The 142,774-nt window shown below is 50.0% G+C and overlaps 2 protein-coding genes across 2 annotated transcripts in view; one reads left to right on the top strand and one right to left on the bottom strand.

Moving 5' to 3' along the window:
• Positions 1-46,816, top strand: part of Spmip9 (sperm microtubule inner protein 9) — a 48,117-nt gene extending 1,301 nt beyond the window's left edge. The window contains exons 3-5 of the mRNA XM_027948890.2: positions 44,039-44,075; positions 44,712-44,804; positions 46,382-46,816. Of these exons, the coding sequence (XP_027804691.2) occupies positions 44,039-44,075; positions 44,712-44,804; positions 46,382-46,816 (565 nt within the window). The remainder of the gene's footprint in view (positions 1-44,038; positions 44,076-44,711; positions 44,805-46,381) is intronic.
• Positions 46,817-62,541: 15,725 nt separating this feature from the next.
• On the bottom strand, positions 62,542-115,530 carry Eif2ak3 (eukaryotic translation initiation factor 2 alpha kinase 3). Its single transcript, XM_027948850.2, has 17 exons — positions 115,232-115,530; positions 103,650-103,779; positions 89,331-89,525; positions 88,681-88,814; positions 87,063-87,297; positions 86,704-86,866; positions 84,432-84,572; positions 83,533-83,655; positions 82,652-82,872; positions 80,483-80,595; positions 77,881-78,003; positions 75,873-76,022; positions 74,138-74,918; positions 70,948-71,115; positions 66,110-66,211; positions 64,857-64,919; positions 62,542-63,601 (listed from the first exon to the last, which is right to left on the bottom strand). Exons 1-17 carry the CDS (start codon positions 115,513-115,515, stop codon positions 63,425-63,427), a joined length of 3,303 nt encoding a protein of 1,100 aa, XP_027804651.2. The 5' UTR covers positions 115,516-115,530; the 3' UTR covers positions 62,542-63,424.
• Positions 115,531-142,774: the final 27,244 nt, after the last annotated feature.

Below are 142,774 nucleotides of genomic sequence, written 5' to 3'. Positions count from 1 at the left end.
AGAATGTTAATCTCACTTCAAATGTAACTAGTCATCTTTTTGGAACCAGAAACAATTTCTTTAAATCTCCTACCAAATACTGTGGAAAGGAATAAAAGGAATAGTGTTTGTCTACATCATATTTTGATTTAGATTTAAGGATCTAAATGTTTTCTTTCTTTTTTTAAAAAATATATTTTTTAGTTGTAGATAGACACAATAACTTTATTTTTATATGGTGCTGAGGATGGAACCCAGTGCCTCACACATGCAAGGTATGTGCTCTACCACTGAGCCACAATTCCAGCCCCTAAATGTTTTCTTAATGTAGATAAACAAATTTGTTGGATTTTGAGATTTCTCTCCTGGGGTGTTAATAGTTAATAGTAAAACCATTTCCAAGAAATTGGAAAGAAATCCTTGATGTTATTATAATGCCCCAATTTAATATCTGTTCTTAAATTGTAAAGTTCAAAGCTAAAAAGAGGAGGTCCAAAAGAAAAGTTGGCTGGATGGCAGAACATTACTAAAGTTTGAAGCCATCTCCCCTTTAGTAATTGGTGCCTTTAAGAATACAATATCTTTCTTTTCAGCAAATTCATCACCCATACAGAAAGCAGTTTTGAAGGTTTCCTTTAGGGTCTAATTCTTCACCCAGTAGCTCCAAATTATTCTGAATGAGGGACCATGTTGGAGATTATAGTTTATTGTTTTGATTAAAGGTTCTACTGAGTAACGATACTTTGTTTCCTAACTGTAACCTTTGCAGACTTTAGTCTTTATTTATTTATTTTTTATTTAAAAAGGACAGAGCCACCTAGCGACTCTTTGTTTCTATTACAGCACACACCTGTAAGAGATGGGTGGGGGCACCCCCTCTAGGGAATTGGAAGTTACATTTCAATATTTTCAATTACATTTTAATTATATAAACATAAAACTAGTTTGGGTCATGGCCTGAGTTATTTAATGTCAACATTAAAATAATGCTTTTGGCCAGGCGTGCCAGGTGCCTGTAATCCTAGCTACTCAAGAGACTGAGGAAAGAGGGTGGTAAATTTGAGAGTAGGCAAGGCAATTCAGCAAGAACCTATCTCAAAATAAAAAAGGCTAGAGATGTAGCTCCAAGGTAGAGTGCTTTCCTAGCCTGTGCAAAGTGAATCCCTGGGCTCAACCCTTAGCACCACATTAATAAATAGATAAATAAATCCCCATTTTAAAAAAATGAACAAACTTTTAAAAAAAAGTTTTTTAGTTCTTGATGGACCTTTGTATTTATGTTGTTTATTCATATGTGGTGTTGAGAATTGAACCCAGTGCCTCACACATGCCAGGCAAGCGCTCTCAGGCCCCCAATAAACAAACTTAAAAAGCATTTGAGATACTTAAAAAAAAAAAAGATTAAAAAAAGTGCTTCAAATGCAAGTTCCCTGAAAGAATCTTTTGTTCAGTTTTGTTCCATTGCTTTTCACAAGATATATAATCAAGAAAATTGATGCATTTATATCAGTGAAAAATATGGACAGGCTGTTACATGTTTGCATCACTGGAAAATAATTATTTAACCCACAGAAAACATCTCACTGATTTTCTGCTGCCATTGGGTCACATTCTAGCTGCATCTTTGAAATTGCTGAACAACAATAAATTTAAAGGAATGTGGTAATTTTGAACAGACACTGTAATGGAATGTAAAATTGATCACACTTGTTAATCTGCAGTATCACAGAAAAGTCAGCATGTTAGGGTTTGCTAGCATTTCCCCGTATTTGCACAGCCGGATCCTTCCCAGCTCAGCATGGTGGTTTACCTCACAGCACCTAGGAAAACCCAGGAGCAAGAGGAAACCCACCCACCCATGTTTCCTCCCTGGTCTTCTTGGCACTACAGTTAGTGTGCTGATCCTACCTCTTTAGACTCACTGAAGAGGAGTCTGTGCAGAATTAATTATGTCTTTTGTTTTCCCTCCCTCCCTCCCTCTCCCCCTCCCCCCCTTCCTTGAACCAGGGGACCTTAGTCACTGAGCCACATCCCAGCCCTTTTTATTCTCATTTAGAGATAGGGTCTCACCAAGTTGCTGAGACTAGCCTTTAATTTGTGATCCTACTTAGCCTCCCGAGTTGCTGGGATTGTAGGCTTCCACCACACCCAGCCCAAACACCCCTTTTTAAAAACATCCGTGTCTATGGCATCAGTGAACGACTACTTACTAATGCCACATTGGGACAAGAACAAACCCACTCTAGGGTGTGTAAATACATGTACATACAAAATAAGCAAAAACCCAGATGGGACTTGGGGAAAATTTCTAAAGCAAAAAAGAGTTGAAGCATTCCCCAGATTGGGGTGGAGGGAGCCCGACCCTGACAATACATTACAGACGCATCATGGAAGAGAGGCTTTGGACAATTTCTAAGTGTTTTGTAAGAGGTAAGGGAGTGTGGCATTTATGAAATAAGAAGCCAGAAGAGGAAGAGAATCAGGCGAACTCTGTCCCAAGTAGGGATGGGAAGGAGGCGAGCAGAGAACCTCAGGTCACTGTCATCTTAGAATCCAGCGTCAAGATCAAGTGGCCCTGACACACTCAGCTTTGTGTAAGTGGCACCCGAGGACAGAGGGGGCCGAGGCAGGGATGGACACATCCTGACCTGCTCCAGGTTCTTCCAGCTCTGCCCACGTGGCTGGTTCTCACTTCAGGCACCTCACCTGCTGTGACTCACAGACAGAACTCAGAGGACCTTTCCTTTGCTCCTTAACAAACACTGATGGCTTCACTCAGCACTGAGGGAAGCGGGGGCAGCCCCTCTCCTGGGGACAGCTAGCTCCCCACCAGTGTGGGATTCGTCTTCTGTTCCAGGAATCCCTTTCCCTTCTGGGCCTCATGCTGACTGCAGCTGGTGCACTGGCAGACCCAAGACCAGTCCCCTCCTTCCCCTTTAGTCAGGCCAGAAAGTCTAGCAAAAGGGCGCATCTAAAGGACATTAGAAGTCTAAAGCATCTGAGGACCCCACGGAAGTTTCAGGTACTTAACCCAGAAAAATAAGAAGTGATCAGTGCCAGAGGGTGGTGCTCCAGCACCTCCTCAACTGAGCCCCGCCTGAACTCCCAGCCCCTTCCTACCCATGGTGCACCCCTCCCCGCCTGTGGAACGCTCCCTGGCCAGGCCCTAGCCCAAGCCCTTTCTCTCCCTCCTGGGAGGGAACCCAGGGGGCTCTACCACTGAGCCCCATCCCCAGCCCTTTTTATTTTTTATTCAGAGAGAGGGTCTTGCTAAGTCACTTAGGGTCTCATTATATTGCTGTGTCTGGTCTTGAACTTTTGATTCTCCTGCCCCCACCTCCACAGTTGCTGGTATTGCAGGCATGGCTGCCAGGCATGGCTGATTAGCCCCATTCTTGAGCTTTCTCAGCTAATTTCTCACACTTTTTTTTTGCTGCTGCAGATGAGCCTCCCAGCCTCCCTGTGTGTCCATAGCTCGCCTGGGAAGATTGCCTGCAGGGACTCCCTGTCCAAGGTAGGTCCTGGCCCAGGAGTCTCCCCTGTGCCTTCCTGAGGGGTCTCACCAAAGGCTGGGTCATCCCCTGACTCCTCCCAGCTCAGGCTGGGGGGCTGCTGTCCTCCTGGCTCACCATCCATCCCCTGCCTGGGCATCTTCCTCCTCCCTCTTACTTTATTTGTTATTGTTGTGTGTGGTGCTGGGGCAGCCCAGAGCCTTGTGCTGCTAAGCACCCATTCCACCAGGAACCCTGCCCAGCCCTTCTCCCTCTCTGGGGAGTGCTCCTCAGGTCCTCCGCAGTTGGCCTCCCTTCCTGCTTCCTCTTCCTCAGCCTTCGTCCTCTGTCCATGGTCTTCTTGTCCCTCAAGCCTGCCATTTTGCTGAATGGCCACCATCCACCTGATGCAGACCCTGGCCCCGTGGTTCGGCAACTCCTCTCAGGTCCAGCCACCCACTGCACCGCTTTCTCCAGGAAAGGGCAATGTCACTTTGAAAGCTGGCAGTTTATGAGGCGTGCGAACCCCTGGCCCTGAGCACAGCACCCCACATGCGTCCTCCTACCACCTTCTCAGCAGTCTGCAGCAGAGGAAGTGAGATTCCACGTACCACAAACAGAGCAGCAGGCCCCGGGAGGCCAAGTCACTTAACTGTCCCTAACCTGTGAGGGTGCACTGGGTTCCAGCGCAGGTGTCTGGCTGGCGAACCCAGGCTGGGGCCCAGCTGTCCATGCCTTTGCTGTTATTCCCAGGACCTGGACAATGCTGAACCCTAGTGAGTGCCCAACTCTTGGTTGTTTCCAGAATAAATTAAAAAGCATTAAATGGTATGAAACGAAACAAGGTGTCTCCTACCCCTTCTGTACCCCAGTCCCTCTCAGTAGCGGCCACTTGTCACCCATTTCTGGTGCTTTCTTGCAGACAGTGTTTTTCAGGTACATATCTGCACACAGTTACAAGCATCGAAAATGTACAAGATGAGCCAGGTGCTATGACGCACACCTGTAATCCTAGCTATTCAGGAGGCTGAGGCAAGTTTAAGACCAGCCTGCCTCAAACTAAAATAAAAAGGCCTGGGAGGTGGCTCAGTGGTTGAGCCCTTGTCTGGACTGCTCAGGTCCTGGGTTCAATCTCCAGTCCTGCAAACAAAATTTAAAAACATACAGGAAGAGTTACAAACTGCTCACCTGGCTCCATACTTCTCACTTTCTTGGATGTATTCTGGAGGGTTTTCAGAACAGCTTGAAGTCTGCCTCCTTTCCCCCCCCCCCCCCCCCCAACCCTGTGTTCCTTCTCATGGACTACCCTGGGAACCTGCTTGTGTGGCCACTTGCGGGTGGTTTGTAGCCAGTGGTGGAGTGCTCCTGAGTTCAAGCTCTACTACCCTCCAAAAAGGTGGGGGGGGGGATTGGAATGTAGATCAGTGGTTAAGCACCTCTGGGTTCAATACCCAATAACAAAAAAAAATCTTTAAATGAACACAATAAAGATTACTTGCCATAAATAGAAAGCAAAGCAACTTAAATGGATGATAATATGGATCATCATTTATTACTGATAAAATTGTTTCTTTATGTAATGATGGTGAATATTAATCCCACCTCCCAACCCTGCATGTGGTTCTGGGTCCTGGGGATGGAATCCAAGGGCTCTCCTGAACTAGCAGGTGCTGTTGCATGGGGCTACTTCCCTGTCCCCAGACTTTATTTTATTTTGAGACAGGGTCTAATTACATTGCCCTGGGGGTGCTGGAACTTATGATCCTCCTGCCTCAGTCTCCCAAGTAGCTCAGCTGGTTTTTAAAGGATAAGTAACATATTGCAGGTAATAGCAGACTCAGTTAACAAAGAACCAAACCGGAAAATAGCTTTTCCCTAGTGATGTTCAGTTCTATGGTGCTTATTTTCAAATAAAGATTAAATTCCACTTTAGTAAAATAAATTCAGGGGTTTTTTTGTGTGTGTGCTTTTTTAAACCAGCATAAAGATTTGTAGCTCCTAAGTGTCTACATGGGAATAGAAAAAAGTTCGGTTGTCCCCTTTGATGGTTTGGCTTTTGTCCAATCCATCTTTGCTTCAAGAAGCCATCTGAAGAGATCCTTGGGATCTGTTAGAAACTTAATCCAAGGTAATATACAGAAGGGATGGAGGAAGGACCTCTTGTTCCTGGTCTATGGAGAGCGATGACACTTATGCAAACCTATTGATTCTGTGAGTATTGTTCAGGCTCCGTGAAACATTCCCAGCACATATTTCAGGTGAGTTTGCAACCAGGGGTTGACTTGTTCAAGACTCTACCCTGAGCCTGACAGCCCCGCTCTGGCTCCAGGCTGGGATGATAAACAGTGCTCGCCTGGTCCTGCAGGGCTTCAGGCCAGAAGTTCCACAGGACCCTGGGCCAGGGGACTCTGAGGCTTCCAGTCCCCAAGGTCACTTTATCATGCCAGAGAGACCTGAAACAAGTTTGTCCTTTAAGAATAAATTGGGCTTTCAAATGATGGAAACTTATCTAAAGATATGCTGATTTGCAAATCCTCACAAATCACACATAGATCTCTAAAAATAGACGTTTTCTTCCTCAAAGAATTAATTCTCCATTTTGCAAAGATGAGTATACAGCTTCAGTGTGAAGAAGCCATCACTGCCCGCCCTCCCCACAGCTGAAGGGCAGAATCCAGTGACCTCTGCTTAACATCACTGACAGTATCATCAGCCTTCTGGAGTTTTCCTGTCTGACCTCTATGGCCGAGACCTCCATGGCCTGCCCATCAGTGACCACTTGTGACTTCTGCACAGAGCCTGCAGGGGGACTTGTCCTCCCCTGAGCCACTGGGGCCCTGGCACCCTGCATGCTCTCCCTAGGCCCCCTCCCAAGCCCTGTGAGTAAATGTATTCAGAAGCCACTTTTCCTCCTTGTGTCAGCTGTGGGTCACCTGTGACCACGGGCTTCATCAGCCTGTCCTGGGATGAGCCAACTGCACAGTGCAGCTTCGTCTGCTCGTGACCCCCAAGACCCATCAAGTCTCTGTGTGAGCATCAGAGTGTCTGACTGGCTTCCTGTACCCCTTCTTAAGAACCTTCCAGCTGAACCCAATTCATTCTTTTTTTCTTCCCTCCTTCTTTTTTTCTATAATATTTTTTAGTTGCAGATGGATACAATACTTTTGTTTTATTTATTTATTTTTTTGTGGTGCTGAGGATGGACCCAGGGCCTCACAGTGCCAGGCAAGTGCTCCACTACTAGCCCCAGCCCAGCCCCTCTTTTTTCCCTTCTACTGTTCAGTGTTTAATTTCTTAACCACTTTCCCCTTTGGTTCCCTTCAAGTGAAGGTTCATTAAAAGAACCCTACACATGGGCAGTACTTTCTCCAAGAATGTCCCTTTCTTTCTTTCCTTCCAATACTGGGATTGAACCTGGGGCACTCTACCACTGAGCTACATCCCCAGTCCTTTCTATTTTTTATCTTAAGACTGGGTCCTGCACATTTGCTGAGGGTCTTGCTAAGCTTCTGAGGCTGGCCTCAAATTTGCAATCCTCTTGCCTCAGCCTCCAGAGTCACTGGGATTATAGGCATGTGCCTGACTACTCCTACTACTACTTTTCCTCATCACTTCCTCCTCCTTCTCTTCCTCTTCTCCTCCTCCTCCTCCCTTCTTTGTCCTCCTCCTTCTTTCTTCCTCCCCCTCCTCCACTACCACCTCCTCCTCTTTCTTCTTCTGGACATGTAGTAATAAGGCTTTCAGCAACAACGAGCAGGTTTTCAAGACAGCGACAGCATGAAGCACTAAGAATTTACTGCAGGCTTCCCAAATGTAAACCTGCGGAACCTGCCAAGCCTTGCTCTTTGCTTAGGGGAGTGACCGAGCTCCACACAGCAGGGTGCAGAGCCCGCACTCCTGGTCACAGGACAGACACTGCGGATGAGCCACCACAGCAGGTGGCCTTGAGCCAGCCGCTCTGCCAGGCTACTCGGGGTTCCCAGGTGCCAGATGCTAGCAGGGGCAGAAGAATGGCTACACCCCCCCCCTTACCTGGGGTGGCCCTGGGTGTCCCATGGCCTGTCCTTCTGCAGGAGGCTCCCCGCAGCCGCCTGATCCACTCTTCCCGTCTGCTCTCACAGACTTAGGGCCTCACTAAATTGCCCAGGCTGGCTTTGAACTCAGGATCCTCCAGCCACAGACTCCCCAGCAGGAGCAGCTGGGATTACAGGTGTGTGCCACCCCCCCCCACCCACAGATGTTTTTCTATGATGATGACTATGATAATGGTGAAATTGGTGATGACAGTAGCGATAATGTGCCACCACATCTGGCTTTCAGAAGCTCTAAATAATGCTTGGGGATGATGCCCCAAACTCAACAGCGTCAGAACTGCTGACTGGGGGAGGTGGAGATTACAAAGAGCACTGGCTGGGGGCAGAGTTTAGTCTAAAACTTGCACTTAGCCTATGCAAGGATTTAATCTCAACACCAAAAGAAATGTAGCCTGAGGCTTCCACCCGGGAGGTTCAGGCTCTTTGACCCTGGAGACTGTAGGGTGGAGACAGCTCCTCAGTAGGAATGGGAGGGGCAGGCTGGGAAAAGCCTTAAGCAGCTCCTGCAGCCCCCGCCTGGCTGGGCGGGGCCAACCAAGTGGCCCTGGAGTCAGGAAGAGCCAGAGTCCAGGTTAAAAGACAAAATAATTGAGCAAGTAAACCATTCCTGTGTTAATGGGAACAGGCTGATTTGGAGAGACCCCGGAAGACAAGATCACACTGAGTTCTCTCATGAGGCGGCCACACAGCCCTGCGAGCCTCCCAGGAACCCACCAGTGCTCCGTTGCTGTCTCTCACCTGTCCTGGGCCCACCCCAGAGGCTAGTACCCCATCTCCTCTGTCCTACCCATGGGAAAGGGAGGTGGGGCAAGAAGAGAAATCATTCCTCTTTCAGGTGGTGCCGTAAACTGCCCTGAATTCCACTGGACCCTGGTCTCGTGACCTCTCCCAGTTGTGAGGGCAGCTGGGAGGAGTGGTCTTCAGCTGGCTGGGCTGTGCCCTGGGGAGACACTGTGGTGGGCAGAGGCTGGCTGTCACCAAGACAATCAGAGGACACTGGTGTGCCTGGCAGTGTGTGTGCCTTCCCTTCTCTGAGCGCCCTGCTAGACGGCCTGTCCTCGGCTCCACAGCGGCAGCTCTGCGCACACAGGGTTTCCTCCAGGTCTCTTGTTGGTCAGTTACATGAGGTGACTCAGGACTAGGAAAAGACAAGACAGGTGACACTGCTCGCCCCCGGGGGTCTTGAGATGTTCTGCTTGGCTGGCCGGGACTTTGCCAGCCTCCCCAGCTGGGCACCTGAGTCCTCAGAAGGGCAGCCGTGCTCCCTCCCTGCTCTTGCCCTCCTGCATGGCTGAGGGCTCCCGAGTCTGTGTTCACTGCAGGGTTCAGTGGGTAGCTAGCTACACTTGCTGGGCAGCACTGGGTGTGGACTTTGGAAGGCAGGGGCTGTGCCCATTTGCTCACCTCCAGATGGGCACAGCACAGAGTAGGTCCTTGGTGATATTTCCTCCCAGGAGCACAGGAGTGAGGATGGCGGAGGAGAGAACAGGCAGGCAGGGGCGGAAGCAGCTGCCCTCTTGCATAACCTGGGAGATAGGCTGCCACTTGGGGAAGGTGGGCCAGAACTGGCCAGGCCACTGGGAAAGCCCAGGAGCTCCATGCATGGCTGGGAATGAGAAAGGGATGCCTCCAGGGGCAGAGGGGTGCTGGGGACAATCCTGTCTCACTCTGGTGCCGGGGCTCAGGCCCCTGTCCCTTTTGAGGTGGCCTGATGATGATTGCTGAATTCACAAAATATCACACATTGGCTCCTGGCCTCCTCTGTGAGATAACATTACTGGTTCCATGACTTCATTCATTTTCTGAAGTGAAGTCCTCCTCAGAGACCTTTGCAGAGTATTTGCTACTCATCTAAAAGGGGAGATCTATATTAGGAGTGGTGGCACAATAAAGGTGATCAGGATGCCACGGCTCCTTCTTGTCAGTGTGTGTGTGTGTGTGTGTGTGTGTGTCTGGGGATGGTCCACCCAGGGCCTCGCGCACGACCGGCACATCCCCATCTCCTCAGCACACTTTCTGATGTTACTGTTGGCATTTGACAGGTGTCCTGGTCAATGGGGTGTGCAGCATTTTGAATAACAAAATAACTGCTGAAGCACCCTTTCATTTTGGAGGGCTGCAAGCTGCGTTATATGGAATATATATCTGTTTATCTCTTGCTGACCAGAGCTTTGCCTATGTTCACTTTGGGACATTGAAGCACTTTATAGTAGAGCATCTCCCTGCCCCTTGTGCAGCTCTCAAGTGACCTCAGCTTCAGGAAAGTGAAAGGAAGGAGGAAGGAAACCAGAGTGGGTGGCCAGTGGGCGGTCCTCAGCCTGCTCCCCTGCGTCATCAGGCCCTGTGGGCGCTGCAGAAGCCAAGAGCAAGCTGTGCTTGTGGCTTGTACTGCCGGCCAGCATCCATTTCTACTGTCACATCCTTGACAGAGAACTTGGAGGGAAGACATCTTAAACGTGACTTGTCTGTTCATCATGTCGGGGCCGCCTCAGTTCTGTTTGCAGAGAGGCAAGTCTTTAGAAGAGTACTGAGTGCAGCCAATTCCAAGCAGGCAGAGTTGCCTTGCTGACCCTGCAGGAGTGCACGCCGGCTGCTGGGGCCAGTGCAGGGTGGACATAAGGCCAACAGTGTGAGGCCTCACGTCTCTGAGGTTGCACTGGAGCCATCTGTCCCTGGCAGCTTTGCACATCCGTGGAGGAAACTGCAGTAGGGCTGGGCTTGGCCATGAGGTGGCTTGGAGTGGACACTTCTGCCTGGCTCTCCACTGAGAGCAGCCTGGACGTCTGCTCAGCACCTTTGTTAGATGCATTTTCTTCCTGAGCCAGGAGAGACACTCCTCTAGGAGAGATACTCCTCTGGAGGGAGTGCAGAGGCTGTGCTCCAGGAGCTGGCTTTGGAACGCCTGAGAAGCCCCGGTTCTCACTGACCTGGCTCCTGTGACCTCCCCGCCTGCCCCAGGACTCCCCTCTCCCTCTGCTGTTCCTCAGGCTCCCAAAGCTGTGTCTTCCAATCTTGGGAATAAAGGTCCCACCCCAGGCTTTTGGGGTGGCAAAGCTGTCTGTCACCTTTAGTCACACACCAGGAGAAAGCTCTGGCACCCTCTCCCCCACCAAGGAGGTTCTGGTCCCCCACTAGGATTCCGGGCAGTAACTGGAGCTGTTTATGCAAACAGGAGCCTCAGGGTTGGAGCTGAGAGTAGTTTTTCAGCATCTTTAAAAAAGATCCTCTAGAAATACAGGGAATATGGGGCTGGGGCTGGGGCTCAGTGGTAGAGCGCTTGCTTGGCATGTGTGAGGCCCTGGGTTCAAATCTCAGCACCACATATAAATAAATAAAATAAAGGTCCATCAACAACTTAAAAAAAAAATCATTCTTTAAAAAAAAAAAAGAAAAGAAATACAGGGATTTGCTGGCCACAGCAGTGGCACCTGTGGTCCCTGCTACTCCAAAGGCCGAGACGGAAGATTGCCTAACCCAGGAGCTCAAGGCTGGCCGGGGTTAGCAGAGAGTGGAAGCTTGCTCCTCTTATAGTACCTAGCCACTTTACTCCCTCAGGTCCTGCAGACCAGAGAGAGGTGACCATTATACAAAATAAACTTTTAAATCTAAAAAATTAACATGTAGGAAATGTACCCCATTAACTTGGGATTAGTCTGCCTGACACTCAGTTCTCCTGCGTGCCGCTGGCCTCTCAGGCAAACTTGAGAAATGGCAGCTGCCAACCTGAGGCTTGGCGTTGAAAGTTGCATACAGGAGACACCAAGGGAGGACACTGTCTCTGCACAGTGTCACTGCAGAAGCTCCAAGGGGACCCCAGCAGGGACCATCCTCAGTCATCAGAGAGTCGTTCCCCAGCACGAGTCCTCTGATTGGCAAAACCGGCTCAGACTCAGGAAGATGTCCCCGGGTCTGCTGCTTCCTTAATCCTGCTGCAAACACTGACAGTGTTTTCACAGAAGAGGAAAAGCTTACTGTCTCACCTGACCTGCCCAGCGACCAACGTGGGATCAGGGCACCCAGGCTCAGTCCGTAGAACTGGAAACAGAACAACACAAACTATCTTACTATCACTTGTCGACTTCTTATTGTGTCTGCTTTGAAAATGTAACTTTATCACAGGGAGATATGTGTGACTGTGTGTGTGTGTGTGTGTATCAGTACATACAGGGTCCAGTACCACCCAGAACTTCAGGCAACCCCTCGGGTCTTGGAACAAACACATTCACCTTGGATGGGGGTGCGCAGGGGTGCTGCATATAATATATATATATATATATATATATATATATATATATATATATTTAATCCCAATACAAAGAAGAATTCCAATAAGACCCTGGAGCCGTGCTAATCAGAGTAACTCATCCACAAGCAGCCCCTCCTCCTCCTCCTCCTCCTCCTCCTCCTCCTCCTCCTCCTCTTCTTCTTTATTATTGTGCAATAAAATAAGAAACTGGTGCTGGAATGTTGATCTTTGATTGAGAAGGTCTTATTTTGAATTGAGATGTCTCTGAGAGGGTCTTGCTCTGAATTATTTTCCACGTCTGACTTTCTCTGAAGGGAGAGCCTGACGGCTTGGTAGATGGGCACTCAGGTCTCAGGTCTCAGCTTGCTCTTGGCAGACCGTGGAGGAACCGGCTGCAGACCTAGTAGCAGAAGCGTTTCTTCAAGAGGGTGGGAGGTGGGTTCACTCTGAAGTGTGTGCTCACCGTCCAGCATCTCTGACATTTGTTCCAATTCAGCCTCCAGATAAGCCAGTGTATTCCTGGAAATCGCAAAGATCAGAGCACTAAAATTACACATTCATTTTAAAATTAAAATAACTTATTAAAATTAACTCTGCACTGCATGTTATAAACAATCAACAATTCTTTGATAAACTGGTATATAATAATTAAGAGTATTTCACCTATCAGTTGAGGACTAAATGGAATTATAACCAGCATGACTTATATCCATTAGACATTTATGTCAATTAAACATCTCATCAACATTGTGATCCTGCATTTATCAGGCACAGAGTGTCACCTGCCTGCCATGTGACGCAGAGACAATGTTTTCACCAGCCTGGCAGAAAGATGAGGTAGGCAAAGCCATGCAAACCGCCCCCCACTCCAAAGATCTACATCCTCCTCTGGACCCTGAGAATACATTGGAAAAAGTCTTTTTTTAATGTGATTGAGTGAAAGGTCTTGAGATGGAAGATTATGCTGGGCTGCCTGGTTGGGTCTGGTGTAATCCAAGAGTTCCTGGGAGAGGGAGCCAGAGGTCAGGGTCAGGAAGAGCCAATCGGCCACAGCGGCAGCAGTTGCAGAGATACTCTTGAGGAGGGAGGAGGCAGGAGCTAGAGGCTGGGAAAGACCCTGCACGGATCTTCCTGGAGCCTCCGGAGGGTCTTGGCACCTTGATTCTAGGACCTCTGGTCCCAGACTGTGAGATCGTCAATCTGTGTTGTTTTAAACCCCTCGGTTTTGGGGAATTTGTCTTACCTGCCACAGGAAACGGACACAGGAGGAGAGGAATTAGTTGTTCACTGCTGGCTCGGCGCTGCCTCTGGCCACCAGCACGCCCTACTTGCTGCACAGAAGGGCGGCTTCCATTATGGGCCACTCACTACTCATTCTTATCATATTATATATATATATATATTTTTTTTTTTTCTTTTTTCTTTTAGTGACAGGGTCTTGCTATGTGGCCCAGGCTGGCTGTGAACTCCTGAGCCTCAGCGATGCTGCTGCCTCAGCCTCCCCAGTGACGGGGACCGCAGCCACGAGTCACTGAAGCCCACCACTAGTGGCGTCTGTGACTGAGGACGCTGAGGCAGAAGGGGTCAAGCCTGAGGGTCCTCAGCTGTGAGCCTCTCTGGCTTCGTCCTCTGTGCCCTGAACGTGCAGTCTGCCACTGGCAGGGTCAGTGAGGCCCTTGGGGAGGGTCAGCAAGGGGTGAGTTACAAGCCACATCACTCCTGGAGGGCATTTTATTGGCCAAGACAAGGCCAAAATGAAGGCAGCCTTCCAACGGTTTCTTTCTGCCCCTGCCAAGGGAACCCATGTAACCGGGGACCAGGGAAGCCTTGGGTGACAGAGCAAGAAGGCTCCACTCACAACAGGCAGGAGCTGTTGCCAGCAAAAGGGGCCTACAGCTTGACCTGCAGTAGGAGATCCTGTAGAGGGGACAGTTAGCCGGGCACGGTGGTTCAACCTGTAGTCCCAGTGGCTCTGGAGGCTGAGGCAGGAGGATCACAAGTCCAAAGACAGCCTCAGCAAAGTTAGTGAGACCTTGTCTCTAAATAAAATGTAAAAGGGCTGGGGATGTGGCTCAGTGGTTGGCTGTCCCTGGGTTCAATCCCTGGTAACAAAATATTAACCTTCAACTGACCTTTAAATTTTTATTGCACACATTAGTTTAGTGAGTGCTATTCATGTTTTACTGTTGGAAATAAATATTCAGATATTCCACTTAGATTATTCATTTTAATACCAAAACACATACACATACATGCCACTGTTTAACAGGAAAGTTAGAAAATAAAGTTGAAGGCATTCTTAGAAAATAGAACAAAAATACAAAGAAGTGATATAGGACAAGATAGATAAGAAAATCAGAGCATCAAGCCAGAGAATCCAATATCTAATAACATGACTTCCAAGAAGAGCCAAGAAAATGGGAGGTGGAATAGAAAGAAATCATAGAAATAGAAAGAAATCAAAGAAAACCGTGCATTTTGGAGCCTCTGGCATCTAAGTTAAAGGATCTATTGAATAGCTGAGCACAGTGGTCCACGCCTGGAATCGCAGAGACTCGGGGATGGGGCAGGAGAATCCCAAATTCAAGGCCAGCCTCATCAACTTACAAGACCATGTCTTAAAATTTAAAACATTATAAAAAAAATAGTTAGCTAGCACTGGGGATGTAACTCAGGGTAAAGGGCCCCTGGATTCAATCTCCAGTACAACAACAAAAGCACCCCATACTGAGGACTATATCAGACTATATTAACATAATAATTCTGGGTAGGAGAGAAACAGAAATGTCTTCAGAATCCAGGGGAATTTCCCCAAATGAGGAAACAACCATGTACCCATGGACTGACTAACGGGTAAATACAAGGAAATCCATAAAGTAACAAGGAATGAAGGGAGCCGGGGCTGTACCCAGTGGGGCAGACCGTGCCCGGCTTGCACGAGGCCTGGGTTCAAGCCCCAGCTTTGCAAACATAAATAAAGGAACAAAACACTGATCCTGCTCTGGCGTGGATGGGCCTTGCCAATCCAAAGTTATGGAACCAGTCACAGGAGTCTATGTGTGCCACCCAGGACCCACGGGTGCAGGGCGAGAGAGAGGTCAGTGATCGTTAATGGTGAAGGGGATCACTGCTGATGGGCGCAGAGGTGTTCTTAGGGGGTGACGGAAGTGTTCTCAGCTGGGTTCTAGGGTCCACTCATCACCCTTTTGTTTGGCCAACTGTGAAGTTCTTGTTTGGGACGCTGAAATCCCTTGTCTTTTGGGATGGGCGATGGTCACTACCGCATCAGTTATGAGGCAGTCCCTGCCAGGAACAAGCTGGCCGACCATGTGCGACTCTCTTGGGCCCAGCTTGGCACTCAGGGCACGGGCCTCCCCACTGTCCTTCAGAGGTGAGGACAGTAGTGCCGACAGGTCCTTTCAGGTGCAGGGAGAGCAGGGGGCGGGGTGCAAACACATGCTCCCCTTGCAGGGGTGACAGAGGGGGCAGGAGAGAGGGGGATGGAAACACACACTGCCCCTGCAGGGGTGACAGAGGGGACATTGATGCATATTCGTTAAAAACCTGGGCTTTCACAAAGCTGGAGGCTCCAGTCTCTCATCGCCCCGCCAGGGGGGGGGGGTCCGCCCACACCATCCCTCTTCCTCATGACGCTTCGCCTGCCTGGCTGCCGAGAACCGTAAATAAAGGCCTCTGCGAATGGCCTCTTCATCTGACCCTTTAACCTGAAATAAAAATAAAGGTGGAGAACGTAACCCTGACTCGGACTCCCTCCTGGGCTCCCCCTTCCCTTACCTGTTGACAGGTGCCTGCCAGACCCCACAGTTACCTTTGATTTAGGTGAAACGGCATCTCCACACCTAGCAGAGGTCGGCCCTGTAATCCTTCCCCGAAGCTTAAGTCAATTTATAGGGTAACTCGAGAGCCATTTCCTGCTTGGGGTGATGTCACATCTGTTAACACGTCCTGGAATGGCAGGCTTCAGTGCAGTGACAGCGCCCTAGAGCACACTCACAGGAGAAGGCTCACAATCAGAAGAAAGCTGGGCCCACGGACCTTTGTCCAGACACCTCAGCACTTGTTTTCTGAGAATCAGGAACAGGTTTTCTAAGTAAAAAATCTGTACCTCAGAAGTCTACGTATATTTTTTGAGACAGGGTAGCAACTTTAGAATTGGGGTGGGAAATGATAGAACCATCCAAACCTCCAGCCAAATTTTAGATCACGGGTTTTTCTCAATTCAGGGTCTTCTCCCTGGAATGGGTTGGCATTGATGAAAATTATCCCCAGTTATTTGGGTAAAAGAGTGTTCTCAGGATCTTTTTTCTCAGTTGTTTGGAGCTCTAGAGTGAATTGCATAGTAATTTCTTTCAGTTAAATAGTATGTCTTAAACACAGCAAATTCACGATCCTATCATTATAAGACAGATGGACTACATTGATTTTACTATGGACAGAGATGTGTTTGTGTGTGTGTGTGTGTGCACAAATGTGAGGAAATGATTTTAAAAATACTTGGCTTTAACTTTTCTGAATATATCTAATTCCAAAATGCCAAGGTTGCCCTTCCCCACTGTATTAGTTTCCGATTGCTGCTGTAACAAATGCTCACAGGGCCGGGGGTGTGGCCTGGTGGTAAGGTGCTTGCCTACCATGTGTGAGGCCCTGGGTTCCATTCCCAGCACCCTCCAAAAGATGACTATAAGTGACCACAAGCTTGGAGGCCAAGCAACACACGTTTATCCTCCATCAGTGCTGGAGGCCAAGAGCTTAGAGTCGAGGTGTCCGGTAGCCGCACTGCTCACTGAGCCTCCGCCACCCCCTGCCTTCCTCAGCCTCTCGAGGCTGCCTGCATCTCTAGGCTAGTGGTCCCTTTCTTCCTCATCAAAGCACACGATTCCATCCCCTGCTCTATCCTCTCAGTTCTTCCTCACCCTCACCCTTCTGCTTCCTGCTTAGAATGACCCTGGTGCACTAGGAGCAGTGGTGACTGCTTGCAATCCCAGTGGTTGGGAGGCTAAGGCAGGAGGATCTCAAGTTCAAGGCCAGCCTCAGTAACTTAGTGAGGCCCTAAGCAATTTAGTGAGACTGTCTCAAAATAAAAAATAAAAAGGGCTGGGATGTAGCTCAGTGGTTAAGCAACCCTGGAGTCACTCCTCAGCACCAAAAAAGACTAATCCTGGAGGGCAAGGCAGGGTCACCTCCCACTGCAAGATCCTGAACTGAATCATCTGCAGAGGCCCTTCTCCTGGGCGAGCTGCTGTAGCCAGTCTCCAGGATTTGGGTAAAGGCATTGGGCAGGGGTCAGGATTCAGTCCAGCACACCTTCACTGAGCACCTGTAAGCCCATGGACTGGTCGGGAGGGGGTTAGTGCTCCTGGCACGCTGTCACTGAGTGTCCAGGAATGCACCTGTCTGTCTGATCTCTGGCCCAAAGACTGCTCCTGGGGGTCCTCCCTGCTGAACCTGGCCCCTGGCTGCCCTGTCCCTTGTGAGGGTTGGAAGATGGGCACTGGATTGGGCTGACTTGACGACCGAGCTATGGTCTCCTCTAAGGCGCAGTTGCCTGGGTTTAACAGGAGCAGCCGGCAGGCCACACCCCCTGGGCCGTGAGGCGGCCGGGACTGGGCAGGTGCATGTTCCCATGGGCCAGGCCCTTTAGGGCGCACAGTTGCGGGGAGCTCGTTGTGTGGACGTGGCTCGGAGGCCGGTGTGGCTGCCCTGACTGCTCCGCTCCCCAGGCAGGCAGTGCTGGAACCCGGGTGTCCTGGTTCCTGGAGCGTCCTCCCTCCCATTGCCTGCCACCACAGGGTCAGTGGCTTGAGCTCAGCATGAGCCTCCAGGCCTGGGCCTGTCCCCAGGGCTGCCCTGATCCTCCTCCACTTCCACCAGCTGGGCTGCCGTCAGCTTTTGTAGCGCGCAGCTGCCCAGCGAGGAGCCAGGGCCCCAGGAGTCTGAGCCTCTCTCCCCGTTTCCACAGCCAGGTGCTTCTCCCCAGCCCCTCGTGGTCTAATTTAAAGCCTTTACTGACTTCCTGTTAGCACCTCATCAGCTGCTTGTCTCTGCCCCCAACCGGCCAGCTACTCCATGGGTCCCCCAGGATGATGGGCTCCTGGGAAGCTCTGCGTGTATACAGCTAGGGCCTACAGAGCACACTACTTCCCCTTTCATTCCTGCCTTCCCTCCTCCTCCCCCTCCCCCTTTCTTTCTTCCTTTCTCCCCCACCCTTCTCCATTTAAATCCATTGTATGTATTGAGTTCATACATGAAATTCACCATGCTCATGTCTGTTTCCAGGAATCTGAACACACACGTGCAGATGTGCAGTCACAGATGAGCACCAAATGACTCCCCCAAGGAGCATGCTCTTGGTGTCACAGCGGAGGAATCTTTACCATCCCAGAGTCACAAAATTTTGTCTAATGTTTTTTCTGGAAGCGTTATTTTTGTAATGCTGGGGATGCATCTCGGGCCTTGTGTGTGCTAGGCAAGCACCTCTACCACAGAGCTGCATCCCAGACCACTTAATTTTATATTTTGAGCCAGGGTCTCACGGAATCACCCAAGCCCACTCCACTATTTTTGGTTTTTTTTTTTGCGAGATACCGGGAGCTGAATTCAAGGGCACTTGACCCCTGAGCCACATCCCCAGCCCTATTTTGTATTTTATTAGAGACAGGGTCTCACTGAATTGCTTAGCACCTCACCATTGCTCAGGCTGGCTTTGAACTTGTGATTCTCCTGTCTCAGCCTCCCGACCTGCTGGGATTACAGGCATGAGCCACCACACCCTATATATACAGATATTTAGAGACAGGGTCTCACTCATTTGCTTAGGGCCTCACTAAATTGCTCAGACTGGCCTTGAACTTGTGATACTCCTGCCTCAGCCTCCTGAGCCACTGTGATTACAGGTGTGCACCACCACATCCAGCCACCTTTGTTATTTTTAAAATTGCTCTGGTTATTTTTCTTTGCCTTTCCATGTAAATTTTCAAATAAGCTTATTGAGTTTTACAAAAATTCTGCTGGAAATTTGTTTGAAATTGTAATAAAGCTAAGATCAGTTTAGAGCCACGTCCTCAGCCCTTTTTGCTATTTTATTTAGAGTCAGGGTCTCAATGAGTTGTTCAGCGCCTCACTTTTGCTGAAGCTGGCTTTGAACTCGCTATCCTCCTGCCTCAGCCTCCTGAGCCACTGGGATTACAGGCGTGTGCCATTGTGCCCAGCTGCATCACACAAATTTTGATGTTATATTTTAATTTTCATTTAGTTCAAAACACTTCCCAAGTTCCCTTTTGATTTCTTTAGACATACATTATTTAGTTTTCAAATATTTAGGAATTTTCTAGAAATATTTGCTTTTATTTCTAATTTAATTCCATGGAGATAAGAGAATGTGCTTCGTATGATTTGAGACTTTTAAAATTTATGGAGATTCCTTTTATGGTCCAGAACGTGGTCTATGAGAATTGAAAAGAATGTACACCCTGCATTTGTTGAATAGAGGGGTCTACAGATGTCTGCTTGGTCAGGTGTCAATCCTGTTGCCAAGTCTTCCCCATCCTTGCTGGTTTCACTTGTTTTATTGAGTGGGGACAGAGGAATGCTGAGATACCACTCTCTTTCCCTCTCTGCTGACTGAACTCCGGGCCTCCAGTGTGAGGATGAACCCTCCACCCAAGCTGCTCTCCTGACCAGAGTCTCCAGTCCTGACTGTAGGTTCATCCGTTTCTTCCTGCAAATCTCTCAGGTTTTGCTCCATGTATTTTGAAGTTTCAGTATTTGGTGCATAAATATTTAGTGTCGTTAGTTCTCCCTGCTTTTGTGGTTATGAAGTGACCCTCTTCATCCCAGTGATGGTCTTTCCTCTGAAACCTACTTTGATATTAATATAGCCATTCCAGCTTTTTTTTTTTTTTAAGTTATCATGGTCTATTTATTTCTCCATATGCTTGCCCTAAATTTATTGTATCGTTGCAGCTAACGTGGGTCCTGGTAGATCTGCAGAGTTACTTCTTACTGAGTCTGTTCATCTCTGAGATGTTTTCCCTGTACTTACGCATCAGACATTGAAGTAGCTTTCTTTCTTTTCCCTGAAAGAATGAATACCAAGGTATATAAAGTAGAGGGTCCGAGACCATAGCAAATGCGATGTTTTCAAAAGCTGCATATCCTTCCTGGTGTGTTATTTGTCTGCATTTGTTTCCAAACTTGAATGAGTACAGGTTTCAAGCATTTAGGGTCCTGGCCCCAGCGTCAGAGTCTGGCTTCCTGGGTCTGCCCCCGGACCTGTCTTATGGCACCTCTCTGTCCCTCCGCCTTCACTGGGAGCTTCTGCTGATCCAGGGACCTCAGTTCACAGCTGGAGGACCACTGGATATTTCCCACCACCATTTAAAAAAAATTTTAAGGTTACCAACCCTACAGAACAAGTATGCGGGGGTCTGCCTTTCTACTCTCAGCCGTGTGGACACGAGGCAATTCCATTAAGCCCAAGCCAAGATGCATTGGCAGAAGTGGGCCCTTTGAGGAGGCAAAATTATCTTTCAGAAACTTAGTACGGCCCTAAGCAACTCAGTGAGACTCTGTCTAAAAATAAAAAATAAAAAGGGCTGGGATGTGGCTCAGGGGTCAAGCACCCCTGGGTTCAATCCCCAGTACCAGGGAAAAAAAAAGGAGGAGGAGGAGGAGGAGGAGGAGAAGGAGGAGGAGGAGGAGAAGGAGGACAAGGTGAAGGAGAAGAAGATTCATGCACCTGCAACAATAAGAGCACAAGTAACCGTGGAAACGCTCTGTATTTGCCACTCATCTTATTTTTTTTTTCCTTCTTTTTATGGTGGAGGAGCTGGTGGTGGAAAGCTAAGCAGAACAAAGTTCTTTTTTCTTTCCTTCTTTTTGCTCACACTGGTTTCCTCCCTGGAATGTCCCTGCTTCCTCCCTCTAGTGCTTCCCAGTTCCAGCTGCTCTTTGGGATCAGCATAAATGCCCCCTGCCCCGAGCCTGCCGCTCCACACTTACTCCAGGAGGTGGAGGCAATGTGCAGATGGTCATCTGTTGACCTGTGGGATGTGGGACCTTCCCACCAACCCCTTGGAAGCTGGAAGTCCAATGAGGAGCAGAAGTTATATCCTTAGCCCATCAAGGAAAAGCAATTCTCAAGTCTTGGTTCCCTGACTCCTAGGACGGATGGGAAACCACACCTTCCAAAGTAGGCGTGGGGGCTGCAGGATTGAGGAAAGGGCTCTGCTCTTTGCAGAGGCAATGAAGATTAGAAAAGAAAATGCTGGGGGCTGGGGATGTGGCTCAAGCGATAGCGCGCTCGCCTGGCATGCGTGAGGCCCGGGTTCGATCCTCAGCACCACATACAAACAAAGATGTTGTGTCCGCCGAAAACTAAAAAATAAATATTAAAGAAAAAAAATGGGTACCTCTCATGTCAGGTGGTCTCTGAGTCATCTCAGCCTGTTTGAGGAGGAGCAGGCACGGCACAGACTGGCAGTGAGAATCTGGGGCAACCAGGGGAGGCAACTGGAGGAGGTGGCATTGGAACCGGTGGCCACCATAGCACGATTTATTCAGATGATATCGGGTGCATTGAGGGTGGTATGGCCACAGAATCAGATTCGCTCAGACCAAAAGAACAGTACGGAGGTCCAAAGAGATGACAGGGAAAGACCTTTCACAGAGAGAGAGAGAAATGGCGACTGAGGCTGAAAGGTGGGAGGCTGGGAGAAGCCAGGTCTTTCTGTCCCACACTGGGAGGACATTGACTCATGAAGTTCTGACCAGAGTCAAGCAGGGATGAGGCTTGCTTTGCTGGACAGCTCAAACCAGGATTTGGTTGATCTTTCTGAAGCCTGTGGAGGCTTCTCGGTCTTTCCCCAAGGGCAGGTGGTGATCCAGGGACAAATCAAGCAGTGTAAGGACAATGATCATCCCAGAGGGGCTGCTCACCCCCAGCACTGGACGTCTAGCAGCAATGGAGGAGACCAGGTGAAATGCAGGGAGGGGACAGTCACTGGCGATGCCTCCTGGGCTCTGGCCCCGTTGTTCTTTCTCTGCTCGTGTTTCTGCAGTTCTGTGACTACTCTGCGTTCTGTGGGATGACACTAATCATGTAGGGGCATCGGTTTTGGCTGAGGTTTACACCCTACCAAGTATAACCCAGGCAGTTTTAAATCCAAGAAACACAGGGACAGAAAAACACAGAAATATCAAAGCTTCTGATTCGGCCTCTGTAGGTCTCCCGGCTGTCAGGGAAAGTCCCACCCAGGAGCCGGGATGCCGTGGACGTTAGCCTGGCACATGGGAGGCCTTGGATTTGATTCCCCCAAACCAAAACCCACGATGCTGTGCCCAAGTCCTTCTTTGTCCTCATAAACTCCAAACTTTACAAAGGGTATAGATATTGAGAACAGGCTTCTGGTGGGGCTGTTTGAATCTGTACCTGATGGGAGACCATACTCTTCACGGGAATGTGAGAGGAGCGTGAGTGCAGAGGAAAGTTCTAGAACAAACGAGGGTTCATATTTTGTATATTTAACATTGACTGAGGTCATTGGTGAATTATTCTTTTAAAATAAGACTTACAGGGCTGAGGGCTCTGACTCAGTGTGTTTAGTGAGTCTAATTCCCAGCATGAAAAAATGCTTATAAAATAATTGTGTTGTGCTGAGTATGATAGCTATCCATGCCTGTGATCCCAGCAGCTCGGGAGGCTGAGGCAGGAGGATTGTGAGTTCAAAGTCAGCCTCTGCAACTTAGTGAGGCCCTATGCAAATCAGTGAGACCCCATCTGTACATAAAATACAAAAAAGGGCTGGGGATGTGACTCAGTACCCCAGTGCCCCTGAGTTCAATCCCTGGTACCAAAAACTAAACTAAACTAAATAAAGTGTTGTAAACTAGTGCCTCTGTCATATAGAAAGAATGTGTGCTGTTCCACCAATCATGCTATTTTATTCAGACTTTCTTTTTCCTACACTAGTTTTGAAATCTTTTTTTAAATAAGAAAAAAAATAAATCCTGTCAAAAATATGGGGAGCCCTGGAATCTCTGAGAATTACTTTCTTTTCTTTCCTTCCTTCCATCTTTCCTTCCATGTGTGGCGCAGGGGGTTGAACCCAGAGGGCTCTATGACAGAGTCACATCCCCAGCCTTTTAGTCTTTTTATTTTGAGACAGAATCTCACTAAGTTGCTTAGGGCCTTGCTAAATTGCTGAGGCTGGCCTCAAAATTTTAATACTTGCACCTCAGCCTCCTGAGTTGCTGGGATTATAGGCATGCACCCAGCCTGAGAATTACTCTTAAAATGGGAATGCCCCCCCATTCCCCAAATGCACGGAAACCCATGGGCCTGGCATCACCCAGCTTCTGGATGCTCCCGCGGGAGCACCTGACACCCAGGAGCCTGATTATGGAGATGGGTCCTGACTTCCTTCCTCAGCCTGCACTGATTAAACCCGCCTCTGGGGTCTGCACAGTGCAGGCACAGGTCACTTAAAAGTCACCACCCACTCTCGGTCACTGAATGTAAAAAGTTTCCTTGAACTGAATGGTCAGTGCTAGAATCCCAGGAGTCCGTCAGTCAAAGCCACCAGTGGACAGAGACTTCGAGGGACAACAAGGACTATGTCTTTTGTGTAAGACCTACGGGAGCCGTGGAGAGGAACAGCTGTTTTCTCAATTTCCAAAAAAGCATTGTGTGATTTCTGCTCTAAGATGTAACAGGGGACGCGTCATAGGGTCTTCAGCTTGTCCCAAGTGCCCCTGGGGTTAGCTCCCTCCAGCTTCCTGTGACAGTGAGCGTGGGTGGTGGCCATGGAGGCCCAGGGGGACCCCGATTTCCTCCGGAGGAATGTTGCCACCTTCCTGATTCCACATCTCCTGATTGGAACCGCCCATCTTCCTCTTTTTTTTTTGTACCAAGGATTGAACTCAGGCGCATTCAGCCACTGAACCACACCCCCAGCTCCTTTTCCCCTTTTTAAAAATATATTTTTAGTTGTAGGTGGACACATACCTTTACTTTATTCATGTCGTGCTGAGGATTAAACCCAGCACCTCACACATGCTAGGTGAGCGCTCTACTGCTGAGCCACAACCCCAGCCCCCAGGCCTATTTTGCATTTTATTTAGAGTCAGGGTCTCACTAAGTTGCTCAGGGCCTCACTAAGTTGCGGAGGCTGGCCTTGAACTTGGAAGCCTTCTTCCTCAGCCTCCTGAGCGGCTGGGATTACAGCCCTGTGCCACGGCCCTCAGCCCTCCTTGCTTTAGTCGGTTAGATCTGAAAGGAACACTGACTGTGTGGATCAGCATCACCTTCAAACTGAAATGGCAGATGGCATATTTCATGGTTGTGCAGCCGAGAAACTGAAGTCCTATGTCCCAGAGAACTGAGGCTTCTGCATCTGGAAAGACCCTAGTGATGGGCTCCGCTAGGTTCCAGGATTTCTGATTGACTCAGGTAAAAGCGGAGTGAGCCAGAGTGGGTCTGCCAGGCTCATCTTTCTTCCACCTGATGGGCCTGGGGCCTTGCAGTTGGGAAAGCACAAAGAATACCCAGCTTGACTGCCCTGCTCAGGTACGGAGTCCTGGGAGGGACACAAAGGAAAGGACTGCCTCCTGGAAGTGGGCTCCCAGCAGCAGAGAAAAGCCCTCTTTCTGCAAGCATGTGATCCACAGGACCTTTTCCCCATTCTAGAGTGACAGACTTCCCGGACTCTTAATTAACACAGCCATGATTCTGGTGTTCAGAGGGTAGACAGAGCTGCTTGTATTCCGCACCAAAGACAACTTCGCTACCCCTGCTGGGTGTGGTTCAGTGGTCAGCACCGGCCTCACGCGCCAGGCCCTAGGTTCCATCTCCAGCACCGCAAAAGCAAAATGAGACAAAACTACTACATTAAAGAAAAAAAAGTCACAGGAGCCCAAGAAACCCAGGACGCGCCCCAGAACCCACAGCCTGCATGGTACTTGGCACTGGAAGCCTCTCAGAAGCCAGATTCCTGAAGTCTGGGAAGCAGGCTGAGGAATGCTGGGGACCCTCATTAGGAAACAGAGGGTAGATTTTCACCAGAGAGGAAGCGAGACGAGAAGAAGGAAACAAACACTTCTCACTCCTGGGTGCCCTGAAATTCCTCCCGCACTGCCCCTCTTCTCCCATGACCCCAAGGTCCCTGGCTGCACCTCAACTGAGTGCAGATCAAAGGGAGAGGGGACTTCAGACAGCCCTGGTGTTTGACGGTCTGTGCGAAGGCCTCCCTCTCTGCCTGTCTGTCAGTACAGGCGGGGCGTCCCCAGCAAGTCTTTGATTGTCCGCACAGGTCTCTGTTACCTACCAGAGCCAAATGGGCAGCTCATACATATGTGCATCTAATTGTTCAGGTTGCGGTGACGCTTAGGGACAGAAACGTCCCAGCCCTATGGAATGTAGGCTAGCCAGTCTTGACTCAGAACCGGATGCTAACTGCATGCTCAGGTCTTACATTATTTTTTTCTTTTGCGTCTTTTAATAGCCAAATGCCTTCCTTCGGTATTCTAAAACAGATCACGTGGCAGTGTTAGAAACGTCAGCTGAAACGCCCTCCACTGGTTTAGTGTGAGCGTCCTCTTTGTCAGCTTTGAGTTTAAAGGTTACAGTGAGTTGGCAAATGTGGCCCTGAAAAGGGTGAAGTGAATCGCTCCACGGGCAGTGAGGACACTATAAATGCTGGCCTGAACCCAAATTGAGCCCAAGGCCAGGAAAGCAACACGATAGCTAAAAAAGTGTGGACTTTGTAGCCAAACAAATCAGGAGCCTCTTCCTGGCTGTGTGACCTTGGGCAAGATAATGCGAGTCTCTGGTCCTTAGTTTCCTGTCTGTAAGACTGGTGTTCTGCCATTTGACAGCAGGCTGAGGATTATTGATAATGTTTGTGGAGTAAGCAGCACATGATTCTCATGAGGTGACTTGGGTGAAGCAGATTGATTCTGTACCCTGCTACCACTTACCCTTGAGCACCCTAGTCGTGCCTGCAAGTCCAGTGAACTTAGGGATCAGGAGAAGTGTGCCTGCCCATCAACTACAGTCCTAACACTATACCTGAAGGGCATATCCAGCCTTTTAAATCCAAGCCAGGAGAGGTGACTGTCCTATCAGCAGCATGTGTTTGTCCTAGGTGAACAAGTGGCTTCTGAAGCCTGGTGCAGCCTGTCCCACCACATCCTTGTGTGGGCCTGGCGTGGCTCTGGGGCCACAGCAATGCTGAGACATGCTGTGGAAAAGCCACCCCTCGGCTCAAAGCCAAGTTCAGGCTTGAAGACGAGAGGTCTGCACGCTCGCTGCCCTGGCCGTGCCACCAGAGGACGGAGCTGGAACGCGGCTTGTGTTCTGCAAAACTGCGGGGTCTGTTGGTGAGGTCTGTTTGAAACATGGGATGTAAGGGAAATGTGCCAGTGAGGGCAGTTCAGGGAGGACTCACCTTGAAGTGCAGAGGAAAAGCGAGAAGGGCAGAGAGAGTTATAAAATGCAAATCAGAGGAAGAATATCTCCTTCACAAAGGATCTCACCAATTGTAAATCCCTAGAATTTCTTACCACTGGGGTGGATGGATAGGCCTCAGGGGCTGTGGGAATTCCTTCAAGATGCAGGCATGATCACTTTTGTGAGTGTGTGCATATGCATAAATATTTGTGGTTTTATCTGATTATATTTCTTAAGTGCAGGGGTGAGCAGTAAATTTTTCTTGAAATACTGGATTTTTTTGTGTGGTCCTGGAGATTGAGCCTAGGATTGTGCCCATGCTAGGCAAGAGCTCTACCACGGGCACGCACCCGTAATCCCAGCACCTCAAGGAGTTGAGGCAAGAGGCCATCCTGAGCCACTTAGCAAGACCCTTAGCAACTTAGGGAGATCTTGTCTCAAAATAAAAAATAAAAAGGGATCATGCTAAGTGAAATAAGCTAGTCTCAGAAAACCAAAGGCTGAATGTTCTCTCTGATATGCAGATGCTGATTCATAATAAGAAGGGGCTAGGGAAAAACAGAGGTTCTTTGGATTAGGAAGAGGGGAGTGGAGGGAGGGGAGGGGCCTGGGGTACGAAGGACAGTAGTGGGTTGACATTATCACCCTGTGTGCATATATGTCTACACGACCAGTGTGATTCTACATCACGTGCAACCAGAAGCCTGGGAAGTCATGCTCATCCATGTATGATGTGTCAGAGTGCCTTCTACTGTCGAGTGCAGCTACGAGAACAAATTTTTAAAAGACTATTTAAATGGGCTCCTGTACCTATCAGTGGGAAACGCTAAAGTCACCTCTACATAGTTCTTCATTACAGTTCTCCGGTAGCACCCTGATCTGGACTGCGAATCTGGTGAATTGTGCCTTCAGATAGCGTTTCCATCCACTAGCTGCTACAGATCGCACTCACATCACCGCGTGTGCAAAATGGACCCAGAGCAGTCTCAGGTCCGTCTGGCCTCTCCTGCGTCGGGGCACACAGCACTACTTGCATACGGTGTCCTGCACATGTCGTGTAAGGCAAGAGAGGAGGTTCTTCAGTTTGGGCATTTGGCTCTGGAGGGGCCTCTGGCCTCAGGCTCCTGCCTGTGGACGGAGTGTCTGGGAGGCTGGAGGCCGCAGTGCAGTCCTGAGGAAGGAGTCCAGCACACAGAGCCCCGGAAGCACACACGGGCGCGTGGAGAGGCAGCTAGAGAGGTCATGCTCCCGAGAGGTGACTACGGGGCCAGACACGTGCTCTGGGGGACACCGTCCCGCAGTCCCCTGATCTGCTCCTGCCAGGGGCTGAGGGTTGCCGGAGGGGCCGTTTGAGAGGTTTCGCAGGAGGAGACTCAGATCTGCTGGACATGCTGCATCTTCCTACAGCCAGACCCGCTCTGCTTTGCCTCCCTGGCCCAGTCAGTGCCGCCTGAGTTAACAGTAGGGGACCTCACCTTTGTGATACCTTGAGCCCAACGTCCCATGTCTGTGGATGTTGGTGGCAGTATCCGTGTCGATGCCTTTGCTAGGACAGTGCTCCCTGGAGATGGAGGCCTTTGTTAGCAGCATGGATGGGCCTTGCCCCTCTAGGGAGATCGGAGCTGCCAGAGTTGGAGAGTGCTCCTGCTCAGGCAGTGGGGGCAGGAGCCAAGCTGGGCCCAGCTGTGCACACTGCTGCAGTCAGGGTGCCCAGGGGACCGCCAATGTACCCAACTGTGCTCAGAGTCAGACTTCAGGCACAGGATGCAGGGACGGGAATAGCAAGGCAGCTGGGCAGCTTCCAGCAAGCCACAGGCCTGCCCCACAGGGCCCGCAATGGTGAGGTGAAGGCGAGGCTGCCTCCTGTCTTCCTCCAGCCTGGAGGAGGCAGGGCCTGCGGGACCCCGGACACCATGGCATCTGATCGATGCTGCAGCTGTTGCAGGGAGGCCTGCAGCTCTGTAGAGCCAACACCCGCCTGGACACCTCTTGGTGTCTCCTACTGAATGTGGCTCCCACACACCTCAGTAGTGGAACTGGAAAGAAAACCAAGGATGCAATCTCCAAAAGTCAGGGCGGGTTTTGGGAGCTCTGCGGGTGGGATGTTCGTGATGGAAGGAAACTTGGGGTGAGGAATCCCAGGGTTTTTTCTGAACCTGGGTAGAAGTTACACACATACAAAAGCCTTCCTTCCTTCCTTCCTTCTTTCCTTCCTTCCTTCCTTCCTTCCTTCCTTCCTTCCTTCCTTCCTTCCTTCCTTCCTTCCTTCCTTCCTTCCTTCTTCTGAGGATTGAATGCAGGAGCGCTTTACCCCTGAGCCACATCTCAAGCCTATTTTATTTTGTGACGGGGTCTTGTTAAGTTGCTTAGGGCCTCACTAGTTGCCCAAGCTGACTTAGAACCTGTGATCCTCCTGCCTCGGGCTCTAGAGTCACTGGGATTACAGGTGTGCAACACTGTGCCCAGCAAGAAGTCCCAATTTATTAAGATTATGTGTAGCCGGGCACAGTGGCACCTGCTTATGATTCCAGTTGGAGAGGCTGAGGCAGGAGGATCGTGAATTGCCGAATTCAGCCTCAGCAATTTAGCAAGGCCCTAAGAAACTTAGTGGAACCCTGGCTTTAAATAAAATATTTTAAAAGGGCTGGGGATGTGGCTCAGTGGTTAAGCCCTTCCTGGGTTCATCTCTGGTGCCCCCCCCCCAAAAAAAAAAAGAATTTGTATATTTTGTCTTTTTTTTTAGATGAAGCTTTTCATAATGGACAACAAGCGTGTCTGTGAGCCTCACCAACCTGGCCCTGGCCTCCCCTTCCCCTCCTCCTCCGTGACCCACAGCACTACTGATGATCTGCTCTTCAATGTTGGTGCCCTCCCCCTGAGCCCCACCCCAGCCCCATTAGTCACTGAGGTCTAGGCCTGGGGCTCCCACCCATCCTTCCCACCAGTCCGTCAGCACCCTGAAGCCTCCGTCCCTCCTGGCCTCCCTCCTGGCCTCCCTCCTGGCCTCCCAGCTCCTCTGGGATTCCCTGTCCTGAGCTCCCACAGTCACTCTTTCACCCACAGAGTGAATTTCTTAGAGAGTTTCTTGTTTCCAAAATGCGTCTAGATTCACAGGAAGCAGCAGGAACCGCGCAGAGGTCTCCTCTCCCATCCACCCACTTCCCACTGGGTGTCCAGGGACCCCCACTGTCAATGGGGAAGTGGGCGCGGCACATCCTCAGGCCCATCCAGAGCTCAGCCTACCTGCTCTCGTTCATACGTGATGGTGCGTGTGACTGCGATTTTGCCACAAGTGTGAGCTCACTCAACCTCCAGTACGTCGAGAGGCAGAGTTGGCACGAGGCTCGGTGGCACACACCTGTGATCCTCAGGGCGGGAGGCTGGGGAGAAGGATCACAAGTTTGAGGCCAGCCTCAGCAATTAGCAAGACTCTGACTCAAGGTGACATGGAGCCAGGCATGGGGCTCAGAGGTAGATCCACTACCCACCAACGCAAGGCCGTGAGGTCCATCTCCAGCACTGCACACCGCCACCCCCCTCCCCCGCCTCCACCGGCCTGTGCCAACCCCAGACGCTCTGTCTCTAGGATTTGCCATTTAGAGAGCGAGGTATCAGCAGAAATCTGCAGCCTGTGGCCTCTGGGTGGCCTTTCCCTCCTGGCTTATTGCCACGTTGCTGTCCCAGCAGTGGCCCCTTCTCACTGCTGGGTGAGCCCCGTGATGTGACTGCAGAAGATACTTTCAGACTCCGGGAAGTAGCTGTGCTGACTCTGCATCAGCCACCGACCAGGTACAGCCAGAGACACCCCTTGCTCTCAGGGGGTCCCGTGGCCAGGGGAACACGGATTCTTGAGAGAAGGGCTTCTTTAGTGTGGAAACTTTGGCCCCCCAAAGAGGACTTCCCTGGGAATATCCATCAAGATATCTGTAAACTTTAAAAATATGCTCAGTATAATCAATTTAACATTATCTGTGGCCTTTCGTCCACTCCTTGCCCGTGATGCAGAAGGGCATGTCCAGCACCTTCCATCAGTGGACACTGTGGACCAGGACCATGTCTTTGGTGTCAAACAGCACATTGCTGGATACAGCCAACCCATGGTGCGGTCCAATTGGGGCTGCGAGATGGGGACGGTTCTTGGGGAGATGACAAAAGGCGAGTGTCAGGGATGGCTTCCTAGAGGAAGAACCTGCTGCAGGAGAGTTCTTGGAGGAGTGCTGGGTCCCCCGGGAAGAGCAGGACCAGCCTGGGGCTCAAAGGAAGGCCCACCAGCTCCCTTCTCCTGCTGCTCACCTCCTCCGGACTCTGCTGGAATTGGGCTGCAGGGCCCAGGAAGCCTCTGCCCACACCAGGTGCTGAGGGGGCAGGGAGCGTCCCCTCACCTCGGGGGTGAGGCCGGCTGCCACCTGGGTGGTCGCTTCCAGAACTGCCAGTGTCCTGTTGCTCTAGGCAACGGGCCTCCAGGGGTCTGCCCTGGTAGCCAGAGGAAACTACAATGGAGCCCTCCTGCTCCAGGGCCTCTTTGCCGCTCTGGCCCTCCCAGCACTCGGACAGTGGCCAGGGTGTCGTGCTGAGGGTACAGGGCCACAGCACACGTCCAGCCACGGGGAGGAGATCAGGCAGCCCATCTTGCGAGAAAACCCTCAGTGGAAATCAGGTGCTAGAGTCTATTTGTTTGTTTGTTTTTGTTTTGTTACAGGGGATTGAATCCAGGGTGCTTGATCACTGAGCCCTTTTTATGTTTTATTTAGAGACAGGGCCTCAGTAAGTTGCTTAGGGCCTCACTAAGTTGCTGAGGCTGGCTTTGAACTCGTGATCCTCCTGCCCCAGCCTGCCGGGCTGCTGGGATTACAGGTGTGCACCCTTGCATCCAGCTACAACTGTAAGGGAACGCAGAGCATTTGCAAGCAGGTGACCTGAAAGATGGCAGCTGGACCTACAAGGCCCCCTTGGTGCCTGGGGCCTGAAACAAGCTGGCCATTTCAGCACAGGGGAGATGGGGGGGGGGGAGCAGGACAGAAGCCGGGCAAGCGGCAGAGGCAGGCCAGTTCTGACTGCTCTTAGCCCCCTGTTATGGCCACCCCTGGGTCTTGTGAGGGGAGACTGGATGTCCTTGACATAGAGCTATTGAGGATCTACTCTGAGCCAGCTCAGACCCAGCATGGACTACTGAGGGGGTAAATGTGGGTCTTACACTCACAGGAATGACTGGCATGTTGGAATATTTTGGTTGCAAGTAACAGAAAATTCAACGTCAGCTGATCTAAACAATAAAAGAAGTTGTAACCTCAGTAACAACCATGGATCTGGGCTCCCCCTGTGAGCTAAGATTGGACTTCATTCTCTGTGACCTTCTCTTCTGAGTGTGGGATCCACTGAGGCTGGCCTCTCCTTTGTTCCCACAGTGGCCACAGCGGCCTGCTTCATGCTGGGGAGGGGGCATCTAGCAACCAGGATCTGGGAGCCCACCCCTGACTATGCATAAGGAAAAGGAACGAGAAGCCCTGTTTTGTCAAAGTACCAGCTCCAGTGCAGCACCTCTGGGAACTTTCTAGAAATGGGAGTTTTCACCCTGAGGGTGGGCTCAGCACTAGGCATCCAGGCGAGGTTGACGCCGCTCAGTTTACTCAGGGGCTGATCAGAGCCGCCTGTGGAGCTGGTGTGGTGTTTCTGCTGCCCAGAGGCCTAACGGCCACGCCACGGCAGCAGGATGGACCGGATACTGGAGGGCCACCCTGATGGACATCGCCCTCAGTACTTAGATGACTATCATGACAGACTGTGGCTATTCTGTACCGGTCACTGTGCACTTTGGTGCCCTCTAACTTGCCGGGGCTGACTTTGAACCTGCGACCCTCCTGCCTCGGCCTCCTCAGCACACGCGTTATATTTACACCACTGGTTTTCCCTGTTTTTTCCACACGGCCATGCAGAGCTAAATGACCTGCGCAGGAATCACACTGGTGAATGGCAGAGCCCTGCCTTTAGACCTGTGTGGGGCTGGTGACGTGGCCAAGGGTGGAGCACTTGCCTAGCACGCGTAAGGCCCTGGGTTCAATCCCCAGCACGGCAGAACACAGAAGGAAAAACAACCTTAAGTCTGTCCCCAAACTCCAGTCCAGCCACCATTAGGAACAGCTATGGGGCACTGTCTTCATGCATTACCCATAGACCTTGATACAGCTGCACTTATGTGATTGATTACCCAGATGCACACGCGCATGCGTACACACACACAAACACACACACACACACGAAGCCCATTAAACATCGTGGAGGTACAAGGAGTAGGAACATGTTTTTTGTTCATTTATGGGTGCATGGCATGTAGCAGCTGCTCAATAAACATTCATAGGAAGGAAGGGGTGATGACAGCTCCCAGGTGCTGTCATACACGAGTAGTTAATCGGTTCTGATTAATGATAAAGCTACACTCAAGGTTCTGGGAAGAAGAATGGAGAATTTTTTTTTTTAACCTGTGTATATGACATGTCACAAATGAATTCAGATAGAGAGGACATCTCCAGGGACTGAAGACAGTTTTGTTTGTTCTAGTTGTAGATGGACACAATACTTTCATTTTATTTTATTTTTATGTGGTGCTGAGGATCGAACCCAGTGTGAGGCAAGCACTCAACCTCTGAGCCACAACCCCAGCCCCTGAAGACAGGTGTTTATGTAGAGCTATTTGATAAATGCTGTGAAACACAGGGATCAGTAAGGGCATATATTCACACAACTTGTCTTGATGTTTTCTTTTCTTTTTCTTTTTTTTCAAACATTATTGCTACTGCTTTTGGAGTTGTGTCGTGGTTGCTGGAGTACACACAGAGGGTAAAATCAGCCTTTACGATTTCCAGTTGTTTTCTATGCCAGTGTAACAGAATAGAGGGCCTCTTGACAGCTTATGACAATGCTCCACTCAGAATCAGACAGGATGGGACCCTGAAAGATGATTGGGGGCAGGCTATCTGCCGCAGTCCGGCTGCAGCAAAATAACCGGGGGGTGACGAATAACTTGTGTACGTTGATACAGCAGGAGTGGAAGCCGTTTATTGCAGGACAGGAGCAGTATTTATACATTCCACACAGCTTATCTAATTAACATAAACTAGATACATCAGTCAACCAATCAGGAATCTCCACACTTAATGGCTTGCTTTTGTTACTTCTCAAACCACTCCCTCTGGCATTTTGCCAGGCACCATCCAGACTTGTTTACGAACTCTAACATTCCCCTGACTAAATGCCAGGTGTTATTTTGACTTGTTTACAGACTCTAACAGCTATCCCCAATCCTCCCTCAGTCGGGTCCAAACTTCAGGACACAGAAGACCTCGTCAGCTCCTGTTTAAAATGCTGATTTCTGTCCCCATTGCTGCCTCCCAGTGAAATTCTGAGCTGGAAGATCTGGAGGGGACCTTGGATTCTCTTAGCTGTCACACTGAGAGGGACAAGGACAACACTTAGGACCCACCTACTCATCTTGAAAGTGCTGAGACCAGAAGAGTGGGTCCCTCAACCTCGCCCTGCCAGCTTGTGCCTGCGCATCACAGAGCTGACCCGCGATGAATGGCAGCCTGTCAGCTCAACCTGGTGGCAGCGTGCTGCCTGGGGGGAGATGCGCTCACAGATTACACCTGCCGCATCAGTCAGGCGGGGTGAGGACCGGCAGGACTTACTGATGGCCAGGTGCTTTCAACATCCCGTGGCCGACCCAGCACTGACCCTGGACACAGGTCCCAAAAAGCATTTGAAAGAATTTAGGAAAGTTGACGGAGGGACAGCGAGACAGAATATGCTTGGCTGACGTTTCCGTAATTGTTAGGCAAAGAGGGTCTCTAAGGGGCAATGGCCGGCTTCCAGGTCTCTGGGGCCCAGACTCGGCAGCTGTCCATCTTCACTATCAGCAGCTGCGGTCACAGCAGCCATCAGTAGTTAGTGAGCACTCCCGGGGCCGGGGGGGGGGCACCGTAGATCTGCATGGGAAAGAGCCCCTGGGCTGTGAGTCTCCGCTCCTCTTCCGGTCCTTTCCGCACAGGACCATAGCCAGCCATCTTGGAGACTATCAGAGTTGTTTTGATGTCATACATACGTGCCTCTCCTGCACATGGGCTCTTTCTGGTTCCGCTGGTCCGAAGAGATTGTTTTCTCTAGAAAGAGACTGCTGTTCCCCAGGTGAACACTGCTCACACCATGTTCACCTCCTCCGTTTCTGCCAGTGTAGACATAAGTTAATGCAAGTTTTTCCAATTTCCAGCCATGCCTGTCCTTGGCACAGGGAGCGATCACGGCTGTGTGACCGACATCTGGAAAGGCAGCCACAAGGTCAAAGGGACAGCACTGACCTCCTGGGGAAACCTCCAGCTGCCCTGAAAAGGCTGCTTGAGCTGGGCATCATCTTCTCCTGCCCTTGACACTGAGCTCCTGGTCCTCAGGTCTCCGGGTCAGGCTGGAGGACGCCTGGCCTTTCTGCTTCTCCAGCTCACAGAGGGCAACTCGTGGGCTGCTCAGCCTCTATAATCATGTGAGCAATTTCTCTCTCGCTTTCTGTCTTCCTTCCTTCCTTCCTCCCTCCCTTCCATCCTTCCTTCCTTCCTTCCTTTCTTTCTTTTTCTTTCCTCCCTCCTCCCTTTGTTCTTTTCTTTCTTTCTTTTTGGTACTGAGGATTGAACCGGACGCTTCACCCTGAGCCACATCCCCCAGCCCTTTTGATGTTTTATTTAGTGACAGGGTCTCAGTCAGTTGGTTCACTAAGTTGCTGAGGCTGGCTCTGAACTCGTGATCCTCCTGCCTCAGCCTCCTGAGCTGCTGGGATGACAGGTTGCCCCACTGCACCCGGCATATGGAGAGTAAATCTCTCCCCATCTCCCTTCTCTCCACTCCTCTTCCTGATCTCTACATCTCTGTCTCCACACACTACTGGTTCTGTTTGTCTGGGGAACTTTAGTATACTCATACTCTCTGTGCCTCATTTTCCTGCTTACACAGTAGGCAGAATAAAAAGGACCTCTGCATGTGGTTAGGAGGAGGATTAAATGAAGTCTGTCCACATCCAGCTGTCAGAACCCTGCCCAGCATCAAGTCACCATCACACCGAGTCTCCGGCCAGTCCTCAATGCACAGTGCTTGCAGGCACCTGGCCTCTGGCCGCTGTCCTTTCTCCTCCACTCTTTTCTTTCCTGGCTGTGCTGCTATCTTTCCCATACTGAAATTATTCACTTATTTATTTTTGTGCTGGGATTAAATCCAAGGGTGCTCTACCCTGGCTCCAACCCCAGCCCTCTTTATTCTCTCTCTCTCTCTTTTTTTTTTTTTTTGCATGTTTTTTAAATGTGCGGTGCTGGGATTGAACCCAGGGCCCTGTGCATGCCAGGCAAGCACTCTACCAACTGAGCTACACCCCCAGCCCTATTCTCTATTTTTTTTTTTAATTTTAGTTGTAGATGGACACAATATCTTTATTTTATTTATTTATCTTTATGTGGTGCTGAGGATTGAGCTCAGTTCCTCACACGTACCAGGCAAGTGCTGTCATCACTGAGCCCCAGCCCCAGCCTATTTATTCTCTGTTTTGGGACAGGGTCTCCCTGAGTTGCCCAGGCTGGCCTGGAACTTTCGAGCCTCCTGCCTCAGTCTCCTGGTCACTGGGACTACAGGTGTGTGCCACTGTGCCTGATCCCACACTGATCTCTTAGAAGTCCCCATTCGTGCTGGGCAAGGTGGCACTCATCTGTAAGGAGCAAATCAGGAGGCTGAGGCAGGAGCAGCCTGGGCAATTTAGTGAGATCCTGTCTGAAAATAATAATAAATGGGGGACTGGGGAGTACCTCAGTGGTAGAGCACTTGTTTAAGGCTCCCTTCACCCTAGGGGAATGAACTAGCGCACTCTAGTCTATCAAGCACGCACTACTGGTGGGAGTTGAGCTCAGGAGGACATTCCCAGGACCTTGCCCCATTCTCCTGCAAGGCTGACACTTTCATCTCATTTTATCACTTCTGGTGGAAATGGAGAGGACAGCATAAGTCACTTACCCACTGACACACCGTGTATAAGCAGCAGCGCTGAGTTCTACTGCAAAACCAGCTTGCCCTAAAGCCTCCGCTGTGATCGCCCTCATCCCCTGGGCCTGCACTGAATGTCCTTGGTGACCAGCCACAGCCTGACCTTTAAAAATCCCCAGCCACCAAAGACACAGTTACAATTCTCATGGACAGGTCTAGTCTGGCAGGCTGGGCGGGAGCCAGGAGGGACCTTCCATGGGGGGTGGGCAGCCAGAGTGGTTCTCTCCACTGTCAAGAGTGCGCAGCCTGCAGGGGTGGGCCAGGTTTGAACAAGAGGACCGCAGCCCGGGGGTCCTCGGGTCCTCGCTGTCCCTGCTCTAGCACCTGCCTCTGCCCTGCCCACCTGTGTCGCTCATCCCTCTCCCAGCCTGCAAAGAGCTAGAGGCAGGATCTTGTAGTGGGCTCTTTAATCATCCCGGACACCACTCCCTGGGCAGCTAGCACCACCGTGCTCTCCTAGGGCCACTGAAGTCAGCGCACTGCCCCTCCTTATGGGTGGTTACTTTCTCTGTGGTTATGCAATCCGTAGGTCTTGAGGAACTTTTACTACAGTCCATGGTGTTACTGTTCAACAGTACACAGTATGTTCTTGTATTTTATTGCCAATTATTGCCTTCAATCTCTTCCCGTGCCTAACTGTAAGTCACACTTGATCATAGATAATGTATGTCAGGGGAAACAGAGTCAGACATATAGGGTCGGGTACCACTCTGCAGTGCCGGCAATCTGGGGGTCTTGGGCCTTGTCCCGGTGGATAGGGGGGCACCCCTGTACGTGTGTTGACCGAGGACGCTAACTTCCTGAGGTCCTGTCTCTGCCTAATCACCTCGCAGGGTGCCCACCCTGCACACCCACCACCTTCAGGCAGCGCAGGATGGCGCTGATGGGCTGTCCGCCTCTGTCCCAGCCCTGGAAGGCTCTGTGTTACAGGGTGGGTCCCGGGATGGGAAGGTCCCCCAGGCCGTGGAGTGGAGGCCATTGAGTGGCCCAGGGGAGCCCAAACGAGTCTTCAGGCGTGTCCACCCGAAAGCTAAGCATGCCCAGCTGGCCTCCTGTCCTGCCTGCTGTGCGCGGGGGCTGCCCTTGGTTTGCCTGCCCTGGGCTCCCCTGGAGGCCGGTCCCTGCAGGAGGTGGCCCTTCAGGAGGGGGCGTTGGTTGGGCCTCCTGGGGCCTGGGCCTGAGGGGGGGGGCAGCTCACCGCCCTCAGTGTCCAGCTGTGAGCAGCCAGAAGCGGTGGCTGTAATTAAAGGCCCTAATCCTGGCCTGGGGCCTTCCATGGGCATTATCGGGTCAGGAAGGAAATGGATTGTAATCCCCTTATTAGGAGGCTGGAGGCTCCCGCTCAGGAGGCTTTCCTCCTGTGAGTTGAGTCCAACGTGAACCTGTTGGGTTTACACAGACAGGAGCTGGGGCAGGCACTCCTTCCAGGCTGCAGGGTGACATGGAAGTCACTCTGGGGGCATTCCCTAACAATCATTAAGCTCCTACGGCATACCAGGCCAGGAGCCAGGTAATCAATTTACATGTTTTTCTCCTTCCATTTTCACATCCAAGGCCATGAACCCGTATGAGTTGTTTTATCACTAAAAAAAAAAAAAAAAAAGTAGATTTAAAGGTGAATATCGCCACCCAAGGAGGGAGGGGCGGATTGAAGGAGGCTTGTTGAGAGCCCGGGGAGCGTGGTGTACACTGGGCATTGATCCTGTCCACACATCTTTTTTGCATCCTTTCAAATAATATTTATTTTATTTTATTGGTTTTTTGTACTGGGAATTGAACCCAAGAGTGCCTTATCATTGAGCTATATCCCCAGCTCTGTATGTTCTATTTTGAGAGAGGGTCTCACTGAGTTGCTGAGGCTGGCCTCCAACTTGCCACCGACCTGTCTCAGCCTCCCCAGTTGCAAGGGTTACAGGCATGCGCCAGGCACCGGGCTAACTAATGTTCATTTTAACGTCCCAGAACTTCTACATTCACATTCCTATAATGCAATTAATTCATTTTTTCCTGCACAGTTTGAAGTAAAAACTTATATGTGATTGAAATGGTGCGGTGGCGCACAGTTGTAATCCCAGCAGCTTGGGAGACTGAGGCAAGAAGACCCAGAGTTCAATGCCAGTCTCAACAAAAGTGAAGCCCTAAGCAACTCAGTGAGACCCTGTCTCTATATAAAATACCGAAAGGTCCCAGGACGTGGCTCAGTGGTTAAATGCCCCTGGGTTCAATACCTGGTATCAAAAAAAAAAAAAAAAAGTACAGGTGACCCCTTTGCAGTCTGCCAAAGTGGACAGGAACCAGGAGAAATACAACTATTTCATACTCTGGAAACACAAGATGGACTCACCGTGGAAACGCTTAACAACAGTAACATGTGATGCTGTTCAGGGCAGGCCCAGGCGCTCTGGAGGCTGCGATGGTCTGCGGCGGAGGAGGTCCTGCCACACAGGATGTCAGCTACCCTGAAGGGGACCCTGAGGCTCCTGGGGCCAGGCGCCTGGCCTGTCACAGCACCAGCCTCTCGCAGAGCAGCCTGCTGCATCTAACACGGCCTTGCTGGAGCCCAGAGGTTCTGCAGGAATCCAGGTGCAGCGAAGGAGGCAACCAAAGGTGCCCGAGGGAGGCCCGCATGCTGGAACACTCCTGGGAGGCCGCAGGACCCCCTGCTGCTGCCAGTGTCCCCCGCCCCCCACAGGGCTGCCTGGGAGGCAGACTTAGGGACTTAGAGAGCCCTAACAACTCCAGGTATCACCGGGTCACCAGCGCTCGGAGCCTGCTCCTTGCCCACGAGATCCCTCTCCGGAGGCCCTTCAGCTCCAGACCGAGCCCTACTGCGTTCCTGGCCTTGCTCCCCGACTTGCGCCTCCAGTGTTTCCTTCCTCATCAAAGGACCCAGGGGCTCCTTCCAAAAGGCACCTCTCTGGGCCTCGTCCCTGCCGCTTCCATTATAACCATGGCTGAACCCTGGACCCTCTCCTTTCAAAATGCCCCTCAACCAATCCACATCTCTCCAGGTCCGCTGGCACCTCGTCTCACCCCCCAGCCACCTTCATCACGCAGGGGTAGAGGATAAAGTCACGGACCCCCCTGTGCCCAGGGAGGGAGCTCCCCGAGTTCCTCCATGGTCTGTGGAGCAGCAGGGCTCGGCTTGCCCAGGGCTTTGCCAGTTCTGCAAGGCTAGCGGCCACGAGCTCCTCCACGTTGGGTCTTAGTGCTGGAAGAAATGACTGTGTGCTTTGTCTGTCCCAGTGGACAGCCACCACCTGCCTGGCACAGCCACCAGGCACAGCTGAAAAGTAAATTAGCCACACTAATGAGAATGACCATCTGTGAATCCATCAAATCAGTCAGAAGCAGGCGAAATCGCAGACACACCAAATCCATGTTGGCAAACCAGGCCTGTGAGTTATGGAGCACACCAGACCACCAAGGATGCACCCCCAGACCCCCAAGAGGAGGGGCACCTGGCATAGAGCCCTTCAGGAACCTGAGCCACCTTGGCAGGACCAGGCCGGTTTCCCTCACAGACACGCAACACATGCGCTTGACTACTGCACCCTCTCCAGGTAGCTATGGCGTCTGTCCCTCAGATGGTCCAGCTGCCTGGACCCTATCACCTGGTCATTCGTCTTGAGCGAGTGAACCACAGCCAGGAACCTCAGGACCTCTGCTTTAGCAAAACGTGGTTTCTCCTGTCTGTGACAATCACAGAAGTCCCACTCCTCAGGCTGACACTGTGAAATTGCCCTGTCTGGACCTTGGCCTGGAAGAAGTCCTGTGCTTTGGTGGCTCTGTGCCCTGCAGAAGTACCTTGGCCGGTCCTAACCATGTCACCACCTGCAGTGACCCTGTGCCTTCATATCTGCTCTCTGCTCTGCTGTCAGTCCAGCCTGCCACACCCTGGGGCTGCCTGGCCCTTTCCCAGCCTTGCTGTGACCACATATGTACCTGTGTCAAGTCTGATTGTGGCTGGAGTGTCACAGATATTAGGAAGCAAGACTGGTATGAAAGGACCGGTGATGGCCCAGCTCAGGCCTGCCAGGTGACTCACCAGTGTTCAGTGACCTGCCAATGAGGAAAGAGGCTCAGCCTGCGAATGTGTTGCTGACACTGAACACGACATTGTGACATTGCGCACAGCCACAGTGTTTGGCCTGCGTTGAAGGCACAGCGCTCAGGATGCCATGCAGGAGGCCCCTCCCTGCACTGACAGAGCTGCCTCTCCAGCCCTCCGGCATGGAGGACTATCCCCAGGACCAAGCAGGTCTTCTCTGGCTGCCCGGGGCTGGATGGGCTCCCCGCCCAGCTCCCTCTGTACGCTGTCATAACTGCCATTAAAGACTCGCCTGTGTGATTCTTTAGGAATTTGCCTACTATCGAGCTGTAAGTGCCGGAGGGCAGAGGTCATCTCTGTTTGTTTATCACTGTCTGGGCCCTTACGGGTGCCTGGCATAGAGCCCTTCAGGAACCTGGGCCACATTGGCAGGACGAGCCCAGGTTCCCTCACAGACACCAGACACATGTACTTGACTCCTGCACCTTCTCCAGGTAGCTATAGCGTCTGTCCCTCAGATGGTCCAGCTGCCTTCTTCTGAACTTACACCATTGATCAGGGCAGCAGGACAGTAAGTATAGACTCACATTGTTTAGCAAAAAAGGACCTGTTCTTAGTAGTTCACTGGGTGTGGGGTGTGGTGGCCATGCCTGTGATTCCAGCAGCTTGGGAGGCTGAGGAGCAAACCGACACGAGATTCACTCAGGCAGGGACCGAGTGAGGGGGCCTGGGCTGCTGCCCCTCAAGGGCCTTGGTTCTAAGCAGGAGCACACGGCCCCGCGGCACAGCAGGTGTGGAGCCCATGTACTGTGCACACTGCCCTGCTGTCCTGGACTGACGGGCGGCCTCTCCCGGGCATGCAGGGACGCACGCACTGCCACCTCGCTGTCCCAGGCAATAGGAGTCTCAGCCCTCTAGGGTCTGCTGGGACTGCGTTCCAGGGTGCCTGCTGACCGCACTGCCATGAAGGGGCACCCACAGTGTCAGCATGAGGCCAGGTTGCAAAGGCTAGTGGCCCGTATTTCCCTGAAAAAGATTATGCTTGGGCCACAGAACCACTGGCCTCACCAGCCGTCCCCTGTGGAATTCCTGCTGTGCCCGCTCCCTGCCGTCTCTTTCAGCTTTATCGGATTCACAGGAACTTTTTTCTTTTTTTTTCTTTTCTTTTGTACCAGGGATTGAACCCTGGGGCACTTAACCACTGAGCCATGTCCCCAGCCTTTTTTATTTTTATTTAGGGACAGGGTCTCACTAAGTTGCAGAGGCTGGATTTGAACTTGCGGTCCTCCTGCCTCAGCCTCCTGGGCTGCTGGGATGACAGGCGTGCGCCCTGGGCCTGGCTGTGTATATACACACCACTTAACCGCTGCTCTTTGTTTGCTTTGTTTTTCCCTTTTGTGGCACCAGAGGCAAGCACTCTACCACTATGCGAGGCCCTAGCTGTTTATATTTTGAGACAACGTCTGGTTAATTTGCCCAAATTGACCTTGAACTTGTTATCCTCCAGCTCAGCCTCCTGACTAGCTGGGAATGCAGGTGTGCAGTGCTGTGCACCACTGTGTACACCATGCACCACTGTGTATACTGGGGACCACTGTGCCCAGCTATCTTAGCCATTTTCAGTGACAGTTCATAGGCACTAAGCACAGCCACAGAGGTGAGCAGCCATCACCACTGCCTATTCCCGCACCTCACCCTCTTCCCACCTCCGTGCCCATTTAAACATCACTCTTCATTTTCTCTTCCCCCAGTCCCTGGAAGCTCTTCCCTCATTCTGTGAATCTGGTTGGACTAGGCACCTTAATTAAGTGGAATCATACCTCATTTATTTTTTCGTGATGCTCTTTTTTTCCACTAAGTACAGTATCTTCAAGTTTATGAATGTTTAGCATCAAGGCTGCGTAATATTCCACTATGTGTATGTACCACATTCGGATGATCCATTCATCTTCTGATGGGTGTTGGGCGTAGTGAGTCATGCTGCCTTAAACACCGGCATACACATGATGTGTTTGAGTCCCTGCTTGCAACTGTTTGATTTATAACAACTAAAATTGCTGGATTGTGTGGTGAGTCTGGGATTAACCTCTGGAGAAAGCACCAAACTATTTTCCATAGCAGCTGCTGCCCCTGTGCATGATCACCAGCAATGAACAAAGGCTGGGATTTCTCAGTGCCCTCCACTACTGCTCTTATTTTCTGTGTTGTATTGTTTTTCTGATTTTATTCATCCTAACACATGCAAAAGAGGGTGGGATTTGGACGCAGAGTGAGCGGCCCCCCCCCAAGCAGCAGAGGCCTGGGGACTGTGGCATAAGGTAATTCAGCTGGACAGTCTGATGTCACAAACCACCTGGGATTCTGTTCACCTGCTTCTCTGCTTGCTGTGCAATGTCGGCAGTGCCTGATCCTGGTGCCACTCAGTGCCACCAGGGTTCATGTTGGCCCTGGGGTGCAGACTGCTGAGGCTCTCTCTGAAGATGTGAGCCAGGCACGGGGCACTGCCATGCAGGACAGCTGACTCACCACCACTTCACAATGGCCAGGCCTGTGACCACAACAGCCCCACGGCATGGGTCAGTCTGTCTCAGCACAGGTGTGGCATGGGACACCACGGCAGCTCTCCCTGCAGCAGGGGCACTTGGGCTACAAGGGCAGGAACACCGTGCACGCTGGCAGAAGGAGGGGTAGGCTCCGAGCATGGAAGAGGGTCCACAGCCCTGGGAGAGCAGTTGTCTGCACAGGAGGGACATGGGGCCAGCTGAGCTGTGCCTGCGCCCCTCCTACTGGCCACGGCTTGCTCAGCAGAGTGAATGGAGCCCTCATCAAGAGTGTCAGGTCATTGGGCACAGAGGCCCACACCTGTGATGCCTGCTACTCGAGAGGCTGAGCAAGGGGATGGCAAGTTCAAGGCCAGCCTGGGCAGCTTGGCAAGACCCTGTCTCAAAATAAAATAAAAAGGGCTGGGGATCTAGCTCAGTAGGAGAGCTTCCCTGGGTTCAAGCCCCAGAGCTTGTGACCCCCAAGACTCCCAAGGGTCCACACACATGCAGTGGAGTGAGCTCTCTGAGTTCACGGGTGCTGCAGCCGAGGGGCAGGCTGGACTTCGAGCTGCCGTCCTGAAACCCAAATGCAGAGCTACTGACTCTTGGCCCAGAACACGCCTGCTCCTGTGGGGTGCCCGGGACTGGGCCTGAGCCAGCCTCCCCCAGGCAGGCTGAGCCTCGGGCCCGTGGGAACTGGGTGCAGGGAGCTGGCTCCCCAGGGCCTGAGTGTGCATGTCCTGCAGTCCAGCCTCAGTGACTTCCTAGGTGGAGTGTTTACACCATGGAATTGGCAGGAAATATGGGCTCAGGGCTTACATTCCCTACACAGGTGGTGGTTTGACATTTCCCACAAACCACCTGCCCTCTGTCTGCCTCTCCTGTGGGAGAGGTAAATCTGATGTGTGAGAGGCCTTAGGTCCCCTGACCCAGGGCCCCTGTCCACCATCCATGGGTCTCTGGTGCCTCCAGCAACCCTGGGTGGGGGCTCTGTGCAGGGAGGTGGCTGGGAGGTGGGAGGTACAGACAGGAGGAGCAGGAGCAGGCCTCGGTCGGCACGACTGTCAATGGTAGCTGCTGGCTAACCAATTTGTCCCTCTAGAGCCTTGGACATGGAACGTACGGTGTACCCAGGACAGGTGAGTGGTGTGGTCCCCTGTGACCATCTCAGCAAGGAGCCCCAGGAGAGGACGGGGCTCTTTGGAGGCTCCCTCTGCTCATCTGGAGCAAAGGCCTTTGTTTTTATGTTTTTGCAACAGGCATAGAGCAGCTAAGCATTACAGCATTCTGGGATCTATTTATTTATCCAGCATGCATTTATTAGGCACCCTCAGCGTGCCAGGCACCTGTGCTGGGCTTGGGCTACAGAGATGCCTAAGACAAGGTTCTTTTCTCACGACACACCACAGGACTGCCCTGGAGGGGGGTGAAACTGCTCTCCGAGCAGAAGGGAAAGGGTTTGATTTCGGCGAGGTGGAGAATGGAAGGTTGGGAGAGAGACTTTGGGGGAAGTGGCACTTGATCTGGGTCTTGAAGGATACCTAGGAGTTCGCTGGTGGGAGAAGAGGGAACCCTGTTTCCATCAGGAGACAGCAGGGTGCAGCCCTGAGACAAGTGGGAAGAGGAGCAGCTGGACACGCCGTGGTGGGGAGGTGGTGAAGGCAGGTGGATGCCAGGCCCCACAGCTGGCCCTCGTCCTGCAGCGAGAAGCTCTTGGATGGCTTGGAGGAAGGGTGACGAGACGGGATCTTCTTTCCCACTCTCCCTGTGCTTAGGCCCCTGTGGATTTAGACATGTACCAGAGCTCCTACATGGTGCACTTCCAGCCTTATGGGAAGCACAGATACTCCAGGGTCATGCCGGGAGAGGTAGGACAGTGTCACCACCTTGACACCCACTCAGCTCTCCACCCGAGTCACCCTGCTCATCCCCTATGAGTGCAGACCTTACACACTTACCAAAAACAACACCCAGTGCCAGGAAGCCTGGCTCAGAGGCCCTGTGTGTGCGCACGTGTGTGCCTGCATGTGTGTCTGCATGTGTGTCTGCACCTATGTGTCTGCATGTGTGTGTGCATGTGTGTGTCTGCACGTGTGTGGGCACTGGTTAAAATGCACATCATATAGAAATTATGCACACAGCCAGGCACGGTGGTGCACACCTGTAATTCCAGCATCTCAGGAGGCTGAGGCAGGAGGACTGCAAGTTCAAAGCAAGCCTCAGCAACACGATGAGACCCTGTCTCAAAATAAAAAGTCAAAAATGCTGGGGGCATGGCTCAGTAGTCAGGCCCCCCTGGGTTCAGTCCCTCCTACTGCAAAACACAAACAAAAAAGCACCACGTAGGAAAGACTGTAAATTATACATGACACTGACAGAGGGAGCACCAAGTACCCACATCACCACCCAGGGCCCCCCACGCCCGCGCCTCCTGTGTAGCCCCAAGCCCTCCTTCCTGTGGGCCTCCTGTGCAGTGGCTTCTCCCTATGTGTGTCCCTTTGAACAAATGGCCTTTGAATGTTCTCACGTGTTGGCCTGGGCCACTCACACCCTCCCCTGGCCTTCATGACCGAGCGCCCTGGGTGACCTAGCAGGGGACTTCCCCTTTCCTCTGGGCACTTGTCCCACTCAGCCACACCTGGCCACCTGGCCTGTGGTGTTCACCCACCCAGAGGTGGGATGGGGGTCTGGGGGAGGCCGAGCCCCTTCCTCTCTCCAGCAGAGGCACCCATGTGTGTCCCCCCCAGTAGTGGATGGTCACTCCTGTCCCCTACCCTCTGGCTGTCGTGGGCATTGCCAGGCCTTTGACTGCTGCTCAGTGCGTGTGGTCGTGGTTCCAGTCACGACTGCAGATGGGCCGTCTCTTCCCCGGTGAGAGGTCGTGCCCTGTCGCAGGCTGTCCCCTGTTGCAGGCTGTCCCTTATCGCTACCCAGCGGGCGCCAGGTGGGCTAGTGAACCTGCAGGGCGCTCAGATGCGCCGGGCTGGCAGCCTCCGGGGGCCGCACAGCAGGAGTGGTCTCGGTCGCTGGTTTGTACTGGACATAACTGTCATGTGCACAGTGGTCAGAGTCACTATCATTCCTCTCCCGGGGCCTCTTTCCCCACCCAAAACAAGACCCAGACTGAGGGAGGTGTCGATCCACAGACGGGAACCCAGAGGGAGCAGAATGGCGGGCCACGCAGAGCCAGCAGCTGGGGCAGATGCACACGCAGATGTTCCCACGTCCACGAAACATTCTAGAAAGGCACAGACACCGGGGGCTTCCCTGGGGGAGCAAGCCTGAGTCCCACCTAAGCCCTCTGTCCCCCAGCAGCCCCTCTGCCACTTATACCACCACGCAAACAGAGTTTAGAACTTTTAAAAATAAAGAAAAGCACTTTGTCTGGGGTGCATGGGGAGGCCGGGTGTCCCCCTCAGCCCTGGCCTGTGATCTGTCTCCACAGCAGGCCAAGCTCGATGCCCAGCTCCGCTACAAAGAGTTCTATAGGCCTGTGGCCAGCCCCAACCCCAAGCTGGAGGATGGGTTCCCCGCCTTCGAAAGACCCCTCATGACTGCCAGAGACCAGGGACTGCCTGGCTTCTTCCCTGCACAGGACTCTGGGGCCAGCGCGGAGTCGGAGTCGGGGTCGAGGTGCGTGCTGTCCAGCATCTGCCCCTGGGCGTACCCGGCTTCCCCCAACGTGTGTCTGGCCCAGGGCGACCCCAATAAGCTTCCCCAGATCACCCACTTCCCGTGCCTCCTGGAACCCTGGCACCAACCTGCTGCAGTGGAGGACAAAGGCTACCTTCTGCTGCCTGGCTGTCCCTGTCCTCGTCACCAAATGCTCAAGGTCCCCATCTTGTATTGGTGGGGGCCTCTCCTGCCATTTTACCAGTAGGAGTGGCAAGGACACCTGCCAAGGGCTGTTCCCAGGGCACGTGGGAACCCTGCACCCACTGCTTTGCCTTCGGGTACCCAGAGGGATATTGAAAATAAAAGGGACAGATTCCAACTAGACTGACAGTCCATGCATTCTTCCTGCTGCCCCTGCCCCAGGGCACAGCCTCCTCCCTGCAGAGGGAGGAGGGCCAGGGTGCGTGGAGAACTGAAATTGGCCACGTTTTGTTGTGGTCACGAGTCCTGCTCCACAGCTCCCTCCTGCTGTAGGTGCCTCCTCCCACCAGGTGGGGACCTGGTCCCCAGGCTCGTGTTACTGGCACGTGGTAGTAGGGCCTTTGGGGAGACACAGGGTTTGATGAGGTCATGGGGCTATGATGGCATCCGTGGCCTTACAAGAGGATGAGACCTGAGCATGCACACTTGCTGTCTCACCACCTTGCCAGAAGCCAGGCACCATATTCATGGACTTCCCCGCCTCCAGAACTTCTCTTATTTATAAGTTATCAGGCCTCTGGTATTTTCTTGTGGCAATAGAGAATAAGACTACGACATGAAGTGGGAGAAGGTGTGTTTCCCACAGTCACCCAGATATTGGGTGTGATTGTGAAACTGAGACGCTGTTGGAGAACTTTCCCCTCAACACTCCTGTGTTGTTTTCCCACCCTGTCCACCCTCGTAGTAATCCATGGAAACAGTTGAGAGGACACTGTTCATACTGTCCTTCTTGCTTGGTGGACTGTATGTAAAAACATATGTTCTGGGAAATAACTTGTTAGGCCAGTATATCACTGCAAACATCGTGGAGTGTATGTGTGCAAACTGGAGGTGTGTTGTGCTGAAGCTGTGACATCACTCGGCAATACGATCTTCTGGGAGTACCATGTGGGAGGCCATTGTTGATGGAAACCTCACCATGCAGCACACCACGCATGCATGTGTCAGCTTGGGAAACGCCAAGTCGCTGTAACACAGAGCCCAAGTACACTGGCTTGACCCACATGCTCGATTCCCTTCTGAGCGCTGGGCTCTGGCCTCCAGGGCTGCATGTTCCTAAGGATGGCCTGCAACTTTGTCCACTGACTTCTATTTTCTACCGACTGACGCAGTCTTTGGGGAGAAAGCAGGATTGTGGGGACTCCACACTGGGTTTGAGTGGTGTCTGTCTGCCCGGTACCTGCCTCGTGCCAGCTCTGGCCTGGTCCAGTAACTATCTCATGAGTAGATGTGGGAGGAGCCTGCCGTGGGCTGCACACCCTCTGAGTTCTCAGAACCACACTGTGCTCCTTGCCTGGGTTGCCGCTGAGGCAGAGAAGGGCCAGGAATTCATCTAGGACGCCCAGAGCCATCCTGACACTGCTTGATTCCTCAGGCGAGCTTGAGCCTCAGACCCCAGGTCCCCCTGCTGCCATCTCAGCCAGGCTTCTTTCTCCCATGAAATCTCCCTGTGACCCTCCGTCTTCTCATGGGTGAAGCGAGGGTAACTAGGACTGGGGATGCTGCTTATGGGCACAGGGCTCGCCAGGCATGCACTGGGCGGGGATGCACACCAACACCAAAACCAAAACCAAACACAAAACACGGGAGTGAAGACAGTTCCACCCGCCCCCAGGTACCAACAGCAACGGGCAGGAACACACTCGGGAGCGGCCATGGTTAGTGACGCCTCCCTCTCCCTCACTGGCTCTCGCTTCCTGCACTTGATGGCAGACCCTCCTGCTCAGCTGCCCACCCACTGTGGCTGGCAGGCCGCAGGAGGGGCTGGGGCTGGAAGGTGAGCTGACCCCTCCTGCTAGCCCATGCGCTCAGAGTTGACAGACCAGCCCCGGAGGGCATCGGCACCTCCTTTGTCTCTGGGACCTGGGAATTCTCATACCCACTTCAGAGGGGACACTCACCATGGGGTTGGGTGGGATTCACACTCTAGGTTTCTCTTGCAGGGCATCCTCTGGTAGGTTCAGCGGCCCCTGTAGCCGGTGGGTCTCAGGGTGCCCTGGTAAAAGGCTGACCCCTCAGCTCCACTGGCCACTGGAGGTGGAGACAGGGAGAGGGAGCCACCCTGGGAACCCACAGTTATCCAGGTCAGTGGAGGCGGAGCTCCTGGGAGGCAATGGTCAGTCCCACTGGAGATGAGCTTCCTACCAGGCGGGCTGGGTGCAAGGGCCGACTGGGTTCAAGCCCGAAGGAAGGAAACATCTCAACACCGCCGTTCTTAATAAATAGTGGCCAGAATGTGTCCCCTATCCCCGAACATCAAAACAGAGATACGTTCCTCAAATTCAAGGTGCCTGGACAGTAGTCCAACCCCTGGGGACAGGTAGAAACGGGGCGAGGCCGGAAGGAGACTTAGTGTTCAGAGGGAACAGGTGTGTAAGCAGGGAGGCAGGGAGGTGGAGTGGGGGGGGACAGAGACAAGAGAGATTGGGAGAGGGAGGTGGAGACAGAGAGAGAGAGACGGGGGTGGAGACAGGGAGGGAGAGACAAGGGGGTGGAGAGACAGAGAGGGAGAGACAGGGAGGAAGAGAGGGAGGGAGGGAGAGAGAGAGAGGGAAGGAAAGAGACAGGGAGACAGAGAGACGGGGTGAGAGACAGAGAGGGAGAGACAGGGAGGGAGAGACGGAGAGGGAGAGACAGGGAAGGCGGGAAAGGGAGGGAGGGAGAGAAAGGGAGAGATGGGGGTGGAGAGACAGGGAGGCAGAGATTGGGAGGTGGAGATAGGGAGGGAGAGACGGGGGTGGAGAGACAGAGAGGGAGAGATTGGGAGAGGGAGACAGGGAGGTGGAGACAGGGAGGGAGAGATCTGGAGAGGGATAGACTGGGAGGGGGAGATACAGGGAGGGGAAGACAGGGAGGTAGAGACTGGGGAGGTGGAGAGACAGGGAGAGGGAGACAGGGAGGTGGAGACAGGGAGGGAGAGAGAGGGAGGTGGAAGCAGAAGATGGAGAGACAGAGAGGGAGAGACAGGGAGAGGGAGACAGGGGGTGGAGAGACAGGGAGAGGGAGAGACAGGGAGAGGGAGAGGGAGAGACAGGGAGAGGGAGACAGGGAGGGAGAGAGGGTAAGAGGGAGGTGGAGAGATGGGCGGTTGTGCAAAGTGTGAATGTGCTTAATATCACTGAAGGGCACATGTAAAATGACAAATTTTATGTTCTATGTATATTTTAGCATATATATATATGCAAACAAATAAAAGTTTTTTAATCTGAATAAAATCCAGAAACCACAAATTAAAAATTAAATATTTTGCCTACTTAGTTATCAAAACTTCTGCATAGAAAAAAATACCTAAATAAAATCATAAAGCAAAAACTAGGAAGATATTTGCTACATTAATGCCAGAAACATCTGATTCCCTTCACACCAAGAGAAAGACTGTTGGTCATGATGGTGCACACCTGTGATCAGCTACCTGGGAGGCTGAGGCAGGAGATTGCAAGTTGAAGACCAGCCTCAGCCACCTAGTGAGACCCTGTCTCAAAATAAATAAAAATATACACATTGAAGGGCTGTTGGCATTCCTCACACCCCTGAGCCCGGTTCTGGCGAGGAGCTGGGGGCTGCTCAGTGGTGGGGCACTGGCCTAGCACACAAGGCCTGGCTTCCATCTCCAGTACCACAAAGAGAAAAAAAGGCCACCCTGCAGGAGTGTAAGTGACTATTTAACTCAACCATCTGCTCATTTGGCAAATATTTATCTCATGTTTATTTGACAGCAAATTCTAAGTGGCGGCCACCATGGCAACTTTAAAAATGGGAAAACAAGGAGATTCCATTCCATTTGGGGACAATGGCCATAAACGGCAGGAAAGCATGGCATGTTGGAAGGTCACAGTGAGCCTAAAGCCAGCAAGAGCAGGAGCTGTGGTAGAGGCCGGGACCCACCAGGCAGGTGTTGATGAGCAGAGTTGAGGAAGGGGAGGGACCTTCTCCAGGGACCAATGGCCAGGAGAGCAAAACCCCAGAGGGCCTGAGGGGGCGCAGGAGCAGAGGGCCCAGGCCCCTCGGGGCTTTCCAGGGACAGGTGAGCCACAGCAAAGCCTTTGACTCTGGGTAGATGGAGCCGGTGGAAGGCGGTGAGCAGAGGAGAGGCATGACCGGCTTCTGGTTTAGAAGGATCCATTGTCCACTGGGTGGAGAAAAGACCAGGGCAAAGGCAGCAGCAGGGCAGGGGACCAGCCAGTTTAGGCTCAGGTGGCCACGGCGTGGCCAGAGTGGGGAGAAAACAGACCTGAGGCCCGGAGTCGTCCCCCCCCTTGTGAACTTCTGCTTCCTTTGGTTTCAGTTACATGCAGCTGTGGTCATGGGAAATTCCAGACATGAGCACATCACAGACTTTAGATCTCATGCTTTCTGAGTAGTGTCAGGAAATCTCTGTCCTGGGAGGAATGTGAGTCGTCTTTCATCACCTCTGAATTGCCAGCACCACTGTCTTTGCTCTTTAGAGTCCACGTTAAGTAATGTAGGAGTCACCTGAATACAAGCACCAGGACACCTGACCGTCTATCTGATAACTAGACAGCCACTTAGGTGACTGTCAGGGAGGCAGCATATACAGCATGGATACACTGACAGGTGCAATGGAGTCAGACTGGGCAAAGAAGTGGGAACATAAATGGAAACACGTGGCTTTCAGATATATAGAAAGGACAACTTCAAAATCCAGTAAGTGTCACAATGAAGAGAAGTCACTTTACACTGTCAGATTAGAAGAGATTTAAAAGTCAGCAAAATAGTGCTGGGAAAGGCAGAGAAGCCAGCTCCCACCCACCATGGCCAGGACTTTAAATTCATACTGCCTTTCTGGATGGTGAATGCACTTACTCTCAGACAGGTGTTCTCCTCCAAATCTGCTTGGGAGAAGACACACTTAACCCTGAATGCACATGTTCAGTGTTGTTATTTGAATTAGCCAAGGGCTGGCTGCAGTCCAGATGTCCATGTGCTGGCCTCAGGGTGCAGCCGTGAGCAGAACACAGGCAGCCATGTGTGCAGATGTGGACTTACTGCGTGAACTAGAAGCAAGGACGCACGGCACAGAGCTGCCTGTATTGTTAGGAACGGGTACACCTACCCCCCACTCCCCTTCTGAAAGCCCATACAGGACTGGCTGGGAAGGAGGGCGGGTTGAGGAGGGAGAGGCTCCTTTCGCACTGATTGACATTTTAACCGTGTTCATGGACTGTCCTAAGAATTAAGTCTAAAACACCAGTTCACACGGGGGTCATATCTGGCAGGGCCAGAGGGGACTTTGGGGTTCTCTAACCCAGTGGCACCCACTCCCCTCACCCCATCACTTGGTGGCATGTGAAGACACAGATTCCTGGTCCCAAAATAGTCATGCAGAGCCAGCATATGGTGGTCCCCCTGAGGACCTGGATTCCTTAGGCCACCCCCTGCCCAGTCAGGGGAAGGCAGCGCTCCTCATGACGTAATGTACTCTGGAGAAAGGGGGCCCTCCTCTGTGAGAGCAGAGCCACCAAGGTGGCCTCGTTAGAGGTAACTATGCTCTCAACAACCCTGAGAAGGCAGGTACTATTGTTCTTCCCTTTTTAAGATGAGAAGACTGAGGCACAGAATCACCCTCCCACAGCTAGTGAAGGAAGAGCAGGATGGGAACCCCAGGTTCGTATCTCTGAGGATCACAAGCAACTGGCTGGGGAGGCACCCGGTGACAGCATGCCATCAAGCATGCACACTGCCTTGGGCTCAATCCCCAACGCCACAGAGAAACCGTACCAGGGGGTGGGGGGGAGATGCAGACACACAGGATAGGAGAGGTCTGTTGTCCCCTCTGGGGATGGTGCTCAGGGCAGACCTCTCTGAGAGGCAGTTAATCTGGGTAGGTGTTCCCCAGCGCAAAGCCATCCAATGCAGACTTGGACCGAGGTCCCCTGTGGTTAGCTATGGGAGCTGAGACGGGGCACTGACTCGTGGAGGCAGGAAGTACCTGACCATGGTAGAGCGGCCAGTCATCCGGGAGCATGACTTCCAGGTGTGGAGCGCATCGCGGCTTCCGTTCCATGACAGTTCTGTCCTTGAGGGAATTCTTTCTTGGACTGGGCCCCACTGGATTCTCCCCACTAAAGCCAGCAAGGGGTGGGAACTGTGATACAGGTGTGGGGTGAAAGGTTTTTATGCAATTTTTCTTGTGCATTAACAGAACCCGTGTGGGTGGCACGACCTGTGGCACGGAAGTCATCTGGGAGCCTTAACAAACCCATGGGCCGGGGGTGCAGCCGAGCGACAGAATGTGCTTCACATGCACAAGGCCGTGGCTCTTTTGTTTTGTACCAGGTATTGAACGAACCCAGGGGCACTGAACCACTGAGCCACATCCCCAGCCATTTTTTGTATTTTACTTAAAGACAGGATCTGGCTAAATTGCTGAGGGCCTTGCTAAGTTGCTGAGGCTGGCTTTGAATTTGTGATCCTCCTACCTCAGCTTCCCGAGCCATTGGAATTACAGGCGTGTGCCACTGTGCCCAGCTAAGGCTGTGGGTTTGATGTCCAACACAAAATAATAAGTAATGAAGAAACTGATACCTGGGCTGTGCGGCCACAGGCTGAGATGTGTAGGCTGAAGTGAGGCTTGGAGATGGGCTCAGCACCGTGTGTGGTGCTGGGGACTGACCACAGGCCCTCACATGCGCTAGGCAAGCACCCTGCCACTGAGCCTCTGAGTCTGATGCCTTAAAGGTCTCAGTATCCTGGTCAGACACAGTGGTGCATGCCTGCAATCCCAGCGGCTGGGGAGGCTGAGCAGGAGGATCACAAGTTCAAAGCCAGCCTCAACAATGGTGAGGTGCTAAGCAACTTAGTGAGACCCTGTCTCCAAATAAAATACAAAATAGGGCTGGGGATGTGGCTCAGTGGTCGAGGGCCCCTGAGTTCAATCCCCAGTACCAAAAAAAAAAAAGATCTAAGCATTCTAATGCACCGTCAGGACTGAGAAGTGGTACATTAGAGTCACCTAGAAAACATCTTTAAAACGTCAGTTCTAAACTGGGAGCAATGGCACAGGCCTGTCATCCCAGCAATGCAGCAGGATGGCAAGTCCAAGACCAGCCTGGGCAACACTCAGTCAGACCTTGTCTCAAAATAAAAAGAAAAAAAAATGGGGGGCGGGGATCTGGGATGTAGCTCAGTGGCAGAGGGCCCTGGTTCACTGCCCAGCTCCTCCTCCACCACCAAAAAGTACGTCTGTTCTAGGACGATCCCCCTTAGAGCTTTTGGTTTCGATGTCTTAGAAGAGGCCCTGGAAGGCATGTGTATGCCTGGAGGTGCCATCTCAGGTGAAGGGAAACCCACTTGGAAGAGGGGACGGGTCCTGAAGATGCAGTGTGGTCCCTGGAGCCCAGGGCGAGCATGTGGCTGGGCAGCCCCTTCACTTCCAGGTTCCTGTTTCCCAGCACCCAGGATGGGTGATGGAAACAAAGAAACCCACCAGCCCTTGGACGGGCCCTTTCCACTATGGACAACACTGGCCGCACCTGCAGGTTAAACGGTGGATCTCAAATGCAGAATTGCTGTGTCGAGGGAATTTTTCCAATTTCGACAGACACTGTTGAGAAAACCTCATAAAAATGCATTTCAGTTTGCGGTTCCAAGGAACGGAGGAGGGAATTCCTCCTCATACCTCCACTCGCACAGGCAAATCTTTAAAATTTTTTGCCGCTTTAAAAGTGGAAAAAATGGGACCCTACTGGTGCCTTCCTTGTACTTCCCGAAGAGTAACCTGGGCGGAGTTCATTTTATTCTTAAAAAAATTAAAAACTATTAACAATTCAACGGAGATGTGCCTGATTATACCCACGTGGGTCATTCCTCGGGCTAGGCACGCGTCCCTGTCCTGCGATGCCGAGGGATCCCACGAGCCCCCATGGGCACACTCCTGGGTCAGGGGTGCGCCAGGTCCCGAGACGCCCGCCTCCGCGCAGATGCGCATTGACAGCCCGTGGCTCCCGCCCACACCGTTGCGGTAGCGCCTAAGGGAAGCTGTCTAAGGGAAGCTGTCTAAGGGAAGCTGTCTAAGGGAAGCTGTCGCCTGCAGCGGTCCTGGTCCAAGGCCCTGCGGGGGACCGAGGGCACCTGTCGTCCCTGCACGGCTTTGCCCCCGCCCCAGCGCGGAGGATGGGGGACATGGAGTTTTCTCTCTCCAGTCCCCGCGGACCTCGCAGTTGGCTCGGGGGTTTCCTTCCTTCACTCCCCGAGGGGCCAACGGAGCAGCCCCGGGTTCTCAGCTTTGTGACCATATAGCACACGCTAGCCTATCTCCTAACTCGTGGTCATGTCACCAAGTCCTCGGCATGACCTTCCACGGAATGCACCCAGGTCAGAGTGCAGGGAATCTCTCCTTATTGAATTCGCACGATTCCCCATATTCTGTGCTCCGGGTGAAACGTTTCATTGTTTAATCTCCACACCACGCGCCATGGGAGGCGAGCGGAGGAAGCAGTCCAGAGCCAAAGTAAAATCAAGGTACCCTCAAGCTGCAGTCCAAAGCCCAAAGTTACCTTGTCACCTGCCACTCCTCTGAAACACCCTCCAGACTGCGGAAGGCAGAGAAGTGGCACTGTCTGCAAGAAGGTGGTGGAAGGCTGAGTGGGTAGTTGAACTTCCTGTTGGCTTACTGTAGTTACTTTAATCAGTGCAAGCTGCTCCCTCACAGGTAAAACAGTGAGAAGGACCTGCTTCGCCAGGTTGTGGTAGAAGCATGTCAAGTTCTTTTGTTGGCAGAGGACAAACCCGAGAATATGAGAGCCACTGGGATACTGCACATGCTGCTTACTGGCACCTCTTTCCCTAATGTTTGAAAACAATATGGGGCTGGGATGTGGCTCAGTGTAAAGCTCAGCGTGCTCACACGCTACAGGCCCTGCGCTCAATCCCCAGCAGCACCACCAGCAAAACTGCAACATTATTTTGTCACTTCACTGGACTAAACCCATCAGGGTCACTGCAAGTAAGTTGGGGAATAAATAAAGACACAGACACAAGAAGTATCTTTTCTTTGGATTCAGTGACTGCTCCTCAGCTGCAGCTCCCACAAGGGGGACAAGGCAGGCAAGAACACTTGAGGAGCACCTGCTGAATCCTTTTACTGGGGAGAAGCCATTCAATTGACGCAAGGGGTCAGGTTTCAGGGGGTTGAGCCTGGCTTCCTGATGTCTGTGTCAGTAGATTGACTGACAGCTAGAAAGGCCACACCCATCTCATGTGCCCTGTGGGGATCATGGCAGAAGAGGGAAAAGATCCTTATGTCGACGGCCCAAACAGAGAGGCAATGTGAGTTCAGTCCACCCTGTGCGCTCAGTGCTCATAGTTCACAAACAGCCCATGACTGGCTGGCCACATCTCCACACTCTCATCGCTCAAAGCTAAGGGACACTTGGTTCCTATGTGGCAGCTCCCAACATTATTTAGTCCCCAGCACCTCCAAAAATTATTAATTACACCCTTGGAAAGAAGTCAAACCCCACTGAGGTGCACATTAAAGTTAACATCTCCTCCCAGCTTCCCCAAGGTGACCAGTGTAGCCTTTGGGTGTGGGTCCCTTAAAAACGTCATGCCCATTGACACAGGCAGCGGAGCTATCTGGCTTGGCCATAGTCCGACTATTCACATCTCTAAATTTGAATGTGCCACTTATCAACCTTGGTGTGACTAAGCCGTTTAGTGGTTCCACTTCTGCTGCCCACTCCTTTGCTTTCGCAGGTGCTTCACATCCAGAGAATGGCCGGGAGGCCTCTCCACTGGAACACTTAGTTTATTCAGCTGCTCTGAGGTCGTCAGAAGAGCCCTTGGGTGTGGATGCAGGTGGTGCTGGGATTGGCAAACCCTCCACCATGCAGCGTGCCCAGCCCTCAGAAGACCCTCCTGGAGAGGGGACACCTTCTCCTTCATTACTTCTGATGTCAAGCTCTCCCCCCGCCCCCAGGTGGAGCTGTGACCTTGCTGGGCAGTGAGCATACTCCCCAGCTCCTCCTGGGTGGCACCCTAATTCTGGGCTGGGAAGCTCTGCACATCCCCTGGTAAGTTCTACCACATTCCCCGGGGAGCACAAGAGAGGCACTGGGCCAGGGTGACTGTCACCTGTCATGAGGATGTTCTCTGGGCTATCATCATTCAGGAAGTTGATGGGTTCTTCCTGACAGGAAGCCACCACCACAGCACCCCCATTAAGTCCCTCCAAACTCCACACCAAAAGCCACCAAAGAGTGCCCCTCTGGGTGGTGGTGGGTGCACATGGAGCTGTCTCTGGCTCATGCTGTGTGAAGGCCTGGCCTTCCACCTGGCCCCTGGCTCAGCTCCTCCCTCTGGGCAGCCCTCCTGCTCACTTGCCACAGTGACTTTAAAATGTGTCACCATGTCCTTCCTCAGCTCAGGAGCTTTCTTTGGCTTTCCATTAAGACCCCAACTTTTACCACCGAATCCTGGGAAACCCACCATCCTCAAAAGGGGCACTAGCCAGCCTTCTGCCCCTAGCCACCCCCTCCTGGGTTCCACAGAAGTTCTGGAAGGGAAGCTCAGTAGCTATCTTGTCCACCTACATTGGGCCAATTGAGGTCCTGGCCTTCCTGCTTCCATTGGTCTACTGCCCACCCCACCGACCAGAGTTCTCCTACTCCCCGGAGCCACTGCCCAGGCACTTCTCTACTTCCCCCAACGTTTCTGAGTCTCCCAGAGGGGGAAGGAGGCACCAGCAGGGGGGCTGGCTACTCCCACGCCCCAAAGTGGAGGTGCCTAGTAAGAGACTGGACATTGAGGTCCTTGGAAGTGGTCACTAGGTTAACTTCCTGTCTTCTGCTTTAAGTCATCGTCCCTGTGAGGAATTTAAAAACAGTTTATGGCAAAAGTGCCAGGAAACTTTGTATGGTCGAGTCTTGCGTACACAGCTGGCACGCGGCTAGCTCAGGTCAGTCGCTGTAGGTGTGCTGGACGCAGGGGGTCAGGGCGCTGAGCCCACTGTCTGCGCGCTTCTTGGAGGAAAGGTGAGCGTGAGCCACCTGGTGGCAGGCACGGCAGTTGCGGCGGTAGACTCGCAGGGGAGTCCTCCTTAAGGGATGGCAGATGCTCCCGGGTGGCCTAGAGTCGCAGCTTGGAGCCCCCTCCGGTGCTGCCCAGCCAGACTGCGGCACTCCGGGGAGAAGTGCTGGGGCCGGTGGTTCTGTCCACTCCCTCAGGGAAAATGGCCCCAAACTGCGCTTGTTGGATGCCTTCCCAGGAAGCCACCGAGCCATCGGCAGTTCACCGGGGTCTCTGGGGCCTGGCCAGGCAGTGCAGGGTGCGGTCCGCGGGGCAGGTGAGCGCCCCCGCGCACTGAGTCAGGCGGTGCCCACTGGGTCTGGGCCGGGTCTCCTTCCTGGAGAAGGTGTCTGGGATCTGAGGCTTTTATCTGCGTTTGGCATTGGGATTCTTCTTCCTTCCGCAGAGGATTGATCCCAGGCTGCGCTACCACTGCGCTGCGCCCCAGGCCGCTTTATTTTTTGAGACGGGGTCTCACTAGTAGCCCAGGCTGGCCTTTACCTAGTGACCCTCCTGCCTCAGCCTCCCAAGTAGCTGGGATTACAAGCTACACCACTGTATCCAGCACGACATTCTTTTAAAAAACTTAATTACACAATGTTTTCTAGATTTTTTTTGTTTAGCTCTTTATTTTTTCATTTTCTGATTAATGAAATTAGTGCATACACAAGCAGTTTCTGTGTAGATCACGTCCATCCACCTTTTTATCTTGCCCTCTCCCCTTCCCAGTCCCTCATAATCACACTGTTCAATTTCCAGGTTGGCCTTTCTCCTTTCCCCTCTCCTTTCCTTTCCTTTCTTCCTTTCATGTTTTCACATGTGAAACTGAATGTACAGTACTTGTTTTTCTGTGTCTGGCTTATTATACATAATGACCTCCAGATCCATCTTTTTTCTTACAGCTAACAGGATTTCATTCTTCTTTAAGGCTGCATAATATTCCATTGTGTGTACCATATTTGCTATATCCATCATCTATGGACAGGTACCTGGGCTGATTTCATATCTTAGTTATTGCGAATCGTGCAACAACCATAGCCACGTAGGTATCTCTTGTATTTCCTTCAGATAAATACCTGGGAGTGGTACAGTTGGATCATATGTTAGTTCTGTCTTGTTTTATGAGAAACCTCCATATTACCTTCCACAGAGGCTGCCCTGACATTCCCACCAGTTAATGTGAGTGTCTCTCTCCGCATCCTGGGCAGCACTGGCTTGTTTTTGTAATGTAATGGCCACTCTGAGGTGAGGTGGTATCACCTTATAGTTTAGTATTATTTATACATATGTAAATAGATATATAATTTTCTTCTCATTACTAGAGGTGGAACCCAGGGCCTCTAGAATACTAGGCAATCATTGTTTTGATTTGCTTTTCTCTGATGGCTAATGATATTGAGCATTTTTCCATATACTTATTGGACATTTGTATTTTCTTCTTTTAAGAAATGTCTGTTTAGATTATTTGCCCATTTTCCTTTTTTTTAAAAAAAATTTTTAGTTGTCAACAGACCTTTGGTTTTTTTAAATTTATATGTGGTGCTGAGAATTGAACTGAGGACCTCACACATGCCAGGCAAGTGCTCTACCACAGAGCCCCAGACCCAGCTGCTTATTTGCCCATTTTAAAAACTGGACTACTTGTTCTTAAATTTTCAAAGTTCTTTACATATTCTGGATGGGAACCCTCATCAGGTGATTGGCAGCCACCTTCCGTGCTGCAGGCTCTCTCTTCACTGCGACGATCGTTTCTTTTGTGTGCAGAAGCTTTACGGTTTGCTGTGGTCCCGTTCGTTTTTCAATTCTTGCTTTATTTCCTGTGCTGTTGGAGCCCTACCCAGGCAGCCGTGGCCTGTGCTGCTGTCTTGGAGTGTCCCCGTGTTCCCCTAGTAGTTTTCAGAGTTCCAGGTCTTGCACTACGGTTTCTGTTCTGTTTTGGCTGACTCTTGGACAGGGCGAGAGACAATGGTTGGGTTTGTTTTGCAGGTGGACACCCAGTGTTCCCCACACCATCTTTAAAAGGTCACGTGTAGGTTTTTGGCACACTTGTTGAGACTTCATTGGTAAAGCTTTGTGGGTTTATTGCTGTCTTCTCTATTCTGTTCCATCACTTATGTGTTTGGGGTTTTTATTTTGTGGGGGGCAGTTTCTTTTCTTTTCGGTACCAGCATTGAGCCCAGAGGCACTCTACCACTGAGCCACATCCCCAACCCTTTTTTGTATTTTATTTAGAGACAGGGTCTCACTGAATTGCTTAGAGTCTTACTAAGTTGCTGAGGCTGGCCTTGAACTCAGTCCTCCTGCCTCAGCCTCCTAAGGCAGGTGTGTGCACCCCTGTGCCTGGCTTTTTTTCTTTTTGAGCTATGATCAGGTTGGGCTCCGACTTGCAATTGTCCTACCTTAGCCTCCATAGTCGCTGGGATTGTGTGTACGTGTGCGACACCACGCCTGGCCTGTGTCTGCGTATATCCATGCCATGCTGACTCTGTGATGTGGCTTCACTATCAGGACATGGGGTACTGTAGTATCTCCAGCTTTGTTCTCTCCGCTCACTGTGGCCATTCTGCGTCTTTTATTCTTCCATATGAACTTCAGGGTCCTTTCTCCAGTTCTTTGAAGAATGTCTTTAGTATTTTGATGGGGATTGCATTGAATCTCCAAATTGCTTAAGACAGTGGACTTTTTAACTCTGAATTCTTCCAGTCCGTGAACACGGAGGGCTTCGATTTCTCTCCAGTTTTGTAGTTTTCACTGTAGAGAGCTTTCACTTCCTCAGTTTATTCCCAGGTATTTTGTTTTATCTGTGGCTATTGTAAGTGGGATTGCTTTCTTGCTTCCTTCTCAGCAAGTTCATTGTTGGTATATGGAAGAGCTACTGGGTTCTGCATGTTGATTTTGGATCCTGCTGCTTTATTGAATTTGTTTATCAGTTCCAAGAGTCTTTTGGTGGAATCTTTAGGGTTTTCCAGGTATCAGGTCGAATCATCTGCAAACAGGGATAATTTGACTCCCTCCTTTCCTGTGTGTCTGTCCTTCATCTCTTTCTTTGCCTAACTGATCTGCCTAGGATTTCCAGTACTATACTAAGAGCAACAAGAGGGGACCGCTTGCCTTGTTCTCGATCCTGGAGGCAATGAATTCAGTTTTCCCCACCCTGTGATGTTGGCTATGGGTCACCCTTACTATGTTGAAGAATGAAACTAAAAATCAACAGCAACTTTAGAATTTACGCAAACATAGGGAAAGTGAACAGCACACAACAGCAAGTCATTGAGCAAACCAGAAGGGAAATTTAAAAACTCTTTGAAACAAATGAAAATGGAAACAGGACATGCCTGAGCCCAGGAGCCACAGCCCACCGTGCTCCACATCCCCTCCCGTGAGCACCTGTGGAGATGGTGGCCCAGCTCCAGCCCCAGCCTCTGGATCCCCACGCACAGCAACGTGTGCCCATATCAAAACAGTAAGTTCCAAATACACAAGCTGAGGGTGACTTTCAAGGTCTCACAAAAGCAAAAGTAAACCAAACCCGGAACTAGTAGGAGGAAAGAGCAGAGCAAAAGCCAATGAAAGAGAGGCTAAAAGGACAATGTGAAGAGTCCATAAATCAGAGAATTGCTTCTGTGAAAAAGTGCTGAGAACTGAGAAACCTTTAGCTAGACTAACGGAAAAGAGAGACAGAAGAATATCGTAAATAAAATTGGAGATGAATCAGGGAACATCCCCACTGATACCACAGAAATTCAAAGAGCACCATTAAGGGTTATTTTGAAAACCTTTATGTTAACAAATTGGACAATCTAGAAGAAATAGGCAAATTCTGGACATATGACATGCCAAAACTGAACTAAGAGCATATTAAAAAAAATCCCAAAGAGCCCAATAACAAGCAGGTAGTTGGACCAGTAGTGAAGTCCACCAGAGATGATGAGCCCAGGACCCTGGGCTGCCGCCGCTGACCACCAGACCCTGGAAGAACACCACGCTCCTCACTGCTCCCAGAGCCGAAGGGCAGACACCTCCAAATCCCTGGGGCCTCACTGCCCCATTGCCAACACCAGGTAGGGACACAGCAAAACAGAGACTCCAGACTGAGATCCCCGATGAACAGAAGCAAACTCAGCAAAACACCAGCAGCTGAACTCAACAGAACCTCAAAAAGATCGGACACCACGGTCACGTTAGTCACATCCCCGAGATACAGTGACGATTCCACAGACGCAAATCAATAACCGTACTACATCACATCACCAGAATGAAGGATAAAGGCATTGGATAAAATGCAATATTCCTTCAGGATAAAAAGCCCTGCAGATCCCAGCGGCTCAGGAGGCTGGGGAGGGAGTTCACAGCCAGCAGCTGAGCGAAGCCCTGTCTCAAGAAACTGAAGGGCTGGGGACACGGCTTAGTGGAGCAGCATTCCTGGGTTCAATTCCTAGTACCAAACCACCCATGAACAAGTTAGGTACAGAAGGTCGCTCCCTCCAGAGCAGGGTCCTCTCCACATGTCCAGGCACAGGTGGGCACTGCAGATGCTGCTTGGTCATGAACCCTGTGAACTGGGTGAGGACCTGCCACGTCTTTGGAAAATCGGGGGGAAAGATGCCTTCCTTGATGGCAGGGCTGTGTACACCTACGGCCCCAACCTGCACATTAGGAAATCCGTCCCTGTGGCCTGACTCCCCAAATAAGAGCCAGCTGTAAGTTATTTAAAAATTTTTTATTAAATCATTTAGACTTGAAAGAAGTCACAATAGTTAACACACGTATGTGCGCTCTGTACACCACCAACCCAAATGGATTGATTTCAGAATTTTTATAAATAAAAAATAGACATTTACAGGGAAAATAAAAACATGTTAACAAGCAAGATGATTAAACTTATCTAAAATCAGTCCGGGGAAATGAACCTAAAGATTACATATGCGACACGATCAGGCTTAGTGCGTAGTGGAAGGAGGATCTGGAATATATGATTCGTTTCTTACAGAGCTTTTCTCCTCCCCGAGCCAATTGACCAGCTTACAGAAAAAGCTTCATTTTCCCTTTCATGGAGGTAAAAATACAAAGACCTCTTAGACCTTCTCTAGAGCCATTTAAGGACACAGCTACAAACAGGACCACAAAGTCACAGACATACACTGCTATGCAGTTTGTGCTACTCGACTCCAAAAGTGTGGAACCCGCATTTACCCACAGGGACAGCAGTGGGGTCAGCTTTTTAGCAATCAGTCTCAAAATCACCCTATCCCTAGAAAGCATATTTCTAGAGCAATATAGTTACCACAAAGTGGGGAGGTTTTCTTCTTCTGTATTATAAAAATATTCCCATCTCAAAGCTCTCTGTCTCTGAGGGACTGCTTCCTCCTGGGATGGAGGACGGGCCTGGGAGGCTCCGCTGGCCAGTTTCAGGAGGCCAGTGGGGAACAGGGAGCAGTGCCTGCAGACAGCCCCTCCTCAGGTACCGCCAACAGGGGGTAGGCTCGGCGTAAGTCCAGTCTGACTTGGAAAGAGCAGTCCAGAATAAAATGGAGTGAAGCACAAGTTGAGTCCGCCATCGCCATGGTGGAAGGGGTGGCCGGGGCTAACTGCTGGGCTGCCGCGGGGACTTGGGTCCCGAGGAGCTCAGGGAGCGCGACCGCTGTCTGAGCACAGTCTTCCCTGGAAACTCCAAGTCCTCAAACACAGGGTCTTCAATGATGTCCGTGGCCTCGGGCCGTTCCACGGGGGTCGGAGAAAGCATGTCCCCAACCATCGCGTACTGAAATACAAAATTGCTGTGATACAAGGCCAGGCATGGAAGCTAGACAGCCCCAATGGACAGTCGTGGGGGGAACTGGACCCAGAGCCCGCGCCCAGGAAGGTGCTGTGCCCAGCTGCACCCAGCCCACATACAGTGCTTGGCCAGGCGCACACTCCTCCTGTGATGCTGTCCATGTGCGAGATACGCGGCTCCTGACACAACCACTCAGCCCTGCCCCAGGAACCCAGAAGCAACCTAGACAGCAAGTGAACTTTTCAGGGTAATTTTGAGTTTTCTAACATGAAATAAATGCATTTTAAATCATTCTTCAAGACTGACATCATCGAATTTCTAAAATTAATTCATCTTTCAACTGCATGAGAATCTACAATGCCTCAATAAAAATTTCAATTAAAATGCCAAGAGTTAGGACACGTCACTGTCTCTCGAGTTTTTTTAAATTGCTGTCTTTGTTGTTGTACTGGGGACTAAGCCCTGAACCCTGTGCATGCTAGACAAGAGCTCTGTCCTGAGCCACACCCCACCCTACCCTGTTTTGAGACAGCCTCAAACTTGCAATTCTCCAGCCTCAGTTTCCCAGGTAGCTGGGATTCCAGGCGTGTGCCACCCCGCCTGGCTTAAATCCTTTAAAATGTACCATAGGCTCTTAGGAACATCCCGAGAATAGATTCATCAACTTTGCAAAATGTAAAATAACAATTTTTATCAAACATTGAATTTTAAGTCAGTGTACCTAAGTGAATTATAAGGTTCACTTTTATCCAGTGCTTTGCCATTGGACTTATGATAATGCTCAGAGATAAAGTTTGATTTTTTCCTATTTGATAACACACACTGTTCAATTTACTTCAACTTATTATTTAAGAAAATTCAAGATTTACCAGTGTACAAATTTTAAAAACGATAGGCCAGCGGGCTAGACATTAGGAAAGGAAGGACACTTCTGAAGGCCATTCTGCAGAATCTGCCCAACAGGTCTGCCCCGGGGCTGTGGCTGTACCCAGGCCCCCAGCACTGCCCAGCAGTCTCTCTCTTAAAGCTAGTTATGAGCTCTCTCACAGATCCACTAAAGCAGAACGAGCAGCCAGCGGAAGGCCTCTGGGGAGGCTGGTGGAGGAGGCTGGGCCCCACTCTTCTCCAGAGACCTGCCTTCCTCCTCCGTGAGGTGAAGAAACTGCCAGCGACTGCTACCAAGGACCCTGCTAAGTTTCTAAATGTGATTAAGAAAATAAGGGATGAGAATCACACATACCTCCCGAGGATATTTCTGAGTGAACAGTGGTGGAAACTTGAGATTTCTTACTTCAGTTAAGGTCTAGAAAGAAAGAGAAGTATTAATTTATCTTAAAAAACCTTCTGATGTGGGTGCTGGGGTAGTGTCTCAGAGGTGGGGCGCTTGCCTAGCATGTGTGAGGCACTGGGTTCAATTCGCAGCACTACATGAATAAATAAAGGCCCATTGAAAACTAAAAAATATTAAAAAAAAAAAAAAAAAAAAGCCTTCTAGAGCGTGGAACCGTTCGGACAGGGTTTTCCGTTTGGCAGTAGGCGGGCCCTGGGCCTGGTGCATGCTGGGAGGTGCTGCCACCCTGATAGTGCTGATTACTTAGTTATTAGATTTTGAAAGCTAAGTATGAAAGCTGATTGAAGCGAAGCTCCCACTGTTGGGCGGGCCCTGAGGGGTGTCAGTGGAGGCTGCTGTCTGGGGTCACATGGATCTATTTCGGCCACCAGCCCAGTTCTGGGTAGGCGCACAGCATCCATCTCCGACGTCCTGACGCGCCACACCTGTTTCAGTTCCTCTCTGGCACTTACAGGGCCTTCGTTTATGGAGCTGGGCAATGTCGTTATTTTTATTTCCTCTCCCTCCATGTACTGTATGGATGCTTGGACGGTCCTTTTGGGGAGCGGCGGGAGTCCTTCAATTCTAAGTGAGAAGCACATCTCTTCCACCAAGGCCAGAAGCCAACAGGTGCAAAACTGACCATGGGGAAATGGTGACCAGAGCCTGCTTGGGAAATAGGAACCATGGCTAACGGGAAGGGAGGAAGGGAGGCGGGACAGGCTGTCCCAGACCTTCACCACTCTGAAAAGCTGTGCTCGTGGTTTAGTCTAACAAGGAGAAAAAACAGAAAACCAAACACCCGTGTCGTTTGCTGGTTCCTGTAAGTACAGTGTGCAGTTTCCTGTCCTCTGCCAACGTCCACCAAATTCCCTTTCCCTTGGAATCCCTTGGGGGTCCTCTGGCGCGGCACTTCCCACAGATGGACCCAGTGCAAGGTTCTGATGGGCTGTGAAGCACTGAGGCCCCAGTGTGAACAAGCCATCCAGGGGCCGTTGAAGGCCAAGCTTTACAGGGAGCAGACAGTGGAAAGTGCTTCCTGGGTCGCCCGCTTGACCTCTCCTGCCCCTACTCCTCTGCTGGCAAGAAGACTAACTTCTTCTGTAACTTCCTGTAAACCTCGTTTTCTCTTTCAACCTTTTTTTGGGGAGGGGGACACTCACCTGGACTCTCTCCATCTGAGTGGTGAATGGGTACAGCAGTTCAAACAGAATCAGGCCCAGAGAGAAGATGTCCACCTTATGGGAGTAGTTGTTCCCATGAATCTGAAATCCCACAAAAGAAATCTCTAATTAGCAGAGGACAGGACTGTCATGGTTTGATTGCAGATTCCCAGCGTTTTACTCCGCAGTGCAGGGTAGGAATGGGAGGAGGGCTAATCCCCTCCCCTCAGCTCGCCAGGGGCACTCACAACACTCTGCACTACAGAGGGAAGCCCAGGCCCAGGAGATATGCATCAGCAAGGCCAGCAGAACCCTGGAGCCGGCTGCTGGACAGCAGCCCCAGGAGCCGTCCCACTGCCCCAGGTGAAGATTTTCAAAGCAAGTGCTATCTCAAGCCCATCTCCCATTTGCAATCATCTCTGTCCTCACCCATTTTTATGAAAAAATCTCCATTACTCCAAACCATTCATCGACTGTGGTCAGCCCTCATTAGGAGCTTAATTACCCAGAGCCACATTCTTGGCTGCATTTTTTCATGTGCATATTCCTTACTCTTCACAGCTAGGTTGTGAAGACCCAGGGGATGGCTGCTTCTGCATTCCCTGAATTCAGCAGGCTGAGTACAAGGGGCCCTGCATAAGCAGCTCAGAGGACCCATGAATCAACCGGCTGCACCCCTAAAAGAGGCCTCATTCAAATGGAAAGTGACCTCCTTGACTTCAGAGCCCTCGGACATTTCTTTGGGCCTAAGGCTTGGTGTTTAGAAAGGGCCCTGAGAAGGGCAGGAAATGCTCCTGGCCTTGCTCCTGGGGGCGGAGGAGGGTTAGGCTGGAGAGGGCTTCGCAGCTTCCCCTCCACACCCCTCCAGAGCAGCCCATCTGCCTGCGCTACAGAAGAGCAGTGGACAGTCCCCAGGACACCACCAGTGGCGCCTCCCTCCCCCCTTCCCAGTGACTGTAGTGATGGGAACCCTCCCTGGGCTTGGGAGCCTCACAGAGAATGTGTGGGAAACAGGCCTGCAGGGGACACGGGGGACCCCACACACAGAATCTGGATAATGGGAACAGAATTCCCAAATTCTGGGAAGCAACTGGGCAATGAAAGCTCCTGGCCACGTCAGGTCCCCAACTATCTGTCCACCTGGGCAGATGGAATTGAGCTGGATCTGGGCACAACAGTTACCCAGGTGACAGTACCAACCACAGAGATGTCCAACACGCGTTCAGCACACTCACCACAGTACTTCTTAAGAACGTTTCTTGATATAGGAGTGCTCGCATTCTAAATGTATCCATAATTTTATGGAATAGAATCCCAATTTTGTCTTCCAAAATAAGGTATGAATCTATAAGACGCACGCGCGCGCACACACACACACACACACACGGAGGAACTAACCCTGCGGACTGGGACTTTCAGTGTGGCACGCTAGGCCGGCCTCTGCACTGAGTTACATCCCCAGCCCTTAGTGACTTAATGTTTCTCTATACGTTCCTGTTTCCACAGTCCTACATAAAGGACAGATTAATATATAACATGAAGGAAAGCATTATTAATTTTAAATGCTATGAAATACATTTTTTAAAAAAACTAATGAATAACCTAAAAAATTAGGAATTATCACAGTGCAGTGGCACACGCCTGTAATCTCAGCAATTCTGGAGGTTGAGGCAGGAGAATTGAAAGCTTAAGGCCAGCTGGGGAATTTACTGAGATCCCATTTCAAATAAAAAAAAATTAAAAGGGCTGGGATGTAGCTCAGAGGTAAGCAATCCTGGGTTCAATTCCCAGTACAAAAAAACAAAAATGGTATCATTTCCAACCTCCTAAATAATAATCACTTTTAAAAAACGCTATTAAAATCTCTGTAGTGTTAGCTGTGATGTGGGCTGATGAACTCCAAATGCAGAAGAGCCCAGAATAGGTGAAAGTTCGTTCAAGGTCCCCAGTGACTGTGAGTAGCGTACGTTTCGTCCACTCTTTCCTCGGGCTGCAACGTGCGTCCACAGCACTCTGAGATCTTACAGTTCTTTCCACCAGGACAGGTCATTTACTTGGACCAACAGACTTCTTTTTCTATTAAGTTGGATACTTTGCAAACAACCAAAATATGTATAACAGGCTCTTATAAATTAAAATCTTGCTGTACCCTTTCTGATTTATTTGTTTTTCTTCCCCTTGCTTAGATTTGCTGAGGGGATTCCTTCTCACATCTACACACTCGGCCCCGGGATGCTGTTCTAGGTTTCCCGCGGCTCCTCCCTGCCTCCTCCCAGCCTCCTGCCAGCCACAGCATGTTTACCAAAGCCTCTCAACACACTCCAAAAGAACCTGGGGAACCTGATGGATTTCAACATTTCTCACTTCTTTCATTAGTTTCTTAATATTTTGACGGTTTTTCCTTCATTGTTGGCCTGGCACTTATGTAGGGTGGTTTGCCAACTAGCAAAAAACAGAAGCAAAAATAAATAAAAATAAGATAAATTAAAAATCAAAACAAACCGCCATCACCTCTTCTCACTGCACGGTGATCAGAGAAAGCGGGTTTCTGTCTTCCAGCACAGACGTGCCCTGAAGCATGAAAGTGCCCGGTTCATTCATCGCAGGGACGGTCCCTGTTACCTGCGCCTCCTTACACCAGCACAAGCCCAGGCAGCCCTGCCCGCCGCACTGCCCACTGCACTGCCCACCTGGCCTTTCACCTCCTACCCAGCTAGAAATGCCTGACTCCCTGCACGTGAAGGAGCCCAGGACCCACCCGGGCTCCCAGGCCACAGACCCTTCGGGCTGCGTGCTGCTCCGCGTCTTCTTGGGCTGAGCGCTGCAGAAAACCAGTTCCCAGCCTCAGCCTGTTTTTCTGACCTAAATGCTTACTCCACTCTTCCTATCTTTGAAATCCGTCTATACTTCTGGTTCTTTAAAACACTTTTTCATTCAAAATATTTAAAACACGAAAAATTAATATTTGAATAATGGGAATGAGTCCAATAGCGTGAGAGTGAGACAGAGTCCTGCTCCTCCAAGGCAGTTCCTATCCTGGGCCTCTGATATAAGCTAATCCACCGGTTCCCAAAGTGCGGGCCACGGGTCCTGGGAGCCTAGCACCCATGTGGAGGTCCGCAGGGCAAGACCGTGCGCACAGTAACACCCACACCTCTGCCTTTTACTACGTGGACCCCCACCGATGGGTGGGAAACGGACCCTGGGAAAACAGGTGGCATTCAGAAAGTCCTCAATGAGCGGAAGAATAACTACGTGCACTACATCCTGACCCCGTGGCCATCTGGACACTACTGAGAAAGTGCTGCTGCTTTCCAATCATCTACAAACGACAAAAGAGCACATGCAAAATCATGTATGGGCAGAAACTCTGCTCAAGGCACATGATGGACCAAGGGGCAGTAAAGTAACTGTGAAAACCCAGCTTTGGATTCCATGGTGTAAATGACTTTTTCTTTTTGGAACTTGGGATTGAACCCAGGGCATTTACCACTGAGCCTCATCCCCAGCCCTTTTTATTTTTTTGAGACAGGGTCTCACCAAGTTGCCCAGGCTTCTTTGAACTTGTGATCCTCCTGCCTCAGCTTCCCGAGTTGCTGGGATCACATGTGGGTACCACCCACCATGCCTGGCTCATATGACTCTTAAGAAACTATCACTTGCATGCATGGTGGTGCATACCTGTAATCCCATGGGTCGAGAGGCTGAGACGGGAGAATCACGAGTTCAAAGCCAGCCTCGGCAATAGCAAGGCACTAAGCAACTCAGTGAGACCCTGTCTCTAAATACAAGATAGGGCTGGGATGTGGCTCAGTGGTTGAGTGCCCCTGAGTTCAATCCCCAGTGCCAAACAAAACAAAAACAAAAACCCCCAAAACTACCACCTGCTGCTTTTGCATAGTTGCCAGACATGAAATATTGCTTCCCTTCCAACTGCTCATCTGTGTGAGGCCAGGTTTTCTTCAGATAAAGAAAGAAACCAAAAGCCACATGGCAGTGGCTGAGTGAAAGCAGACAGGACAACCCGGCCTTTCCTCCACGGGTTATTGTGCATCACAGTTATAGAATCCAGGGTTTGTAAGTCAGGTTATAAAGAGATTTGCAAAAATTCAAACAAATCCCACACTTCTGATTTTTGTTCTGGAAAATACTTTTTCATAAGAGTATCTTAAGATGTGATGGGCTTTGTATAACTAATTAGAAAAATTTTAAAAAACATAAACAAAGGAAAGAAAGGACTGAGGGCTTAATATTTTGATGAAATGAATAAAGTTGATGAATTTCTCAGTTTTAATTTCTACTGTGGCAAACACTGATAGACTAAATTCTGTGAGAAAGAGGCACCGCTCTTAATCAATCACTCTGCTGGTGTGAACCGTCACTGAGACCAGAGGGGTGACACCGTGTGCCCGTCCCACAGAAGCCTGGTGGTGGCTCCCTCTGTGGCTCCGAAGCTCCCCAGGGCCCTGCTACCACCACTCGGCCCCCTGGGCCACTGCCTGTCACCTGCCCTGGTGAATTCTGGAAGCTGCTGTGAATCCCCAGAGGGCAGCTCATACAGCACCCCGTCTCCGCAGAGCACAGAGGGACCAGGGTGGGCAGGGTGGTGGTCACAGTCTCTCTGGGGTCTTGCTGCCCTCTGGCTCTTGTTCAGAGGGTGAGCACCTGTTTCTGGGGTGGTTACCTTGATCCACCCCAGTTCCTGGGGTGCTGGGCTGCCCGAGCACCCACCGGCTGTCCCCTTGGGTGTCAGACTTCAGTGGTGCACACTGCAGAGACAGGGGAGGAGGTCCGCGGGCATAGAACTTGCAGCCAGGCTATGAGCTGGGGGGGCTCACCTGCTCTGGGCTCATGTAGAGCTTGGTCCCCACTTGTCCTGTGTGTGTGGCGTAGGATGGCATTGGGGTCAGAACCGCCGGCTCCTCCTCATCCTGGTCCATTGCAGTCACTAGCCCAAAGTCTCCCACCTTGACCACATCGTCCATGGTGAAGAATATGTTGGAGGGCTGGAAAACACAGCGGAGCACAGGCCGTGAGTGTGTGCGGGGAGGAGCCGAAGGAGCACAGAGAAGTTGCATAAGAACCTGGGCAGGCTCCAGCACATGCCCCCTTTTTTTGTTGGGGTGGGTATCGGGGATTGAACTCAGGGGCACTGGACCACTGAGCCACACCCCCAGCCCTATTTTGTATTTTATTCAGAGACAGGGTCTGAGTTGCTTGGCACCTCGCCTTTGATGAGGCTGACTTTGAACACTTGATCCTCCTGCCTTAGCCTCCTGAGTGCTGGGATTATAGGCATGTGCCACCATAGGATATGTCCCTTTAAAACTGGCTGCTATGAATATAGAAGGTTCTCTGGCTTCAGTGGCAGATAGCCCTGGGGTACGGGGAACTGGAAAATCAATTCAAACCCTGAGGGAGCCACTCCAAGGGCTCCGCAGGCTCAGTCCTCAACCTCTGCACTCCACACTCACTCTGGCCACCAGGGCATGAGGATACCAACAGCAAGCAACAGGCGCCACGCACAGTGTCACAGAGCCCCGCGGTTGAGGGTCCATCCCATTATGGAGGCCCTGAAGTTAACGCAGCCCCAGGCCACCGGCTAGTGGTGGCAGTCCTCAGAGCTGTGCTTCCCTGCGATCACAGCATTTAGGGCCATCCTGGCTCAGTGGCAATTAACCACTCTGATGAATCCTTTGGTTGGTGCCAGAGAGCAGGAAGCAGGCAACCCCCTCATGGAGGGAAGCAGAGCCAGGCTGCTGTGCCCAACACTTTCGCACGACGCTTGTCCTTTCTAAACTCACATGAAACTAGCCAGCGTCCCGGGGCTCCTCCAACTCAAGGTGCCTTGCACCAAATCCACTGTTTCCTCCCTTGCAGGGAACTAACACAGCCCTTCAAATAAGGAAAAAGGGAGTCACTGAGCTCCTGAAATGGAGTCTCACCATGCTTCAAAGACAGCAGGAAGACAGCATTCTGTTCCCCAGGGGGCCTAACCTATCTTTGGAATCCCACTCCCTGCCAGGAGATGGTTCAGGGATAGGTCGGTGCCCTGGGTGTACCAGCCCAAGGTGAGACAAAGATACTTTGCCCTCCCCCCTCCAAGACTTTAAAGAAAATAGGCAGCCAAGAGCGCAGCAGCCATTCGCTCTCCAGGGCTTACATGCAGGGAGAGGCAGGAGTGGGAGGAGAGAGGCAGGTTCCAGCAGCACCACCTGATCCTGCAAGCTCTCCCTGAATCCTGCTCCTGGTTCAATCAATATAAATGCTTTTTGTTGCAAAAATAGAAAATCCAAACTAAAATGTGTGCCTCTAGGACATCTAAGGCACTGTGTGCAGGCTGTAAGCAGACACACTGGTGCCACCATGGAACCAGACACGATGTGAGTATGGTGACAGTGCACACAGATACAGGATGCACAGGAACACCGCCTCTGAGGAGCTGCGAGGCCAGGGACAGAGAGACTAGAGCAGGGCTGGAGAGGCAGGGGATATTAACTTCCTGGGTCTTTTTCTAGTACACATACAGAAAAAAAATCTTTAAACAACATTGTAGCATTAAGCAATTATTCCCCAGCATCTTGTTGACAGTATAAAATCAGAGGAATGTTCACTATTAGTGAAAATGTGACTGTCTTTCAATTTGCAGTGCATGTGTGGCAGCATTCAGGAGCATGTGGGCTGGGCTTGGTGGCCCACACCTGTGATCCTAGCAGCTGGGGAGGCTGAGGCAGGAGGATAGAAAGTTCAAGGGCAGCCTCAGACACTTAGGGAGACCCTGTTTCTACATAAAATATTAAAAAGGGCTGGGATGGGGCTGGGATTGTGGCTCAGCGGTAGAGCACTTGCCTAGCGCGGGCGGGACCCGGGTTCAATCCTCAGCACCACATAAAAATAAAGGCATTGTGTTGTGTCCATCTACACCTAAAAAATAAATACTGAAAAAAAAAAAAAAAAAAAAAGCAGCTCTGGGTGGTTCAATCCTCAGTACCAAAAACAAACAAACAAACAAAAACAACCCACGTGTGTCTGTGAGCCAGCTGGCCGTTTGCCTGCTCTGATGCTCTGTGAGCTGCCTCCCTTCCCATGCTGCCCCTCCCTCCAGCATGGCTCTGCTCTGGACACGTGACTGGGGCAGCGCCATTCCTGGCCACCATCTGGAGCAGCAAGTTGGTTAGATCACCACCAACCGACGACAGTACTGCAAGTGGGGATTCTTTCTAATTCTTATTCCTATTATTCCCAAAGTCTGAGAAATCATTCAGGAATTTAAAAACCTACCGTGACTTCAGAAGGAAATAACTTGTCTAAACAGCAACTTTGGTGCTTAAAGCTAAAGTCCGCTACTTAAAAATTAAATTGATCAAGAATTTACATTATCTTATCAGAAAAAAACATTTACATTCCAGACATCTACTCTCTATTATTGACTGCCATGAGCACGTGGAAAGCGGCAGAAATTAAGTGAAGCTTCTGGATCCTTCTAGAAACGCCAGGGAAGTGCTATGCTTCAGGAAGGACTATGCAAGCGTGCAGGCGGCCCTGCGCTACCATGGCAACCGAGAGCAAGGCCAGGCTGCAGACTCGGCCTGTCCACTGGCATCCTGCCCTTCTGTACCCAGCTGCCCCTGCATCCCAACGTCCAGGAACAGGTGCACAAGTGCAGTCCCCTGCCGCCCCCCTCAGAGCCCGCTGGTGAACAGACTCCTCCCCCTTCCACGGGTTGCTCCATGACTACAGGGGCATGTTCAGGGCTGTCGCCCAAAGCACATGCGGGGCAGGCACAACTGTGTGTAGGTGAGGCTGCCCACGACCTCTCTTCTCCATCACGACTGGGGGGACAAACGCTACAGCCAGCCACACTTCGCAGTCCAGGGCGCAGGGTGGTGCCTGAGGCGCTCTACCCACCACGCGCTCACTGCCCTCGCACCCCTCCCCTCCTCCGTGCCAAGCACAGGCACGTCCGCGGGTCCTGCCCAGGACCCCAGCATCGGAGCGAAGCCGCTGTGCTGTGCTGCAGACACCCACCTTGAGGTCCCTGTGCATGAGCCCCTTGCTGTGCAGGAACTCCACGGCCTCGGCGATCTGCAGGAAGATGTGCAGGCATGCGCTCCGCTCTCTCTGCTCCAAGCTGCAGCGGCGGCTTAGCCAGTCCTTGAGCGTCTCCTTCCGGCACAACTGCATCTGGATGTACAGATACACCTTCGGGGAGCTGGGCTGCAGTTTCTCCGCCGTATTCTTGGTGAGATCTAAGCTGAGCGAGGTCGGTCTGGGAGGAGAGATGGACAGCGTGGCTTCGGAAGACGACTTGCTGCTGGAGTACCTGAAGGTGGCCACTCGGTGAGCACAGAGGCTGCTGACATGCAGGCGCTCGGCCCTGGGCTCCTCCCTGCTGGATGCGTTGTCACAGCCAGAGTCCTCGAACACGATGGAGGAGGAGGTCCTCTCCCTGGACCTCGTGTGGGTGGGCGCCGCAGAAGGACACAGCTCGAAGGAGTGCCTGCGGCCACTGCCCCCTGTGGTGCCACCCTCCACGCCACGGCCTGCGGGGCAGCGGTCCCCGAGGCTGCAGGCCGCGGCTCCCGATCCACTGGCTTTGCCGTGGTCCATGTCCGAGAACTCTAGTGGGGAAAACTGGCTCCCGGAGGAGCTCGTCTGGCCGCAGGAAATCCCCACCGAGAAAGACGCGCTTCTCCGGGGCGCAGGGGCGATGATCTCAATGTGCTCTTTGGAGGAAAAAGGGTCCATTCTGCGGATCTTCACGGAAGGTGCGTCCAGCAGGCTAGGCGAGCTGAGCGGCCAGTCCGTGCTGCAGGGGTAGAAAGGCGAAGGTGGGCACACAGCAAGGGAACTGGGCTGCCCTATGGAGAGGGCTTCGCCCAGAGGAAAGCCACGGCCACAGGAGCATGGAGCCAGAGCAGCCCTGGCCTTCCGTGAGACTCGAAGGAATCCAAGGACAGGGCTCTGGAGCGTCTGAGGCCCCTGCCCAAGCTCCCCCGCCACTCTCAGCACCGGGCCCTTCCCTGGGCTGTCTACTCCGAATCTCCGTCACTGTAACAGGGGCCTGGCAGGGGTGCAGGAGTGTCACCAGGTGTGCGGAGGCCACCTACATGTGCTTTTTTTTTTTTTGGTACCAGGGATTGAAGATGGAACCAGTGGTACTTAACTACTTAGCTGTATCCCCAGGCCTTTTTATTTTTTGAGAAAAGGTCTTACTAGGTTCTCAGGTTGGCCTCAAACTTGCGATCCTCCTGCCTCTGCCTCCCTAGTTGCTGGGATTGCAGATGTGGGACCACCTCGCCTGGCATCTCTGTGCCTCTGGAGCAGTTGTTGAGGGCCCTCCTCCTAGCACACGGCAGCTGCCATGGGAAGTGTCTTCAGGCCACTGTGTTTATGTGGGCTTTTTTTTTTTTTCCCCCTACAAATAGTTTTAAACTATTTAAAAGGGAGTTATAAATTGTTAAGTGCTCAGAGAAAAACTAATTTTAAAAGCTTTCAATAAAAGAATGAAGAGAAACAGAAGCAACTCGTGCCTCAGACAGAGAAGAGTGCCATGAATCCCTGATCACAATGCAAAGGGAAGTACAGACCCAAAGGCTAACAAGAGAGATCTCATTCAACAGGGGTCAGAGAACTTTCCAGACACAGCACAGAACTACTGCTTTTCTCTTAAAAAAACAGACAAACAAACCCCTGAACTTAAATAAATAAGCAAAACCTGGCCTAAAGGAGAACCCGAGTCCTCAGTTCGGGGCTACCGTACCTCTCGTCTTTGAGCCAGATGGCGTCCATCTTCTCCTGCCACTCCTCCGGGGGGGCCTCCAGCCAGGCGTTGAAGTACCTGACGATGCCCGGGTGCTCTAGCTTGGCCAGGGCCTTCACCTCCCGCATTACCTTCTCTCTAGCCAGTTCCCTGAAACAGAGGGAAGACAGCACTGAGCGTAGTCCGCATCCGCTGAAATATTCAATTCCAATATGGAAACAAAACAATAAAGCAGAAGCCTCCTGGAGTCCAACATGAGGGACAGACAGGTCAGCCCAGGGTGAGTTTAAAGCTGTGTAGTAAATTCTGCATTAAAAAACACTCACCTCTGTTTAGCATTTCTCTCCCTCCTGGGAATCAGTACCACCAACACAACTGCCACCTCACTCTAGTCAAGCCCTTCTGACTAGCTGAAAATGTGTCACTGCTTAAATGTTTGCTCCCAAGAGGGAGGAGTGGGGAAGGGTGAGGACTTGCCTAGTTCAGTGAATGTTTGTACAGAAAGATATGGAAATGTAAATAGATGCCACACCTCGAAGAATGCAGATACCCACGGAAATATGCTGGTGTGTCAAACAAAGGAATCAGAAATGGACCACTTCCCCAGGCTTGCCTGCCTGTCCTTCACGAGAGGCTGTTTAGGAAGATAATCTTGCTTACAGCGTAACTGAGAGTGTGCACACACACACACACACACACGCATGCACCCAAAGTCACAGGCTTTTGTGAAGCTCCTACATGGTGCCTGGCACACACGTACATTTAAACTACTCAGAAGTTATTTAGCAAAAGAAGAGTACCAGTCCCACAGTACCCAAGCCATCCAATTCCTATGTCACTGGCAGGTGTAAACCTGTCACCACCAGTAGAGTGTTGCACAGCAATCCAGAACCAACAAGAGCCGCCACAGAGGTGGATAGGGAGGTGTCACGGGAAGTCTGAAGCACACACGTTCAGAGCCAGGAAGCACTAGAGCATTAGGAGACGTAAAAATGTACAGACTCAGCAAATCCACAGCACTTGTTCTAATAAAGACCACAGTTTGATTTCTATTCATTGCATTCTTAGTTCTTCTGTTTGTGTAAATGAAGCAAACAAAACCTTATATATTTTCTAGGGAAAAAAGTTAAAAAAAGATGTGGCCAAATTTAGACATAAGACAAATATTGCAAAGCATTTTTTGAAATTATAAATTCTTTAACAATAAGAAATGTTTAAACAAGACATGGCACTATGTACTAAAACATTGTACTATGACCAAGCCATACCTTAAATATATTTTAGCATTTAAATACGATGCTCTTAATAACCTGGGAGTGCTGAAGATTTGATGGAGGAAGAAACAAAAAACTGTGTGTTGGTACTAAACAGAGACTGAGAGAAGCCAAAGGCAAGACTGAATGCTAGTGGTGACCATTATGGGGGAGAGAATATAATACCAATAGTTTTTAATTCTTTCTCTGATTAGTATTGTTTTGTTTTTTGGTGGTGCTGGTGATTGAACCCAGGATCCTACACATGCTAGGTGAGTGTTCTACCACTGAGCTACACCCCCGCCCCTTATTTACTATAATAGTCAGAGGTGTTTTAAATGCTGCAGTCTGGGGCTGGGGCTCAGTGGCAGGGCTCGCCTACCATGTGTGAAGCACTGGGTTCAATCCTCAGCACCACATAAAAATAAATAAAGGTTCATTGACAACTAAAAATATTTTTTAAAAAATAGGAAACAAATGCTACAGTCTGTTCAAGTCTACTGCCACCACCTGTCCTCATGGGGAAGTCCGGGAGCGCACTTCCTGAGCAGGTGTCCAAGTCTATGGTCACCACCTATCCTCATGGGGAAGTCCGGGAGCGTGCTTCCCAAGCAGATGCAAAGCCCGCGGCACAGATATGGCCTGCAGCTGGCTGCCCGGCAGCACTGGCCGAGATGTGGGCAGCCAGGACGGCTGTTCTCTCCAGAGGCTTGGAGCACAGGAGGGACATTCTGCAGGACTCAGGTGTCCACTACCTGTTGGGGAGCCGGATCCTCTTGATGGCATAGTCGCAGTCATCCACTTTGTTCCTAGCTTCAAAGACAACTCCAAAGCCCCCACGGCCCAGGCACTGCACCGGCTCAAAATCCGTCAGATAGCTGAAGAAACAAAAGGTTGAGTTTTAAGAAGTCGGGAGTTGCTTAGAAGTCTGTAGTAAGATCAGTCTCAGTCCAACCTGATGACACGTAGAATGCGTGAGCCCAGCCAACACGCAGAACTTGTTCTAAAGAGCAGTCGGAATTCTATTAATTGCATCTGAGCCTTTCTCTTCATGTAAATGAAGCAAACAAAACCTTATATATGTTCTAGTGAAAAATAAAAAAGCTGTGTTTAATAGGGAAGCCCTGTTAATCACTCATTCCTATGGAGAACACATTTCTGGTGAGTCCTACCTCATACTTTCTGTCATCTACCAAAACATCATATTCTTAGTTCTGTAACCTTCTACGTCCTTCATTTTATGCTCAATTTAAATTCATTTTAATCTTGTTTCATTACACGTAAATTGTAAGGAAAAAAATACAGTCATCCTAATTCAAGTAGTTTTTGTTTTTGGGTACTGGGCAGTGAACCAAGGGGTGCTCACCACTGAGCCACATCCCCAGCCCTCAGGGCCTCACTGAGTTGCTTAGGGCCTTGTTAAGTTCCTGGGCTTCCTGAGCTGCTGGGATTACAGGCTGCACCCTATGCCCAGCTTCAAGTACTTTTTTGGCCAGAAATCTTTTCAGGAACCAAAGCTGTGGCAGGCAGTGTGCCCAGCCCGGGGTGTTCCTCAGCCCTCTTCCATGCAGCCTGGTCTCCTGCTGTCACTCACTGCCTGCCATCAGTGCCTGGTAGCTGCTTCCACACGTGGTGAAGCCCCGTTTGTCCTCTCCTCTTCAGCTCCCTCCGCTGGATGGCTCTCCAGGACCTGCCCGTGTACCCACGGCTCTGTGAACATGGAGCCCTGAACTACCCAACCCGACCTCCATACGCATAGTTATCTCAACGCTTGTCCTCCCGCCATGGCTCATGAGTGCAGGAAAGCACTCCTGTTTCTTTCCAGAAGTTAGGGTCTAATAACTGTGAATGCTGTGTGCACAGTAAATGTCACATCTGTGGAGAGTGCTCCCATCACGGGGGAGCGTGGCCTCCGATGCTCCACGGTCCCTGACCTGGCGAGCACCTGGGGAGTGTCATATTCCACAGCTTCACAACTGTGCTCCATGCTAATTTAGCAGCCGCCTCAGCTGGATATGGCATGTTGAGGAGGAGACTCTGCAGGTCCCAACCCTCCCTGGGCCCAATTACCTTCCAGAGAACAAGGAGTGATAATCTGCATTCCTAAAAATAGCCAGTAGAGGTACTTGGTACACCCCGCTCCCTGGACGCCAAGGCCCACGAGCTCCTGTCCTGCTCCTAGGGCCACTGAGCCACCCTTCTAGACTGCCCCCCTCAGACGGTCACAGACCTTGCGAGTAGAAGCATTGTCCTGCCTAAGGTCTCAGCTGATGAATGAGAGGCTGGGATCTGAGGCCCGAGCCCAGAGCTTGCTCTCAACAGAGCCCGGGACCTGGTGGCACCAGGAAACCTCAGGTTCATCACCTTCATGGCCACCCTGTTGAGCCATCACCACGCCCCTCATAGTGGTGGAAGCAGATTCCGTTTGTGTGTGCACTGCTGACGTGGAGCTCTCCCTACCCCGGCTCTAAAGCCCTGCACTCTTTGAGTCCATCTAGACACAACCCCCATGGTGATGCCTTCTCACCCACATAGCCAGCCCCAGCCCAAGCTCACGGCTTCCCCCAAGCGTTCATGTTGTGCCTTGAGGGATGTCCCCATGGACTCTGCCCTTCTCCAGGGCAGCTTGTCACCCTGGCAAGGGCTCTGCAGCCCAGTCTATCCACACTGTCCAGCATACAGCCCTGCCAGCTTCAGTGTGCAGTATGAGGGGTCCTGTTCTGCCTCTCACCGTGCAGGCGCTGACAGCCACCGACCTGCAGCTGGCATCTGCACTAGCAAGGGCACAGGAGTGGCTCTTGCCAACTGTGTGTCACTGGGTCAACTGTGTGCATGGAATTTGGCTGTCTTACCCCACCCCCACTTAGCTAGCCACCTCTCTTCTGCTTTTACAAGTACCTGTTTCATTAGTGTCCCCCCCCCCCCCGACCCCCTTCCTACCAGAATGAAAGAGGAAATAAGCGGCTGAGTTCAAGGAGCATCCGGAGACCTCCGTCATATTCCGACGCATCTGATAATCACCACGGGGCACCACCCAGGCTGACCCAGGTCACGGTGGACCAAACGAGAATAAGGTGCCGGGGCTGAGGATATAGCTTAGTTGGTAGAGTGCTTGCCTCAAATGCACAAGGCCCTGGGTTCAATCCCCAGCACCACCAAAAAAAAAAAAAAAAAGAAAAGAGAATAAAGTGCCAGCTGAGATCCACACTGCTTCACGCTCACATTTCTCCCTGGGGTGCTGACCTGGGCTCCAGTGTCTCCCCGCCTGCACAGCCACCCCTCACACAGCCGCACACGACCTTGGAGGTCGGTCCACCATCAGAAGCTGCATCGCAGCCCATGCCCTCAGACTCTTACCGTGATACATATCCCGAGCTCTTTGTGTCACTCCGGCTACTGGCACTGGCCCCGTCACTTGTGGAATCATATTTGTTTTCAGTTTGACACTGAGTTTCAGATTCTTTCCTTTGCTGATAAGGTAAAAAACAGAATCACTATCAGTACAAACCTGAACTCAGTCGGCTACGATCTCAGATTATAAACAAAATCACTGTCAATACAAATCTGAACTCAAGCCGGCTACGATCTCAGGTTATAAACAGCATCGAAAAATAAGCAGCTGAGAAAAATAAAGTCAATATAAAAGCACCACATACAGCATTTCTCTTTATCATGCTTAAAAAAAATAAGCTCATCTTCCAGCTGCCATGCATCTAGTCTGTTTCTACCATGTCGGCATGTCACCTGTGCGTTTAACAAGCAAGCAGGCGTAAAGAGAAGGGGCACACGTGGGTATGGACCGGACTCCAGGAGGCGAGGCTCACTTCTTCCCTGACCAATTTTGTGGAGGCTTTTTTAAAAGTGCCTCCAGCAACAGCAAGTTGAGTCTGGCACTGTCTTCACCCACCTCCCGCCAAGACCTATGGTCAAGGGGATGACTGTGGCTCGTCAGCGCAGCCACCAAGCCCTCCAACAAGTCTGTGCTGAGCTCTGTCATGCTGGCCACACTGCAGGAGGACTGGGAGGATGGGGCTGGGGGTGAGCCCTCAAGGAGGCAGTCAGGCATCACCTAACACCCTCTACTGGGGGAGGGCAGTGTGTGTCCCAGAGGCAGGGAACTGACTCAGGACCCCAGAACCCCTTTCTAGCTTAGGGACATGTAGGTGTTAGCCTCCGGGGAGGGGAGAACAGGAGGCGGGTGGGGTCAGGGGCAAGATCCTCAGGAGGGTTAGAAAGAAACTGGGCAGGTAGCAGAGCAGGGGGAGGGGGGAGGGAGAAAAATGGAGGGGTACTGGTAAAGACAGCGGGGAACAGGTGGTGCACAGTGAAATGGATGAAGGTTGGTCTTTTCCCCAGCAGCCATGAGGGGTCCATAATCAGAGTTTGTTGTTGTTTTAGTTGTAGATGGACATAACACCATTATTTCAGATATTAATGTTTATGCAGTGCTGAGGATCAGACCCAGGGCCTCGCCACTCAGCCCAGCCCTGCACCAGGGTTTTGAAGCAGCCAAGGCAGCAAGAGCTAGGTGCAGCCAGGAGGGACCAGGGCCGCGTAGGTCAGTGTGAGCAACTTCAGTGTGAGTGTCTGCTCCAGGGAATCAGAAACTAGGAGACGGAGAAGACCACAAGTTTTAAGATATTTAGGAGGAAGAGGATTGGGGACTGATGAGAGTGCAACTCTGGCCCTGGTGACTGTGGCTGAGCATTTCACGAGGGAAGAGTGCCCACAGCACCAGGTGGAAGCAGTGTGAAGCAGGCCGCCTGGGGTCGGTGCTGGGGGCTCCATGGCTCCTACTGGGAGTTGCTCTGGAGGGAGCAGGGATCTAGGGTCATGTTCATAAGGTGCTTGGAGCACCGGTTGGGGCTCAGGGCTGGAGGTCCCCTCCCAAGCTACAGGTGGAACCCAAGGCCCCAGGAAAGAAAAGACTGTAACTTGAAAGTTATTTCACAGTCTACTGTGACTGTGACTGTGAAATACAGAGAGGAGGTACAGGAAGGTGACCTAAAGAGGCGGAGGACAACCTGAGGACCCACACATGCCCAAGCAGGGGAAAGCAGTGCCAAGGGACTCAGGCAGGGGAGGTGGCAGGAAGGTGTTCAAGGTGTTAAGGGAAGGATGGGAAATGCTCACCCACTACATTTAAAAAGATTTTTCCAGAGCCCAGGCGAGAGCAGCCACAGAGGCATGGGAGCAGCCAGACTGCAGAGGGCTGAGCAGGGAGAGGGGGTGCTGGAACCACGGCACCAGTGTCAGGAGCACAGGACAGTGTCCCATGGTCATAATGGCACTGCCAAGTCCTTACTGTCATGTCTTCCACTTCCAGTGCACAAGCACCATGTGGAACTGGGTGCAACAGCAAGCTGGCTGCCGCGACCTGGGAGCTGCAGGTGCCGCGGAGCCCAGTGCGCAGGTGCCAGAGCGCAAGGCCCCACAGCGATGGATAGCCAAGCAGTGCGCCCCACAGCGCCTTCTCGCGGCCAGGTGACGCATCCCGCCCCAGTGCAGCCAGCTCCGCCCGCTCACCCGGTGTGGCTGAGGGTGGAAGAGCCTGCGCACGATGAAAGTGGTGGCCACGATGCAGAACAGGATCGTCCCCACGATTTCCTTCCACCAGTGCAGGAGGAGCACCGGGTCCTTTCTGCGGACATTCTTGGGGTAGCTGGGGCTGTCCAGGAACCTGACGGTGATCTGCGTGCTCCGCCTGCTCCGCTCCCTCTTGTAGTAGGGCAGGTAATACCCGTTGTCTTTAAAGCAAGCATTGAAGGGCTTTTAGAATTTAAGATGAACCCAACAAGCCGTCTTTCTCAGACTATCCATTGTCCACAACACCAGTTCCTTTAAAAATTCATCTCTCCTCTGGTCAAACATCTTCCTTTGCCTTTTACTTTGTCTTTCTTTGCGGTGCTAGCCTTATGCATGGCAGGCAAGCACTCTACCACTAAGTGCATACCCTAGCCTTCTTTCTCCTTAAATACGGGCATTTTCCTTTATAACATAAGCATCTTAAGCTTTTTTTATAATAAACAACATTAGAAAAAAAATTAATTGGTGACCTCATTACTAATTCAATCCTTTAAATGCAAGAATTAGTGCTCAAGATTTCTTTTTCTTGGAGGTGAGGGTACTAGGATTGAAAACAGGCATTCTACCACTGAGCTTCATCCCCAGTCTTTTTTATTTTATTTTGAGGCAGGATCTCACTAAGCTGTCCAGGCTGACCTTAAACTTATGATCCTCCTGCCTCAGCCTCCCAAGTAGCTGGGATTATAGGTGCATACCATTGTGCTGGGCCCAAAATATGCCCAGCTCCAATCAACCTCCTTTCTTTTTAATTCTATTAATTAATTTCAAGTCATAAAACATATAAAATTCGGTATTTTCAACTCAGGAGTAATCACACCTACCATATGGATACTGCAAGATTGAAAGGGCACCATTGCTGTACTCTTCGTGAGAAAACTTGTCATTACTAAGGCATTTGTCAAATTCATCAGAGCCCACCAGGACAGGGGTTCTGGAAGGGGAATCTGAAAGAAAATGAGAAAACATTAACTGTTATGCCACTAATGTAAAACGCATGTGCCATCCATTGGGTAAGCCAACGTTCAGGTCAGACACATGTCAAACACCTGGCCCAGGGTTCCTGCCCCCCGCCAAAAGCAATGTCTCACGAGCCATCTGGAGAAGCAATGGAAAGACACACAGAGGTGGCTCATCACTTGAGCCCAGCTCATTACAGGCCTCATGGTGTGATCACCAGGTGACCTTTTATGCAAATATTCTTAATATGTTAGCCATGCATGGTGGCCCATGCCTATAATCCCAGTGGCTCAGGAGGCTGGGCCAGGAGATTTGTGAAGTTAAAAGCCAGCCTCAGCAATAGTGAGGCCTTAAGCAATTCAGTGAGATCCTGTCTCTAAATGAAATACAAAATAGGGCTGGGGGTGTGGCTCAGTGGTCAAGTGCCCCTGAGTTCAGTCCCTAGTACCAAATTATGTTTGTATATGTGTGTGTGTGTGTGTGTGTGTGTGTGTGTGTATGTGTGTGTTAAGAGCTAAACATTAGTTTGGCAGAGTCAGTGAATAAGAGTTTTTCTTAGAGAAATAGTTTATTAATATTTACTTCTACAGAAACAACTGCTGTTTCCAAGAAGAAATGCTCTAAGTGATAATTAAATATCTGAAATGCCTTCCCAATTTGTTGGTAAAATATAAAGTATGCAATAATTCTTATCTCTGCAGTATTCAAAATTAGGGCAAAGACAGGGTTAGGTCTCAATATATAAAATGTGTAATTCACTTACGGATTAAGGGTTTCCATTTGATTGTTGGCAAAGGAATAATCTCATTTCCACTACTGACAGACTCCAAGGCCTTGGGATTTGCAGGAAACTTTTCTGAGATTCTCACTGATGACTGCAGGTACAGCTGGCCTCTGTACATTCCTGAACCAACAGAACACTGTCAATCAGGCAAAGATGTTTTTAAAAGGTTCACTTTGATTAATAAAATTAGATCAATTCTAGTCGTCTGCATGCTACACAGCAATCTTCAAAGAAGAAAGATAGATGGCTGAAGCCTCAAATTCGACTCAGTGATTCTCAGCAGCAGGCTCAGGCCCGCACCGTGCTTCTCGCCCACTCAGCACATTGCAGAAATCACAGGAGAGCTGCTGCCGTGGGAAGTCCAGACCCAGGACATCCCTGCATGCTCACCAGACAGCTCCCCCCAGTTCAGCAGAAACCCGTGGACACTCAGCCAGGTACTCCCACAACACATGACACGTTCTCTCCAGATCCTTGCCTTCCACCCTGAGTGAGGGTGGGGCGCACTGGCAGCACTCATAGGATCCCGAGTGTTCAATGAGCCACACTTCTTCAAGTGATCGGATTCAAGAGTTTTAAAAAATTACTATATTAAACCTCTTTTTCTTTTTTTCCCAAAACAGACAAATAACTCTTCTTTTATCATTGGTTCTTTTTAGTTGTACATAACATCAGGATTCATTGTGACATAATTTTAGATGCTTGGAACATAAGGAGCTCTCAGTCCCCAGTACTTCCCCTTTCCCTCCCTTCTCCTTCCCCACCACCTTCCCTCGACTCCACGTGACGAGCCAGTAGAATGTGTTGGACATACCACACATACACACTTGCCAGTAGTGTGTATTGGACATACCACACATACATGCGTGCTGGTAGAGTGTGTTGGACATACCACACATACATGGAGCACAGCGTCCCCTCTTGTGCTTGCCCATGATGTATAGCTACCTGATTGTGTATTCGTATGTGGACGTAGGAAAGTGATGTCCGATTCATTCTATTATCTTTCCTTCCCCCATCCCCTCCCCCTTTATTCCCTTTGTCCAATCCAATGAACGTCTATTCTTCCCCACCCCCATATTGTGAGTTAGCATCCACATATCAGAGAGAACATTCAGTTTTTGGTTTTTTGGGTTTGGCTTATTTCACTTAGCATGTCAGTCTCTAGTTCCGTCCATTTACTGGGAAATGCCCTGACATTCTTCTTTAAGGTTGGGTAATATTCCATTGTGTATACATACCACATTTTCCTTATGCATTCACCTTTCGAGGGGCACAGGTTGGTTCCATAGATTAGCCATTGTGAACTGAGTTGCTATAAACATTGATGTGGCTGTGTCACTGTAGTAGGCTCATCTGATATTAAGTCCTTAAAGGCTCTTCCTTCCTTCCTTCCTTCCTTCCTTCCTTTTTTTTGATACTAGGGATTGAACCCAGGGGCACTCTACCACTGAGCCACAACCCCAGCCCTTTTTGTATTTTATTTAGAGTCAGGGTCTCACTGAGTTGCTTAGAGCCTCACTAAGTTGCTGAAGCTGACTTTGAACTTGCGATCCTCCTACCTCAGTCTCCAGAGCTACTGGGATTAGAGGTGTGTGCCACTGTGCCCAGCACTCTTAAAGGCTTTTTCAATTGCTGAGAGGCACCCCAGATTTTTTTTTCAGATTAATTACATGTATGCATTGAAGAAAAAAAAATCCTAATTTTTTTTTTGGTGGGGAGGCGGGTAACAGAGGATTGAACCCAAGGGGTACTTCACCACTGAGCCACATCCCCTTTTAAATATTCTATTTAGAGACAGGGCCTCACTAAGATGCTGAGGCTGGCTTTGAACTCGAAATCCTCCTGCCTCAGTCTCCCACCTCACTGGGATCACACGCATGTGCCATGATGCCCAGCTAAAAATCCTAATTTTTCAGGGGAGAACAGACTGATACAGAAGTGAACACAGACGCAGTGGCAGATGGGAGTAAACTCTAAGGCTGTGTGAGGAACTTTACACCATGCCACACAAGAAGAATATCTGTAAGCCTTTCTAATACAGGTCTTGGATGAAAAGAATGTACTGGGGTAATTAAAGGTTTCAGATATGGACAAATGGAGAACAGCTGGAATGGAAATCAAGGTACACGTCTACCGGTGATGTGCCCCTGGATTGTGCTCAGGTTGGACCATAACAGGCCGTCCACTGTATGTGGGAAGACACTCTCGTGGTCCCTGAGGGCCCCGCCAGGTGAGGGACGGCACTCACCCAGGTACACGCTGCTCTCCGTGGCTCCGCGTGCAGCTTCCACAATGTCCTCCTCATCCTCTAAAACCTCTTCTGTAGACGTGTAACTCGTGTCGTCAAAGAGACTGATCGGAATGACTTTGCCATCTCTGACCAACCAGGCAGAGGCGATCGGAGTACAAAACTAAGCAGAAACAGAGAAGAGACACCAAGGATTCAGATAGCACTAGAAGTTTCACCTCGTAAAACATCATTGAGAGTCACCGCGTCTTAATGCACAGAGTGTCAGCTGAGAATTGGAGGGGAGTGTCTGTTCCTTCCCAGTTGGTGTGGTTGCCCAAGCGGGGAGAGAGAGTCACAAGCTCAGGGGCTTTGGGTACCTGGTACTCCCACTCCAGGTGTCCTCCCTTCTTACTGAACGCCACGACCTTCCAGTCGGCTACCGAAACCTTTATCACCGTGTCCAGCATGGCGGCTTCCTGTTCTTCCACATCTGAAATAATCTTAGACTCTTCCTTGTTCCCACTGGGTCTAAAGCTGCTTTCAATAAATCCGGCTCTAGTTTCCATGTCTGGAATATACCGAAGTTCAAAGTGGCCAACACTGAAATTCCACCTTAAATTCACAAAGGTGTGTTTTAGAAATTCACACTTAAATACAGGGACCAAACAATACAGAACTCTCCTAAAACCAAAGAAGTAAATGCTACAATTTTGTGAAGAGGAGAATAAGTCAAGACATTAAAACACTCTACTGTCATATACATCTAAAAAGAATACATCAAAAATAAGCCTGAGAGACACCACCCTAATTAGATGATCAAAGTTAGTATTAACTAAAAAAACCCAAACAAAAAACCAGAAATGACTCTAGAAAGGGGTGCTCTGCCGCTCCCTGCCAGAAGAGGGCCCAGGAGAGCATCCTGACCTGGCAGAGACTGGTTCTGGGGAGCCAAGGACAGGCTGTGCCAGTCTCTCAAAGATGGACAGATCTTTACATTCATGAGCCACCTTAAAACGAGGTGGCATGCAGTCTGCTTATCAGTCATCAGGGCGCATTTCATCCATGGGCAGAGAAATGGACACCCCAGTGGTGTGCCAGTGAGTGGAGCCCAAGCAAGAGGCCACACAAATGAGTCTTCTAGGAGACAGACTCAAGGCCATGTCCCTCAGCGCCAGTGTCCCCCATGGACAGGCCATGGCAAGTCCTGGCCCCTGCCCACACAGGGGCATTGACATTTCCTCGTGATTAGTAAGTAGCAAACCCACCCTTTAAGGAGTGTGGACCTCGGGCCCGCCCTTCCCTTTCCTGGTCACTGGGAGCTCTGCTAAGATGTCTGCTCCTGGGGGCTGAGCTCATCCCACCCAGATACAGGACACCAGGCCATGGGCAGATGCACAGCCCACTAAAGGGAGAGAGGATGAATGGGATCTTCACTGAATTGCACTGCATCAGAATGGACAAAACTGGTTCCCTCTCAAACGATGAAGATGGGATCTAAAGAACTGAATATCAGGGTTGGGAAACCTGGCACGGGATACAAGAATTGCATAAGGGGTTCATTATTTGAAGATGGAAACAAAAGAAATCTAATCAAGTGAATGATTTTTAATACTTTGAGTAAAATGATCACTCTAAAGCTGGAAGAGAGACCAGCTATGAAACCCCTACTAGCAGAGCTACAGCGGTGAAGAGGCTCAGGCCTAGAGAAGCATGTTGACTTTGTCTTAAGAGCTTTCTTCATTCAGAACTCCTGCCACTGAGGCTCTGCCGAAAACATCTGGACCTAAGATCACCCTCATTCGCAGCCACCCCAAGGCCCTGGCCACCCTGTCCAGAATCACACAGTGAGGTCAGACCAGCCCCTGCAAATAACCAGGAGGCCCACGTCTCAGAAGCGAGGAGCCGCTTCCAGGGCAATAGGAGGTCCCAGGACCCCCACGGAGGAGACTTGAGAGTGCTTCCAAAGGGCCTGCGAGCGACAGCCCCGACACCCACTTCTCATTGCCACTGCGGGGTCCGACGGCCCTCACGGTCTTCTGGGTGCGCTGCAGAAGTAGGATGTCCTCTTCTTCCTCCAGCTCATCGCTGTCCCACCGGCGACAACCCAGGGCAGAACAGATGTACCTCACCTACAGAGACAAGGCCAGCGAAGGGGACGGTCACGGAGGGCAGAGATGTGACAAGTCTCCACAACTTTAAAAAGTAAAGGAAATCAAGGAAATGTGTGAGGAGGTGTCCAAGACGTGAGAGCATCTGTTGGATCACTGGTTCCTCACTGAGGGAATGGGTGGCTGTCCACAGGGTCAAGCTAGGTAAACACGGCAGCCACTGGTCCCATCATCACATCCTCACTGCCCTGGGAGGACCCTCAGCTGTTGAGGTGGGAATAGAAACAGATGGCCCCAGGAACGCTGCCCAGGTCTCCAATTGTCAAGATAACGTCTGCAAAGCAGGGGACACAGAGGCGTGGCTACTGACCTTTCCTCCCCATCTCAGGGTGGTTGAGTTTCCCTTTCCTACTTCAAAGTTCTCCTTTTAAAACAAATGCTGTCCTCAGGGAAAAATCTCAACCCACCTCCACTAGGGACACTGTGATTGGGAGTACTTCTCCCTCCTCATTGTCCCCAGAACACGTAGCCACTCACCTTCCCACTGTAGGCACTGAGGCCATACGTCGTGAGAGATTTTCCTCCAACCAAAACAACATCATCTCCAAATTTATAAGAAGCTTCGAGGAGAGACTCGACCGTGAAGGGAACCGTCTCCATGCTCTCCCGGTCCCGGTCCCACTGGAAGAGGTCCCCGTCCAGGGAAGGGATGATCACCTTGTTCCCAAACACCTAAAACAGAAGCTGGCTTTTAAAAAGGTCGACGTCTTTTATTTTTTATCTTTTCCAGTGCTGGGGAGAACTCAGGGCCCACCAGGCAAGTGCTCTACCACTGAGCCACACCCTCAGCCCCTTTCACTAGGAGGCAGGGCCTTGCTAAGTTGCCCGAGTTGGCCTCTAACTTGCCATCCTCCTACCTCAGCCTCCCAAGGTGCTAGGGTTACAGCGTGCCCACCTGCCCAGCGGGCTTTAACTTGAAGGAAGAGCAGCACCCAAGCTCCTGAGCAGCACAGGGAGCAGCCAGCCCATCAGCTCAGGTGTGACTGTGAAGACCTGCCAAGCGCTCCCAGGGTGCGCACACACAGCCCTCAGGACTGGCCTTTCTCAGACCTTCTGTGGTGAGGAGTAGCTGAGCGAGCCCAGGGAGCCCTGAGGCACAGGGCCACACGGCAGAGGGCAGCGCGGTTGCCTACGTGGGTGACAGGCAGTACTTTCCAGGCCTGCTTTACCCAGGACAGCTGCTGTCACAGACTCAGTGCAGGGAACACAGGGCTGACCCGTGGCCACCCTACTGACTTCCTTGAGTCTGCCCGGCCAGGGCGTGGTCCCCAAGCATCCTGGCTGCAGCGCTCCTTGCTCAGGGGTCCTTCCCCTTCAGACAGGTGCATGGAGGCCCCGCGCACAGGGCAGTCTGGAGGTCAGGAGGGACAAGCAGGCCAGACCAGCAGTCCATCCTTCAGAGAAGCCAAAGGGACTCCCATTGGGAGACAACTGCCCAGTAGGTAAGCAGATCAACGTGTGAGGGAATGCAGTGCCACGGGCAAAAGGGGCCTGGATGCCGTGGGGGGCCATCCACAGAGTGCTTGGGGTCCAGGGTGCTGAGGTGGCGGCAAATGGCAGAGAGTGGGGGGAGGGTCGCTGGCTGACCACCATGCTGGACCTGGAAGGGCTTCCCAAGGTCTTGAGGCGGCAGACCCGTCATGAACAGCTGGGTGGGACAGAGGCAGAGCAGGCCAAGGCCAAGTGGGAAGCTGGGGGGCACCTGGGCCGAGCAGGGGGTGTCCTGCTGGGTTCCGGGAGCCCAGGGCGGCTCTGTGGGCATCAAGCCTCCTGAGCAAGAGCTCTGGTACCTGCCTAGACCACCCGGCCTGGCTGAGCAGAGCTGTCTGCTCTCCTTCAACCAACAGCACAGCTGCCTCCTCCTCATCCAGGCCCCAAACTTTGGAAAAAGGCAATGTGAGGTGGTATGCAGACCCCAAAACCCCCTCCCAACCCACGCTGGGCGGCACCACCCTTGGAACAGCTCCTCTGCCCGCCAGCCCTCTTGGTCAGTGAGCAGCAGGCACTCCCCACCCTCCCTCAGGGGCTCCACTCTCCCTCCCAGTCCCCAGTCCCCACCCTGGGCTCTGGAAGAAGCGGCCTGATTCTCACTCCCTCCCTCACCCCTGGCCTCAAACTTGTGATCCTCCTGCCTCAGCCTCTGGAGTAGCTGAGAAAACAGGCGTGCAGCTGGCACCACGGTGTATGTTTGACTTCTCTCAAATGTCGTGCATAAGGGAGAGATCCAGAGAGTGAGTGAGAGCACAGTGCCCTTGTGTTAGTTATAAAGCAAACCACTGGGGTTGGGTAGGTAGATCTGGGTGCTTAGGGTTGGTTCTCTGTGCTGCCACTTTCATTTCTGCAGCTTTCTGTAGTTTGAACCATTTCCAAGATGTGAGGTTACACATAAAGGTGGTCAAGAGGCTTGTGGGAGCTCCATAATTAAATGCAGAGACCATAATTGAAGGTTCACCACAATTCTGGGAACTTAATTTTTTCATCTATTACTCTTCAAACGGGGCCAGGCGTTAGTGGTCAGCAGCAGAGAGATGGCTCTCCTGCACAGAAGCAGCTGGTCCTGAGGGAACATGGGGCTCGTAGGTGCAAAGCACAAGTCACACAAAATGATCTGTGAACTCCAAAAGAAAAGAAAACTCAGATTTTATTTTTTTTATATTTTTATTTTATTTATTTATTTTTATATGGTGCTGAGGATCGAACCCAGGGTCTCGCATGTGCGAGGCGAGCGCTCTGCCACTGAGCCACAACCCCAGCCCTCAGCTTTGATTTTTAAGAGTGTGGTTTAAGTTGGGTGCAGTGGTACATGCCTGTAATCCCAGTTGCTGGGGAGGCTGAGGCAAAAGGATCACAGGTTCAAAGCCAGCCTCAGCAACTGAGCAAGGCCCTCTCTCAAACAGAAAAGGGCTGGGCATGTGGCTCAGTGGTTAAGTGCCCCCAGGTTTAATTCCTGGTACCAAAAAAAATGTGGTTTAAACAAACAAGGAAGTTCAATATGATTGACCATGTTGAGAAAATTGCTTTATTTTAGGAGTTCAATCCTCAACAGCATTAACTAAGTGCAAAACATAAAACAACGACAGAAAAGGAGGATGACTCAATCCTGAGTCGTCATGTCACATTTCTGGGTTGTGACTGCAAGGGCCATTTTGAAGGCGCTGCTCGGCACCAATTGGCTGCTGATGAGTCACTGGGCTGCTGACCTCGCCCTGGCCCTCTGCAGGCCTTGGGCCGCACATGAGGAAGCAGATGGTGTTTTTCCTTGAGAGCTTGAGAGGGCTTGTGTCCAAATGCTGCTCAGGTAGGGATGACATCACCCTCACAGTGGCATTACCTCACCACCAGGCAAAGGGATGAGTCACCCTCTTGGGTTGCAGGAGCGCTTCCTCCCCCTCCCCAGCCCTCCTTCCCCTGCACACACCAGTCCCTGTGAGCTGCTGTTCTGATTCGCTGCTCTGCATCTCAAGCTCATTATGGATTTGCTGTTTGAAAAGGATAAAGGCTTGTTGTTTTGTGTTTGTTTTCTCCGTTTGTTTTTCCCTGTCCATAATTTTAGAGTAAAAGGTCTGGCACCTGCAGCACAGCAACCGGGAGTCTGTGCAGCCACCAAGCAGTTCAATAAGGCTATTCAATTCTGCTCCTGAGGAACGCAGGTGGCCTAAGGAGCACCAGGCGCAACCACGGCAGGCCCTGCTGCTTGCTACTGCTCACTGAGCTCAGGCGCAGAACCAGAGCTGGGATTTTCAAGTGGAAGGAACTCCAATTAAGAAACAAAGAGGGACTGGGGATGTGGCTCAAGCGGTAGAGCGCTCGCCTGGCATGCGTGTGGCCCGGGTTTGATCCTCAGCACCACATACAAACAAAGATGTTGTGTCCACCGATAACTAAAAGAAATAAATATTAAAATTATCTCTCTCTCTCTTTAAAAAAAAAAAAAGAAACAAAGAAACAAAGAGGTCCGACTGCTAACGCAACCACCAGGAGCAATGAGAGCCCACATTCCTCAGCTCTGCGACCACGTCACCTCCACCTGTTACATCTGACTCCCCACACCCCCACGGGCACACCTTCACCCCACTTGTACAGACATCTGTATGTTGAGACGCCAGATTGTCTGTCCTAGAGAAATGTCCCACAGTCAGGATTTTGCATGTCATTTAACTTGTTCCTTTATTCCCCGTATTTCCCCAAAAGTGTGATGAGACTGGGAACTTGGGCCTGATGCAAGTTCAACGCTTTGGACGAGAACACTTCACAGCTGCTGTTGTGTACTTCCTGTTACACTAGAAGTTCGCAGCTGCAGCCCATGGGCCAGGTCCAGCCCGGTCACTATTTGGGAAAGGAAAGTTTTATTGGCACAAACCACACGATCGTGTGCATATTATCTACAAGTATGTTTGAAGCAGAGTTCATTAATTGCAATAGAGACCATGTGACCAATAAGCTTTCTGTGGCTGTGACCAAAACACCTAACAGCGTAGAGCTTATTCTGCCCCACGGTTTCTAGGGGTCGGTCCTTGACCAGCTGACTCTAGCTCTGGGCCTGAGGCAGACCATCATGCAGAGGATGTGGGGGAAGGCGGCTGCCCAGGTCAGGGCAGCCAAGAGGCAGAGAGAAAGAGGGGAGGAGCCACAGGGGTGCACCCTCCAGGGCACGCCCATGACCTGCAGCCACACGCCCCTGTCTCCAGTCAGCACCTCCTTGCCCCACACAAACTGGCCCAACAGGAGACATCTGGTGTCCCTGTTGTTTTCACACGGTGAGGTACAGCATTTGGTGGCCTGGCTTCCACTAATGTACTATCAATCCATGGGCTCAGGGGGTCAGCCCCATCCCTTCCTTTAAAAAGTCTCCCACCTTAATAGTTACTGATGAACAAGTGAGTGGATAAAATGCCATCTCCAACTCTGTCATTCTTTCTGCATTTATTAGCTCTAATGTTCCTATGAGGAACTTCCCCTTCTGCTCTGGAAGCCAGCTGTGTGTACACAAGCACATCGTCAACTAGTAGCTGCACCACTGTGGAATCCCAATGTGGGCAACCCGTGGGCACCGAGCCTGGGAACGCTGGTGAGGCCAGCAAAGAGCAAAGGGACACGCCACAGAAGCCAAGTTCACGGACAAGCCAGGAAGCCCCGAGAGTCAAAAGAAGAATGGGGAGGAAACGTAGCAAGACACGGCATCACCAGGAGTTGACGTGAAGGCAGAAGGAACAGATGGTCAGGAGAGGACGGAGGACACCACCATGGCTGCTCCAGAGCACACTCCCTGCCTGCTTGGAATCCAGGGAGCCTCCACAGGCCACCACAGGAATGGATGCCACCAGGATGACCCCAGGAACCAAGAACACCCGGCCTCACCAACGCTGGGAGGTGCGAGGGGCGTCCCCAAGCTCCAGGGACGTGCAACCCCTGCCTCCTGTCATCTGGAAACTCCCCTTACCAGGACGGTACCTCTGGAGCCACAGGATCCTCTGCACAGAGGCTGAGGGCATTGGCCACACAAGAAACCAAGACCCACCGCAGGTGCACAGCGCACCTCGCTGGCCCCACGGCAGCTCTGCTGGCCAACACAGTTGCTCACACTACTTCACTGGCCCCACGATCCTCCTCCACAGACAATTTAAAAGGTATGCCTTCTGGACTCCCAGATTGCTGACTGAGGATGTCACTGCTTAGGTGTCCAAAGGCCTCCTGACCCTTCCTGGTTTTTCCTGTGCTCCCAATTCTGCCACAATGAAAAGGAGAGGAATTCATTCTCTTCTGCTGTGGACCTTCGGTGACACTCAGATGAATCAAGGGCTGTCTCTGGGAGCCTTGTGCCTGTTCTAAGCCATTTAGCCATCACTAGCCGTAGAAATATTTTTAGTTAAAAATACCTTTCAAGTACTCACACCAAGTAACAGGAAAAACTGAAGGAAGGTGAGAAAGTCCACAAAATCCCACCAGAACCACCCAGTCCTGGAGACCCTCAGCCCCACCAGAACCACTCAGCCCAGGGCACCTGCAGCCCCACCAGAACTCACCCAGCCCTGGAGACCCTCAGCCCCACCAGAACTACCCAGCCCTGGGCACCTGCAACCCCAACAGAACCCACCCAGCCCTGGGCACCCACAGCCCCAATAGAACCCACAGAGCCCTGGGCACCCATAGCCCCACCAGAATCCACAGAGCCCTGGGTACCCGCAGCCCCACCAGAACCCACCCAGCCCAGGGCACCTGCAGCCCCACCAGAACCCACGCAGCCCTGAAGCACTCATCCGTGATTACCGCCCTCTCTAGATGCTGCATTTGGAGGGTGGCCCTCAGTGTTCCCCTGTCTCCTCCTTCCAGGGGAGGACGTTCTAAGTTCCTGCGACACTAGCTCTTCTGTGTGCAGCTCCCAGCCCCCCCCCATGACCTTGGCCCCCCACCACGACCGCGGCCCCCTGCATCCTGCACCCCACAGCGGCACTCCAAACAAGCCGTCCTTCCTCCGCAGCCCTCTTCTTAGCTCACCACTCGGTTTTCCTTGTCTTTTAGTCCCCACCCTGAGGGCTGGTCAGAGTGGCTTTTCAGAGCAGATGAGAAGGGTCTGTGGGCACCAGCAGGTGGAGGCAGAGGCCATCCCACAGGTGGACAGCCGCTCTGCCACGGGTACTGGCCACCCTCACGCCCTTCACGGGCACCATCACTGGTGCTCCTCTCTAGCGGCGGCACAGGAGCCCCACGAGGGATGAACAGGTTCAGGGTGTGCCCGGCGTGGTCTGGGGCCACCCATTGGGGCTGTCCACATGTAGGTGCGGCTCAGGGTACGCGCGCGCGCGCACACACACACACACACACACACACAGGATGTGTCTGATAAAGTCCACCCAGAATCACAACTACTAGTGCAGCAAATGCCAATCGGGAGCTCGGGTGTTTGAAAGTGTGAGCTGTCTGGAGGGAGGTGGAGGCCGGGGCCAGTCTTGGCCTTCCATGTCAAACCACACTGGGCTACTGTGAACCCCAACTGTCTTATCTGAAAAGTGGGGGTTAACAGGACCATGGACTTCATGAGGCCTGTGAGTGGTCAAAAGAGGACGTGGGGTCACTTTGCAAGCCAGCATGCTCCACACAGTTCACAGAGTAGCTGTCTGCGGCTGCTTTTCTGACTCCTAAGGTAATCTGTACACAAGATCAGGCACGTGTATGCGCCTGTGATAAAAAAGTTAATAGAAAAATCTTAATCTGGAAACATCTGACTGCCTATTATTTATCACAGGGCTTCATTTTATTCTCTATAAGGATACTACAGAAAAAAGCTGTGGCTCATTAACACAAAGTCTCAAAAATAATTAAAGCTTTTTATTATTCAAAGAGCTGCTCCAAGGGCTGAGGTTGTGGCTCAGCTATAGAGCACTTGCCTAGCACATCGAGGCCCTGGATTCAATCCTCAGCACTACATAAAAACAAATAAACAAAATAAAGGTATTGTGTACAACTAAAAAAAAAATAAATATTAAAAAAATTCTGAATAGCAGTTTGTCTAAATAAAAAAATATATGATAAAAAAAAAAAAAAAAGAGCTGCTCCAAAGGCAAATTTAAGGCAGAAGAGGCAGAAAGCTTCATCAGGTCAGGTCAGCCCTTTCCTAACTGTGGATTCACAACATAAAAACAAAGCCCCATCTTGGGAGGCAGAGGCCAGTGGGTGGCGAAATTGAGGACAGCCTGGGCAACACAGCAAGACCCTGTCTCAAAAACAGAAAAAAAAAAAAAAAACAAACCTCAAAAACCAACAAAGATTAATCCAATGTAGAATCAGAGGTATCAAATGGATACCAGTTTCTGATTTATCAGAAATCTCTATCTAAAACTCCTCTTTGATATTAACACAGAAGCTCTGATGGACGGTGAAGAACTTCATCAATCACTAAAGAAAACGAACACAAAAGAGAAGGTACAGGTGCATTTCTGCATATTTCAGTTCTTCAAAATGATCCACTGTATCGGACTTAACTCAGTAACTCTTAAACTCAATGAGCCAGCTACACACACAGACAGCAAGATGGCTGATGCCCCAAAACTGTTGCACTGTGGAGACACTGTTTCTGTTTCCCTGGAAACAGGAGAATTACTCTGACAGGGAAAATACCAGGAAGACTGCTGAAAGTCAGGGTCCCTGGGAGCCATACCCCAGGCCCAGGGAAGGAGCATCAGGGCTGACCACTAGGGGGAGTGCCTGAGAGCAGGGGCCTAGAGAATGCACAGCTGGTCCCCAGAACACACCTCCAGAGACAGCTAATTGCAACCACAGAAGGAAAAGCCCAGAATGATGTAGCCCTTGTTATCTTCAAAGGCTGTGAATCAATAATCGAGAACAATCAGCAAGCAAGGAGGTGAGAAGGGTTAAATTTTCTTTCCTTGCCTTAGTCAACCCACAGAAGATCTCAAGGGAGACTCCCAAGCTGGCTTTTCAAGCAAACCTCGCACACCTACAGCGAGAGTACACGGATTTTAACAGTGGTCTCTGCCTTCGCCTGGATAAACATGCATTTGTGAAGTCAGATAAAAGATGAGCACCAAGACTCTGCATCCAAAACAGGGGGTCAAATCAATTTCTCATCTGGTAATGTGCATGCTGGAATAAGTTGGTTTAGGTCACAGCACTGCTCTCAGCCCTGCTAAGGGATTCATAAAACAAAATTAAATCAAAGCACTGTTTCATGTCTATAATTAAAAGAAAAGCAATTAACCCAAGCAATTATTTAAATATCGGCTTACTACAGAATTGACATTCTTCAAATAAACCACCATCTCAGACAACACAGCCAGACTCAAAATGCACTGTTAATGCGCAAATGGAGAAACGCAGAATGACTTGGACGACTTCAGCAGGAGATACAGAATCTTTAAAAGTGACCGCAGGGCCTTTCAGTAAAGCAGCCCAAGGGTCTGCCAACGGACCCCCTACTGGGAGTCAGCAACCACAAAGGTGCCCCCTTCAGAGTCACCCTGCTCTAAGGCCTGGGAGGTACAGCAGGGTGGGAGAGAGGATGGCACCACCCTCAAGCTTGCCCGCCTTTCTCTGCACCTGCCTGAAACAGAAAGGCAAGGCCCCAGGGAGAAGTATGCCCAAAATAAAACAAAGCCCCAAACTAAGTATAGGCTCACAGTAGAGCTGTTTGTTCTTTTAGGGAGGAAAGAGGGGCATAAAAAACAGGAACAAAGGGGGTATCTCTAAATGATGAGATGATAAAGGTCTTTGTTTAGTATGAGTTATATACACAGATGCAATTACAATATTCTTTACAAAGCATTCTAAACAGAGGAAAGAAGGTCTTTGTATTTATATGCATGTTGCAAGACATAAGGAAGTAGACAGTTCAAGGATCTTATCTACACAGATTTAAAGTGTGATCCAAAGGACACCCAGAGACCTCCCAAAGGAAGACTGTTATGCTAATACCGTGTAAAACAAAATTCTAAGACAATCTGAGAAACCACAGCCAAGGATCACCAGTACATAGTCAAGGCTGAACCTGCATGTGCAACATAAAGCATTTCACCTCAGCAGGTCTTCTGAAAACTAAACACAAAATGCTGAGCTGCTATTAACGTCAGAAGAGACCAGGCTTAGTAGCCAGGGCACATCTGTCAGCCTGCAAGGATGAACCGTGGGGCCCGTCATCCACCCTGACACATGTGCCTGAAGAGCTCCTCCTGTACTGATAATCCCCTGAGGAAGTCTGTAGACACCGAATCAACAGCAGAGAGTGGCCATCCAGAGCTGCGCCCCCAGGCAACCCCCTTCCTAACACAAGGTAAAACACCTGCTCCTAACAGAACTGTCACTCCCCTCCCCAGGGACTTTCACAGACATGACTAAAACACCACTAAAGCAGCAGAATGCAACTTTCATACACCTTCTGGGTCAGACAAAGTGAAGGATGGAGTCAGCAAGCCAGGGCCAAGGACACACGCCCTAAGATCATGCTTCATTCATTTATTTTAAAATTCCTGGAATGTATGAAAAGACTAAGTGCACAATTCCCCTGGGACATGTATTTCGGTGTTTCCTGTTCTTGGCTCTACTGAGTCCTGAAGTCAGAGCAGCCTCTGGAGAGTTAGTCCAACCCGTTGCTTTAGCAAGGAGGAAACTGAAGCTGTCCTGCAGCTCACAGAGCCTTCGGTGGAGGAATCCACACTAGGACAGAAGCTCCCAAATCTGAGAAGGCACACAGCCTAGAGAGCTCCCGTGCTGCTTTTAACTTTTCCAGCAGACGTACAAGTGATCCATAATCAAGTCCTCAGTCAATAACCACGTAAGCATTACCCAGCAGACCAGACTCCAGACCAGACTCCTCACCGCTCAGCTTCTCTCTAGACTGATAAGGAGCTCCTGCTCATCTTCACACCTCTTCTGCTGAAAGCAACAAGAAGCTGACCTGTGAATACAGGCGTCTGAGGTCTCTGTGGTCACCTGGGAGGCACCTGTTGCGTCTCCCACACACATGCAGGTCCTTCTTCCCACAGCTGCAACGAGCCTCCTCCCTGCATGATCCTTTCCCTCCAAACCACAGGGTGCAGTCAGGAGAACCCACTCTCAGAGAGGTCAGCACCCTTCGTAAACTACGGCTCCCGAAGCGTTTAGAGATGTGTTCTTTCTCCATGCTCCCAGCTCAGGGCACTTCAGGTGGCAGATCCCTCTCAGCTCAGGGCACTTCCGGTGGCAGACTTTGATCCTGCTTTGTGGTCTTGTCCCAGCTTGTGCGCATGACTTCTGGCTGTGGTGCAGAACGCATCTCACTGAACAGCAGACAGCTCACGCTCATGATACTCTCTCCTCTCCTGCTGGTATGTTCAATCCCACAGATGTTCTCAAGGTGTTTCCATCACATGCTGGATCAGCAATTCTCAAAGTGTGGTCCTCCTTGAGGGGTGCACAGTTTCATGAGACACCCCTGTTCCTTATGCTGTGGCTGTCTACACTGACAGTAAGGCAGTGCTGGCTGCCCCTGCTGGCGCCTGAGCACAGACTGGGTCAGGGCTGGGGCTGCACTGGGCAGGGCTGGGCAGGGCTGGGACTGGGACTGGGACTGGGCTGAGGCTGGGTCAGGGCTGGGGCTAGGTCAGGGCTGGGGCTGTGCTGGGCAGGGCTGGGCTGGGGCTGGAACAGGGCAGGGCTGGGGTTGGCTGGGGCAAGGGCTCACAGGGACTGGGCTGTGACTGGGCAGGGGCTGGGGCAAGTGCTCACAGAGACTGGGCTGGGACTGGGCTGGGACAGAGGCTGGGGCTGTGCTGGACAGTATTGGGGCTGTGCTGGGGCTGGAACAGGGCAGGGCTGGGGCTGGGGTTGGGCTGGGACAAGTGCTTACAGGAACTGGGCTGGGACTGGGCTGGGGCAGGGCTGGGGCTGGAGCTGGGCAGGGCCTGGGGCTGGAGCTGGGCAGGGGCTGGAGCTGGGCAGGGGCTGGGGCAAGGGTTCACAGGGACTGGGCTGGGGCTGGACAGGGCAGGGCAGGGGCTGGGGCTGGGCAGGGGCTGGGGCAAGGGCTCACAGGCTCTGGGCAGGGGCTGGACAGGGCAGGGCAAGGGCTAGACAGGAGCTCCACTTGTACTCAACAGGCAACTGAGGTAACTGTGGTTATGCGAGGGGTATATGGCAGACACTTTCTCAGAAATGAATTAAGTAGACTCTCAGTTTAAAGAATTTTCAAGATTTTAAGTGAAAACTTGAGGACTGGAAAGTGTGTATCTGCCGGTGTCCAGCTGAGAGCTTCCAGTCCTCCAGGGTTCTCGGAGGCTGGTGCGCAGCACAGTGACAAACGCTTGTTTAGCATCCAAGAGGCCTGGGCTCAATCCCCAGCACTATGGCAATAATAATAACAATAATAATAATATTATTATTATTATTATTATTATTATTATTATTTTTCTGATGAAATCAGCAGTAATAATAATACTGAGTTTTTTTTTTGGATATCCTGTAGGGAAACAGAGTCAACATTTGTAAGATCTAATGTAACTCAGTGAATATGTATTTTCTAAATGTTAGAAAATCATGCATGAGTAAAAGTCAAGACAGATGAAGGATATTAATGTAACAGAGCACAAAATGTTCACTGCCATGGTTTCAGATTCACAGTAGAACTAACCCTTAAAGAAGCTCCCACTTGTTGCAGGGTAGTGTCTGAAAAAAACCTGCACTCCTATTTGACAGACTACTGGAATGCTTCTCTCTTCTCCAGCCATGTCACACACACAGGGCTGAGTTTCCCCTTCACGTAATTCCCACAGAACAACAATGCAACATAACTAACGGAGGCAGATATAAAAGTCTGGGCTTCTGTTATACCAGTAATTAAAGAGATTTACAAAAATTTAAAACAATCCCACTTTTCTCATTAAACTGTTTTTGTACTAGAAAATAGTTATTCTTAATAAAAATGTTATTTATGTTATCATGCAACAGGTTTGTTATTTATTTAACAATTTAGTAAGCCTTCTGGAGATTCGTTTTAATTTTTAATCTTGTAAACAGAGATAGATATAATCCATGGAGAAAAACACTCTTGGGAGCCCTTGATAAATTTTAAGAGTGTAAAAGGGTCCAGAAGGCAGAGCATGGGCCTCGCTAGGCTGCGCGGCCTGAGCTCCTGACGGGGCTGGGGTGCAAGTGGGGATGGACTGCAGAACAGGCCAGCACGATGCAGCCTGGCGAGTCCAGGGCCATTCCTGACAGCAGCACCGTAGGCCTGTGGCTTCGAGCAGATAATCCTGGAGCCTCAGCTTTCTGCTTTTACAAAATGGGAACAACACCCAACCTGAGGACTCCGAGGGAACTGCAGTGTGGGGACCCACACACAGAGCAGGAGGCCAGAGCCGCCAGCAGGTCTGCAAACTGGACACGTGCCCTGGAGAAACACTCCCAGGACCAGGCAAAGTCCAGCAGACCCATGGGCCCTCACAGGTGGTCAACGCCTCCAGGGTTTCTATTTTATTTTTCCTGTAACATAGAAAATTTAAACCTGGATAATGCAAAGTGCTCTCAGGATTCTGGGGTGAAAAGTGGCTGTTAAGCGTTTCACTCATCGCTGTCAAGGTGCCAGCACAACTCGTAAGGCACACCTCAGTCCACGTTTCAGAGCACTCTACCCACGGAGTGGTGGCTGGGGATGGGAGGGACCGAGGACACTGACAACAGGAGAACCGCGATAAACCGCAGAAAACGGTAAGCTTTAGGGACGGCTGGGGAGTTGGATGTAGTTCAAACACGGCTGGCTCATTTGCCATTTGTAAGAAAGCCTTTGGACACAACTGGCTGCTTATGATTCACACTCAGCAGCACTTGAGTTATCACAACACTCACATCCTGCTTTGCCAGACCATGCAGCTTATCTGTGTGCGTGTTTCTCAATCTGCAGGCACATGCTTTGCACCACCGCAACACACTAACATCACCTCAGCTGTAAGCAGCTTACAATCTTCTCGTTCTGCTGACCATCCTTTATGTCTAGTTTAAAAACAAAGCAGAACACACACACTCAAGCACAGTCCCAGCAGAATGCAAGAAGAGAAAAGTTCGGCTGGAGCAGCAACTTGTTTGAATACCATTCAAAAAAGTCTAAATATCAACTAACAGTTTAAGTGATTCATAACCACACTCCTATGTGCACTGTGATCCACAAAACCACGGAAGCTCGCTGCTCTCAGAAGACACCTCAGTGCGCTGTCTGGTGAGCGGCAGGCACTTTGAGGCCTGGCCTGGCTCAGCACGCGGCCAGAGTGGAAATGTGACAGTGCTGCTGTCCTGAGTTCCCGCCCCACCCCGGGCAGCAGAGGAGAGTCTGGATGGTTTTCTGGGAGTGGAGGGAGGCCTGTCGAGACAGAGGGGTGACTAGTGACAGCCTCCATCAGAAAGTTCCATGAGCACCACTCAGGTCAGGCTCAGGCTCCTCTTGGCCTCTCCCAAGCTCACTGCTGGTGGGCGCTGTCCTGCAGCCTCCAGTGGCTGAGGATGGAGGACACTCTGAAATAGGCAAGTGCCGCCATGTAGCAGTCACAACCCAAAGGCTGGGTTTACCTTAAGTGACTTAGACCGTGGGGACGCAGCTCCTAGAAAAACAAGTTCGCCCTCCACAAAGAACATTCTCCTTGCCCCTCCATCAAGGCAGTCAGTATCCCCAGCACTGACAAGGAAACCAAGCTGGGGGGCTCGGCCACTCGACAGAGTGTCAGAGCTTGTGCCCGAGCAGCTGTGGGGCAAGGTGTCTTTGGATCTGTGCTCCACCCTGCACCACTGTGGAGCTCAGAACTATTAAGTACAAACTTTCTGCAAGAAATCAACTTTGGGATCCTGAATTTCAAGAAAATTCCACATGAATTATGTCCACAATTAGGACATATGCTTAAGGGAAGATGTATAGAATAGTAATTATGGTATTTTGCAGCGTGGATTTCTAACTTGTCAAACCCAAGCTTTTTATTTATATTTGCCTTATTATTCCTAGGGCTCTATAGCCAAGAAGTCGGGCTGCACGGTCGCTCAGATGGCGTGCGACGCTGATGGGCAGGTAGTGTTCCTCAGGCACTCTGGGACCTACTCACTCAAGGCCCAAATCACCCTCAGATCCAGGTGCTATGATTCACCCTCCCTCGCAAGAGGGGAACTGAAGAAAGGAAAACTAAGTGACTGCCCCAGGGTACCGCAAGCCCCAGACTGGCCTCAGACCCAGGCAGATGGGCCCAGAGCCCAAGCTTTATAGGGCAAAGATGTCTGCAACTTCTCCTCACCACCAAGGTTTCTAGTTGACATTTAAAGGAAGTGTCCTACCTCAGGCTTACTCAGGCTGGATGAGACCAGGGAGCCGGATCCCACGTCCAAATCCCACTGCTTTTTACCATGATTCTCGGCATCCAAAGCGGCAATCCGTCCATCTAGAGTACTGATGATCACTAATGACCTGTGGATTCAAATGAGGAGGACAAAATCAGAAAACTGTCTAAGAGGCTGTGCACTTATTCCCTGCACCTGAAGGAACCCTGGCCCCGCCAGGCCCCCACTAGGGAGAGGAAAGAGGGGAGCCCACCTCCCGCTTCCACATCCTGCCACCACCATTGACACTACACTCCCTTCAGCTGTTTATATCAGGCATGAAAAGCCCCAATGCCTAGGTCACCGTCCTTCTACACCAAATCCCATGGGGAACTCACTACCTCCTGCTGTCCTCTCCTCCCACCTCCTCCACCTCCCCAAAGCGCTTCCCCTGAACTATCCTCCCAAATGTTCGCTCATCTTGCTCACATAGAAACCGGGCGCTCCCTAAGGACACCTATACCCTAGAGGAGCAGAGCATGCTGTTCTCCATGGCCCCTGACCCTGGGTCCCGATAGGTAGGTGTGTGTGCTGCTGTGTCTCCATGTCGTGGTCCCCCTCTCCCCTCTGGAGCCCTTGGGCTCAGACTGTTCCAGCATCACCTCTCCCAGGAGTCACAGAAGGGTCCAACATCACCAGCCGATTCCTGCAGAGCCCCAGGGCACCAGCCTGCTCCTGTAGGGGCCCGGGGGTCACCAGCCAACTCCTGCAGGGTCCCAGGGTCACCAGCCTACTCCTGCAGGGCCCCAGGGTCACCAGCCGATTCCTGCAGGGCCCCAGGGGTCACCAGCCCGCTCCTGCAGGGTTCCAGGGTCACCAAATGACTCCTGCAGGGCTCTGGGTCACCAGCCGACTTCTGCAGGGCCCCAGGGTCACCAGCCGACTCCTGCAGGGTGTCTGTCAACTGCCGGGTTCCGGTCATGGCCTCACCTGCCTCTGTGGGTTCTCACCCCTCCGTCCACCTCTCTCAGCCACTGCGGTGGTCAGACCTGGACCAGGGCATTACCAGCATCAACCTCCCTGCCCTCTGAGATCTCAAGCATCCGCCCAGTACCAATGCCTCTGTCCAGCTCACTCCCTGCCCCTGGCCCCTCCTGCCACTGGTCTATGGCCCTCACCCCATCGTGCCGTTCCCCTGGAGCAGCCCCTGCACAAGGCCCTTACTGCCTCTCCCAGACCCAGCTGCGAGCAGCTCCCTCAGCTTGCCCTGCACCGCACAGACCCGTGGCAGGTGGAAAAGCCGGCTGTGCTGACGGCTCACCTTCACTCACGACCACCACTCTGGAAAAGGGCTGGTGACACTGCACAACCCGACATCCTTCCCATGTCCCTCACTACCCCAGGAAGGAGCTTAATGTGGCCTCCCCTCCCCGGACTTCGGCCCCCAGCTCCTCTGAGCTCGCCAGTCTGCCCAAGGAAGGAAAGGCAGTGCCTGGAGCACGCCTCCCGCTACGGGACCTGTTCACCAGCACCGGACGGGACTCCAGCTTCCCTCCCGCGTGCAGGTGAGCTTCAGGGTCCACTCCATCAGCCCCCCTGCCCACTTCGGCACAGCACTGGCCCTCCTGCAAAGGCGAGGACACCTCCAGCATCAAACCTGCCAATACTTCCTCTTGCTGAAAAATGAAACCAGAGACCTGTGAGGTGGCCAAACCTGTGATCCCAGCGGCTCAGGAGGCTGAGGCAGGAGGATTGCTAATTCAAAGCCAGCCTCAGCAACAGGAGGTAGTTAGCAGTTCAATGAGACCCTGTCTCTAAATAAAATGTAAAATAGGACTGGGGATGTGGCTCAGTGGTCGAGTGCTCCTGAGTTCAATCCCTGGTACCCCCCCCCCAAAAAAAAAAAAAGAAACCAGAACAAACAAAACTCTCTCCTGCTCTGGCTCCCACCCCATTTCTTGCTCTTTGTATCAAAACTCTTGGAAAACTCTTGGAAGAGCATTCCGTACTGTCTCCATGTCCTCCCTCCGTTTTGAACCAGATCTCTGCCTGACCGCCCTGTCCAGCAATTCCTGGAGTAGTCCCCAGGAGTCCTGTAGACAGCACCTGGGGCCAGGCTCAGGTCTCAGCTCACCATCCAGCAAGGTGGACCAGCTCCCCAACCCTCCACGAAGCACACTCCTTGGTGGCTTCTAGCTCCTAATTTTTATTTTTATTTTTTTACACACTCAATTCTATGCTATTCTTTCTTGGTTTCATTTTTGAGTTCCTTTTCATCTTTTTTCTCATAAAACACTCTCTACCTACGTGTATATTTTTTGGCGCTCTGATCCAGTCCGTGGTATTAAACACCTTGTAGGCTAGCAGCACCTGGCTCTCTCTCTGGCTCCAGGCCTCTCCCTGGGCTCTGGACATGCCTGTCTAACCACCTGCCCCTCCAAGTGCCCGACAAGCTTCTGCAGGGAGACTCCCAGAGTTCCTCCACCACAGCAGGCATAGTTTTCCCTCAGGCCTTCGCATCACTGTGGTTCTGCCCGGAACACACCCGATCCAAGGCAGGCCCTCCGTCAACCTCTGTTGAGTCACAGGCGAGTGCTGCAGGGATTCTAGACCTGCTGGCACATGTCTGCTCTAAAGAACATGCAAATCCCAAGCACATGGCCCTGCTGCTGGTGGGACCACAGAAACCACCCCCTCCCTTCCACTGACCAGGAGCACAGACAGACAAATCTGGAGTGTAAACCCACCTGAGACCTTTCAAAGCACAGTCTACCAATTGAAGCCACAAAATTATTCATTTCCAAACTATACACTCAATCTCATTTTGAAATTTCCTAATGGTAACTCTTGGTCTAGTTTGCAAAAATAAAGGCTTTGCCCGGCTACAAATCTTACACTTTCAGATGACAGGCAGGAGAGAGCCAGCTCCCCTCCCACCATGCACTCCTGGGTAAAGCAACCCGGCAGCAACTGGAGGAGGCTTCCAGGAAGGTCCACACTCGAAGACAGAATCTCATCAAGCGATAGGCCACAGGGTGATAGCCCAGCTGGCTCTTTCCCAGTCCCACTATGGACACATCCAGTTTTCTGTTCAAGATCTCTAACTGCCAATAAGTGGCCCAACGACAGTAACAAAAATCTTCAACTGAAACAGAACTGATGTGCAGGCAGCAGCAACCCGTGAAAACCTACAGAGGGTGTCCGCACTTGAACGTGGCTGTGTTAAGATTGAGAACCCACATGTGGACGGACCGCCTGGGGCACTCCACTTACACAGCCTGCACTGGTCTTTGAGTGTTGCTAACTCTACCTTCACCTTCAGAACAAAGAAACTAAACAATAAAATTTGCCCAGACACATGTCATATGTATATAAAAACACATTTTAACAAAAACTTGGTTTAATATGTTAACTATTCTTTCACTAAAAAACTATCACAGGTATACTGAACTGAGTCAAATGTTGTGCTTTTTGGCCAATCCATTCTGTTTTTTAAAGTAAATGAGGTATTTTAATAAACTATTATGTTTAAATGATATAAGAATAACAATATTGCAAACTTGAGCAATATTTCAAAATACAAACACAGGCAGGAACAACCGAGTGTATCACTGACCTAACTGCTATTCGCTCCTGGATTTGCATCGGCACCTTTCGTTATTTCAACCCCTCTTCATGTGAGTAATAGCAACCCCCTAGCTAGCAGTCAGGTGTCCACCAACACTCACACACACACACACACACACACACACACACACGCCCCCTTCACCCTCTCTCACGCCCAAGCCTGGGTGCATTATAAGCTAGCTCCTTCGTACTGCAGGTGTCCTGAGGGGGATTCCCTTTAGCTGCAGCTGATGCAGCAGCACAGGACAGTACAGACCGGCCACTATTTAGACCACCTAACCACCATCCAAAAGGGGGATGCTCACTGGCATAGACTGAGAAAAGCATTAAATAGATATTGCTTTAAAATTAAAAAGTACTTAGAGGCCAGGCACAGTGGCGCACACCTGTAATCCCTGCAGCTTGGGAGGCTGAGGCAGGAGGATCACGGAGTTCAAAGCCAGCTTCAGCAACAGCAAGGCATTAAGCAACTGAGGCAGACCCTGTCTCTAAATAAAAAAATACAAAATAGTGCTGGGGATGTGGCTCAGTGGTTGAGTGCCGACGAGTTCAATCCCTAGTACCAAAAAAAAAAAAAAGTACTTAGGTTGAATGCAGGGTGAAAGATCAGTAATAAGATATGGCATCAGAACAAATGTAGAGATGAAAAGCAGGGAGAACAAAGGCCATTCATCTCCCCATGATCACCTTATAAAGAAGATGAAAAGCACTCACTCATTCAAGAATTGAAGGGACTGCAGGGCACTACTGGAAGACAGGACAGAGCCTGCAGTCAGACCTGGGCACATGCCGCAGCTTTCCCCACTTTCTCCAGGCAAAACTCAGCTACGTCCCCTGTCCCAGTCTACCTGCTCAACCTTACCAACAATCTGCAGTGTTGATTCAAAACTATTAAGGTCACAGGTCCTATCCCACAAGGGGGCTTGGAGGACACATCTCAGCAAACACCCCAGGTGGGTTTAAAGAGAAGGCTAGCGGTGCAGGCCCTGACTGGCCTGGAGAGCCATTTCCTTGAAGAAGAAAGAAGTCATTTATGGCCTGGAACACGTCCGCCAGTAACTGCTTTGAAATGTCCGTTCCTCACACCTTGCTTGGTTTGCAAAGGCTTTGCTTGGATGGTTCCACAGTGAGTACTGTTCTGGGTCCTCCAAGCTCCCCGCAGGAGAGCCCGCTGCTCTCTGCCACACCCGCCTCCTCATCACGTCTGTGCGCCCAGAAGCCACGAAGCAGTGGCAGGCCAGCGCCTCACCATGGACAGCCTTCAGCAGACTATCTGCACCTTCCTGCATCTTCTGACCTTCTGTCCTTTAACACCTTCTGTCCTGCATCCTCCTCCTCCAGGTCCACGCCCACAGCCTCCTCTCCAAACCCACAGAGTCCCAAGCACCCTCTCCTCCACCTGCTTCTCCACCAGGACCTCCTCCTCCTACACAGCAGAGCACCTGTCTCCCAGCACTGAACAGGATGTCCACTGGGCCTGCGCCCTCCACCCCACATTGACACACCAGCCCTGTACTCAGATCCACTTCTGAAACCTCTTCCTGCCTCAGGCCACCACCCCAAGCTAGAACAGGGGCTCCATGACCAGAGCACCCCAAGAGGCTCCGACATCTTCCGGCCACGGCTTTTCCCCTCAGCTATGTTCTACAGCTGAGATCTGATAACCTGCTGCTTACCCAAGGGAGGCCACACTGCCTCGCCTGTCCAGGAGCCCCAGCCTGGCACCAGTGCACTTGCTAATGTCCCTTGTGCCTCTTCTGCCCATACAACCTCCTTTCCTGCACCTCTCAAATGAGCAGCACCTTCAGGGGCTCTACCTCTCCCTGCCACTCCTCACCTGCAGCACCCCAGGGGTCTACCTGTCCCTGCCCCCCTCTCCTGCAGCACCCCAGGGGTTCTTCCTCTTCAACAAAGTTCCTTTGCTCATTTATGTTTTCACCTCTGCCTTCGAATATTTCATTTGCCAAATGAATACTGTCTCTCATGAATTACTCCATCTCTAAAGGAAATACTTAAGAGTCAATCTAATTATTCAGGATTTCTGGAAAGAAATAAACATAATTATAATCTAAGGTTTGATATAATTCTAGTTCAAAGCAAAGAAACTTGAGTTTTAAGTTCACTTCCTCCTTATTAAATGTCCACTTTCCATTGGGTGATTTTCCAACACTGAGGAACTTACAGATCTCCAAGCAGACCCCTGGGGTCTGGGAGCATTGCCGCAGGCTCACCATACCACTCCCCACTGGGCCCCTGCTCAAAGGGTCCTGTGGCCCACACTGTCCTTGGCCGTCCCTTGTCACTGGAGGACTCTATCCTCTTCACTCTCCACTACTGCAGGACTCTCGTTGCCATTGTAACAAGTCCATTAAACACAATCATCCCCCTCTCAAGGAAGAGATGTTTATGCGCTCTAGGACCGAGCAGTGCCTCGTCCTGGTGAGAGGCAACAGTGTCTGCTGAGCAACCCAGGAGGGCAGACCCGTTACCCACATCAAACAAGACAGAGGCCAGGTAGGGTCCTGCGCCGTGTCTGCAAGAAGAGGGGATCCCCGACACTCACCCTACTGCCCTGCCACCCTAAGTCTGCCTAAGTGGCTACTGCTGCATCCCACCATAGACACAGTGCTCCTCCTGCCAGGGGTCTCACCAGAAGTCATTTATCCTATAACTGCTCTGAGTGTGCACTCAATTTAGCAGAAAAGACCAGAAGGAATACGCAATTTTTTTTTTTTAAAGAATTAGTCACTCAGAACATCTGCCTACTTCAGTCAAGCTGGGTTCTGAGAAGCAGGTGCTAAAGTCCTTCATAAAGCAATTTCAAAGGAGCCATCAGGAGCCAGATTCCTGTAGAAATTTCCCATGGGTAAGAAGAGAAGCAGGTGACAGGACAGTGTCCCATGGACTGAGCCGTTTCTGCACTGGCAACTGCTCTTCTTTCTTTCTTTTCCTGGGGGACAACTTTCACAGAGGTGAAAATGGGATCTGGTTGAATCTGGTATGTTTTTGTTTCTTTCCCCTGAATCCTCTGTCCCTTAAGCTCTCACATTCTCATTCCAAAACAAACAGACTGCTTGGGCTTTACTTTCCTTGCCTACAAAGGGAACCTTCAGATCAACTCCTTTATGTCAACATCCCTCAAGCGAGCTGCGCCCCAAATCAAAACAAGTACAATATGAGAAATCACCAACTGTTCTCCACCGCCTCCACACGTCAGCTGCATCCTGAAGAAACAACCTGATTTTTGATGCTACAGGTGATGTAAGAGTGACAGGTGTTTCTTCCTGTTAGACCAAGACATTGTGGAAGCACTTCTGCTTTACTCCGTGGAACATTTTTCATCAAAATGGTTATTCACAACGGTTAGAAAAACACGTTTAGCCTCCTGTGCTCACTCAGGTCTGTGACTCACATGTCCTCCCCAGGGCTTGTGGTTGCTGGAGCTGGGGACTGACCCAGGGATTCTCCCATATGAAGTGGGTGGCCCACCCCTGAGCCAAAGCCTTCCTCTGCATGCTTTAAACATGCTGGTAACAGGCACATATGAGCTCCTCTCTTACAGAAAAAGGAGAGAAGCAGATGGAGTTCCCAGGGACTGAAGAGCCACACGGCAACTACCACTCAGAGCAAGATCAAGAGGGTCCCTCTGCAGATGCCTCACAGCACAGGGAGCCCAGTTGAAATGAATAGTGGCCCCCACTCCTGTCCTGTGACACCAGACTGGCAGCTAAGAACAACTGCAGACAGGAAGGACAGTCCATCACTTGTCCAGAGTAGGTTTATTTTGACTTATAAACTGCTTTCAAAGTTATGTGTAAATTCTTTAAATGTGATTTTAGGTAACCTGGAGAGTCTCGAGTCAGAAGAATGAGCATTGTTGGGACTGGATGACTGAGCTCCCTTTCAACCTTGAATTCTGAGATGCTAAGGAGTCAATGGTCCTGGTAGTTAACAAACAGACAAAACCATGACTATGGCCAGGCATGGTGGTGCACATTTGCCATCCCAGCAACATGGGAGACCAAGGCAGGAGGATCCCGAGCTCAGTGATACCCTGTCTCAAAATAAAAAGAGCCAGGCGCAGTGGCGCATGCTTATAATCCCAGCAGCTTGGGAGGCTGAGGCAGGAGGATTGGAGAGTTCAAAGCCAACCTCAGCAAAAGTGAGGCACTAAGCAACTCAATGAGACCCTGTCTCTAAATAAAATATAAAATAGGGCTGGGGATGAGGCTCAGTGGTCGAGGGCCCTTGAGTTCAACACCCGGGAACCCTCAAAAAATAAATAAATAAAAAGGCTGGGGATGAAGCTCAGTGGTAGAGCACCCCTGGGTCCTATCCCCAGTACCACACCAAAAAAAAAAAAAAAAAATCATGGATCTAAAAATCAGGAGGAAGACCAGATTTCTGTCCTGTAGTTTCACATCAAGTCAGCTTGTGAAAAAGGATGGAGAGGAAAGACAAAGAGAAATTAAGGAAATAAACCATCTCACATTTGCAAAGTCTTTTCATGTTATCTCTTAATCCCCCAAATTCTGCTTACAGGCGCAAACTGAGGCAGCACCAGGGAGTGACAGCAAGCGGTTAGAGGCTGACTAGAAAGAAAACAGACTTCCGAGCTGGTGTGACAGGCTAAAGGGGCTCTTCCCAGTGTCTTCAGGATGCCTTCCTGTGAAGATGCCCAGCCCTCTGCAGGAACCACAAGGAACATGCTCCGATCTGTACGTCAGAGGTTGAGTCCAAAACCGTAGCATAAGTCACACTGACATCCACAAAACTTAAGAGTGAGGCAAGGTTAAGGCTTTCTTCTAGACGTCTGCAGCCACCAAACCATTCAAATTTCAACATGTTTAGCAGAGGAAACACAAGACTGCTACCACAAAAAAAAAAAAAAAAAAAAAAAAAAAAAAAAGCTCATTTTAGCTACTTTAAAAGAAAAACAGTTCATTCACATGCTTGAGATGCAGAGTAAGCATCCTGAATGAAACCAGTGAAGAGCAAAGAATCCTTTTAAGAGAAAAAAAGCACTGAGCAGGTGAGCCTCATCTTGCTTCTTGAGCATCAAAACACAACATGCAAAAATAAAGATCTCGATTCCCCCCCTCCACACCAGCTCTGGTCAGTGAGTTTTGCAAGGACTGTGGTTCTTCACAGCTGTTTGTAATAAATGGTTGGTTAATTCAAATCTGTTCCTCTAACCTTCCTCCCTGAAACAAACAGGATATTGGTCTATTATTATGAAGCTAATAGTCTATGTTTTTCTTTTCCAGTTAAAGAGCATTTAGAAAAAACTTCTATGAATTTTGCATGTCTATGTTTTTCTTTTCCAGTTGAAGAGCACTTAGAAAAAACTTCTATGAACTTTGCATATTTATCTTCTATTGACTATCAAATTCTGTTCCACACTGTCTTAACTTTACACTACCAGACACCCCTAAACCAGGACCATCTCCTCTCAGCCAACTCTATGTGCCAGAGATCACTTGCTCTTCCAGGCAAAATTCCTCTTATGTTTAGTCTTGTATTTGAGCAAAACTGAACCTTCTACCTGCCAACTAGATCCTGCCCAACTCCCTTCACCTCTTTGTCTACTCTTTTCATTTGTAACCTGTTTATACAGGCTCCCTCCTTGCAGTCTGTAGGTCAGAGGTCCCTTGTCCCAAAAGTTGCCTATTATCAGTGAGGCCAGGAGGCAGTGGGGCAGAGAGGGAGGGATCAAAGAGCTCTTGCAATCTGCACTTGGGTCTGCTTTACATTGTCCATGTGCTCACTCCCAGCCTCTCCTCTCCACGTCCTAGTCTTGTTGTTCCAACCTAGCCAGCGGCACTTCTGCCTTCCCAAGGAGGGGGAATTTCCTGAGGTTTATCCATGGGTGCCACCTCTTTTTCACAACTTCAGCTCTCTGCCCTGAATGCTGTTCAGGCCCAGGCCCTCATTTCCACCTGTCTCCCTCGGCCTGTCCTGCCTGTGCCTTTTGGCATCCTTACCTCCAGTTCCACACACACCATAGCTAGAGAAACACACTGGAAGCATATGTCAACATATGCTACATAACATTTCCCAAACTAATGTGTGTGAATTACATGGTCCAGTGGGTCTGAGGGGGTACCTGATTATGGAGTTCTGCTGCACTCCAAGGGGATGGTACTATTAAATAGCATAAGGGGACACAGGGACAGACAGACAGACGGACGGGGACACACACACACACACACACAATAACCCCAATCTAGCCTCATCTTCTACTTGTCTAGCCTCATCTTCTACTACTCCTCCCTGCCCAGCACACATCTGAATCTCTGTGACACAGCTTACATACACCACAGATGTACATGGAACAAAACATTTTCTAAATGTAATTTCCTGCCTTTGTGTCTCTTGCCGATTTCTCAACTCCAATGTCTATCAGAATTCTACCCACTTAGAACCACAGCCTCTGGGACAGGAGTCCCCTGTGTTTCTCCTTTGCTAGGAAAGCAATAATCCTTCTTTTTCCTTTTTTCTAAAAAAAAAAAAAATATTTACCCACTTTTCAAGAACTCACTCATCCTGCTACAGCATGTCTCACCCAACAAGCACCACAAAAATCCTGGGACACCTATGACACTAATCTGCACTGCTCCTGCTCTGTACTGCCAACAGTGGTCTCCTTATTTCACTCTCATGCTGGACTACACCCTCCTAGGAGGGCAGGGGCTGCCTGCTCAGCATCTGTAATCCCAGGGCATCTCCAGCTCTGGTCAGTGACAGTACTTGTATTCTAGAAAAACAAAATATCCTACTCCATATAATTTGCTGAGGAGCTGCTTCAGAAGCTTCTTTAAGAAAAGCTCTTCAGAAGAGCTGACTCATTAGCAAGTCTATGACAATTTTGTGACATATGTTACTTAAAGTATTCAAATATAAACATTCAAATGGTACCTAAAGAAAGTTACCACTTATGCTATTTATTGTACTCTCCAGGCATACAGATCAAGGTTCTGATACTTGACTAAAAATTAAATCTAACATGTTATGATCTAGTAATTACTATATTGTAAGTTTAAGATACTTTGTGATCCTAATTCTTGCCCTCCTGGCTTAATGTACCTAATGCTCCTTTTATCCTTTCATCATTCCATTTGTTAAGGAGCACACCACATTCTTCCACGTTTGCTAGGACTGGACGGCTGCAGAAGATTTTATTTACCATTATCATGTCTTGGGTTTGCATTAAGTCTTTGAAAAGTGCTTTAAAACATGTACCTCAAAGCAATATGTTTAAGGCGGCTAAGAAATCCTACAAGTTCCGTATATTACTGTTAATACAGCAGCCCCTTACCCCCACCCCCGGCTTGTCTTCCTGTTATATTAGCTGTTAATAAATCAGCCCCTTACCCCCACCCCCGGCTTGTCTTCCCAAGACCTGAAGACCTCGCTCACGCTGGGCAAGCGCTCGAACCACAAAACTACATCTCCAAACCCAGTAAAGCCTTCGGTATCAAGGAGCGGCCAGTATTCAAGAACCTAACATGCATGGCTCCTAAACTTTTAGAGCGTTCAGGAACTGTCTGCGGCGCTCATTAAAAAAAGCAGATCTAGCTCCTGCCCGGCAGAAGCCCCATTCAGCAGCCCTGGGGTGGAGCCTAGAAAACTATACCCAACCCACATCCCAGGTGGTTTTGATGCAGGTGCTCCGCAGACCTCAATTAGAGGAATACTGATCGCAGCCCGAGTCGGGGACACCGCGGAGCCGTGTCTGAAGGAAAACGTAGACTTCCCTTCCGCAGCCCGTTCTCAAAACAGCTGTCACCGCAGCGCAGGCACCGGGTGATTCCCGCAAGGCAAAGGGGAAGGGAAAGGAAAAGGAGGCTTGGAGGACGAAGAAAGCCCGGAAACGAGGACAACCCGCGGGTGAGGCTTCTTTCAAGCCCGCCTGCGCCCGCCCGGGCTGCAAGGACGCCTCCCCGCCCGCAGCCAGCGGCGAACACCCTCACCTGCCGCGCGGCCGCAGTTCGGCGGCGTCGGGATCCGGCGCCCGCGGATCCTGCTCCCCCGCGGCGGCAGGCAGCGCCTCGGCGTCCTCCACCGTCACCTCGGCAGCCCCGGGCCCAGCCGCAGATGTCGAAGTGGGGGCGGCCGCGGCGCCCAAGCCAAGCGCCGGCGCGGGGATGCGCGCGCGTCCCGCCGCTCCGGGCCGCGCCAATCCCAGCAGCAGCGGCGGCAGCAGCAGCAGCAGCAGCGGCAGCGCCCGCGGCCCCGGGCGGCCGGCGCGTGCCATCAGCGGCCCGGCCCGCGAGCGCGCATGGAGGTGCCGCCGCGCGCCGCTCCGAGCCCCAACCAGCGCAAGACGTTCCAGAGACCAGCAGTCGTCCAGACGGTCCCAGCAGCCCGCCGCGCTCCGGCCACGTCTCAGCCCGGCAGCGGGAACCGCCTCCTGAGTGACAGCCGCCCTCTGGCAGCGCCCAGGAGCGACGTCGGCTGTGTGCTCTCTGATTGGCTGCGGGCCTTGCTACTCTGCAAAGGGCGGGCTCTTCTTGATGGGCCACATCACACCTACCAATCAAATCGTGTTTCCATTCCTCGTAGCCTGGCTCTTTTCCGGACGGCGTTACCAATGAGAAATGCCCAGCCCCGAGTGCTCCTCTCTGATTGGCGAGCTCGGCAGTTCCCGGAACACCTTTTCTGAAGCAGATTTGCCATCCTGGTGTCTGGCCTCGCCTCCCAGGGGGTGGGCTGCTGAGGACGTGACTGTCGATGGTGGAAGTGGATGCCCTTCAAAGGGCTGAGCTAACCGCTTCTTGATTGGTTGGAAGCTGCACTTACTACGTGGCGGATTCTGACTGTGAAGGTCTGGACGGACCCCCGGGAAAGGAGGAGTCGGGGCTAAGTCCCTGGTGGCCGGGAGGCTCCGAGAGTAAAGAGGCTTTGGCTGCGGCGCCTCCGTGTCTGTTTGGAAGGGCAAAAGCGAGTCAGAAAAAAAATAAATAAAGCGACTGCAGAGCGGTATGATCTGGAGGTGCCTGCAGGGATGGGGCGGTGCAGGGGACAGCCCTGTGGCCTGGACGCTGGTTAGGGATTCAGGGACCTGTACATAACCCCGTCCGCTCCTTACCGACTGCTAGGGCCCGGCCGGTGCACTCACGTCATTGTCCAAGGTCACAGAGCAAGTTACAGAATAGGACTTCAGAGTTCTCTGACTCTGGTGTGGCAGGCTTTGTACCTCCCGCCAGGCTGAAACCATCAAGATGAGACGCAGAGCCCGAAGTGGAGATGCGAATGGCCAATCAAGGCTTGCGAACTTCTGCAGCAGTTAAGAACGCCCGGGAGATTTTTGAGCAGATGAAAGGAACGATTAGTTGCACCCTTCATCCGTGTGTTCAGAAGAGTGGAGGTGAAGATGACACCTCTTGGAAACCCCAAGAAGAGTTCTTAGGAGGCTGGCAATTTGTGTATATACTTACGTGATTCCCCATGCGCGTACAAGCATGTTCTGTTTACTCCCGTCCAAAACAAAGCAAAACCTGATCTCCCCCTCCAGCTCTCACCACGTTGCTTTGCCCTCCTGCACAGCAAAACTCTAGACTCCTGTCTTCATTTCCTTTCTCCCATTCTTAGGCTCACTACAGTCAGGACTTCCATCCTAAACTTCACCAGAATCGTTCTGGCAGTTGCTAGCAAAGGGCCGCTCTTCCGTGCCACATTTGACTCAGCGACTCAGTCCTTGCCTTGTGAAATACTTTCCCACTGGTTTTCCTGCTTCCCCATAAGGCAGTCACTGGGACTGGGACGGTGCCCCAGTCACTCAGAACGGGAGCCAGGCCTCACGTAGACCACAGGGTGCCCCAGGATCTGAGTCCCATGCCTCTTATTTCCTACTATGTGCACACTCTGTCCTGACCCTGTGGCCGCCTTGCTGTGATAAAGCCAGGTCCCACCTAGGGGTCTTCCTGTGAGCTTTGCCTGCCTAGGACACTTCCCTGTGTATTAGTGTACGGAGGTTGCCATGTCCAGCACCACAGACTGAGTGGCTTAAACAATGGGAGTTTAATTTTTCACAGCTCTGGAAGCTGGAGTCCAAGATCAAGGTGCCACAGGATAGGGTTCTTCTGAGCCCTCCTTGGGCTGTAGATGGCCACCCTCTTGCCTCTTCACTTGCCCAGGCACCCTTGCTGGCTCTCTCTTCTTATAAGGACATATCAGTCATATTGGCCTCATTTTAACTTAGTCATGGCCTTAAAGATCTTATTTCCAATTACAGTTAATTCTGAGGGTGGGAGTTGGGATTTCAACAATATGAAATACAGATTTAGGGGAGATAGAACACAACTCCATAACACCCAGATAGCCACAAGGTGTGTTCCCTTAGTCAAGGTTTTATTACCTCACTATCAAAGCACCTCCTGCACACCTTGTTTAAAACTGAACTGCACCCCTTTACTTCCTGCATGCCTTCCCTGCTTTATTTCTCTCCTTAGCCCTTAAAAACTAATTGCCATATTTGTTTTGTTTACTCTATGTCTCCCGCCGCACACTGATATTCTGTGATGATTTGCTCATTGACGCACTCCAAGAGCCTTCACACAGGGCAAGGTGGCCATAAGCTTGAGTAGATGTTTTTGAATGGATGCATAAATGCCTGGAGATGGGGGAAAGGACAGGTGAAAGGGAGTGTGTTAGTTGCTGCAGGCAGAGGACGATAGGCAAGCAAGATCCCAGAGTACATTGAGGAAATAGGACAGCAGCAGCCCTCATGTTGAAAGTAAGACTAGGAGGTTCCCCTAGAGAATACCTGATTTTAACATGAAGAGAAAATAGATAAGAGACCGCAGATTATTACCTACACAGCAAAACAGGAAGATCTCCTAAGCAAGGGATTATAATAGATGACATAAGGAAAATGTTAGACAATTAACACAGGGTAAAAATTATTGTTAATGGCCTATAATGGCCTGAACATGTGTTTTGGAGGACCTGGTCTTCATAGTTTTGAAATTTTTTTTTCAAAAAATAAACATGGCATGAGCAAGGCTATTAATCCAAGCTAATGAGTTAGGAGTGTGCTGCCACCTGTATACACTGAGAAAGTTTTTCACTTATTCATCAGATATTCAGGGAATGCCAAATGGCCACCTGCAAGTAATGGGAATAAAAATGTGCCCAAAACAGCCCTGTCCCTGCCCCTCTGGTCCTTGACACCCAGCTTTCCAGGAAGCAGATATCACTTCAACAACCAGAGATACAAAAACAGAGATACATGCTGAGATGGACAAGGTGCAGGCAGAAAGCCATGGTAATGGAAGGGCCATAAAGAGCCTTTCTCTCACTCAGGAAGAAACAAGCAAATGTTTCCATTTTGAAAAAAAAAAATTTTTTTAAAGTTCTTAGTCGAGGTCAGTTGACTGGGACAATAACTTGAAGGAGGGTCTCTCTTGAAAAGCGCCTGCCAGGTTTAGGTGGGATGGAGTCCTGGTGACTAGGCGGGAGCTCTGGGAACTGAGTCTGAGTGCCTCAGGGAACAGTAAGAAAGTGGGACCCAGAGTGACAGATGGTCAATGTGTCCGAACCAGGAGAAGCTGGCACTTAGCCACCCTGAACCAGGGCTGCCAGAACAGCGAGCTTAGACCAGGAGGTCAGCAAAACAGGGCTGAGATTTAGGAATTGAAAGTGCATTAACAGTTGAGGATGGGTTTGGTTGTAAATATCAGAAACATTCACCAGTGGCAAAGATGCATGCAGGGTTTATTTTTCTCCAGCAGCCCCACAGTGATTTAGACTTATGCTCTATTCTTCTATACTTCAGGTATGTCCCTCATTTCTCCTGGTGGTCATCTCAACTCCAGCATCACTCTCTACAGGAAGAGAAAGGGAAGCACAAGAGCGTGTAACACTGGATCTGTCCTATCAAAGGGCTTTCCAAGCTTCTGTTTGCGTCTCACAGATCAGCCTGTTTCAAACAGCCACCGAAGTACAAGGGAAGCTAATGCCAATGCGGAAGGAAGGGGTACTTGCAACCAGCCTTACTGAAGTCTGACCCATGTCCCCCATGCTGCACCTTCTGGGAGGATACCCGTGGGCGAGTTTCAATAAATACATACACGGCAGTCGAGATACAGAAAGTCCCCATTTCTGTCCTTGGGCCCTTTTTAAGCAGTCAATCCCTCCTCCCATCTTGGCCCCAGATAATCACTGATCTGTTTTCTGTCACAATAAATTAGTCTGCCTTTTCTGTAATCTTTAATGCAATCGTATAGTATAGACTTTGTCTGGCTTCCGATGTTTCTGCCACTTCCATAAGAAAACTTTGCTCTGGCTAGATCAGTAAGCTCTGGGTGAAGAATGTGAGACTATAAATTTTTGCTGTTTTAAGTCACTGAATTTTGCCAATAGATAACTAATACAGCACAGCAGATTAGTGTGGCAAATTCTGCTGGAGGCCTACCAATAAAAATTCTTCCCCTTATGAATACTTCGAATAATGTGTCAGCAGAGGAGAGAAACCTGCCAAATAAGTGCATTAAAGGATACTCAGAATCAGTGTTCTTCAGAGAACTGCAAGCCCAAACCACGTGCGGGGCCATTGCCTACACACTAGATGACTAAAATTAAGAGCCACAATAAACATATTGTGTTACATCCACACAATGGTATGCTCCCCAGCAATGAGGAGGGACCATGTTGATCCCCTACAACCTGGGTGCATTCAAAGCCCTGTGCCAGGAGAGAGAAGGCAGATCCCAAGGCTGAACTGTTGGAGGCCTTCTACATCCTGGAAAAGGCAAAAACTGGAGTGACCAAAGGAAGGGCCACAGAGGGTGGATGAAATAGTCCCAATCTTGGTTGTAGTGGTTTGTGTACAAGTATATAAAAACTCAGAAGTATACACCTGAAAAGGGAGGGTTTACTCTGCCATCACATCTGGGTGACCATGGAATGAAGACCATGACTGGAGCGAGTTCTCATGGCAGTCAAGAAACGCAAAAGGCCAGCCCACCACACACGTGGGTGTCAAACCTCGGCTCTCCTGGTGGCTGAAGTTCCTAGGTGTTGGGTCGACCTCCCTCTCCCCTTCCACGGTGGCTGTGGGAAGGGACTTTCCACTGGCTGAGTAGACCTGAAATGGCCAATCAGGAGCTGACGTGGCAGGACCCCAATCACCAGGGCTCTGGCTGAAGCAATCTCCCGGTCAACTCAGCCACTAAGAAGGTAGAGGCAGCAGGATGGCAAGTCTGAGGCCAGCCTGGGCCACTTAGCAAGACCCTGTCTCAAAATGAAAAACAAGCACTGGGGATGCAGCTCAGTGGCACAGCATGCTGGGTTCAGTCCCCAGTCCAAAATAAATAGAAATAAGTAAAAAATAAAAGAACTGGGATGCAGCTCAGTGGTACAATGGGTTCAATCCCCCATATGTTAAAAAAAAAAAACCTGCCACCACCAACAAAGCCCAGAGAACTTTACAATACTATACTCATGGAAAATATCTTTTAAAAATGAAAACGAAAAGCTGGATGTGGTGTGCAGTGCCCCACACCTTTAATCCCAGTGGCTCAGGAGGCTGAGGCAGGAGGTCATGAGTTCAAAGCCAGCCTCAGCAAAAGTGAGGCCCTAAGCAATTCAGTGAGTCCCTGTCTCTAAGTAAAATACAAAATAGGGCTGGGGATGTGGCTCAGTGGTGGAGTGCCCCTGGCACTCTCTCTGCTATGCCCCCCCCCCAAAAAAAAATGAATGAAGGGCAGGAGAACTGAAGATAATTATTGGAAAAAAGTAAATTTGAGGATGAATATCAATGAAAATATATTGTTGTCTAGACCAACACTGATGTCTCTGGGGTTCTGAATACATGTACTGTTGAAGGCATGTAATATTAACATACATGAGACCACACAGGTGGAAATAGCCAGATGCAAATAAAGTGGTCAAAGATCTTTACATTGTTTGGAAAAATAAAGGGGTGATTTTTGTCATACTGCACTGGGTCAAGGATACATGCTGTGATCCTAGGTTGAGATCTGAGGGAATAATAGAAGTCGTATGTACAGCTATCAAGCTGATGGAGGTTATTGAATAACAAAACTTGGTCCACACTACACTGGGATTTATCCAAAGTCAGCAAGAAAGGAGAGAAACAAAGAACAGGCGGAACAAGTAGACAAGGAAGACAGAACTGTAGATTCAAACCACGAAATATCTGTGATTCCATGAAACATGCACAGGATCAGAGCCTCTCTCAAGAGCCAGTTTATCAGGCTGAGTAGAAGATCAAAGACAAACCTTCAAGGGAAGACCTGTTGCCAAAGGATGGTCCTGCAAACCACCGTGAAAGGAGAGCTGCTGTAATGGAGAAACTTTTTTATTTTTACTTTTTGGCAGCAGGATTAAATCCAGTGGTGCTTAACCACTGAGCTACATCCCAAGCTCTTTTTAGTTTTTAATTTTTTTATCTTGAGGCAGGGTCTTGCTAAGTTGCTTGGGGCCTTACTAAGTTGCTGAGGTTGGTCTTGAACTTGTGATCCTCCTGCCTCAGCCTCCCGAATCACTGGGATTATAGGCATGTGCTGCCGTGCCCAGCTAATAACTATTTTTCAATAGATATTTTTCTTTTTCCTTTTTTTTCCCTTTTTCCTGCCCCCCCCCCCAGTACTCAGGGATTCACATATGCTAATTGCTCTATTTTTAGAGCAAGTTTAAGCTTACAGCAAACTTATGCTTCCAATACAAAAGTCCCCCACTATGGTACAACGAACCCAAACTGACACATGATTATCACACAGTCTGCAGTTCACAATAGTGTCCCCACTGGTGGTGTACCTTCTGGTGGGTTTGGACAAATGTGTAATGCCATGTCTCCACATAGTATCATCACAGAATAATTTCACTGTCCTAAAAATCATCTGTGTTCCACCTATTCATGCATCCTCCTTAATTCTTCATCTTATCTACCCTACCTACCTGTCTATCTACCTTATCTATCCATCCATTCATCTAAATCTCCAGAAGAAAGATAAGAGTTACCTTTGGGAAAACAAGGGTTGCTAAGGGACAGGTTGTGGAGGGCAGAAGGGAGGCATTTTCCTTCCTTAGCAGGTTTATTAGGATATAATTCACATACCATATGATTCTCCTATGTAAGGTGTAGAGTTCAATAGTTTTTAATATGTTGACAAATTGTGCAGTCAGGACAGAGATTTTTTCCATATTTTTACTAGTGCTTTGCAGTTGTACGTAAAGATGGAATTTGTTGTTACATTTGTACATGCAAATGATGTAACAATATAATTTGGCAATTTCCCCTTTCCCTCTCCTCCTCACCAGGAGGGAGATTTTTAAGCATGGATCTCCTTTGATTTAATAACCAAGGTCCCCATCAACTGCTGCCATTTAAATAGATAAGTGAACAAGACCAACAGTCTGTTTTCCCCTGCCCTTGGCCTGTCGTGGGTGGGCAGTCCTGGGAACCCCACAGTTTTCTGTTGATCCCATGGCTTCACTTCCAATGATGGGTTAAATGCCACCCTGAGGCTGGCCTGCTAGGAACTGGGTCCAGCCTCGGTCTCCCCCAGGGACACCCCATGTTCTTCTTTCTGCCAACTCGGTGGCTCCTTGGAGGAGGGCCTCTTGTGTTTCTGTCCTACTCTGTGTCCCTCTAGTTATGGGGACCCCACTTGGTGCTTATGAGGAAGTTTGCTGAAAATAAAATATGCCTCGGCACACCCCAAACAGAGGTCCCTCCAGGCCTTCAGGGGTGGGCAGTCAGGGGTAGAGGGGTGCCCCGGGGCCTGAGGTCCAGGGGTCCCCACTTGCCTGCCCAAGCTCATCACAGGGCCCGGATTTCAACCTAGTGCTCTGTGGGTTCTTTCAGGCGCTTGTCACCGAGCACGGCTTTCCAGGGTAGGATCACATAGAGGGACAGTTGCACTTTGGTCTCTCAATTCCGCGCCTGGCATGTGTGAGGACATTTTTATAGGCATCCGGTTTGTGTCCGGTGTCTCTTCCTCATTCACTCCAGTGTTTGGCGATGAACCTATTGACAGTTTACCTGGCCTGTGTATCTAAGTTAAAGACAAAGCGCAGCCCAGCGATGCCTCCTCCAGGAAGCCTTCCTGTCCTGCCGGCCTCCCACTGCAGCTCTGCTTCTCCTCTCCGGCTGCACAAAGCCGTGCTCCCCTCTAGCAGAATGCTTCATTCACCTGCCTCACGACCTGCCTCCTCCTGGACTATCATGTGCTCGTGGCAAGTGCTTTTCACAGCGGGTCCCTAGGGTCTCCAGCGGCCAAGGGTGCAGCGGGAGTCCTGGTCTTTCCATCTCCCCTAAGCTTGCTGCCTTAACATCCAACTCGGTCAACAGGTGACCCCACAACACCCATCGTCAGGGAACCCGGAGAAGGCTTTTACCCCCACGCAACCAACATCAGGCCTCCCTAACCCTGACCAGGCTCCGCGCTGGACGTGATTGCGCATGCGTTCCAGGACTGCTGTCCGTCTGCAGAGAGGTAAAGCGCGTGGGGTGGGAGATTAGGACTGGAACCGGGTCCTGGGACCAAACCAAAACCTGCGAGGGGCAAGCATCGGTCTCTGCTCTGGAAGACAGACAGGCTGGGGGACAGAGCATCACACAGCACGCCCCCTACCCCCCGCAGCTAGAGACACTGGGAAGAAAGGAGGGGAGGAAAGAAGCAAACCTGGGAGGGGCAGACGAAGGACACTTAGAGAAACCACATGGAGGAGTATTTCAAATGACTCTGTGCGGATGCACAAGCAGAATTCCGATGTAAATAACTTAAATGATAACAGAGGGATGAGAGATGAGGAGGAATTCTAAAGACTAAAAGAGGTGGAGGAGATATCAACCAGTCACAGTGTATTCACCTGCAAAGGAAAGGGTCGATGGGGCAGGCCTGGGGCTGTCCTTGGGATGCCTCCTTAAACAGTGGGCTCTGGGCTGGCATCTGGAACTTGGACCCAGGAAGGCTCCAGTCATTCCCTCAGTGACGAGCATGGCTCACTGTGCCTCTGCTGTTGCGCGGAGGGGTTGACAGTGAGCACCCGCCTTCCTCCTCGGAGTCTGGGGCCTTGGTACTTACTAGGCAGGGGTTTCTACTGGGCCAGCTTCCATAAGCTGGGCCCTGGGTTCAGTGATCGTCCCTAGGAGACACACTTTGTGCATGTGGCAGTTGAATTCTGGAGGAGTTCAGTGCGCCCTGCACGGCTGCACCTGGGAGGACCCCGGGAGCTGCCCCTGGTTCCTCTGGGCTTCCTCCCATCCCTTTGGCTGATTTTTGCTCTGTGTCCTGTGGTAATAAATCACAGCCAGGAGGAGACACAAATGCTGAGTCCTGCAGACTTTGTCATGAGTCACAGAGCCTTGATCTGGGGGCCTCGGCCACTGTTCCCAAACCACTCAACTGAAACAAAAACACAAACAAAAGCTAGAGAGAGAAAAAAAGAGGGAAAGAGAATAAGGGAGAGGTGGACTCAGTGATCCCAACAAGGGAAGATTGAATTCTAGGTGTGATATGGCATTGCGATGGTGTCTAAGAGCCATAAGGTATTGGAACCTCCATGGTGAAACACATACTGTCTGAGATTTGCTTTGGAATAATCTGGAGGGAAGGATTGCCAGGGATGAGGGTCTAGCTGGGGAGATGCCAGTGGAGCCGGTGTCTGTTGAAGCTTGAGGGCACTTCTGTGGGCCTCAGGGACTGTTTCGTGTTCCTTTGTATGTGTTTGAAATTTTCCCTAATTGAAAAGTTAAGAGAATGTATCTTGGAGACCTTTGCATCGTGCCTCATAGAAAGCTCCCTTGCTGTCCTTCCAGGGCTGTATGATGTCCATCTTGGAAGGTGGTCCTGTCAGGTGTGGCTTTGCTCTGCTCCTGTCCTTGGAGCCTCACCTCATGCCACATGCAGCTCCAGCTGGAACTGCCCCTTGGACAGGTTCTGCAGGGTGGTCCCAGACAGCGAGCTGAGGTCCTGGCCACCCCAGGCCAAGTGGAAAGGGGATTCCTAAGGGCAATCCTGCCTGAGGCAAATGAGTTGGACACATGGAGGGGCAGGGGGCACTGCTGCCACACAGGAGACCAGGGATCAGAGCCACCCAGAGCAGGGTCTTCAGTCAGCAGCACTTCCAGGGCCAGGTCGGGGGAGCTGGGCTGTCATTCAGCGCCCAGGTCTGTATCTAGTGGCACTTGTGCTATTTTAGGATTATTAACCCTAGGCCTTCAGGTAATGTTAGTTTGGACTCTTCTGTGGCTAACCCCAGAAACCAACTTAAACCATTGTAAAGGAAACGTTTAAAACCTAAGAAGTTGCTACTGGAGGAATGGGGCTGGCGCACAGAACTAGCCGAGAAGTGCTCTGGCTGGGCTGTGGCCATTCCCAGGGTTCACATGCTCAGATTCGTCCTAAGCGCTGTGGTATTGAAGTGGTGGGGTCTTCCAGAAGTAGGACCTGGGGGAGGTCCTTGAGCCACTGGCACTGCCCTTGGGAAGGATAATGGCACTTCCCCAGGAGTTCTGGCGAGAGTGAGTCGGTATGAAAGGCTGAGCCAATACCGAGTGGCGGCCTGGTTTCTTGTAGATCTGTCTTGCACAGCCTCTGGCCATTGTGAGGCTATCCTCCATAAGGCCTCCCCCAGAGCCCAACAGACATTGAGGCTGTGCCTTTGAGCCTAGGAACTGGGAGCCTGTAAAGGAATCTAACAGAGACAAGCAAAAGCCAATAAAATAACATAAAATCTGCTTTCACTTGTAGGGAGCCTCCGAAAGGAAAATATTGCATTGGATATTTTCCCAGTTTGTTTTAAAGTGGATATCAATATTTTGGCTGGGAAACAAGTGAAAGTTTTTAACACACAAATTTTGTACTTATTTTCTTAGTGAACATCTTTTCACAAAATACAAACAAAAATTTAAATTTAGACTTTACAAAACACTTGTTATACTCTATTTTTGGCAAAGAATTAAACAACTCTCCTCACGTGGATTAGCCATAACATCACCACTGTGTACGCTTTTCCCTTTTCTCTTCTACTGACAGGACTATTAATTATGACTCCTTCTCTACTTAAAGGCACTATAGAATTTGACCACTAGTGCCACGGGACCTCTTAATATCTCTACGTCCACATATATAGGAAATACAGTAGATAAGTTATCAGACGATGTCTTCTTGATTTCAGAAAGGTTTCAATTTGCTTGACTTGATTTGTTTAGAAATGACGTAATACTTTCAAATCGACATACTTAGCCTTGCACCTGCAGCAGAGCAGGCAATCAATACGCGTTCAGTCCACCAAACCTACCAGATAGAAGAATATGTGCATTTGCAATGTATTTGGTAATCTTTAGGAAGAAAATTCATTGTCACACAGTGAAGACCACTGGGCAAAGCTCTCTCATTCTTATGGAAAGCATATAAAGGTCACTGCTTATAGCCAAAAATAATTTTAGGTCTGTACTTAATATTTACATCCCACTCCTAAACAAATATTAATGTCATAAGAAAATAAGGTAGTAATAGTTCTGAGTTCTCTAGAAACTGTAAGATATATATCAGAATGAAAAGATGTGGGCTGTCACATTGAAATGAGAAAACTATTTCCTGAATAAGACTCAGAAATTCTGTCAATTTTGCCCACCATTAAAATGTTAAAGTATCCCTGGGTTATTTTTGCTCCGTGCCCCTACTGTCTAGCTAGTGGTCAACAAACATTGGTAATCATTGCCATTCTGCTTTCATTCCATCCAATTAAAAAAACTTAGCATCTGCTGCTCCCCTTTCAATCCCTTCTCCCCAGAACTTCGGATATCTGCCTGCTTTTCTCTTTAGGGCTCAGCTCAAATGCTCCTTCCCCAGGGTGACTTCTGACCCCCAAACTAAAGCTCCTCCTTCCCTAAAGAATTATTCTCCATCCCACTACTGGGGTTTTCCCAGGTTTCTGCAATCCAGATTTGCTTATGGATATTGTCCCAAGACTCCAAGGGCAGCTTTAGGTCCACCGGATAGCAAGATGTAGTGTCCTGGTTGGCTGTCCTCATGACAAGCAGGCTTAGTGACTAGATCCTCCGGAACTGACCCCTTCTCTTATACTGATACCCCCTTGGACTGGGAGGAAGAAGAGGTGGGCTCCTGGTAGGGCACCCAACAACTGTTCCCACAGTTTCATGGGATATGGTGTTTTCAGATATAAACAGAAACTCCCAGGAAAATTGGGATGAGTGCTCACGTAGGTCCAGAGAGTTCTTGGGGATGCTCAACAGGTGGTTTGAAATGCAACAGAAACATCTTTGGCCACTAGATTTTCTTTCTAGCTTTGCTCAGGTTGTGGAAGTCAGGTTCCAGAAATGGATCGTTCTATGACATACAATGACATATAGGTGGATTCAGTAGGACACCCTGAAACACACACACACACACACACTCCTCACAACCTGCACATCTCATACAGCACCAGCCCCAGGTCCTCCATATACAGTATCCAGCATATGAATGGAAATAGTTGATAGCCCACAGAACCGAGTTTAAAAGAGTATACCATTTCAAAACCTCCGAGTCAGAACATTTTAAGAAACTGCACTGTTCCAGAAATTCTTCACAGCAAGAAACAGAACAACTTCATAATCTAAATATAGCCAGTTACCACATCCCCTGGAGGCCCAATTGGTCAGTCACTAGAGAGGATGGTCTGCCACCTGGTGGCGACTCTTAGCACTGCCCTTGGTGAAGTACACACCTCCGAGGGGTGTTTCTCCTGCACAGGATAGGAACATAGAAGAGCTAGGAAAGTCCTTAGCTATATTTCTAGCAACGAAAAATAGCACAAGTTACCTATGAAAATTCTTTTTGTTACTAGGGATTGAACCCAGGGCGCTTAACCACTAAGCCACATCCCCAGCTCAGTTTTTTTTTTTTTTTTTTGTTTGTTTGTTTGTTTTTTTGAGTCAGGGCCTTGCTAAGTTGCTTAGGGCCTCGCCAAGTTGCTGAGGTTGGCTTTGAACTTGTAATCCTCCTGCCTCAGCCTCCCAAGTGGCTGGGGATCACAGGTATGCACCACCACATTGGGCTACATGTTTAGTTTTTAAAAGTAACTCCTGAACAGCTTTCCAGAGTGGCTATACTGTTTTGCACTCCCACCAGCAATGAGGAGAGACACTTTCTCCAATCTTGGCCAGAATTTGGCCTCATCACCATTAAGTTTTAGCTGGAGGTGGGGAGTGCTATTTAACTTCCTTTGCATTTCCCCAAGGGCTGGTGATGTTGAAAATCTTTTCTCTTGCTTTTTGGCCGTTAGGGTCTCCTCTTCGGTGATGCCTTTTTGATTTTTGCACATTTCCTAGTTGGCTGTTTGGTTTGGACATCTGGTTTCATTATTACTGTTTTCACTGTTGAGTTTGGAATGATCTTAGGTGTTTTAGATACACGCCCTTCTTCAGATTTGTGGTCTTTTATTTTCTCTTGTCTGTAGCTTGTCTTCATGCTTTTCGCCCTTTAGATTTTAGATTTTAATAAAGTTTTGATTTTTTGTTTGTTTTGGGTACCAGGGATTGATCTCAGGGGCACTGAACCACTGAGTCACATCCCCGGCCCTCTTTTGTATTTTTTATTTAGATACAGGGTCTCACTAAGTTGCTTAATACCTGCATCACCATTGCTGAGGCTGGCTTTGAACTCACCATTCGCCTGCATCAGGTCCTGAGCCACTAGGATTACAGACCTGCACCACTGTGCCTGGCCCTTAGTGAAGTTTTAAATTTAATAAATTTAAATTCTGATGAAGTTCAATACACCAATTTTTTAAAAAATGGATCATGCATTGTGTCTAAGATCCCTTCCTCATGCCCTGCCTAGATCGTGAACATCTTGTAGGATTAGTTTTGTTTGCCTGTAGTTCTGCTCAGTAGGTCAGTCAGTGCTCTTTCTCCCAGACCTACCAGAGATCTGGAACCTCTGAATGACATCAGTGGGGCAAAGGGGTTTGTCACATGGTGTTGCATAAAGCTTCTCTAGGTGAGGTCATCCTGGGTTATCTACAAGGGCTGGGTGTCATCACCCTTGTAAGAGGAAGTAGGAAATCAGCGTGAGTGGTGGATGTCACCAGAGGACCAAGATGTTGGAAGGCGGGGCCAAGAAGTGCAGCAGCCTCCACCAGTTTTTGATTAGGATGGACCTGAAAATTCATTCTTGTAACTCAGTTTCCATTCTTCCTTTATCTTTCCAGGAAGCCACATATATTAACTCATATTTTGATAAGCTGTAAGCAATTCTACAATTCCTGGGTTGCATGACTTGTAATAGGCTGATTCGATGCACTAGTCGACCGTCACTCACCCGTCCAATAACTACACTCGGAGTGCTCACGCGCCGGGTGGGAGGCCCTCCGGACCGCCCTGAGAGGCGCAGGCTTCAGGCTCGGACCCCCAGGAACTTGCCCTCTAGTGGGCGAAATAGGAATAGGTGTGTCTACGAAAATAGAGACCGGCGAGAGAGTGCACACGGTGCCTGGCGGTACTACGAGGGGAGAGCAGGGCCGCGGTGAGTGCGTCCAGTGCTAGGCCTGCCTGGGTCTGGGGCAGCGATAGGCGTTGGCCAGGGAGGATGCAGGCGGCAGGGCAGACGTTCTGGGCTGAGGCACCAGGTCCTGCTGAGGCGTGGAGACCCAGCAGAACGCGGGACTCTAGGAAAAGCCGGGCTCGCGAGGCGAGGAGCTGCGGGGAGAGGAACGTGAAAGGAAGAGCTCCTGGGTGTTTTGTTAAGAAGTCTGGACTTGACCCCGAAATGAGGTGCATCAAAAGATTTGAGCAGGGACGGCCGGCATGGTCCAATTTGGCTTTTTGATACTGCTTTGATGGCTATAGACGAGAGCTGACCCCGGGGCAAGGCTGATGCGGTCACCTGGAATAGGTAACCCTGTGCCAAACAGCAGGGGTAGGGAGAAGGGCGGGCTCCGAGGGCGGAGGAGGCGGACCCTGCAGGCAGGATGGGATCAGCGGGACAAGGGGACCCAGGACTGCTTGGGGCCGCTGGCTTGGAAACCCTTCTTGCTGTGCTCTTGCTGGTTGTTGGGATCTGTCCTCCGCAGAGAGCAGACGCTGGCAGGTCGTGGTTTGACTGCACTAGCATTGTAAACCAGTTTGTTGTTGTTGTTTTTTGGTGCAAAATGCCCAGAATAAGAATCATCTATATGAACATTTTAATTCCAGCTATTTTTTCCCTTTGCTGTGTGGCTCACTCAAGGATCATGTCCCAGACACGAGCAGATGGGGCTGAGTAGACAAGAGATGCCAATGACTAGCATATTTTATTGATTGTTTAATATTCTTAAAGCTCCATCTGGTTCCAAAAAAGAATTTGGAGCCACCTACTATGAAAACACAAATGCAATAAAGCTGAAGATAACAAACACAAGCGAAAGACGGAATATCTGGGTCCCTTTGTGCACAATGGCCACAGGCCATTGCTTACTCCCTAGCCTCAGGGTCTTCCTTCCTCTCACCAGAAACAGTGCTCTGACTTATCCTTAGTCTCCTCTCCACACTCCGTGGGCTTCCGAGGAAGATGGCTCTAGCTTCTAAAGAATTAGAATTGGACTTCAAGCTCAGGAAACCCACCACCCACCCTGATTGGTTCTGAGGGGGCATATTTCCTAAGCAGGTCTAATTAAAGGAAAGTCTTTGCTCAGTGGATGAGGGACACACAGCGGAGGCTTATGGCAGCTCTCCTGGGGCCATAAAGAGAGGTCCACTGAGGCTGGAGCCAACCTAGAGGAAGCTGAGATGAAATACAGATTCATAACCTTTGAAATCCAGATCACGTGGAGCTCCGAACTACTTGGTTTGGAGAACCAATTGGTTCCTGGGTCAGTTTGGGCTGGATTTTCTGTCACCTAGAAGGGAAATATTTGTAACTTGAAGACATTCCTGGAAGAGGCCTCCTGCCCTGGAAAAGTCAAGGCCAATAAGAAGTGAAATGGAGCCCAGAGGAAAAGGGGCTCAAAATGGTTCACTTGGCTGGGCAGAAGGGACCCTCTTCAGACAGCACACCCCCCTGTTACTCCTTTAGGGAGACAGAAGGCACAAAGGCCTTCAGGAGGGGGAGACTCAGGCCAGGAGCTCTGCTCTCCTCAACAGAAATTCTCCCCGGAGCTTCCACCATAAATATGCATTGGCCCCCACAGATTCGGGGGTTGAACTGGGATGTTCTGAAATGGGACCTCAGCAGACAGAGGGTCTTGCAGGGACCCCAGGTGTTCAGAAGTCACTGCAAAGGGAGCAGCCTCCTGATGGAGCCTCTGTAGCACCTGAGAAGGCTGCAGGGCTCCTTCCTCCTGCCCCACTCTCTGCTGTTTAGTAAGTGAATATCACTGAACAGATCTTCCCTCGATGTGCCGTTCAGGAAACTGGACAAGGGGCGAAGGGGGACTAGAAAAAGCAAATAGGACACAACGAGAGAGAAAACTGGGCCCCAGTGGATATTGCACTCTGGTGGAGTGCAGTGACCGCGGGCCAGCTCAGCACGTGTATTATATGAGTTTTATCATTAAAAGGGTCACGGTGGGAAAGTCTCTTCAAAGCAAGTGTTATGCTCGAATCTGGGACCCCCAAAAGACCACCAGAGACCAAGATCGATGTAAACAGCAAAGAGGTGTTTATTGTGAGCTAGCTCGGTCCTCAGCACAAAGCAACTGGTGACGCTGAGAGGCCCTGAGCCCAGGGTTTGCAGAAGTTTTATACATTCTTTGGAGAAGGCAGGGACTTCACATACATCATAGCATCTCTTAGCAAATCATCACACACCGCGGGAAAATCAAATAACAACTCTAAAACATGATTAGCACATTCACTGGCGGGAACAAGTTGAGTAGGGGTGATTGGTCAGTACAAAAGGGGTATTCATTTGAACTGATTGGTATAAACCAAGAGGGGTGTACGTGCTGAACTACATGGTTTCCCAACATGTTATCAACCACCATAAACTACTGGGAGGGTCATCTGGCATCCCAGGTATTTTTCTGTCTCATGCTGATTGGTGGCTGCTAGGGGGTTGCTATGGATCCCCACCTAGCCTGACTGAGTCAGGGACACCTGGCACAGCAGATCTCTCCTGTTATTTGTAGATAAACAACTTAGCAGGGTGGGAATGTGCCTAGGAGTGCTCTGGGTTTTTCCAAGGACAAAGGTGATGTCCCTTCCTTGGACAGGCTTTGCTCTAAGGTAGACGCTGATTTTTCACAAGCAGAGCCAAGGGCACGAGGAGGAGCAGCCTGATTATGATTATCAGCTTGGACCCTAACTTTCTACCTCTAGCAACTGGAGTCTGAAACGCAAGGTTAAGAACTGAGTAGCTCTGTGACTGGCACAGAATCTCCTACGAACAGGGTGTCACTGTAGCAACTGGGCCATTGCGGTCAGTGCCTTGGCACTGAGAGCTCTCTAGAGGTGCGTGGCCTCTGTCCCAGGACAGTTCAAAACCTATGATTCAGTTGCCACTCACGACATCCAGGGATCTCCCCCCTTCTCTGATGCTGCATTATAGACACCCTAAAGTTGTGTATTTCAGACCGCTGGTCTCCACCTACTAGGGCTCATGAAATAGATTTTGTAGGTATCGTCATCTGTTTTGTGCTACTATCATAAAAATATCCCAGACAGACTGGGAAATTTACAAAGGATGGAAATTTACTTGTTCAAAATTCTGGGGACGAGAAGCTAAAGATCAAGGTCTCAGTTTTGGGGGAGGGCCTTCTGGCTCTCCATGCATGGCAAAGGCAGAAGAGCAAGAGAAAGTGGGAGGAGCCAGACTCACCCTTTATAGTGGCACCAATCCCACCCCAAAGGCAGAGCCCTCTTGAAAGTCCCACCTCTTAACACTATTGCAAAGGTGATTAAATTTCAGTATAGTCTGGGAGAAGACAAACATTGAAACCATAGCAGTATGTCTCAACAAACATTTGGGTGAAAAAGAAACAAAAATCTGAGTATTACCTATAATAAGAGTAAGTGCCCTCTTGTCTGTGTTTTTTCAGAGGTGCTGTGTGGCAGGTGGTCCTTCCTCAGGGGTATAGGTCAAAGGTTGATCTGAGATTCTTCCCAGAGGACCTGGAGTGGAAGACAAGGGTCGGATAGAGGGAGGAAGAGGGGCTAAGGGAGGAGAAGGAGGTGGGAAGCAATTGCCTCCTGGTTACATCTACTCTTGTGTTGGGTTCTGTGGGCTGGGGGAGAGGCAGGCACGTGACGAGGCTGGGGTTCTGAGAGCCCTAAGCAAATACTGGGTCCTAGGACTGCATTGCTGGCCTCCTGTGACTGTGTCCGGGAAGGAGTGCCAAATGAGAAGGTTCTGGAGCAGGAGAACAGAAAGTCATTATCTAGGATTATTTATGTCTCTTAAGGTTGTGGCTGGGTGGTGCTGAAGCATTCAGTTCTTAGCAGTTCTTGACCAGGGAAAGGATTGCCCACGGGATGTGGGCGCCACTGTCTGGAGAGACGTCTAGTCATCACAACTGAGTGGCATGGGGTGCTACTGCCTGTTAGTGGATGAGGACAGCGTTGCTGCAATTCCCTTAATAAGGAAATCTCCAGCTCAAAACAAGAAAGGTACAGAGTAGAGTCAGAGAGAAAGGGTGCGTGGGAGCCTGGCTGTGGCATTGCAGGGAATATCTTGTGATTTGGTGGGGAGTTTTGCATTGTTGAGATGGTACAGGACACACCCCCAGGTTGTCTTGAGTTTACGACAGAGATTTGGCATCTGAAGATACATATATAGATTCATCTAAAGAATAACCTCTAGATTCAACCCTAGAATAATTTATAACATCTCCAGTTTTGTACTTTGGGGGTTGGACTGGAATGTTCTGAAACAGGAACTCATTCGATGGAGGGCACAGGGATTAACTCCTCTGATCAGTAGAGGATACATGGTTCTACCTCTCTCCCAGGTGGAGGGCAAAAAGATTTACTCTCCTCATAGGGCAAAGGACACGTGGACCGACTCTTACCACAGAACCTACTGTTACGCTGTTTACCGGTAAGGAGTCCTTGCTTCCCCAATACTGAAGTATAACACCAGAGAAGCATGCCGAGGCAAGTTTAGTGTGGAAAGTAGAAGCTTTATTAAAGTGTAAGGGTAAAAGAAATTGAAGTTAAAGTGTAAAAGTTAAAGGGTAAAAGACCGGGTGTTGTAAAGTTTCTAAGCTGCAAGGTCTGAGTTAAAATGTAAAGGATTAGGTATTGTTAGGTTTCTATGCTACCTGCAAAACCTGAAATTTCTGTATCTGTTAAGACAATGCTTGGAACTGCCCAGTAAACATTTCCCCTGGCTGTTTGGTTGTTTAATAACTGAAGGGCTCTGTGTGGTCGCACGTAGGCCTTGCAGGGCCTAAACCAATCAGTTTAAATGTGTACTCTCCTTAGGAATGACCTATCACTCCAGCCTGACCTGTTCCTGCCAATGAATGAACTAATCATGTTTAGGAGTTGTTGTTCAATTTTCCCGCGCCTCATGATGATTTGTTCTGATGTATACAAAGCCCTCCGCCCTCCCCAAAAAGTGTACTTAAGCAGTGCTCAGCCCCTGCTCGGGGCTCTGGGCTGCTTTCCCTTCTTGAGTGGGCACAGAGCCCCAGCATGCTGGTTCAATAAATCCCCTTCTGCCAATTGCATGAGTGGTCACTTGGTGGTCTCTTTCTCCGACGTTTTGCGGGACCCTTACAAAAGGACAGCAGAAAAGACTTCTCCCCAGAGGAAGAAGGGGACTCAAGAGGTGGAATCCATGGAAGGGAGGAGGTCTTCCCTCTTTTATAGCTAAAGTCTTCTTTTTTCTGTCAACCTTCCTGTCCTTTGTTCTGTTATCTTGCAGTGATAGAATGTAGGTGGGGAGACCCAAAAGGTGAGGGGCAGATGGACCTAAGGAGTAATCTTGGGCAGGAAGGGCCTGGGACTGCTTCTGATTAGCACCTCCCTGTTTGCTGGGAGCTGTTCCATTAACATTTCTTTAGAATGGGCTCTGGGCCTTGGGAACATTAGCATTTCAATTTCCCAAGTGCTGCTCTGCTTTCCCAGACTCCATTCTCATAATGGCCTTCATTTTCGATTTTACTGGATATTAGACCCGGGATTTACCTAACTACACTAACTACCTATCTTTAAATCTGGCTTCACTACTCTTCTAAAAGGGCATACAGATCTACTCTGTCTAGCAGAGGGTGTGGTAACCCATTACCCATACTGAGCAGAAGGGAATGGGATGTAATTCTCAGATATATCCATATACAAATTAAGATATTTATACATACTCATAAATATTCACATCACATTGAAGCCATATTTAAAGATAGGTAGTCAGTGTAGTTAGGTAAATTGGGTCTAATATAAATCCAAAATGAAGGAAATCCGAGGAAAGCAGAATAACTCTTGGAATGTTAATGTCCCCAAGGCCCAGAGTCCATCCCAAAGAAATGTTAATGAAACGGCTCCCAGCAAACTTAAAGATGCTGACCCAAAAGTCTTTCCTGCCCAGATTACTCCTCAGGCCCACCTGTGCTCCACTCTTCGGGCCTTCCCACCTACATTCCATCATTAAAAGATAACAGAGCAAAGGACAGGAATGGGGGGGGGGGCAGATGAAGATCTTAGCTATAAAAAGGGGAAGACATTGCCCGTCCAGATTCCACCTCTTGGGTCCCCTTCTTCCTCCAGGAGAAGTCTTTTCTGCTGTCCTTTACTAAAGCCTCTACTTTCCACTCTAAACTTGCCTCGTCATGCTTCTCTGGTGTTATACTTCAACATTGGGGAAGCAAGGACTTGTCACTGGTAAACAACAGTAACAACATTATTATGCACACTCATGTAGATATTTATATCCATATGCATACCTGTTCAAATTCATAGGAGTATTCATATTCCTGTTCTTGTACACACTCATTGTAAGGGTCCGGCGAAGCATCGGAGAAAGAGACCACCAAGTGACCACTCATGCAATTGGCAGAAGGGGATTTATTGAACCAGCATGCTGGGGCTCCATGCCCACTCAAGAAGGGAAAGCAGCCCAGAGCCCCGAGCAGGGGCTGAGCACTGCTTAAGTACACTTTTTGGGGAGGGCGGAGGGCTTTGTATACATCAGAACAAATCATCATGAGGCACGGGAAAATTGAACAACAACTCCTAAACATGATTAGTTCATTCATTGGCGGGAACAGGTCAGGCTGGAGTGATAGGTCATTTCTAAATGGGGTACACATTCAAACTGATTGGTTTTAGGGCCTAAATGACTACGTGACCAGTTACACAGAGCCCTTCAGTTATTAAACAACCAAGTAGTCAGGGGAAATATTTACTGGGCAGTTCCAAGCATTGTCTTAACAGCTACAGAAATTTCAGGTTTTTGCAGGTAGCATAGAAACCTAACAATACCTAATCCTTTACATTTTAACTCAGACCTTGCAGCTTAGAAACTTTACAATACCCGGTCTTTTACCCTTTAACTTTTATGCTTTAACTTCAATTTCTTTTACCCTTACATTCCCCACTCATTTTTCTGACTACTTTTAATCTTAAAAGTAATGCATCACGATTATTGAAGGGTTTCACATTTCATGAGTTGTTTTGCGTTCCCTGGAAACATTTTCAGCATGGCCTCCATTTTAGATTCCACTCGGTATTAGACCCCGATTTATCTAACTACACTGACTACACTGACTACCTAACTTTAAATCTGGCTTCATTCCCCCCTCTAATTTGGGAACTCCTTACTGCTGTAAGGAAGGGGGGGGCGAAGAGAATCTTTCTGGCTTCTTCAGGCTGAAAAGGGACGGTGTGGGGGCAAGCAGTTTGGAGTCCCCCTTTCAAAAAATCGGGTCTATCGAGTGGTCCATGATAAAAGTCCAATTGAGAAGTATTAGGCTGGAGGGCCATTCGAGTGATAGGTGGTCTATAAGAGAAACAAGAATTCATTAATTTACTGGAACCATATTGATGCAGCAATAAATGTCACAGCACAGGAATATGCCAATGAGTATAATGGCCAAGACAGAGACTAACAATGTTTTCCACCAGGAAGTGCCAAGAACCAGAAGCTAAGATATTGTTTCCACGACAAAGTTGCTGAGGACATGGCTTCTATCTGAGCATGTAAATCTTTAAGGATATTTGTCACCTTGCCAGAAATGTCAGGGATGTAAACACAACAATTAACATTTAGGTTTACAGATGTTCTTTCCTTTAAGATATAGTCTAATAATTTAATGTCATCTGATCTTGTAAAATCCTTTTTACTAGTATGACCTATGTCTAATAGAGAAACCTTTAATTCTGTTACTTAGGGCTGGATAACCATACTAGCAAACACCAAGCCTACCTGTGTAGGTGCCGCAGTCTGGCTGGGCACAAAATCACGAGCCACTCAAGCAGGAACAAAGTTTATTTTTTGAAACTGCCGCCAATGTCCGGTACCGCTCGGGAAGATTTTTTCCACCCATGCGGCCTCCTCCCGGACCCACAGAGAGAGCTCCTCCCCCGGAACTCCCTCCTACTGTACTTCCCCAACCAATGGGAACTCTCCAGGAGTCCCGTAGCCGGCCTAGGTGAACAGCAGGAGTCCAATATCCATATGAATGCAAATCTTAACATAATCATATCATCTCAATGGCTAGCTGGCGTCACCTTTCGACCAAAAATGCCATGCATCATATACTTGGCTCTTAGCATCTCCCCCCTTCTGTTTAAGTAACAAGCAATCTGGCTAGGGACCCTGCCTGTTAGGTTTGTCCAATTCAACATATGGTTCTTACCCGCCATTGGAAAACTGACTTTTAGGCGTCAGCCTCCTGTCTTAGGTTGATACCACTGCAATTGGATCATACCCGTCACTGACTACCGGTCCAGCATATAGCCATACTTGTGGATAGGCCTATGTACCAGTGGGGGGGTGAGGTTCTTTGCCTCACCTCTGTTGGCCCCCAAATTTGGCCTTGGTGCCGGTGCGGGGGTGAGGTTCTTTATCTCACCTCTGTTGGCCCCCAAAATTAGACCATCACTAGTAGAAGGGAGGAGGATACAGAAATGTCATGACACCAAGTCAATTAACGGCTCCTAGGAAAAATTGCATCACTGGTGACACATCGGCAAAGATACGCTAGCACTACCATAATTCGCTGCATCAACAAATAGATCACAAAGCATACAAGTGATACATAGTCCAGGCAAGTTCTGTAAGCAGTTCAAAGCAGAGGAATCTATCAATATGTCCATATCCTCCCAAAATAAAGCATACAAGTGATACATAGTCCAGGCAAGTTTTGTAAGCAGTTCAAAGCAGAGGAACCTATCAATATGTCCATATCCTTCCAAAATAAATCGACTCATTGATTGAGCATTACTTGTTGAGTTATAAATCATTGATGTATCAGTTTACACGGTTTGTTGTGATAACTCTCGAAGAAGTTGTAGTTTGGTTTTATCTTTGTCTTCACCGGCACTGGGATGAAAATAGGAATTTTGACAATGATGCTAAAAAAAAAATATGTAACATTTCAACAGGTACTAAGAAAACAATATTTAGAACAATTTACATTATCCTGAACAGAATTATTAAATATAATGAAAAGGAAAGGTGAAAGTAAACAAACAGATCTGTTAACCTTCTATTTGTTCATATATTAAAACAATCCTCGACAGCTGTTTACCCAAATTAAATTAAACTATTAAAATCACGTGAATAATAATAAAAAAAAATTTTGGATCCATGTGCATGAGCGCTCCTCATATGTGATATATGGACATATGCACATACAGACATACAACACAAAACAGAAGTGTGCACACGTAACATATAACACATAAGACAATAGTAAAGGCCTTGTAGCTTTACCTAGGTGAAATCTCCATTGCAATGTTCAAAAACTCCACAGTCAAAAAATAAAACTGATCAGAAAAAACATTAACCTAGGTCTGTATGAGCTCAAAAATAAAATAGAACTTTATGATGTGGGAAAAAGCAATAATAAAATAGATATTGAAAAAAGCATCCTGGTTAATCACTGTTGCAGATGTAAGAATAGCCAAGCTGGAGATCTGGATATCAGCTGTTATGGATTTGAGTCGAATCATCTTCCTTTTGGTCTGTAGAAATTGTTTTAGTTAGTCTCTCTGGAATCCAAATCAGCTGCTGTTCTTCCTGTGGAAAAACACAAACAGAGCTCCGACTCCAGACTATCACTGGGTCAGGACCTTTCCATTGTCCTGTTAGAATATCTTTTCAAAGTACCTTAGGCTTATGTACATTTTTTGGATACAAATGTCTTTCCGCAGCACTAAGCCCTGATGAATCCAAATTTTAAAAGTTTAGAGTAAAAAGGGTTATTTTAAGTTTATCTTTGGGGGATATATACCCCTTTCCAATTCCCTCCTTTTGTTTTAATAAGTACATTTTAATAGTTTGATGAGCTCTTTCAACTATGCCTTGTCCTTGTGGATTGTATGGAATTCCTGTTATGTGAGTAATGCCAAATGATGAGCAAAATTGTTTAAAAGAGGTGGACGCATAACCAGGACCATTATCGGTTTTTAACTGGTTTGGAACGCCCACAGTGGCAAAATTTTGTAAGCAATGAGCTATAACATCTTTAGTTTTTTCTCCGGCATGAAGGGAGCCCATCAGAAATCCAGAAGAAGTATCAACTGTAACATGTAAATATTTTAATTTTCCAAATTCTGGCAAGTGTGTGACGTCCATCTGCCAAATATGGTTAGGTATCAGTCCTCTAGGATTGACTCCAAGATTAACTTGTGGTAAAAATGTCACACAATTATGACATTGTTTTATTATATCTCGGGCTTGTTCTTTAGTTATTTTAAAACGCTTTTGTAAAGTATTAGCATTGACATGGAACCTTTTATGAAAATTTATAGCTTCTTCTATTGTGGAGAAAATATGTATGTCACGTGTAGATTTATCTGCTAACTCATTGCCCAAACTAAGGGCTCCAGGCAATCCTGTATGTGCCCTGATATGTCCTATAAAGAATGGATCTTTTCTGTCCCAGATTAGACTTTGTATAGTGGAAAACAAAGAGAAAACAGTAGAAGAAGGGGAAATCCTACCAGCATCTTCAAGGGATACTATAGCATTAACTACATACTGACTATCAGAAAATAAATTAAATACAGAATCTTTAAACATCATAAAAGCTTGTAATACTGCATTAAGCTCTACCTTTTGAGCTGATTTTTTGGGTACTAAAAATGTAAAAGTTTGATCAGGGGTAACTACTGCTGCTGTACCATTATTTGACCCATCAGTGAATATATTTGGAGCATTCATGATAGGGTGTTTTTTTTTTTGTCATCTTTGGAAAAACTACAGGATGTTTAGACCAAAAAGACAACAAAGGATTAGACGGTAAGTGATTATCAAATGAAACATTAGATTTACACATGATTATTGCCCAAGTATTTAACTCATTAGCTAACTCATCAATTTGATCTATAGTATATGGAGTAATAATTTTATTGGGAGAAATCCCAAACACTCCCTTGGCTGCTTTTATTCCTTTGAGTATTAATTGTCCTACAGCCTCAGGATACCTAGTAAGAATAGTGTTAGGAGAATAAGATAAATGTATCCACAATAATGGACCTTCTTGCCAGAATACTCCTGTAGGAATATTTTTTGTTGGCAGTACAATAAATAATAAAGGCAAACTTATATCAATTCTATCCAAATGCATATTTTCCATATATGTTTCAATGATTTTTAATGCCTTTCTTGCTTCAGGCGTCAACATGCGGGGTGAATTTGGATCTGATGGACCTTTTAGAACATCAAATAAAGGTCCCAACTCTCCTGTTGGTATGCCTAGATAAGGCCTTATCCAATTTATGTCTCCTAATAACTTTTGAAAGTCGTTAAGTGATCTGAGTTGATCTACTCGTATTTGAATTTTGGGTGGATGGACCATGGTTGAGGATAATAAAACCCCTAAATAATTAATTGGAAGATTTAATTGTACTTTATCTATTGCTATCTCTAGATTATAATTTTTTAATAAATTTGTAAGTGTGGCATAACATTCTAGCAATGTGTTTTTATCTTTATGTGCCAATAACACATCATCCATATAGTGAAATATTTGTAGTTCAGGATTTTGATTTCTAAGTGGCTGGATTGCTTTGTTAACATAAATTTGACACATAGTTGGACTATTAGCCATCCCTTGAGGAAGTACTTTCCATTCATATCTCTGATCAGGACCTTCATGATTTAGTGCAGGGATAGTAAATGCAAAATGTGGACTATCCTCGGGATGAATTGGAATTGAAAAAAAAAACAATCTTTAATATCTATAGCTAAAACATACCAGGTTTTTGGTAAAGCAGACAATTTGGGAATCCCTGATTGAGCAGGTCCCATAATAACCATCTCATTATTAGTGGCTCTTAAATCTTGCAATAATCTCCATTTACCAGATTTCTTTTTAATGACAAAAATGGGAGTATTATGGGGAGATATGGAAGGTTGTATATGTCCCTCCGCTAATTGTTGTTTGACCAGGTCATGGGCTATTTGTATCTTTTCTTTAGTCAGGGGCCACTGAGGAACCCACACTGGTCTTTCTGATTTCCAAGTAATTTTGATTGTCTCAGTGGCCCTTTCTGAAAACCCAATCCATGTCTATTTGTTTCTTGATCTATTTGAATTGGTGCTGTCATACTTTGTTCTTGTTCTCTTAATCTTTCTTCTTTCCTAAAGCCTTGTCTAGCCCTAGTAGTGGGCGCATTAGGATTGATGTTGTTTGTTAATGTCAAACCTAATTGATCTAGGACATCTCGTCCCCATAAATTTATAGGAAGATGATCCAATACATAGGGCTGTATAGTTCCTTCACATCCTTCAGGATCCTTCCAATCTAATACCATTGCACTTCTATGGGGATTAGTTGCCACTCCTAGGCCTCGAAGCATTTGAGTGGCTTGTTGTAATGGCCAGTGTTTTGGCCATTCTTGACGAGAGATGATGCTAAGGTCTGCACCTGTATCCAGTAGCCCATTAAATTCATGTCCTTGAATATTTAGTTTTAGCATGGGGCGAGAATCTAAATTTAAAGAAAGCATAGCCCAATCTACACCTGTGGAGCCTAATCCCTTGGAACCTCTTTCTACAGTACGACTGGAAAATTTATCATGTAGGCTGGGTATTATTAATAACTGTGCTATTCTATCTCCTGGTGAAATTACTGATATACCTCTTGGAGAACTAGCTATAATTTTTATTTCACCCTCATAATCGGGATCAATTACCCCAGGACTTATCATAAGTCCTTTTAGTGTTGAAGAACTGCGTCCCAATAATAAGCCTACTGTTCCTTGGGGAAGAGGTCCTTTTACTCCTGTGGGAATGATTTGAACTCCCATCTCTGGAGTTAGTACTGCTCTGGCAGAGACGCAGATGTCCAACCCTGTGCTCCTCTAGTTTGTCTGATGAGGGATTTAATGGATAATGCGTCCTGGGCACTACCTTGATGGTGCTGCTGGGTTCCTCCATTGCCCCGTATAT

This window comes from Marmota flaviventris, chromosome 14, assembly GCF_047511675.1.
Source record: "Marmota flaviventris isolate mMarFla1 chromosome 14, mMarFla1.hap1, whole genome shotgun sequence".
In the NCBI taxonomy this organism is placed as follows: Eukaryota; Metazoa; Chordata; class Mammalia; order Rodentia; family Sciuridae; genus Marmota; species Marmota flaviventris.
The sequence above is the reverse complement of the archived record's forward strand: the minus strand, read 5'-3'. Positions and strand labels throughout refer to the sequence as shown.

Excerpts from the sequence above, each read along its gene's own strand:
- Eif2ak3 (XM_027948850.2), bottom strand. The coding sequence starts at position 115,515 with ATGGCACGCGCCGGCCGCCCGGGGCCGCGGGCGCTGCCGCTGCTGCTG. Across the intron at positions 83,656-84,431 it reads CAAATGGAAACCCTTAATCC|ATTCCCCTTCCAGAACCCCT; the intron begins GTAAGTGAATTA and ends ATTTTCTTTCAG. Across the intron at positions 71,116-74,137 it reads TCATGCACAGGGACCTCAAG|CCCTCCAACATATTCTTCAC; the intron begins GTGGGTGTCTGC and ends TGTGTTTTCCAG.